Source organism: Embiotoca jacksoni, unplaced genomic scaffold (assembly GCF_022577435.1).
Source record: "Embiotoca jacksoni isolate LCO1_2020_lvr unplaced genomic scaffold, fEmbJac1.0.p SCAF_93, whole genome shotgun sequence".
Classification (NCBI taxonomy): domain Eukaryota; kingdom Metazoa; phylum Chordata; class Actinopteri; family Embiotocidae; genus Embiotoca; species Embiotoca jacksoni.
In genome coordinates this window covers 501471-619999 of record NW_027185451.1, presented here as the reverse complement: position 1 = coordinate 619999, position 118529 = coordinate 501471, and the positions used below count along the sequence as shown (strand labels likewise).

Here is a 118529-nt window from a genome sequence, read left to right as displayed (position 1 = left end):
AATATCTATAACACCTGTGCTATTTTATGTCAAATCGGATGTGTTGTCAAACTTTTTTTTTTTTTTATATATTTTTTTTAAGGGTGTTTTACTTTTACATCAGATGATTATTGTACGACCTGTAAGCCACAGAAAGCAACTGCACATGAATATCTTCTTTCCAAAATCGAAGACTCTCCGATCCGTCGTACCTCCTTTTAACGATATCCCACCTTCACTTCTTGTTTTTTTTTTTTTTTTCCCTCACTGGTTTTCAGAGCTGAAAATCTTGACTGCTACAAAACACACGGAGCAATTATGAAAAAAAAAATAAAAGCCAGCGATAATCGTAACCGTAGCGACGTTGCTGTTTATGCCAAGCGGGTTCGTATGCGACGAGCGGAGGCGTCTTAACGTGATCAACACTTTAACTTGGGTTTATGTATCCAGCGCCTGTCATATATCGTAATCAACCGTTTGTGAACAATCAATCTAATGACTTGTCACTCAGGTCTGCCGGGCAATTATGCTGCATTTGCATGGCAGTGAATGGATGTTTATGACAAATAATCCGTGTCCTAATTGCTTGTCTGTTTCCTCAAGACGCGCGTACCGCTGATAGGGACGTGATTATGCCGGGCGACTGAGGAGTAACAGCGAAGTTTGACAGCGATCGAACGGGGTTTTGAGGCCTTCTGCGATCGTCTACGCGGGAGCGCTCGCTTTTTTTTTTTCCTGCGGGAAGAAACTGAATCAAGTCTTTACTGCTCTGCTGCGTGAAGACTCGTGGCAGTGAAAACGTGCAGTTCACTTTGTCGACTTCCTGAAAAGGTTGCAGGAACTTCGCTTAACCGCGAGCGGAGCGCCGCAAACTAACGGGATTAAGCTGCGCAGGCAAAGTCTGCAGCGCACTCTTCCGTCCACTAGGGGGAAGAGTGTCGATGGAGGGCGTCTTTTCCTTTGTCACGTACTTTAGGGAAACTAAACTACGCAGAAACCCCTCGTGGTTACAGCTAGAAAAAATAACCTAAAACATATCTCCTAAACTTAAACCCTCCTGATGGTGAAGGTCGACGACGGATGCCGATCAGGCCACGCCTCCTGACCACCAGCACAGACTGAAGCGCGATTTGTACTTCGTCAATTTGTCCAGCTGATGGAAAAATTCTTCTTTTCCCGTGTTCGCAGTTTGTCTTCAAGTTATCCTTTTTTTGTAAATCAATTGCAGAGTTGACTTTTTATTATTTCCCTGGATTTTCTTTTTAACTCCGACGTCGCAGACGCGATAACGAGCGCGACGACGGAGTAGGTCCGTTTCCTGTTTGAAGAAGTTTGCTGCCGAACTTTGGAGGAGCTTTGATTTCTACGTGTCCCCCCCCTCCCCTACCACCCCCCCCATCATGTGGTAAGATCCAAATTACCCCTCAAAAAATGTCCACCCGTTGTTGCGTCGGAGCAGGAAGGCACCAAACTCCGGCGAATCGGCCTTGACTGATAAACCGCGTAGTTTTTACCCGTAAGAGGAGTGAAACCCCCATTTTTTAGGAATCGGCTTGTTCTTTTTCCTTTTGGGTGAATTACTACCGACATAAAAAGTCTTGGAGGATGTACCCGGACTCGGGGAGTTAAAAAAAAAAAACAGACAGACACACAGACTGAAGTAACCCGGAGTCCCTTCGTCTTGTGTCCTGTTTAATTAGAACACGTCGTTTGACTTCATCTGCGGACTCCAAGCAGGAACAAAGGTTGTCAAGCACGATTTGGAACGAATAAATCCCGTCTGACTGGATGTCGGCGGACACCTTCATGCCGGGACGCTCTCTCTCGCTCCCTTTTCCAAAATTTCAGGGCGTTATTGTTTCTTGTTGTCCTGTGGCGGGCAGAAAAGGCCGTGACTCAGCTGTTTGCATGCAGGCATTTTGAGAATAATGGATGTGAAGGCGCACCAAAACACGGACCTTTAAAAATGCATGAGCGCCCCCCTCCCCCCTTCTCCCTAACCTCCCCCCACCCGCCCCACCCCAACCCCTCCGAAAAACCTCCCTCTCCCTCCACAGAATAGAGCTATCACTGGTGCCTGTTATCTCCCCCGAACCCCCAGGTAGAAAATGGTAATGATACCACTTAACATCGCTGCACATATGGAGGGAAAATGGAAATGCCAACAGCACCTCAACTATAAAGCAAATCAAATTGAAATATTAATCCGCTGATTAATATAACATTATGAGAGCCCATTCTCTTTGTTGTTAAACAACAAAGGGTTGCAAAATAAGCAACTGCCTAAGAGGTAAGGGGTTTAAAAGAGTCCCACAGAGGTGCTAAAGCCCCTTTCAAACATCATTACTCTGCATAATGTATTCCCTTCCACAGTGCTGAGATTTGATATTGATGTTTACTCATTTATTTTTTAATTAACGTTCGTTGTTAATGAATTCTTTGATGAGAGGCATTTTGTAAATCATTATCCTTGGAAGAGGGGAAAAAAGGGATGCATCGCTCTTGCCCCCTTGTACTCGTGACAGAAGAAAATAAAATTAAAAAAAATAAATAAAATAAAAAAAAGCAAGGTGTAAGGGAAAAAAAAAAGTTGCGCGCGAGAAGTGGGGTCATTGTTCAAAGTTTGTTTTTTGATGCGTTGATTATCCCCCCCACCTCCTCCCTTGCGTCGGGTGTTTTGCGATTGCGTCGCATCTACGGGGATGAGGAGTCGACGGGGGACTCGAGCGGGCGGCTCCATGTGTGTGAGAGAGAGAGCCGATGTGGATACTCGGCTAATTACAAGAATATAACTCAAGGCTTTCAGGGAGCCGCTCCAGTGGGGGGTGGGACGGGGCTGGGACGGGACGGGACGGGGGGGGGGGGGGGGGCAGTTTTATCCACGGAGCCCTTGGTGGAACTCTGTCCTTCCCCTCTTTAATATTGATCACTGGGGATCTCTTGGAGGACACAAAGTAGGCTCAGAGGCTGGGAAAGTTTGTCGAACCAACAGTTTACTCTTTCTCACAAGTGTCGAGCAGGAGGACTTTTTTTTGTTGTTGTTGTTTTTTTGTTGTTGTTGTTTTTTTGAATCCCGGTCGGGTGGAGCCCATTTCGGAGGGACCCCTCTGCCCCCTCGTCTGTCTTTCAATGTGACATCCCGGGTTTGTCTCGTATTCATTGCCTCCTCTTTAACTGATGCCAATTAAAGCTTCAGTGATTTTACGCTGAACAAGGAAATCTTACAAGAATCCTTCCTCAATGTTAATAAAGTTATTAAAAGGTCAAAATTGATGCGTGATTTTCCTTTTTTTTTTTTTTTTTTGCTGTAAAGCTCCATTGTTGTTCAGCAACTATTAAAATATGTTCTCCAAGTACCACGAACACTAGTTTTTTTTGTTCTATTTTTGTGAGGTGGTTGATTGACGTAACGCATTTCCTTTCTCCTCAGCCCAATCTTATAGCTTCATCCGTAAAACGTCCACCGTGTTTGCTGGCTAGTTTGCCAGCTTTGTCCGCTGGCTTCGTTAGACGAGTTTTATTTTTTTTTTTAGACCTTTATCGCTGCCTTAAAGCGGATCGTAACGGTTTTCTAGACCTTTAGGAAACACAAGAGCGCTTTAGTGGGAAGGCCGTAATGGAAATTTAACCGTTTGCTCGCAAGAAAAAGTCCACAGGGCGTTATCGTCGAAGCGCACAGAGGGGAAGAGGTCGGCCGGGAACCGTAATCATTTAGTAATGCTTTTCCAATATTGACGAGGAGATGCAGGAGTGCGAGTATTGTTCAGGGACCGCGCGGGTCTGTGATACTGTAGGCTGGTTTCTCAGTGTGAGCTTCGGACCAGTTGGCCACGGATGAGTCTCGAGCCCCCGACCCATCTGGAGCCATCTTGGAGATGAAGCAGAAAAGCTGGAGCCTGTCCATCTCTTGGCAGGGCCGGTGTCGTCTCTTACACAAGACAAGTCTCTAATCCTACCAAAGAATTAATTGCTTAATTGGATCAATTAGGCGTCCCAATAGGTCCCGGCGACGTGCGGTAGGTGCGTCGAACTACTATGAATCAAAATCCAAACATTTGAAAGCGTTGTTTTTTTTTCTTTTGTGCAGGTTGCTGCGTGCTGAGACTTCTTTCCGTCATTTAAAGAAAATCCCAGACACATTTCAAATCTTACTTAATCTCCATTTCGCTCGTGTCACAGTCTCAGTTTCAATCATACGAGCTTTTTTTTTTTTTTTCCCCAAAGTTCGCGTCACTCGCGCTACATTATGCAGTGCTTGTTTTCTGAGACAGAAGAACTATTTTCATGACTTATGGCGTTTGCCGTATCTCAAAGATCGCACTGCTGTTTTTCTTCCTTCAAGCCAGTTTTAAATGGAGCCGAACTGCACCAGCTTTAAAGGCACATTCATCAAAAAAGCGAGTGCAGTGCAGATGCTGCCACTTTTTCTTTTTTTTTTTTTTTTTAAAAAAGCAAAAAAAAAAAGCAAAAAAAAAAAAAAAAGATTGCAAGTAGAATTATGGCTTTTCATCAGCCGATAAATTTCACTTGTGATTAATTGCAACACTCACTTTTGGGATCACTTCTACACAAAAGAGCATTTCTGCTTTGTAAAATTCATATAAAAGAAATGCAAATCAATGGTGTTCTTGGCACCAAACATATGCTGCCACAATGCCAACAAGCCTGCCCCTGACAACCCCAGCTGGGGGCTTGTAAGACTTGCTCTTGGCAAAAGACGTTTTTTCCACCCGCTTTGCAAATGATCACCAATTAATACGAACAGCATCCAATTCTAATTTTGCACCTGGTAAGATTGTGAGTATCTTGTAAAGCTCTTCTAAGCTATGGATCCAAATTACTGGATGTTTTTTCTTCCCCCTCCCGCCCTGTTTTTTTTTTTTTTTTTTTTTGAGGAGGGTTGGAGGGGGGGAGGGTTGTCACAGCAGAAGAAAAAATAAAAATATAAAATAAGAGATGGCAAAAGTCCATAACCCATCAAGACCGACATCGGTGGAAAGCATGAAGATGGCCGTTTAGCTCCGAAGGTGTTGCGGCTTCAGATGATGAAGAGGGGAGGGGGGGGGGGATTTAGCTGAGGGGGTATCGGAGGCGAGAAACGCAATAACGTGTGGGATCTTTTTTATCCCGATGCAACAATACGATCCCTAATACAAAAACAAAAAACAAATCTGTACACAGACGCCCCCGAGGAGGGAGACAAAAAAAACAACAACCCAAAAACGGGGTCTTTTTCCATTTCTAAATAAAAATATGTTGGAAAATTCTTTTGTCTTCTTCAACTTTATGATGTAAAATAACCCCCCCCCCCCACCCTTTATTTTGATGATCTCTTCACTCTAAAACTTTGAGGAGGTGCGAGTGTTGTGAGGAGGGTTGGGGTTGAGGAGGAGGGTGGTGGTTGGGGGGGGGGGGATGTGTTTATCACTCAGTAACACAGCAGCATCCATCCATGTGATGAATTCCACATATTTCGCGGAAAGAAAATGAGACTGTAACAATTGAAAGGCGTTTTCACGTCACTAATTGCTCATCAGAGTTCGTCGCATCTTCTCCGTCTCTCTTTCACGTTCTCTCTCTTTCCATCTCTCACTCTGAAATTGATACTCGCCATACGACTTTATGATGGATAGGAAGCTTTAATGAGCTCTTACAAGCAATTAAGTAATCAGGGAACCCTGCTGCTCGGCTCTGGAGCTAGCAAGAGCGGTGACAAACGGAGGCCCATCAGTACTGTAATCAGCACAGGACACAGTCACCGCTGCTCACCGCGACTCGGAGAAATCGCTTTTTTTTTTTTTTTTTTTTTTTTTTTTTTTTGGGGGTTTCCAACCTCCCGTACGGTTTCTTTTTCAAAGTCACACAGCTGCTTCTTGTCGGCGTGACATTTAGGTCCAATCCACCTTTCCGTCCCCGTACGGTCCGGGATGAGCCCTCGGCTCGTCAACTGTCAGCGGTTCTCCTCCGAGTTGGAGTTTGTAAGTCTCGGGAGTTTGATCGTTACGTTTATGGAGATGCAAGAATATAAACAGATGAAACGGTGAATCTCGGAGAATGATCTATTAAACGCTCAAAAACGTCATTCAATCCGTTTGAACCAGAAATGGCTTTTCTTTTATCCCAAATCTGCCCTTTCAGATTACAAAGATATTCTTGAAAAAAAAAAAAAAAAAGACTCTTATGGACCATTTTTCCATGTTTTGTTGCTTCGGTTTAAAAAGCATTCATACAACTCCGTTTTGCCTTTGCATCTGAAATCAGTCTGTACGGAGTTTCATTATACCTCAATCCCTAAAGGAACGGGGGGGGGCGGGGGGAGGTGGGAGGAGGGAGCATAGAGATGGGGCCTTAAAACCCAAAGAAATCAAAAGTGGAAGAGCACCGTGTGAAATATTGTTCAGGTCACCGGAGCTCGTAGCTTTCAGGTCAGAGCACCAAAACAGAGCAGCAAAGGAAGCACGCAGCTTTATAGTCCTGCAGCAGTAATGAGCAACAAGTCCCAGGTGAGGAGGCAAGTCCCAGCTAATCCTCATTAGGGGTAATTAAGAAACATGGCACGGGCACCTTTGTGTGGAAAAGAAATGGAAAAAACACACACACACACACACAAACAAAAATTAGGAAAAAAAAAAAAAACTAAGCAGGAAAACTCAACCAGTTTAAATGGAGTCACAGATAATTATAAATGTCGGTTTTAGTCGTCTCTTTATTCTGATTTTGTCGCGAGTCCCACTTGTTGTACTGTCAGCTCTAATTTGTTTGTATTTGGTTTTTGTTTTCTTTGAACATAGACTTTACTCGGCTTGTGGTTCAGTGTTTTTATTGCAGCGGAGAAATCGACGAGGAAAGCTTCTGCGTGGATAAAAGAAGAGAGGTTTATTCAAATGGACATAACAGAGTGAGTACAGTTCAGAGGAAAACGCCACCCTCCACTGTTCAGGGGCATCGCAAGCAAACAGGTGTTTCTAAAAATGGGACGTCTGAAAAATCATTGGTTTTTTTTGGAACGGGCAGTTTTCTGATTCGGTTTCTGGAACGGATATTTAAAAAAAAATTAAAAAAAATAAAAAAAATGTAAGCATAAAGCCCCATTAAACTATAAATGTGCATGAAGCAATTTGGTTGTTTTTTTTTTAACATTAAATACAATTAAGTACCAAACTTGAACGATTAACAAACCAACTCTGCTCAATTTTCAAATCTCTGCCCGTTTTAAACAGATTTCTACTTGTAGGTATTTTTAAACCAGCCTGGCTCCGCCCACCTTTTGCTCACAGCAGACTTTACTGTAATAATCGTTTGTCTGGAAAAAAAAAACCTGCTGGCGTTGAAAGTTTGCCGAGCCGCTCCGATGGCCGAGTCGGCGACCAGCGGGCGCGGCTGCGTGCGGTGACGTTGGAGCATTTCCGACAATTGCGTCGTCGTTGTTTTAGCGCACGACAACCCTATTTTCAAAATGAACCCGACATCTACGCCCATCGGGATACAACGAGTGCCCTTTTTTTCAGCCTTAAATTAAAAAAAAATTAAAAAATAAACTGCACTTTGAGGCCCTAATATCCAATTAATTATGGAATTATTTTCAGAAGCACCGATCAGGAGCTCACGGCACCGTTTGTATTTAATGAGAAGTTGAATGGGAGTCACGCAGTGAATTTGTGTGTCTGGTAATAGTTTTTTTTTTTTTGTGATAATAAACCGTAAGACTTCCTTTTTTATATGTTAAAGGAATATCTTTTTTAAGAGAGAGGATATTGATAACTTTTTTTCTGTGTAACTATAAAGCCAGACCGGCAATTACCTTAGCGTAGCATAAACAATTCACACCACCGAGAAAACGACTTAAACGAAGGTGAATTGTTTTGAACACTGGCTGTCGCAGACGAGGCTAAATTTAGGCTATTTTTGTATTTATTTATTTATTTTCAATTTCGTGATGCAACGCTCAACGTCAGTCGTTTTCCGCGGGACCGCTCGAGCTTCCGCCACGTCGTGACGAGAAGGAAAAAGAAAATGAAATCTAATTGCGAGGATCCAGAGTGGCGTTCTCGGTTCGGCGCTCACCCGCGGGCGTCGGGCGAGCTCCGTGTTTCTCGGCTTCTCACCCAAACCCGAAGCGTGTTGGGCGCCCCGGGGCGGCGTGACACCTCTCCCACACTCTCCTGAATAATTCTGCCCCGACCGCACGTCTCGCATATCTCATGCCGGGGCTGTGATAATACGTTTCACATTGAAAATCAAATATGTTGCTTATTAATAGGACGACTTTGGTGAACGCTACCTGGAGAAATGCCGGGGGTGGGGTGGGGTGGGGGGGTGTTGGTGGGCGGAGGGGTGGGGGGTAGAGGGGTTGGGGGGGGCTAGCTCAGAAAAAGAGGGGACGCCTACAGTGTGGTTCTTCTCTCTCTTCTGTGCACATTGTAAAAAAAAAAAACAGCTGAGGGTGCAGGTTTTTTTTTTTTTTTTTTCATTGCTTAAACTGGCACAGTTGATGTAGGTGCACAAACGCACACGCCACACACACACACACACACACACACACACACACACACACACACACACTGTATGGAAATCAGAGAGCCAGGGTGTGGTAGTTGGCCAATGCGTGGAAAAAAAAAAAAAAAAAAAAAGCCCAGAGATTCAATGTTTATTTCTGTGCACAGACAAAATGGACAAAATGGACAAAAAAAAACAAAACAAACAAACAATGGAGGCGGCGTTGATATTAAAAAAAAAAAAAAAAAAAGCCTGATGTTTGGGGTGCTAATAAAAGCGGCGCTGGTTATTTTCTTTAAGCTACCATCTGGTCCATTATATTCCTCCCTTATTCAAACATGGACTGTTGCTCCGTGCGGTTTGTTTGTTTTTCACGAAACAGAAAGAATAAAAAAAAACCAAAAAAAAAACCACGACAACGTCTGCATGTCTCTCTCTCTCGGGCTTCGACGGAGAGCCGTGCCGCGCCGCGCCGCGCCGCTAACTTGGCGTCATTTCCTCGGATCCCGTACAGATTGCACCGGCTAATTATGATCTAATAACTGGCAGACTGTCTGTTTCAATATTATTACAGGAAGACTAGGTTAAATGAATAGCTCATCATCTGCCCCCTGTATCAGTCATGTTGTTTTAATGATCATAATTCCGCCATTAAATCTTAATAATATGTCAAGATCATAAGGGAGACATGTCAATTTGGGGCTTCAATGAGAATTAAGCCGGGGAACGCTGAAGTCGAGCCGGTTTTTTTCTTCTTTTCCTGGGAAGGCTTGATTTCGTTAGTCGTGTCCTCACACAGCAGCAGCAGAACAGACGCAGAGCTGTTTCTGAGTCGATCCCATATTCAAAGAAATTAATTTCTCATCCCTGATTGATGTGTTGATGCTGAACAGGAAAAGAAGCAGGGTAAATGTTTTCCAGCTTTGGCATGCTCGGAGTAAATACTCCCGTTAAATTACGACCTAACTTTTTTTTTTTTTTTTTTTTTTTTTTAACGTCATTTGTCTTTAAGATTATAAATCTCTCACCTAAACTTGGAGTTGGTCGTATTTGAGAACATGGACGGCGTCTAGAAGCTGCAGAGGCTAACAATGTAGAACGCTAGCAAGCGGGTAAACGTAATGCAAAGACATCTTGACGCACATCTATTATTTCAGTTACGAAGCCCCAAATAAATACACGACTAAAATTACGATATATTAGCTTAACAGTCATCAAAAATGTAACTTTTCTGGCTTCCGCCCATTTCTGTAAACGTCAGCAAACACGTCACAACTCGTGAACTCGGGGCTCACAGAAAACGTCCAGTTCTGACGTCGTGAATACCACAAGAGGGCGCCGTTCGTACGGACTCTTCCTCTCGTGCGCGGTAAACACGACCTCATTTGAACGCAGCCTTTCTCCAGTTTAGTTTTCGACCTTGTAAATACTTGTCGCTGCCGAATAGAGTTTGTTTGTTTACTGTCATATCAAAGCAGCAAACAACCATTTTGTCCCTCGCCATCTTGTTATTTTGGAACCAGAAGTGACCATATTTGGACGAGCACGGGGAAGAGCGAGCGGTGGATCTGACTCGATCTGATTGGGAACCCGAAGGCACTACAACCCACCCGTCTATAGCAGAAACCTGACTGCACCACTGGCCTGTCAATCAAACAGCCACGACCCCCCCCCACCCGCCCTCCACCGCAAACGTTCCACTTTTTGAGACCTAATAAAAAAAAATTATGAGAGAAGTTGAATGGGAGTCTATGGATCCAGAGTATTTTTGGAGCCGACCCCTAGTGGCCCTCGGTGGTATTGAACTTTAAAGCACTTCCACATTGGCTTCACTTTTCAGACCCGGAAACTGAGTCCACTTTTAATATACAAGTGTATACAGTCATATCACACAATCTTCATCTTAGAAAGTGAACAAAAGCTGTAATTTAAAAGGACCTTTTTGATATATTTTTGATAATAAACAAAAATCTATTTCTTTTAGCACCACAGTTCACTTTTGAGGATACCTAAAAAAAAAAATATATCTCGTTAAATGAAGACTGAAACGGCGGCGCGTTTGCTGCTGGAGGACGGTTTCTTGGAAGACTCTTTGGAGCCTCTGTCGGAGTCTCTATTACAGCACATTAAACTTTGAAAGGCCTCCAAGGACCTGGAGAACAGGCACTTTTTTGGACAGACTTCTAGAGTCTCCACCAAAAAAAAAAAAAAAAAAAAAAGAATTCACCGCTCTGAGGTACAAACCTGTATTCTAATCACTCTCCCCTCAAGGTTTTCTGTTTGTGAGGTAGAGACAGTCAGCGCATACAGCTCCCGGCTAAGAATAGCTGCAGGAGAGCGTAGAAAAGCAGCAAAGTGAGAAAAAGTGAGGCGACACGAAAGGCAGAGAGAGAGAGAGAGAGAGAGAACAAAGAAGAAGAGGAGGGAGGAAAAGAGAAGAGGAAAAAAAAAATAACTGAGGAGGGAGTGTGAATGAGACAATGGTTCTGTCAAGGATTCGAGCGACGTAAACATCCATCGGTGAATCGGTCTGGGCTCGGGACGAAACACGACACTGGGACGATCAATGTCAATCCATCAAGTGTGTGTGTGTGTGTGTGTGTGTGTGTGTGTGTGTGTGTGTGTGTGTGTGTGTGTGTGTGCGCGTGTGTGGTGACGGGGTGTACCCTGCCCCGAGGACACTGCTCCGGTCAGACATGTATATGTACGGTATATATAGATCTGTGTGTGTGTGTGAATGAGTCTATTGAAGGATTGCTTGCTGCAGAGTTAATAAGAGAGCATTGTGTGTGTGTGTGTGTGTGTGTGTGTGTGTGTGTGTGTGTGTGTGTGTGTGTGTGTGTGTTTGTGTAGGAGGAGGCTACACTCAGTCAATGAATCTATTGATGGACAGCAGCAGTCTCTATGGAGTTAATAGGAACAGTAGCTGAGAAGAGGAAGTCCACGTAGGAAGTTGGAGATGCCACTTAGTGTCACGTATCTGCATGCAGCTCGGTGAGCGCTGGAAGATTCACGTCCATATCAGAGTCACAATTCATCTCCCGATTCACTGCTGTAGTTTATATACACTCATATATATATATGTATATATAAATATATACATATATATATATTATTATAATAGATCGGTCTCCCCCATTGGGACGAGTAAAGCCACGACCGTACTCTTAAAACATTCTGTAAACAATACGGACCATCCTTTAAGTTCCATTTTCTCCTGCACTTCAAAACCTAAGTCCGATTTCACTATCGGCTTTTCAGAACTAAAAAAAAAAAAAAAAAAGCAAAAAAAAAAAAAAAAAACAGCTGGATGACAGAAGCAAATGTGTTCTAATCCCCAGCCAAATATAGTGAAATGTAGTTTTAAACCCACAGATATTAGTCTGTAGCAGCCACAAACAATATTTCTACCACATATTTGAATTTGTATAAGCCTTTTAAAAAAAAAACCACACCACAGGCTGGAGGTTCACTCTCTTCACGCAGTATTTCCTGTCTGCCTTTCTTGTATTTGAATCCACCTTTCTTTGTGTTAAGCACACGAGACACCTAGCAACCCCCCCACCCCCACCCACCCCCCCCGCTGCTGAAAGTGGACACCTAAAATAGAGCGCTGGCAAAAAAAAAAAAAAAAAAAAATAACAACGTTGTTTCCACATGCTCTAATGCCAATTGATCAATAGTAATTATCTACCTGTGGAAACCCGGCTGGCGGTGCTCCTTCAGGTCCCCGGGGGGGGGGGGGGGAGGGAGGGTGCGGGGAGGGTGGGCGGGGGAGTGGGGGGATGGGAAAGGGTTCACTACAGACAGCTCACCATCCAGTCCCAGGCAACTCCATAGGACAGACCTTTTAATTGCTTTGTTCACTGCGAGTAATTGAGGGTTGGAGCGTGTTCGCCACGAGGACTGTGACTTCATTTGGCCTCCGTCTAATTAATCCCGTCGCACGAGACCTTCTGCCTTTAATTTTCACTTCGAGCGCCGCGTCGTGAGGTGCGAATACAACTGGAAACATAGGTTGGTAACTGTACGCGGCACGCTGAGCCAGATGCACTCACAGACGCAGCCATATGGACGCACGGAGACGTGTGTTGTTGTTGTTGTTTTTTTTTTTTTTTTTGGTCCTCGGCGTGGAGGAAACATATTGCCGACGCATCGTTTTAACAAACCGCACCACTGCTTCGATTTGATCTCTTTTCCGAAGCGAGGACCCACATCAGATACGTGGAACTGTATCAATATGGTTTCATTAGCATACTGATTAATCAACTGGTTAATTAGACACATTTCCTATAGGCTGATTACGCCTCCCGGACCTCTCGGTGTGAAGACATATAGAGCCGCATGAGTAATTCAAATTATTCTGACTGTCATCCAAGACGAGTAAAGATTTACATTTTTTTTTAAATTTTATTTTGTTGTATTGTTCAAACTTAAAAGCATTTCAGAGATCTTTACATAAGGCATTTAAAGGAGTAGATAAAGGAAGCATATAATTAGAGAAAGCATAAATACGCATAAGTCAGCAAATAAAAAAAAAAAGTCCCGCATGAAACCATCTTCAGCATCTTTTGTTCAAACACATAAAACAACTAATATTTGTATTAAAACTTTAATCTTGGGTTTTTTTTTTTAGACGTATAAAAACAGTATCAATTTGTGTGCTTTTTAACAATAAAGTAAAAGGAAATAGTTCAATTAACCAGTTCAAAATACTTAATATTGGATTTAGTGTCTCCCCCCCCCCCCTCCCCGCCTCCCCCGAGGGTGAGCAGATTCAAACAATGTGGGACGAAGAGTATGTCAGTGGGACGATGTGGGTCACGTTGCCCAGAGGAAGTCTAAAATGTTTAATGTGTCTATCCAACATGGAAACATAAAAACACACAATAGACGATCGCAGGTCGCAGGTCAGGACGAGTTAAATCAGCGAATACGCAAATGTTTGACCGCAGGACACCGGATGTGTTCGACTTCACAGCAAAGTCCGTTCTCAGTTTACTAAACGCTCTGCGGAGGCTTCAGGTTCCGCAAATGTGTGTTTGTGTATCGGTCCAAAACTGGATGTTAAGTTTAATAAAAGATGTAAAGTACACAGAAACTTTCCGTCTTCGGCAGATGAAAGCTAAACTGTGGTTAGAAGCAGGAAACGTCAGGACAAAACAAGGGAAAGAGTGTGTTTGGAGTTACTAAAAAAGCCAAATGTACGAAGCGTCACGCGCCCGACCTCCACCCCGACCTCCTCCGCTATTTTCTGCACTGTAGAGGCGCTGGATAGAAACTGTGGCGTGAAGATTCATCCAGTATGATTTCTTTTATTTGTTTTTAAGTCAACTGTGTTCTGTCTTTTAGCAGCGAAGATGAATTGACCTCCGTGCTGCTATGTTGTGTTCGGATTTGCGTTACTCGCGTAAGCACGGATGCTCCAGGGAAATATTTTCAACTTCAAATTTGCGTCTTTTCCAGCCACCGTTGAGCAATCTGTCCTCCACGTGAGAGACGTAATGTAGAAAAATGAACTTTGACCTCTCTCGCTGTCTAAAAGAAGAGAGATATTCAACATGGAAAGTACCTCCCTGTTCTCCATGTTCTCCTGGTCCACGCTTTGCTTAAGATGTAAATATCGTGGTGTCATTTGGTAGTCATTTAATAAACTGGACAAACCGGACGAAGAGTTTCACAGGGCAGGAACATTTTGGATAAACACCAAACTAATGCCGGTTAAACAAGCTGTAATTATTTGTCAATAACCTGAAATATTCAACACTGCAATTTGAACTCCTCGCTGTGCTCCTTGGCCTCCGTTTGTCCTCGTGCACCCAGCGAGAGAGAGAGAGAGAGAGAGAGACAGAGAGAGTGAGTGTGGGTGCCGCCGCCGCCGCCGCCGCCACGGCGAGGTGTGATGGGTGCCGGCGCCGTTGGCACCGTCGGGCATCGGGCGGCCGTGCAACAGTATCTGCAGGCTGCCATCCTTCTGTTCGCGGGAGCATCTGAAGAAAAGCAAACTGCACTGTTGCTCACACTCCCCGATCCCGTTGTTGTCATTGGCCGGCAGCCACCAGCAGCGAGCCAACTGAGTTAACAGACACTTCCGCTCGGCACATAAGGAACCATCTGTTTTAAAAAAGCTAGAAATAAATAAATAAAGAGCCTCTCTCTCTCTCTCTCTCTCTCTCTCTCTCTCTGCCACTTACTCATCCCACCACGAGTCAACAGGAGGCAGATCTTCTAGCTGTTATCCGCTCGTCATCGTTAAACTCTACAGTTAAACAACCAAAAAAACAAAAAAACAAAAAAAAAAAATGTGACCGAACTCAACTCTCTCATTTTATTCAATCGTTTTTTTTTGTTTTTGTTTTGTTTTCTGCTAAATTGCCTATTTTGTTTTAAATTTTTGTTTTTGCCGTGACGGTCAGCTCATATTGCGTCATCAAATGCGACGCACACACACGCACACACACACACACACACACACACACACACACACACACACACGCATTCATGAATTCATGAAGACGTTAAAGGAGGTCCTGATGTTTTGTAACATCTTGAGAATCGCGGCGGCGCGCCCGTCTCGGCCGCGCCGCCGCCGCCGCCGCTCCTCAGACGTGCCAGCTTGTAGCTAAATAAATATTGGCCGAGGGGCGTTTGAAAAAACATATTGTCCTGGCTCGGCGCTCGGTCCCCCTGCCCTCTGTTGCCAAAACAAGGCGACGGGGGTCCTAGAGCAGAATCTCTTCTCACATGAGCGGGTTTTTTTTTTTTTTTTCGTGATGGTCAAGCTCGCTCCTTTTGGCTCCTGCAGCCACTTTTTTTTTTTTTTTTTTTTTTTTTTTTGTGTGTGCAAGACGCAGGATGATCCCATCGAGAGGCGACGATGCGTGTTTTCACTCGGCTCTTCGTCGTTTTTTTTTTTCGTTTTTTTTGCGGAAGCTGCGCTCGTTCTTGCACACGACGCCTTTTGTCTCCCTTGCGGCTCAACACGCCCTTCGTCCTCGTGTGTGTTTGCAGTTTTTTGGTTTTTTTTTTTTTTTTTGTGCGATAGCCAGAGATATCTTTGTCGCTCCTATTTATGACGTGCGTTTTCAAGAACGAGTCTTAAAATACCAGCGTTTACCGCGGCGGTGGAGGGAGGGAGATGGGGGGGGGGGGGGGGCGGGGGGAAGGTGGGGGGGAGTCTGGCATTTATTTTTATTGGTGTCTGAACTCCCGCTTGCAATGTTGACAATTGTTCACTTGTTTTATCTGGTACGTATTTACTGCAACGTTTGGCTCTAAATTTGAGGCCGAGACGTGATTCTTTCACTCTTCAGTGAAACACCGGCTTTGCTGTATTTATATTTAAGTTTGGCAGCTTCAGTTGGACGCTCGATGACCTCTACGATCGCCCCCGGATCTCTAGTGCAAACTCACGAATCCCCCCCCCCCCCGGTTTTCCCTCTCGGTCTCCGCTGCCGAACACATGCTGGGAAACTGGATAACTTTAAGAAAAACAGGACTAAAACATTGCTGCCTCCATCAAGCCCTCCCTCTCTCCCTCTCTCCCTCCCCCCTCTCTCTCTCTCTCTCTCTCCAGGAATTAAGGTGTATCGTGCGAAGTGCATTATTTAGTAGATTTGACATGGCTGCCACATATTCGCAGAGAAAGAATTAATACGCCCGTGGAAAGGAAAGCAAGGAGCAAGAAGAAATCTACTGAAAATAATTAATTATCCGAGCCTATTTCGAGTCCTCCTCTTAAGCCTATTTAAAGGGCATTAGGTATTATGAATGTGAGGTGGTCTAAATTTACCCCCGTGGTATCTATCTTCATCTGACTACATTAGTATACTTTTCCCCGGCTCCTTGCTTGCTATTTAAATCTCGTTGCATGACTCTGAAATCCAGACTCATCTGGGTTTTTTTTTTTTTTTTCTTTTTTCTTTTCTTCTCCTTCTGCATTTCACACATTACAATATTCTTCTTCCCGCCGAAGATTAATCTCTCCGTGCGGTTTACAAGCAGCTGCGATCGGATTTACACACCTTGAAACTGTTGCACAAAAAAAAAAAAAAAAAAAAAAAAAAAAAAAAAAAAGATAAACCTGACACGAGTATTTGCTAAATGGGTGAAAGGCGCCCGTAAGTGACTTCGAGGAATGAATTATGTATACGGCTAAAGAGAACTCATTTGGGAATTAGGGAGGATAAGTAGCAGTCCATTTTGTGCCTGTTAGGGGCCCTTCGAGGAGCGAACACTGGCTGTATTAGGGGAGAGCTAATGGGCCCTGGGAGGGGGTTGAAGGGGTGGATTGGTGGTCGGGGGTAGCGGTGTGTGTGTGTGTGTGTGGGGAGGGGGGTGTGTGTGTGTGTGTGTGTGGGGGGGGGGGGGGGGGGGGGGGTTGGGCCCTTTGCCGCCCCAAGGTCTCCGGGCCCCGGTGACAGATGGTTGGCCACCTCGCTGGGTGGCTGTGGCTACAAGGTCTGTCGTGAAAAAAAAAAAAGGGCTGGTTGACAGCGTCGCGGAGATCAAACGACATTGTGGAAGGTGACGAGACGGCCGGAGAGAGACGCGGAGCTACGAGGGCTCGACGGAGGAAGCCGCCAGTCCGGATATTTTTAGAACCAAGTCGCAGATAGCTCGATATGTCGTCCTGTTCCTGAACCCCTGAAACCTAAAAAAAAAAAAGACCACGGTGAGAAAAGTCACAGGACAAAAAGCTTCTCAGACCGAACGCGAAGCGTCACTGGGAGACTTCAGAATCTCACGTGAGGCTGGTTATTGTCGAATGAATTCAAATGAATCAGTTCATTTAGTTGAAAGCAGGGAGCAGCTTCCTCCTCCTCCTCCTCCTCCTCCTCCGATCACGGTTTATAGAAACGGGCGAGCTCGACCTCCGCGAGCTTTTATTTCTTCATCGATGCCGTTTCACAAACGCGGCTTCAGTCAAGCGTTCGCGTTTTCCACGACGAACTGAAGAAAACCACGATTTTTCACACGTTTGAACGACGTTAAGAAATTGAGAGGAATCGTTCTCTTATTAGATTATCTTTTTTTTCAATATTGATATCATACCGTTTAAAGCTTATTTTTATGAAACAATAAAGGCTAAAAAAAAAACCAACAAACCTTTCACTTTAAAACTTCGTTACGAAGCACCAGATGTCCTGCGGTCGTTGAAAGACGCGTCGCACCACCGCTGATAAACACACGCGCGTTTCCATTCAAAATTACCGGCGTGCTCCAATCATAAATTTGATCAGTTCGCAATGTACTTCCTCCAAATGTGAAAATAAGAACAGAAACAAAATTCACAAACATCAACCCGAGTCGCCAATATCAATTCCCCCATTAGCGTGACGTAGCCCCACGCGGCGTCCTCATGTTTATTAATACACCGACGTGACAGCAAACAGCTTTCATTAGGTTTCATCACGCTCTGATCAAAGCGCAAACATTTGGCGTCTTTACAGTAAAAGAGGAACATATCTTCCGAAAAGCTTCGTTTGAATGGAGTCTTTTTTTTTTGGTTTTGTTCCCCCGCGCGGACCGCAGCGCTGTTCGTTGGCGGGCGGAGAGAATTTAAAGCAGCTTTCCATCACTTTGGTTTTCTGCAAAAAAAAAATATCATCTCTTTAACGGGTTTCGCAGGAGGTTTGTAAATGAAAAAAAACAAAACTAAAACAAACAAAAAAAATACCGACGGATCCACGAAAGCAAACGAATAAAAGAACCGTTTTCTCCTTTTTTTTAGCGTTACCGGCTGGACGCGACGCGGTGAGATCTTTAAGCTCGTCGAATTTACCGACGCGGTGAGACAAGGGGGGAAAAAAAAAAAAAAAAAAAAAGACACAAAAAGGTGTTTTTATTGAGTCTCCGGTGAGACTAAAGAGTTGATAAATCCCCATTCAAAAAGAGCGCGGCATCAATTCCCCGCCGCCGCCGCCCCGCGGGCACGAGAGCACCCGGCCGGCCCCGTCGGCCGATTAGCCCGTCTTACATTCCCGGTGATCGGATTAGCCGATTCCCACAGTCTAGTCTGAAACTACTCCCGACCCGCAGCTCCGGAGAGCATCTCAATATCCAATTTCACAGCTTTCCAAACCTGGATCACAGAGGCTATTTATTACTGTCACAGCCTTTGTATTGTGTGTGTGTGTGTGTGTGTGTGTGTGTGTGTGTGTGTGTGTGTGTGTGTGTGTGTGTGGAGAGATGGGAGAGGGGGGGGTGGGGGGGGGGTTTGCTTTTTGTGTTTCATCGTGCTCCGAAAAGCAGGAATATGATCAACAAGATACTGTAACGAGTGAGGAACCTGCACCTTAAAACCTTAAAACCTTAAAACCTTTAAAAAAAAAAAAAAAAAAAAAAAGGAAACAAAGCAACAACACACTTAAATTCACCGCCGAGCTCGTTTCGGCAGCTCCTCCGACACCTTTGATCCAGACGTCATGAACCCGGCGTCGTGTCCTGCAGCGCGTTGCGGCGTAATTGATGAGAAAAAGAAAAGAAAAAAAAAATAATAATAATAATAATAACAAGGAAATGAAATGAAAGAGAAAAACGTTGACTTGACTTCGAATTTAGGAATCAGAACTTCTGATGGAAAACGAGGGAAGGTTTTTGATTGCGACTCAGAAGCGATGATTTTGTACTAGACTCGTCAAAAATAGAGCCTCCTGGATAATAAAAGCATTTATAAGGCCGTCTTACACCGGACCAGGCGGCCGTAATGGGGAGCCTCCACTATAGGGCCTGTATAAATTCCCTTTTGCTTTTTTTTTTTTTTTTTTTTCCCCCTCTTCGAGCCCGTGTTGTTCCTCCGAATTACCTCTGAATGATTTATGCTCACTGGTCCGGCCGCTGATGGACCCGGATAGGAACACACTGAGGTAGAAACACACACTCATAGAAACGCACTCACATAGAAACACACACTCATAGAAACACACTCACATAGAAACACACACTCATAGAAACACACTCAGATAGAAACACACTCACATAGAAACACACACTCATAGAAACACACACTCACATAGAAACACACACTCACATAGAAACACACTCACATAGAAACACACTCACATAGAAACACACTCACATAGAAACACACTCACATAGAAACACACTCAGATAGAAACACACTCACATAGAAACACACACTCACATAGAAACACACACTCACATAGAAACACACTCAGATAGAAACACACTCAGATAGAAACACACTCAGATAGAAACACACTCAGATAGAAACACACTCAGATAGAAACACATTCAGGGCTTTCTGGTGTGTAAACACGCCGCATTCGAAAAGCCAACTTTGTTTCCAAGAGCCAAACAACACTTTGCCCGCGATGCCGGGTGTCATTTCGCTCGTCAAACACCGCCGCGTCGCAACCAGTCGGGGGGAGGAGGGGTTGATGGGAGGTGTGGTGGTGGTGGTGGTGGTGGTGGGAGGGGGAGGGGGGGAGGGGGAGCTCTCCGTGGGCAAACGCGAAGCCATTTAACCTGCGCAAACACGGCCGTGTCACGAAGCCCGAGGATGACTTTTAAGAGCCTGAGCAAACACTGGCGAGAGCCATCGGGCACGAATCAAGGCGGCCTGGCCGAGGACAAGTCACTCTCCTAATGGCTTTGTGATGACTCAAGATCGAGCGGCCATCTGCTTTGTTGCGGTAGGGGGAGGGTGGAGGGGAGGGGAGGGGAGGGGAGGGGGGGGGCACGATTCACAGTTCAGATAGACAGAATATTAGCCGGTAGTGCGGCGGCGGAGGAGGAGGAGGAGGAGGAGGAGGAGGAGGATTTGGCCCGGTGGCACAGGATGTAAAGCATATGTCCATAAATGGCGAATATGTTGGTAGCTGCGGCCCCCGAGCCCCCGAGCCCCCGAGCCGGGGCCAGATAACAGGATTTGCATGGCGATTTTCAGCCTCAGCGACACTTTAGAAAGGTGTAAGACAAAGTAACCCCGCGGGTTCGACCTTCAGACTCTTCGCTACGTATACAGGTGGAAAAACAACAACAACAACAACAACAACAACAACAACAACTCCACAGTAGTCCTGTTTTGTCCAGTCAGCAACTCGCCGCCGGCGGGGGAAAACTCACCATATTTAAAACGCCGACGGGTTTGCATGGGATTTGAATGATGTGCGTTTGAATAAACCGCAGTCATTTGTGTCTCGTCTGTAACCGTGAAGTTGATTTGAAGTCAAACCACAACAACTTCTGACTGGTTCTCTCCTGCACAGGGAGAAACATAGTCTAGTCAAACTCAGGAAATGTAATCTTACAGATACCTACAAGTCCTTTACTTTTTTGTCAAATAATACCAACAGCAAAAAAAAAAAATACTTCAAGTAAAAGTTGTCATTTAAAGTTTTGCTTTAGCGAATCTGTAAAATACGTTCTCAGCATAATGGGCGTCACAGCTCGTCTTTTCGTACGCTGTTGGATGCTTTAATTTACTATCCAACAATGTGCCATGTTTTATGTCCTCACAAGTTTTGTTTTTTATTTGTAATCTGTAAAGTTAATACCAGGAGCTGAAAATCAGTAAAGAGCACGTCAGAGTTGTAAAACAAATTCCTCGCGTAAAATGTACTGAAGCTACTTTTTCACAACCACCTCGAAAAGTCTTTACAAAGTTTTAATCAATTATTATTATTTTCTTTTGTACGTTTAAAAATGAAAAAAAAAAAAAAACTAGTTCGACGGCAGAAAAATAGCCAATCTATGCTGATTGTAAATATGCAACATTCATAAATATCGACGACATGTGAACAAAATCAGGTAAAAAAAAAGAAGAATTCTCCGTTTTGACCTCGAAGCTTCAAGGAATTTGAGCAGCCGAGGGTGAAATCAGAAGCGATTTTAAAGAATGTTTAAGGATTTATTGGAGCTGATGGGAGTCGCACTTTGATTCGATGCTGCTTGTTCAGAGTCGACCGCGTGCGAAGCAGCTTTTGGTAAAAGCTCTCGCAGTAAATCCTTCATGAGCGCTCTCCGGTGAACAGACAGTTTATTACTCTGGATTATTTACCATTTAAAAAAAAAAAAAAAAGGGAAAACCCCAAATTAGACGTGTCATTCGTCATATTAAAAAGCTGCGCTGCCGTGTTTGGTAGTTCTGTATATGTCAGGTTAGATGTTGTTAAATATCCTCAGGGAAGCAATCAGGTGTTTAAAGTTAAGGGCAATTCCCCCCGCAGTACAGACAATCAATAATAATAATAAAAAAAAAGAAATCTAGGAGTGGGGACCGTAATGGGGTTGGCTTGTAAAACCTGCTCTGACAAATTAAGGCAAGTAGTGTTTTTTCATTACTTACACATCCGTTTTCATTTTTCCCATCAGTGGAACCAATTAAACAATGCTTCCTTAAATTAGTCATTGATTTTTTAGCAATAGTGACACTTTACCCGAAGGAAATAATAACTTTAAGGGAGTGTTACTGCTGCTTTTTTTGTTGTTTTTTTTTTTTTTTCTTTTCTCATTACTGCCAGAAGAAACCAAAAAGGACAGAAACAATTCACCTACATGAAAAAGCGCCGTCTTAAATTAGCCATTGATTTTTCCTCAGGTGTCACTTTGGTTAAATGCTTTGCGGTTGGGAGTTTTCGCTCCAACTTGGAAATTGACAAGAGTCCATAATCTATTAGTCCTCACACACACACACACACTGTAAATGTATGACTTCAAACTCTGATAAACAATAAGTTTGAGTTTGGAAATCACCACGAAATCACGTGTAAGCAAATACATAAACCTGCCAAGTGAAGAAATGCTACTGCTCTTTACGTTTAAAATGATAAATCAGATTAAAAAAAAAAAACAACAACAAAACAACAACATTGGAAAAGTGGTCAAAACTTTGGTTTTCAGAACTTTTTATTACAGAATTTTTCCTATTGCCAATCCCATCCCACACACGTGAACCTCAAGAACAAAACTCCAGACAGAGCAGATTCTTTTAATGCTTAAGTTGAACAAAAATAAAATGTCAAAATAAAAATAAAAAAAAACAGAAAACCAGAATAGCAGGCCACAAGCTGCCGCACGTCTTTTCTTTTTTGAGACTAAAAAATACACTTAACAGTTTGAAGCAGCAACAAAATGTGCGTTTACCCGATTACACAATGGAGCATTTTGACTTTTTTTGTTTTATTTTTTTTTATTCATCACGTTATAAAACTCGGAATAGTTCTCGTATGTTTTTTGACCCAAAAAGCAACCTATCGGTGGCAAAGCAAGTTTTTTGTTGTTGTTATTTTTTAAGCAAAATATACACCTCATGTTCACCTGGAAGAAAACGGAAACAATTCAAAGGGAAACATTTTGATTTCATGTTTAGGTATTTAAAAAAAAAAAAAATGTTTTAATGGTTTCTGCCAATGAAATCAATCGTTTATTTATTTATTTATTTTTCTTCAGTCGATAAATCCTGAATTTGCTGTATCCACTTCAACTGTACACACACTACACCTGTTAATCATTGGAAAAAAAAAAAAAAAACTGGACACCTGAATGACTTTCTGCTCGGATGCATTTCAGAATACAAAGGAAGCGGATGTTTTACAGTGAACGGGTTATTTTACAGCAGCCTGTAGCTTTGCAGGAAAAAAAAAGAAAAAGGAAGTCTTTTCATCGGTACGTTTCCTCTTCCTGCATCCACGTGTGCCCAAAGTCTTTACCGAGCCACAAAGGTTGGTTTATTATTTTTTTTTCCTTGTTTTTTCTTTTTCTTTTCTTGTGGCTGTTTCGAGAACCGATCCGGTGGAGTTTATGGAGCTACGGCAAAAAAAAAAAAAAAAAAAAAAAAAAACACCTACGTGATGAGATCTACAGTTCGATCGGACGAAAGGGGGACGGAGATCGCTGACGGACGGCGGCGCTGCGTTCAGGACCCCGGGGACCCTCGCCCCCCTCCACCCCGCCCCCTTCCCCCGATGGTTAAAATGTCTCTTTTAATAATCACGTTACTTTTTTTTTTTTTTTTTTTTTTGTCTTGCAAGTGTCACTTCACCATCAAAAGGATCGTTACGATACGTTTTCCTGGGGGACGGGGGACGGCAGCTCGAGGACGCGGCTGAAGAGTCCAACAGTAAAAGGGCCGTCCTTCGATTTCGCTGCACCGTGGCGGAGAGACTTTTTCGCGGGAGATCAAAAGAGAGTACGGGCGGAGTTCGACCTCCTGCGGCCGCGAATTAGCCGTCGGGGAGTCCAGTCTCACCGTGGGCGGCACACGCTCAAAAATCAGTCGAATAAAATTCAGCAAATAAAAATAAAACAGAAGAAGTCCCACGTTAATGTACAAACATAAACGACTTTAAAAAAAAAAAAGAAAGCCCGTTACATAGCCAGCCGGCAGGTTAGCCTGTCCATAAAGTGCACTCTCCATCCTGCTGTGCGGTTTGGACGTCAGAAAGACAAGAGCAAAAAAAAAAAAAAAAAATAGAGTGTGTGTGTGTGTGTGTGTGTGTGTGTGTGTGTGTGTGTGTGTGTGTGTGAGTATACAGATCGAGGGGAAGGGAAACTCCGCTGCAGGTGTGTTCAGTCTTATTCCCGGAGTGACTGTGAATTAGAGGACATGTCTCAGACCTATGGAGGAGGAGGAGGAGGAGGAGGAAGAGGACGAGGGGGGTTAAGTGGAGGTGTGTGTTTGACTGTGTGTGTGTGTGTGTGTGCGCGCGTGGGGCTGACGTTAATAAACGTAGCCCTCGCTGTAGGGGTGCGGCTGGCAGTAGGGCCCCTCCTGCACGTAGGCCATGTTTTCGTCGAAGTGCGACAGCGGCACCGTGTCCTCCTCGTTGATCTGCCGCTCCATGTCGGTCTTCAGCACCGGCCGCTGATTGTCGGGAAACGCCATGGAGAACAAGGCCTCGGGGTCGCACACGAACTTGTAGACGTATCTCTCGCCGGCCACCTGGAGAGGAAGGACGGTCCGGTAACATCTCACGGATAACAATATAATAATAATAATAATAATAATAATAATAATAATATGATTTATTTCTTCAACGTTCTCGGCAGTCAAACTACAAAAATGGCTTCTAGTGAAGTTAGATTGGAGGAAACTCTGCCTCCGCTCCCACCCTGGTGGAGAAGTGATTTAGAGTACGATGTAGTGGAGAGGACGACTTTTCTCAGGACGTCTGTCGCAGATTTGGCCTTTTTTTTTTTTTTTTTTTTTTTTTTTTCAGAACTTCATCTTAAAGTTTGTCCGATTGTTAAATTTACCAGCTGCGCTTCTTTAAGCTCCGCCCACTGAGTTTTAACAAAGTGGTGTGTGAAGCCTCGAGTTCGGATTTTGGCACATTTTTCTATTTGGGAGCCGGGAGTGACCATATTTGGACGAGCTGGGGGCGGAGCTAGCGGCGGCTCTGACTCTATCTGTTTGGGAACCCTGAGGACGCTATGCCCCGCCCACCCGCGCCGTAAAACCTGACTGCACAACAGGCCTGTCAATCAAACGGACACGTCCCCAAACATACCGCTTTTTGAGGCCTAATTTCTAATTAGTGATTATTTTCATCCAGAAAACTAATAAGACAGAGCGACTTTAGCGAATGACACCAATTCGACTTTTGGAAAAAAGAAATGATTGACTTTGTATTTCATGAGAGAAATTGAATGGGAGTCTATGGAGCCGAAGCTTTTTGCACTTCTGCGTCGGCCTGACTTGTCAGACCTGGTTTCAACTCGATCATTCATTCTGCATTATAACACTCGGCCTGCTTTTGAGCTTCACATTGTTGGACATTTTTTTCTCTGACAGAGTAACGCACATCAAAAAAAAAAAAAAAATGAAAAAAAAAAAATGGAGGAGCTGCTCACAGCATAAAAAAAAAAAATTTAACTAGTTATGGATGGGGAGATTGACATCCATCAAAGGGACTGCATTCGTAGCTGTTGGTATAAAACAGCTAAATTTCCGTGTCTTGGCAAAAAAAAAAAGTCCCCAACACCCACAAAAACCTGTTTGCATTTCCACCCTTGTTTTTTCCCAGCAGCCCCCCCCCCCCCCATGTTTGAGTGGCTCCTCCCCCTTTATTCCCACCTGTGTGAAAGCAGCAGATGATGGTCATTTAACACAGGTGGTGTCAATCCGTCTCATTAACGTGTGTTCAGGAGGATCAGAGCGTTCAGCTGTTATTCAATCTCATTTATTTTAATGGTCATTTTGGAGAGTGTCATTTCTGCTCCTGATTATTTTATTTTTTTTATCAACCCAATTCCTTTAAATTCCTTTAAATTGGAAGCACGTTTTGGATCTCTTGTCAGTGTTTCAGATGATTTTATTTTTATTTTTTTTTTTAAACTCTTTTTTTCGCTGTTTTTCTGCCTTTCGACGATTTAAAAAAAATAAAAACAAAATAAATGTTTTTACCTTCTGCATGATTCCCTTCTCGTAGTAGTAGCGCAACGATCTGCTGAGTTTGTCGTAGTTCATCGCCGGCCGGTTCTTCTGTATCCCCCACCGGCGCGCCACCTTCGTCACGCACACACACACACACACGCACACACACACACACACACACACACACACACACACGACACAAAGACAGTCAGGTAAACAGGGGCGGTGCCAGGAACGCACGCTCGACCTGATTCCCTGACGAGACCCGCGGCGGCAGCTGAAATGTCACAGTGAACTTATTAATCCGTATTTTCCTAATAACGGTAATTAAGAGCGCGTCCAGCCTGAGCGGACCTGAGCTGGGATGTGTTCATTAGGAGCTTGTCACACGCCCAGCGGAGGAGGCAGCAGATGTTGCAGCACCTGTCTACCGGACCACCCGCCCGCCCGCCCGGTCCTCGCCGTCCAAACCCACGGCTTCTGATTTTTTTTTTTTTTCTTCTACTTTTGCTCTCTTCCCCTTTTTTTTTTTTTTTTTTTTTTGCACCGCCGATCCTCGTAGCCGTTGGCGGCGCTACACCTGCCGCAGCCGCTCGCTTAGCGTTTGTCCGCAGGATGCGTTTCGGTCACCTGATGGCATGAATGGGCCCCCCTGTTAGCTGCAGCTGGCCCCGGGCCTCCAGACACCGTCGGACAGCGTGGACCACTGCCAGCCCCCTCCTCCTCCTCCTCCTCCCCACCCCCACACTCCCTCCTCCTCCCTCCCCCCCCGCCCCCACCTTCTATCTCTTCTTCTACCCCCGCCACCCCCGACCCGCGGCGCCCCGCATCCTCCTCCCGTCCTCCAGCAGCGAGCAGCAGAGACTGAGCCCCCACTGTGTGCGATGCGGGCCGCGCAACACACTCGGCCTCTTGTCTCCGTTTCAAAACGCTCCCAGCCGCCGACACGGCTCATATTTTTAGGAATATGCTCCTGTGAAATATTTAGCGGCTGAGGGTCAGTCGGTTGGATGTGGCTGAGGGCAAAATAAATATATATATAAAAAAAAAAATAAAAAAATATTGGGACTAATCCAGGAATGACTGCAGAGAACATTATTCATCACTTCTTAACCTGTCGACCTTTGACATCGTCTGATTTTCCCTTCGTGTATTGCGCAACCTTGTTTTCTTTTTTTCTTGCTCTCGTACGAGCAAATTGAGACGCAGCATCCTGAAGATCCACAGTCACCCGGCGCGCCGGCAAATCAGGACTGCGAGTTGCTTCATTTACTTCATTTTATTGATTCACCAATTCATTGTTTTGTCTTTAATTGGGTCATTTAGGTCTATAAAATGCCAGAAAATAGTTTAAAAAAATTTTTTGCCACCGAAAGTCCGAGTACCAAAAATATTTAAACAGCGATGATATAAAACAGACACAAGCAGCGAATCCTCACATCATCGGTTAACCCGTCACCATTCGAGCGACACGTCGAAGGGCTCGACGGTTTATTTGTTTACGATACGTGTGGCGAAATGCCGGGTGGGAGAGCTACCGTAAATGAAAAAAACAACACAAAAATAACCGCGACGTATTAAAGGCGAGGGTGGAGCCGCGTCAGCGAATGTACTTCCGAGCCTCTCACCTCTTCCGGCTCGATGAGTTTGAACTCCATGCCGCGGCCGGTCCAGGCGATGAAGTGCGAGTTGGACGGGTCGTCCAGCAGAGCCACCAGGAACTGCCAGAGCTGCAGCGAGCCGCGGCGCTGGTACGACGGGCCCTCGCGGTAAAGGCCCGACTCCTGCTTGATGTCGCCTGCCCGACGCCCCGAAACACAAAAAGTCGTTTATCGTACGGCAGTTTGAAAACAAGACGAACACGTCGTGGCATTCGAAGGTTTCCATCAAGAGCGTTGGACTCACCTTCGACCTTCTCGGGCACCACGCAGGTGTCGTCGTAGAAGTGCCTCGCCACTTTGTCAAACATACAACCTGGAGAAAAACGAGATCAAGAAAACAAACAAACAAAAGAAAAGAAAGAAAATTTACCGTTCGATACGATGTTCACCCAGAAGTGCAACATCGTCACAACATCCACTCGCATCGTCGTCGGTACCTTCGGTCCGGTTGGCGTGAGCCAGGTAGCCGTCTTGCCGTAAGTAGACCGAATGGCAGCTAGGCACTTCAGCTGAAAGCCGGGCGAGAAGGAGAGTCGGGTGTTAAAAAGGGCCCGAAGGCAGCATTGAGAACGCTATCTCGCTTATCTGAGAGCGAGTCAAGAAGCCTGTTCGCTCAATGCACCACCGGCTCTGATTAAAAAGGAAAAAAAAAAAAAAAAAAGGCCCTCCGGCGTCGGCGTTGCGACGGCTCGCAGCCGCGGGCGAGCTCGCTACCTCGCGCCGCTGACGCTCGGCCCGGAGCGGCGTTTTACTACCCAAGGAAACGCGCGTGGAAAAAAAAAAAAAACGCAAGCCGACATGATGTAAGTTTTCTTACAACACGAGGGTTCAAAATGACACACTTTTCCAGATCAAAACTAAACGGACCTGCAGGTGTTGGTTTCTTTGACGTTTTCACAGAATATCGTGCGAGTGCAGCACGTCAGCTAAAAGTTGTCCTTTTTTTTTAAATTTTTTTATTCAAAGAACTCGTCCTCTCAATCGGCTTCTTACTGCAAGTGATTGAATCCGACGTAGCGACACTCATTTCTGCCAAATTTATCGGAGACGTCCCCTCTAGTGGCCCTTGGTGGTATCGCACTTCGAGGCACTTTTGCGTTGGTTTCACTTTTAAACTTGGAAACTACGCCTATTTCTATAGACAGTCTACACTGAGTGGGTGCGGCTCTATGATTCGTGCGGATAGTCCCCGCCTCCATCTACACCCACCCCTCCGCCGCTCGTATGATGTGTCTTCAAGCATATAAAACAACCAGGCTAAAAACTCGATTTTCATGAAGTATTCTGTAATTAAAATATTTTTTAATAAATTCTACCTAAAGGTATTTTTTGGACTGTTCCATATTTTGTCATGAAACTTTAATATTGACACTAAAGACTTGAAGAAAACTGCTTCACAGGTGTCAAGTAAAATGTGCAAAATATGGGCGGAGCCTTTAATAACGGCAAAAGTTTCACTCGGTCCTCTCTGGTCAACTTCTCAATCTCTTTTCTTTTTTATTTCTTAACTCCATCAACATTGTGGATTGAATGAGATATCAGACTTTCTCCTGGACTCCCTTCATGACTTTAAGAAACATTCAGTTGTGTCATGTTTAAACCAAAAATGTGCTTTCATACAGTAACGTTTTTTTTTTTTTTTTTTTTGTGCCTTTTTGGTGATTAAAATAACTTTCAGTTCAGTCATATAATTCTTTGCACAACAGCTTTCATTCTCCAGTTTGCTTTCCAGCGCGGTCCGATTGACTCGTTTATTTGCTGTAGACGTCAGAACCTCCCACGACACGAGACGAGATGCTGCGATAACTCCCCTCCCCCTCCCCCACCCCCAACAACAACAAAAAAAAAAAAACGGCCAAACAGGTTACAAAGTGAATGTTCAATAAACAGACCGAGGCCCTTCATTTAGGCCCATAAACATTTCTCTGAGCTTCATCAAAGTAATGGGCTTGTAGAGGAAATTGGTGCTAATGAAATTACCAGCTCCCCTCCCATCCTTTCCAACAGGCCTGCTCCAGTCAACATGCTCCTCTGTGACTGATCATAAATTCACTCTGATGCTCCGGCGTGGACACACAGTTCAGTTCAGTCATGGACGCAACACAATTAACTAAATACAACTTCTCTCTCTTTATTTATGATCTCTATCTTGTACTGTGTCCTTTACCGTGTTTACTGCTGGTAAATCTGAGAATGAACGAAGGCAAAAATGCAGATATTTCACCGGTTTCAGCTTCTGAAATGTGAGAAATAGCTGTTTTTTTTTTTTTTCCTCAAGGTTTTTATATCACTGGAAATGAAATATCTTTAGATTTTACGCAAAATAAATAATCCGAAGACGTCACGTTGACCTCCGGGCGCTCGTTATTTGAATTTGTTTGTCATATTGAGACAAAATTATCGTAAAAAAAAATAAATGAATTGACGATGCAAGTAATTGATCTGCTCACGGGCCCCGACCTGTTGGCCACGGGGCGACAATTTGTCAAGTGAGACGGACGACACAGTGAACTTGCCCCTTTTACGGGAAAGTAAATAAATCGCGGTTGTCTTGGCTTTTCGTCCCCCCCCCCCCAATAGGAAGAGGTTGCGTTATCTCCCCGACTCCAGCTCTGGCTCTCCTGGGTCCTCCATGTCGCCTCATGAATGAACCCAGCAGTCCGGCAAGTGTTCATTCATGTCCCGACGCAGCCTCGGGGCGCCGCCGAGGCCGCGGGCGGACGATTAGCTCCCTTCGCTCCTCTAATGGAAAAAGTGGAGCGGACGAGCGTGGGAGGGCAGATTCTGGACCGCGACCAGGCATCGAGGCCCCCCTCGCGTCTATTAGAGCACCACAGGAAATGGCGAGCGGCGCAGACACCCGGCCCAACCAGATCCCCTCCCCTAATAATGGGCAAACTCAATAAACGCCACTCCCCCTTCCTCCTTCTCCCCCCCCCCCCTCCCTCTCTCACTCCCAACATGTCATCTCCCATTCCTGAAATGATAATGCTCTGGCAGCGAAATGGAAAAAAAAAAAAAAAAAAGGCAAATTTCACTTTTACCAGAGTCGAACGATGTTCCCCCCCCCCCCCCGAATCTCTCACCTGAGTCGTAGGTGAAGTCCCGCGGCTCCTGCTTGATCATCATGCCGGCGGGGTACGCGTGGGGGAGCGGCGCCCCAATCATGGCCGGGTGCTCGAACAAGGGGTCGGGGTACTCCTGCTTGAAGCCTTGAGGAGGGAAGGGGATGTTGGGCTCCGACATCTGCCGGTGGTAGATGGGCCGGCCGTCCCGAACCATCGTCGGCGGGGACGGGAACGAGTGGCACGGCTCCGAGAGCTGACGTCGGAACCTGCGGACGAATTCGCAGGATTCGTTACCGAGAGAGAGAGAGACGCAAACGGAAACACGCTTTGTATCGTTTAGTTTGATCTCGTCCGTAGATGTCAGACCACCTGCTGTGATAACGATTTAAATCACCTGACTTGTATACGTCGCTATGGGACACCATATGTCTTACTGACGTCCTGACGTGCTTTTTCTTTTAGTTACAAAAAAACAAAAAAACAAAGTACGCAAATTATTATCACATCAAAAGGAAGAAAAGCAGAAAATGGTCACAACGGAGATATTGGAAATAGAAAATGTTTGAAAAAGTTTCGCTGAAAAAAATGAATTGAGATTTAAGATTTGTATTTTTCTGTTGATCGACTAATTCAATACGCTTTAGGTCAAAGGTCAGAGTTACCAGCGGACTCAACCTCCGTGCGACAGATGTTAAGCAGCTTGAGCAAAGCAGTAGATGCAGAGCAGCTGATTTCCTTTGTTTTTGACTCCCCACAGCATCGGACGGGCTCATACTTATCTTCCCGACTCCAAACCGTAAATTTTGTGGCGCTAAAAAGTACAAAATATGAGTTTTACTGCTTCTTTTCTTTATTTTTCCTCTCAGTACGTCAATGAGATCAGTGATCCTGCATGAAAACACGGCGGTTTAAATGCGTCGCCTTGACGTTGAAGCGGTCACGATAACTAAGTTCGCTCGTGTCGTTTCATGGCCCCGCCCCCCGCCGACTCGCTCGACCAATGAGATTCCTGCTGTGACTGAAAACCTCTGCTGTGCGTCCGCGGCTCTGACCTCGTGACAACCTGAGCTCGGCGCTTCACATGTAAATGTGAAAAGAAAGTCGGGCGGGCGTCGGTACCTGTGGTCCATGGAGTAGGCGTTGTCGGGGAGAGGCTGCGAGGACGGTATGTGGGCGTAGGTCCGGTCCGGTTTGGGCGTCGGCGCGGCCGTCGGGGATCCATGATGGAGGGGGGACACGGGGGTGCTACAGGGGGGCGTCACTGGGCTGGAGGGCTTCATTCCTGCGGGCTGCTTCTGCTCATAGGCACTGTGGCAACGACAAACGGGGACGAGTCAGAGACGCCTCGGGCGCCGCCGGAGGGGGCCGAATTTAGAGAATTCACCGCACCAGCTGCGTCGTAAAAGAAGATTAAAGTGTACACATTTGTACTGGATGATGTTACTGACCGGCTTCAAGGTGTTAAAACGTACTCGGAGAGTAAAAAACATCTCTTATTGTTATCTCGTCTCGTTTCATTCCCGCTCGTGACGCCGCTTTTTAACGACCGAGTGAGAAAAACATTGGAAAGACGCGTAAAAAACAGATTTTTATGAAGTCGCATGAAATGATGAATACTTCCTATCGTCTTGAATTGGTGGATTTTAAAAGGGAGTTTGGTGAAAATGTCTTTTCTGTGTGGCCCTCAGGTTTTTTTTGGTTTTTTTTTACATGAAATGTGAGCTCAGAGGTGAGACGGTTTTGTTTCAATGGATGAATTCGGAAAAGTTACAGCATCTCTTGTCATATTGTGTGGAGGTTCGGATGTAAAAGAAGCTCTGAGAAACGCTAAACTGCCTTTTTTTTCACTCTCTGTAGGCATCTCGGATCTCACCGGGTGAGCAAATGAATCACAAAGTGTAACAAAACACTCATAAAAATCAACTCAGTTGGCGATCGAGTGTAACTAAGCAACACTCAGACCCGATGATGGTCATTTATTAAAAAAGAAGAAAGAAAATATTGATATAACAAAGTGCTTTGGGCTCATTTGAAATAACATGAGACGCCCGCGGTTCACTCTACACCTGATTTACAAAAGTCATTTTCAAACTAAATAAACATCAAACGAGGAGCCGAACAAACCGAAGAAATGCGGACGATCGAAAACTGATGAGGAACAAAGATTCGGGGCCAAAAGCAAATAAACTGCCGTTTTGAACCGTTTTTTTTTTTTTTTTTTTGTTCACCGCTTCGCGATAAAATGTCGTACCGGCGGTGTTATTTGATTTGATTTATTTATTTTTTTGAGTCCTTCGTGTTTGCGGTGTCGACGCCCACCTGATGCCGTACGGGCACTTCTCTCCATACTGGAGCTTGAAGGGCCGATCCTGACTGCAGTTGGAGCTCAGCTCTGAACACGGGCTGTGCAGCTCCCTCTTGATCTTCAGCTGCAGTCCGTGGAAAGCCACTGCGAAGGAAGACAAAAAAAAAACGCAAGTCAGATACCGGCCGACGGTGGAAAAACCTTCCTGCTGAAAATAACACCTCAGTTTTGAATCAGAGCAGCTGAGGAAAAAAAAAAAATCGGATGGAAAATGTTCGCTTCGTGTTTTGCCCGACTTTTATCGCCGGACGGAGAAACTGCTGACGTACGCGCTTATTTTGGAGCTCGGTTGACCTCCGACCTCGGTTACGTTTTCGACGAAGCGGTCGCAAAAATGAACGCGGAACCAAAATGGTCGAATTTTTCAGAGAAATCTCCGCTGCCTTCATGTACCCGCGGCGGACGGAGCCGAAGGATTTTGACGTCTCAGGCCCGTCGCTCGCGGAAACGACTCACTTCAGATCTCGTTTTGTTTTTTTTCGGCCTTTTTTTTTTCCTCACGGCGACTCTGTTTGGTGAAATATGACAATCATAAAAGCGGGTGTGCGGCGAGCTCCTATAAATGCTTTATCTGCTTTCAGCTGGCTGTCAATACGCTCCAGACGACAACAACCGGGCTCATTGATCCGACTGGGAGGGAGGGGGGTGGCGGGGGGAGGCGAGGGGGGTGAGGAGGAGGAGGCGAGGGGGGTGAGGAGGAGGAGGGGGGGGGTCTCTACCTATGGCCCCGCGGCGAGCCCGGTGCATCCGAGAGGCTGTTAAGTGCCTGATCAGTCCTGATTAACATCCCATCATCTCCAGTCATGATCAACGCTAATCCGATTGACTTCTGACGGAAGACCCAGTCGGTCAGAATGAAGTCGGGCTTCGGGTTCGTCTCACCGCCGGGCCGTCCCGCGAGTATCAAAGCCCGGGAGAGAGGGCCCATCGGGGGAGGGGGGGGGGGAGGGCGACATCAGATTGATGTTTCATGCTCAGAGATGGTTAAAAAAAAAACAAAAAAACACACACACACAAAGCGATAAGAATTTATGAACGGATAAAAGGAAGTCCATCGACTCTGGGACAAACCGAGACTCAAATCGGCGGGGGTTTTTTTGGACAATTTTTCCTCCTCCTCCTCCTCCTCCTCCGAGCCGAGAGAGGAGGATGTTTTTTTTGTTTAGTTCTTTTTCCTCACGGCTGACTGACAGCTGCCGTACGAGCAGGGGTCGACCTGCCAACAACCCCAGCTGACGCACAGCCGAGCCCCCCCCTCCCTCCCACCCGGGGGTGGGGGGGTGGGGGGGATGGAGGGTTGGGGGGGGGGGGCACGCGGGCCCGGCGTGACAAAGCTCAGGGGTTGTTCGCAGCCACTTGCTGGGGAGGGAGGGAGGGGGGGGGGGGGCGACCTTTCCGGGTCATCGATCCGAGGTCAAAGAGACACTTCCTGAGGGGAGACCTTTTGACGACGCTGGCATCGGTGTCGAGAGCCGACGGAGTCAAAACAAGACCTCCGAGTGTCGCTTTCAATCCCCGACGACAACAAACACGCGAACTCACAAGTACGAGCGACTTCTTCTCCGCGTCTCTTTTCTTCGGTTTCGTGGGTAAAACGTATAAAAACGAGGTCTATGCAAAAAAAAAAAAGAAAAGAAAAAGAAAAAGCCTTGTTTAACCAGCAAGCGTCACATTAGAGGGGGGGGGGGGCCTTAAATTAGAAATGGAAATGTCACAATAGATTTTGTCAGCGGGGTGCCAAGGTACACAAATCAATAGCGAGGGCATCGCCTCCGACTAAAACAGGAGACTTCCTCTTCAGTCCAGAATGTCGCGCCCATCGCTGCTTGATTGCTCTCATTATCTACGTATTGATCAAGCGGGACGGTGGGATGTTTTTAAAGAAGAAGCAGTTAGAACAATTACTGGATCTATCTTCAATGCAAATGTTGTTGTTGTTTTTTTTACCCTTTTCGTTTCTGCCGTCATCGACTTTGCTCTTTTGCTTTTAAACGTCGAGGCAAAAAAGGCAAAAAAAACCAAAAAAAAAAAACGAATAGGACTATTTTTTTTTTTTTTTGTGCATTTTACCTCCGACACTCGGGGTTTCTAATCATTTCATGTTTTTTTTTTTCAGCCGCTGTTTTCTTTGCCCCGATCCTTTCGGGACGCTAAATCGAAGAAATCTTCAAAACTGTGCGTTTTGGCAGAACCGGAGCCGACGTTTTGGCAGATATTTCTCCGGCCCATTCACAAAAAAAACCCAAAACCCAGGTCTTTTGGCAACGGCGAAAAACCTCCCATTCCATTTTCACCTTCTGTAGGCGCTCGCCTTTGTTGTTAAATGACGGCGGCTCCAGATCTGCCCGGTAACGTGTGGCCTCGTTTTACACCTTCCCTCTCCTCCTTCGTTCCCCGCTAAGTTATGCTAATGGTAAGCATCTGTGTCGGGAGTTTGAGACAAAGAAAAATTTCCCCTTCTCCTCCTTCGGCCCGAGGACGCTTTCGCTGCGAGGCCGATCGCACGCTGCTTTCTGCTGCCGCGCCGGCGGAGAGCGCGAAGTTGACATTGAGGGGGGAAACTACCGAGAGAGAGGAAGAGGAAGAGGAAGACGAGTCTCGGGCCGCCGAAACGCTGGAGACACATTTTTTTTAAACACATTTTTCTGGCAAACAATCGTAAGAACTTTTCAACACAGATGTTTCTTTTCCTCTCCTATACTTTTTAAAATTTTTTTTTTTTTTACTGCTTTCATCTTTTATTCTCATCCTATCAATTGGAAAGGGTAAAAAAAAAAAAATAAGAAAAAAGGCATAAAACCAGGTACAAAAAACAAAATAAACTGAAATTTTATCGCTCATATTTATCTTATTTTCTCCAAACGAGTACAAAACTAAAACTTTTCTTTTATATATATTTTAATTTGCTCAGTTTAAAAATAAGATTTAGTAATCCCTCAAAATCTTTCGCGAAAGTCCTCAGAATATTTCACGATACAGTAAAACGAGACCTTTATTTAGTTAATGCTACCAGCTAGCTGGCATGTACCGCTAAACAGGCAGGACAAGTTGCTTTTTGGTTAATGCTAACTCTGCTAGTGGCGTGGAGATTTTATTATTATTATTATTGTTTGTTTTTTTTCGGCATTAAATGGAAATATTTATGCTTCGCATTTGGTTTAAATGAAATTTGACGAATTGACAACATTCACAGTTGACTTGTGAGTCAAGAGTTTAAACTGGAAAAAGGAAAATATGAAATACACAAAAATAGGATAAACATTTAAAAAAAAAAATTTTTTTTACCGTCAACTAATCCCATGAGAAGATAAAAAGCTAACAATACTTTAAACTGTCTCTCGATATGCGTTACCGTTGTGGCGGGCGGCACCGAGTGAACACGTTCCTGCTGAAGATTAAAAAAAAAAAAATCTCCCACATATAAAACATATTTTAGCAAACGTTACTCCAAAAGGAATAAACGATGTAATTTTTTTTTTAGGGACTATTTTCAGCTGGTTTGAGCGAACACGACGGCCAAACGCTGCCCCAGCACCAGCTGAGAGTGCGTTATGTCACGTAGTACATACTGTACGTGGTGCACTAACTCATGGCCTCGGGACGGCGCACGTTTTAGGTTCTTGGTGGGTTTTAGTCGTTTTAAATGAATATCGCCCGTCTTGTAAAGTCCCCGTCGAAGCCGCTTGGATATTTCCTTCTCCGTCTCCTCATCTCTTTTCTCTTCAACTTCTTCTTCCTCCTCCCTCCACCTTCACCTTCCTCTTCCCGTCTACCGTCCCTCTCTCTCTCTCTCTCTCTCTCTCTCTCGGCTCGGTGAAACCCATATGGGAGAGCTGCCGGCTGGGACGCCTGCTCGAGCGCCCAACCACGGTGCCCTCACCCTCCCGCCATCTGTCGTAGTGCCTCTCCAGTCTGCTGCGGGTTTGCCAACAGGACAATTCAGATGGTCAGCAGTCTCCTGCCACCGCGGCCACCCACCCCGGCTACCTCTGAAGGACAACGGGACAGTCTTAGTGACCTCTGGTTCTCCACTGTAAAAAAAAACAAAAACAAAAACGCTCCTCCATCTTGGATTTCAGGCTAATTCACACCCACGGTTTGGACTTTTTTTTTTTTTTTTTTGTTTTTGTTTTTTTTTTTTGGACTGTGATGCAGCTGCTTGAAAAAAAATCAGTCAAAAATATTCAGAGAATTTTTTTTTTTTTTTAATTTTTTTTTACACACTTAAAACTACAGTTGAATATGAAATAAATTTAAGCAGCTGGAGTCACCAGATGAAATCAAGTCGATAAAAGGGGCATTAAAAATAGCTAAAATTACTTAAAAAAAAAAAAAAAAAAAAAAAAGCATTTTTCCAACGAGCCGAAGCTTCTCGTGTTTGTCGTTTAGAGGCAGGAGGAGGAAAAGAAAATATAAACCCGTCTGTGGTTTTTAACCTCGCAAAACCAACAGCAACCTGCTCGACGATTTCAGGCTGCAATCGGAGGTCTGAGATATTTCTCCTCCTCCTCCTCCTCCGGCTTCATCTTCACCCAAATATTCCATGGCCACGACATTTTTGCAATCTACTCCGAAAACGAAAGGTTTTCCGACGCAAATATCGGATGTGACCTTTCATCCTCGTCCGAACTCCCGCCTTTCCGTTCGAGCTTTCGCTTCCAGGTTAAAGGGCGTTGAGGACAAGACGCCGGGTGTGGACGCGCAGTTTTGGTGTTTTTTTTTTGTTTTTTGTTTTTTTTTCTCACAGTTTCATGCACGTTTTGGCTCATCCGAAAGACATGTGCTCGCTCCGGGTCCCACTGAGCTCCACTCACTCAATTTCTGTCCCCACCTTGGCACCTACTTCCTCCAGAAAACGGACGGTGCCAAGTCACCAGTCACCGGCGCGCAACCCGCTCGAGAGCTCAACCGGGTTTGGAAACCCGACGGCGCTCGTCCTCGTGTCGGACGTTGAAAGGGACGCTCCTCTAACTTTTAGGAAGTGTTCTTAGAAACGACAATTTGTTCTTTCGTGGGATGAAATATGTAGAAAATGAGGGGAGAAAACAAAACAAGCTTTCATGCTGTAAAATTCCCCGCTGAAGGTGGAGTGGGGGGGAGGGGGGAGGAGGAGGAGGAGAGGGGGGAGGAGGGGTTGAACAAGAAGGGCCAACCGAGCTTTTTAAAGCTGAGCAGCATAAATGTGGTAGTAACTAATATAACACTGCCGGATTTAGAAAACGTAACCACACTTCGAGGAGAGGTCGAGGAGGAGCGTTAAAAAAAAAAAAAATGAAAAAAAAAAAAGAGATTATATTTAAAAAAAAAATTCAAAACAGCCGTCAATTGACAGCAGTTTGGACTCGCTGGAGTTAAAAATATCACTTCAACCGCCTGCGAAAAAAAACAAACATCTGCCACAATATTTTGATGTTTCTTTATGCAAATAAGTCACGGCGCAATAATATCTCGTTGGCAAAGAGAGAGAGAGAGAGAGAGAGATCCCCCCCCCCTCAACCCCCACCCCCACCACCACACACTCGTACACCTGTCTCCAACCCGCAAGACTGCTTGCAGCACTTGTGCAAGCGAAAGGTGAGGCGACTGAGAGACACTGAAAAAACACACACACACACACACACACGCACACGCACACACACACGCACACGCACACACACACACACACACACACTGCCACTTTCACCGAGTACACACAAGCACAAGTCGAGTGAAAAAAAACCCCACCACAGATGTTCAACACACACACACACACACACACACACACACACACACACACACACACAAGAGGAGAAAAGTGTGGTCTCTTACTCACAGTTTTCAGTCTGGAAGTCTGGAACGAACTGCTCGTCATTGTCGGGAACTTGAGCTGAAGACACGAGCGAGAAGAGAAAGAGGAAGAAGAAGAAGAAGAAGAAGAAGAAGAAGAAGAAAGGGGATGATTGTTTGCGACGCTGACGGACGACGCAGCACCGATCACACCGTCCTCTGGAAATGAAAAAAAAAAAAAAAACATGCTCCTGGGACGTCGGCCTGTCCCGTCCCAGACTCGTAAAGGACACGGCTGGCACCCACTACACCCCCCCCCCAAAAAAATATGTCTAACGGGGTTTGTCTTTGGCAACCATGTTTATATGTTTAAAAAGGATTTGACGTTACAATAAGCTTTATCGAGTCATTTTTATACCTTTATCATACCCTGAAGTCTTTTTTTTTTTTTTGTATTTGAATTTTTCTTTTAATCAAATTACTCTTCTGAGGACTTCTTGTACGCTGTCGTAAATAAATACATAAACCCCCCGCCCCCCAATCTTATATCAATACCATAAATTGAAACCCTTAAAAAAAAGAAAAAGAAGAATGAAACGAGTTGCCTTTTTTATTTACCTCAAGACCTGAAACTTTGCGTCTCGTTTTGCCGATAATCAAATTTGACTTTTACGACCGCTGAAAAAAAAAAAAAAAAAAAAAAAATAAAAAGGTTTGTGAGTGACCAGAAGATAAAAAAAAAAAAAAAGCAACACGCAAAATGTCCTCAAAATATTGTTTTCCACTAAATAAGTTGAACAAAGAGCCACATTTTTCCACCGAACCGCAGCCTGACGTTTTTGTTTTATTTTGATAGGGAGGGGGTGGGGGGGGGGGGGGGGGGGGGGGGGAGGAGGATAATACTTTTTTTTTTTTTTTTTTTTTTGCTTTAGTTTGACCGTCTGCCTCCTCATTTCCACTTCCTGAGGTCGCCTGGTCCATTGACTGCTCGGCAGCCTCGGCTCCTCGCTCGTTGCCAGCAGCCAAACACCCATTGTTAACGGTGTCTAATTGGCTTCCTCCCTACCGGTGAATCCACCTGTACCTACCGAGTTCGGTCTGTTCCAAAAACCTCCCGACGCTTCACCTGCGCCTCAAAACGCCGCTGCACGCGGGCTAATGCTAAAATAATGAAGCTCCGCTCCGGCTCCAATTAGCCGTCTTTGCATATTTATCTCACGTGTATTAGTGACAGTTTTTTTTAATCTTTTTTTTATTCTGCCGTCCCAGAAAGTTTTGATTCTCTCCAGCGAAAGGCAAAAAAAAAAAAAATAAATAAAAAAAAAAGAGATTTAAATGTGTCATCAGCACGTCTATTTATACGCACAATGAGGTGGATCCTCATTATCGCAGCATCGCCAACATGCCTCGGCACGTCGAGAGATCGTCAAAAAAAAAGAAAAGAAAAAAGAAAAATGACTGATTTTCTATTTTTGTCACTCTTGATAAGGTCAGGGATGTTTTGTTTTCTTTCTCCCCCCCCGTCTCACCCGAGGTGCGAATTGAGGAGAGTAAACAATTAACAGATGTAAAGGGAGAAATTACTTCATATTCTCCCCCCCTCCAAAAAAAAATAAATAAAAGAAGAAGTCTGGCGGGTGAAGGGGATCAGCGAAACAAAGACGGGGAAGTGTTTTGTGTTCAACTCTCTTCAACGCGACGTGCACGTTAACCGGGAGTGAACGACTGTTGGTGTAAAACAGCTGGAACGCAATGAGACCTTTTACAAGTGGCTTATTATTCCACTTTGTTTTCTTAAAGGGCCACGACACGGACATTTACAAATCAAAGTCCTTCCATTAGAAGTCGGAATAAAACCCCTTTTTTTTAATTTTTTTTTTTTAAGTCAAAAGCAACGACAGCGCAGCAACTCAGGACAAAACTTACAAAGGGACACGAAAGAGGAGAAATGGAAACAACAACAACAACAACAACAAAAAGAAGTCAGCAGCGTCTCAGTGTCCAAAAAGGAAGTAGAGGATGGATGAGTCACCGGCCTCAGTCTGTGAATGAGCCAGCTGATCTCTGCAACAAACTCCTGGGGAGAGACGGAGAGAGCTGGACCTCTGCCGCCATTCACAAAACAACAACAACAACAACAACAACAACAACAACAACGACGACGGGAAAAAAAGAACACAAAACGTAGGCAGAAGGACAGAAGGGAGAAAAGGAGGATGCGAAATAAAAAACGGAGATGTTTGTACGAGGCCCGAGACAGTCCGGTGCAGCAGCACTTGATGACGCTTGAGATTTAAATGAATTTTCCCTTTTTGTTGTTGTTGTTGCCTGCGCTGATTTCCAAGACAAATTATGCTATCCGAATTTCACCGAGGAAATTAACACGTTAACAAAAGCACCGAAAAACAACAACAACAACAAAAAAATAATAATCTTAAAGCCAGAAATCTGTGAAAGGGATGATTTTTTTTTTTTTTTTTTTTTCATTTTCCTGGCAAGGAAGGCACTTAAAAAAAAAAAAAAAGGTGCGAGGAGGAAGAGGAGGAAGAGGAGGGTGGTTGTGGTTTGAGGAGGTCAACCCCCCCCCCCCCCCCACCCCTTCCCACCTTCCACCCTCCACCCCACCCCACCCGTCAAATGTCGAAACCTTCAACCTTCTCGGTCTTTTGGGAAGTCGGAAATTCAGGCCCGTCGCTCATAATTCCTCGTCTCGTTCCAATTACCTGATCTAATAAATCTTAGGAAACGGAGGGAAGGTATTCCTTTTCATCTTAATGGACAGGAAGTCATTCATTAAATCTACAATCTTTGAGGCGTACATCATCACATTGATCCACGACAGGCAGAACTGTAATCCTTAACGGTAATACTTCTCTATCAAGCCCCGTCTTTTCCTTTTTTTTTTTTTTTTTTTTTTTCTTTTCTCACTTTGGATACTGAAATATTAAAATCGTGTCTTATTCTTTTCCTCACGCCCCGCGGTGCGCCGCCTCGTCTCACCTCGCTCGCCGCTCGAGAGTCGGCTCAACCGCTCCAATATCTGTTTCCGAGGATACTTCTCATTTAAAAAAAAAAAAAAAATAATAATTCTCTCTCGGATGGCACCGCGAGCGTTTTCAAATGTGTTAAAGAATAGATGGAAGCTGTGAATGATTGAGTCCCTTTTTTTTTTTTTTGGGCTGCGAAGAAAAAAAAAAAAAATCCCCCTCAACACTTTTCCAGCGGATGTATTACAACTCAATCCTTTGTTAGAAAAAAAAAAAAAAGTCTTGAAGTTGATTCAGTTATATTGAACACTTTAAGACTTTACAAGTAGAATTATGGCTTTACAGCGTGGGCGCTTGTTTAAAGAGATATATTCTCTGGCAGGGCAGCATTTCATACGTGGAACTCAAACAATAAAACGTGTCTCAATGCACAACTTGTAATTGGCTTGTTTGACATGAATGAAACAAGCAAATAAAACAAAAGAAATGTCGAAGTACTTGCTGCTAAACACGATATTTTGTCAAAAGATTTCTGCAATTTGTCTCCAAAATCGGAAGCATCGGAGTCCTAAATTACAACCCACGTCCAGTTTTATACATTTATACCCACTTTTTCTAAAACAATCCTTAATTTAGAAAGTTAATTTACCAAATTAACACAAATTCAAATAATAAATCATGAGGGTTTTTTTTTTTTTTGGGGGGGGGGGGGGGCTTTTTCTGTAACACAGCATCCAGAGACAGTTTTAGTGTCACAACTTCAACTGAAGTGACTGACAAACTTCTTTGTTTTTTGGCCCCTTTTCTTAAAGAAAACTGACTATTTGTTTTGACTTTTTTCAGATTTTGTATTCATGCAAAAAAACAAGCAACGATTTCAAATCGCCTTTTCCAAGCAAACTGTGCGACTTTACGCTCCATCTGTTTTTACACAGACAAAACAAAATCGACTTCAAAAACAGCCCGAAAACACTTTTCACTCCAAATATTCTCTCGACATATCAAACTCTCCCTTCTGCTGAGATATAAAACTTCACATGCCGACATTAAAGGGTGAAGCTAAATCGTAGCAAAATACAACAAGTCGTGAAGTCATGAAGTCCGACATGCACATGAAAAGAAAGACAGAGCAAAATGACGAACGATATTCACCACTGACCAAAACTTCGGTGCTGCAGACACGGCGGAAAGAGGACGCTCGCGCTTAAATCCTGAAGCATCACGTCTCAGTTAGACCACAAAGAGCAAGTCTTGCCATCAGAGAAGACAAAAAAAAATAAGAAAAAAAAAAAGCGAAGAAAATGGTTTGATATTTAAAAAAAAAAAAAAAAAAAAAAAAAGGAGGAGAGACTGTTTGTGGAAGTTTGCAAGGAAGAACAAAAAAAAATAATCATAAATCCATTCTCTATCTTTGGCTCTCTTATTTTAGTTTAGTTTAGTTTTTTTTTTTTTTTTTTGTCGCCACCAAAGAATTGAAAGTGGAGAAGACGAGGCGACGGTACAGCTGGAGGAGATGAAGAGGTGTGCCGAGAGGAAGCACAGAGAGAGAGAGAGAGAGGCAGAGCAGATGAGAGAGGGAGGGAGCGAGTGAGAGAGAGAGAGAGAGAGAGAGAGAGGGAGAGAGAGCTGGTAGGCTACAGGAGAGCTGTGGTGGAGGTGGAGGTGGAGGTGGAGGTAACGGCGGCGGGCGGCGGCTGGCGTGCAGCGCGTTAGCTCCTGCCAAAAGCAGAAGAGACAGTGAGCGTCGGAGAGCCTTCTCCTGGTAATTTGTGATGACACTCTCTGGGTAGAGCCTCCTCGGTTCTCCCTCAAGACCCCCTCGCTCACAGCCTCTAATGTATGCATGACACACAAGGTGCCTCTTCCACACACAGGCTTTTAATTGGACTGCGACGCTAGGCATGTAACTCCAGGCAGCTTTTTTTTTTTCTTTTTTTTTTGTTCCTCCCTCCTCACAACCTTTTTTTTTTTTTTTTTTTTTTTTTTTAAACCCAACTCTTCTCCTTTTTTTTTTTTTTGCTGAGATTTTAAAACACTCACCTTCTGCCAGCCAAGTCTCCTGCAGCCGACTGAGGTCCTGGAAGAGCTCTGAAGAAGAAGAAGAAGAAGAAGAAGAAGCAGTTCAAAACAACAACAAAACAAAGCATCAGAAAACAAGTGTCTTCATTACGGCTCGGCTCGATGTGGAGCTCAGTGGGCACGTGTGCGGCTAATAACAAGTCAATTTGTGCGTCTGACGGAGGCTCGCGAGGAAGCATCATCACAGGCCGCCGTGCTGTAATTGAGATTTTGTCGTTAGCCGGCAGCGCAGGTGGCCGCCAACCAATTGAATTTTTTTTTTTTTTGTGCTAAATGTTTAGGAGCCGTGAAATTAACTTCTCTCTCCTCTCCCTTGTCCTTTTGCCGCCTACCTTCAGTGTCCAGAGCCAGGTCGGACTTAATGAATTTTCTCTTTCTGTCATTCGCCGGCTTCTCGCTGCTTGTTGTCTTTTCTTGCAGATTCTAAAAAAAAAAAAAAAAAAATATGAAAAAGAAAAGAAACACGCACAGATCAATGTTTTTTTTTTTTTTTTTCCTCTTTTCCTTTTTTGCTGGAGCGGTGATTCTGCTGTTGGCTGCAACTGAAATGGCAAATGAAAGAGCCTCAATGAGCCATTCATTTGATGCCACACACACACACACACACACACACACACACACACACACACACACACACACACACACACACACACACACACGCGCGCTCTTGCAACAGCCCCCATGCAAAGGCACCTGTGCTTTACTTTATCAGACTGTAATTAAGAAGAGCTTCACGGTGCACCGTGTGAAGTAGTGGGCAGCTTGTTTGAGCTGTTTGTCTTTGATGGAGAGTGCGAAACTTTTAAAACGTTTTCCCTCTGGGGGAGAAATGAACCTCGGCAAAAGCAGCAGAGAGGAAAAACAGAAAAACAGACATTCGCAACGAGAGAGATGATAAATCAGAAATGAAGCTCCTTCAGTTTGATAGTTGGAGCCGGAAGAAGAAGAAGAAGAAGAAGAAGAAGAAGAAGAAGAAGAAGAAGAAGAAGAAGAAGAAGAGGGCATCATGAAAAGAGCTTTATTTTTATTTTTTTTAATTATTATTTTTTATTTTGTAATCACTCACTTTGGAGTTACAGTAAGGCACTCTCTGGTCGTGAAGTCCATCCATCCTGGTTCCGACTGACGAGAGAGCCGTCTGCGGAGTCTCCGGTCCCGGTGAGCCCTTTCAGAAAGTCACGAGGGAGAAGGGGAAGAAGCAGAGAGAAGCGGGCACGTGAATGACGGTTTATCATCTCTCGCTTTTTTTTTGTGCTTTCAAACGCACTTCAATAGCCGACAATAACACCTCCGGCCGTGAAGTGAAGTTCATCATCTTCATATTTGGTGCGTAAAACGAGGCGCACGAGGAGCTCGAGGGCGCCGCGAAAATGCCCCCCCTCTCCTTCTCCTTCTCCTCCTCCTCCTCCTCCCTTCCTCCCGCCCTCCTTCTCGTTATGTCATAAACTTACTACAGCAAAAAAAAAAGAAAAGAAAAAAGGAAGTAAGGGGGATACGACGTGCTCTTACCTCGCGCCGCTTTTCCCTCCTCCGCGTGCAGAGTGGCACCGAGCGGCTGCAGGTTCCTCCACAGTCCCGGCTGCTGCCTGCGCTTCTCCCCCCACCCCACCCCCGCTCACTGTGTTGCTTTCTAGCAGGCTTTGGCATCGCCTCCGGGGGCCTCCCATGGAAACAAGCCGCACTCCGCTTCCTATTGGTTGTCAATGTCTTTCACTGGAGCAGATTGCTGGCAGTCAATCACGCGCGGCCGCCGGCGGTGAGCACGAGCGGCAGTCGCTGACCATGTTCTCGTGCTCGCTTTTTTTTTTTTTTTTTTTTTTAAATAGTAGACAGTAGCACGTGCACTAAACTTAAGCATAATTTAATCTGTTTATAAAAATCACCCTCACACACACGCGCGCGCGCACACAGCGCGCACACACAAACACACCACTCACCCCTCTCTGGGTCAAGTTTGTGTCCATGGTAACGGTGTTTGGAGGAGCCTCCGGAGGGACCAGCTCTTTCCCTCTCCTGTAACAGAGACATTGTTGAGACCTGCAGAAGGCACTGACCTGTGAGCGAAGCTGAGGTCAGCGGGCCAAACCGGGGACGGCTCACACACTGCTGTCTGTCTCCGCCAGTGGCGGTTTTACATCCGGGTCTGTCCAGACTTATTATTATGCGTCTTGAAGACTTTGGAGGAATCTGGAACATAAATACAGTAAACAAAGTTAAAAAAAATATGGATGCTGCTGCAAAATGAATGAAGCTGCAACTATAAAACAAACATTTTCAACCCGACAGTAGTAGTGAGTAAGTAGTCATTTTAATGTGTTATTGTACACAAAATATTTGTTTTAAACTCGTAGGACACACCAACCAGTCCATAAGCAAAGAGAGAATATCATAACTCCTCATATTTACGATGTAATTTAACAGCACTGTGCCTTGCCATGAAACTCATATTATTAACTTTTTAGCTCAACAAACCGTTTGTGGTCGTTAAGGTTCGTTACGAGATCAAGTAGAATAAGTACGGGCTTGTCGTATGCCGTGGTGAGCCAAAACAATGAAGGTGTGGTCCAAACATGGCCCCCGGGCCCTAAATTAGGCCGCCCTCATCTATACAGACACCAACAGTGAGCAGCTGAGATTCACCAGTTCAGCAAATGTGAAATTTGGCGACGCTCTCACCGTCTGTTTGAGTTCAATAATGACCAGTGAAGGTTTTATTTATTTTTTGGCAGAACATTTTGTGAGAGAAGTTGACCTTTGACCTTTTCAGTACTTTTCAGCGCCAGGATCGCTCAGTACGGAAAAAAAAAATACTTTTTACGCTAAGGTTCATGTTCAAATTTAATTGGGAGACTTCCGAATAGATATTTAATGACCACCAAATCCTTTTATACCAAAACAGGAAGGATTTTCTTTTTACTATATTTAATTACTTAATCACACTTTTATTTACCTGCCATTTGTTTTTTTTTTATCATCTTTTGTACTTTTGTTTCTCTGCGCTGACTCACTTGTCAGTTTGTTGTTTACTAATAGTAAAATGTTTTACTTTACATGTATTACTTCCTTTGTTATTATTGTGTTTCTCCACAATGTAATTTTACTACTTTTGATTGCTTTATATCCATTTAGTATACGTCTGGATCCCTCCTCTTGCATGCAACACATGTTTACTCATCTTACCTTGGTTTTTTTTTCTGCACCCATCAAGGTCTGACTTCACCAAACAGAAACCCTCAAGAGACAGAAAACATGATCTGATTAAATCAAGCTGGTTAAAAGTGAACAGAAGCTACACACAATCTTATTTATATAGAAATTTGAATTTATAAGAAGAAATCGGAAAAATATTGTTAAAAGTGTACATTTCTACATCCGGACGATATATCCCCCCCCCAACCACCCACCCACATACATTTTTTATTTGTGGAATTTTTACCGTAAATCCACCTGGAAAAGTAAAACGTTGACACCATAACCTTTTTGAAAAGAAATGAAACATCCATCCTTTAGTCCGAAAAGATTCTTCTGTAAAGTAGCAACTAATGTCAATTCAAAACGGTTGTTTTACTGTAAGTCGTTGTTGTAATTTAAAAAAAAAAAAATCCCACTTGTCTATAGATAAATCCGCCGAAAGGGGAACTTTACCGCTACCACAAACACCTGCCGGAAAGACGTGCACGTCAGACGTCAGTCGTTGGTCACGCTGGTGCCATCTTGGATCCCGGCGGGGCTCCGTTACCGGGGAAGGGTGACGTGGATGTGAAGTGAAGCGCCGTGTCACTCCCCGCCGAACAGCCCCGAGGACGCGGAGGGACGCAGGTCAAGTGAAGGGCCTCCGACCCGTCTGACACGGAGACGCGCGGCAGCCGGAAGCGAGTGCCACTCCAGACAACGCAGGAGATTCAGCGCGTGTTTGAAGATGCGGCCGAGCGTGCCGATCTTGCACACGGTTTAAACGGTGGGTCATCGTCCGGTACCGAGTGACGCTCAGCGTCGTCGTCTGCTGCCACTTTTCTCAGTGGTTATCTGAACACCTCTCAGTTGTGTACCGTTTTTACATTTCTGGGGGAAATTCCTGTCACGTTAGAGCTCTTTGTTCTGAGTTTTGATACGACTGGACCCCTGAGAGAGACGCAGCGAATCATGACAACGTGGCTTTTTGAGACTTATTTTCTAATGAATGAGCGGAATATTTTCACGTGCACCGGCGGAAAACTAATAAGAAGGAGTGGCTTCAGGTAACGACGGCAAAACGGCTCGTGGGAAAAAAAAAAAAATGTATGACTTCGTATTTCATGAGAGAAGTTGAATGGGAGTGTATGGAGCCGGAGCTCTTTTTGGAGCCAGACCCCTAATGGCCGCTGATGGTATTGCTTACAGTAAAAGTGAGGATTTCAATGCAAAAACTGTTTACTTCAGCCTCAAACTTGTCATTTCCAGTTGGTATCGAGCACTCGGTGAAAGAAACTAAAGACATGTCATCAAACTGTTTTCCAGAATGGCTGCAAATGCACCAAAAAAAAAAAAAATCAAATATCAGCACGAATACAATTGATCCTGCTGACAATTAATGCGTTTAAGTCGGAATGTTTTTTCCTGTGTTTTCCGTGTGCTTGCAGCATTCGAGGGTCAAAGGTCAAAGGAAGACGATGTCAAACGACACGTTTTAGTTTTTTTGGTTTTTTTTAATGGTTTCCATCACTGATCTCAGTCAAACACTGGCAGGCATTAATGTGCTTTTAAGCAAGAACAAATAATGGCGTGAGTTTTCTAGAGTGAAGCGGTAAAGCAGAAAAATAAATAGTACTGTGTACAAAAATACAACCTCACTGTATAAACGCTGCACCGTACGAAGCGAAAGAGACTCGGCCTCCGACCGGCACTTTTCAAAGACAAGTCAAGCCTAAAAATGATTCTGTGGAAAGCATGCAGAGGTGCAGGTCTGCAATAAATCCCTCCAACATTTCAATTCAAACTAAATGACATAAATAAGCATCGTTTACCAATAAAACCCACATGAAGCAATTTCAACGTATTCTTCAGGAGGTGCACGCGCGACCGAAAAAAAAAAGAAAAAAAAAACGCCTCTGAAAACTACTTGTTGGCAAAAATTGATTTTCAAAATTGATTCTTTTAAATCACGCTTGTTCTATATTTGTGGCAATAGTCATTTTGGATTAAGACTTTAGCTGGTTAACGTTCGCTCGCGTGCGCAGCGGACTGTAAACACTCAGCAGCGGACGTCGGGACGAATCAATGGCCACCGAAGGTCAAAACCGCTTCATGTGAATTTAACTACACGGTGACTGTAATGAGATAAAGTCCCCTTTCTGATGTCTTTTTATGAAATATTTTTTTTTAAATTTTAAAAGTACCTGAGTAAGAAAACACAGGATCCCGTAAAAAAAAAAAAAAAAAAAAAGACAAAAAATGTCTCAAAAAGTAAAAGGATGATATGGCTGAAAACTTGCGAAGCTGCTGCGGTCGTAGATCAAGAAAACAATCAATTTCCATAAGTGTCAAAACAGATCTCGGTCACTCATGCAACAGAAAAAAAAAAAAAGAGTGCACACAACTGGTTAAAAACTGTCTGGAAATCTCTCGTGCGACGTCAAACGAACAGTGTCATGCATCTTTTATGAACGATCGATAATCGTTCCTAATCTTTCCACTGACGGAGCGGCAACGTCGGCAGATCAAAAAAACGTGACGGGGGACGACAGTCGCGAAGGAGCCGCTTAGAAAAAGGAAGCGGACGCGCTTCTCGGCGTTTTGCGCCACTTGAAGCCATTCATGAGAAGAAATGCTGAGCAAAAAGAAACTTCACTTCTCACTAAAACAAAAAAAAACCAAACACGCGGGGGGTGGAGGGTTCAGCTGCAAACTCCAGATATGTCAGCTCCAATAGAGGCAGCCTCCTTTCACTGTCCATCATGCATCAGGGGTATGCAAATACCCCCCCCCCCAAAAAAAAGCATTAGAAAACATCAATAGCAGCAAAATATGAATAAATAAATAAATACATCATATCACAAAAACACATTCATCTGTGTTTTTTTTTTTTTTTTTTTTTTTTCCCACATGGCACGGAGCACAACAGCAAAAAAAATAAAAACCGACTTTTAGAAAGTAGGAGAAGAAGAGTAGAAGTGCTGCTTCCAGAAATAGCTTCGGTATTTTTGGAGCTAAACTACACGACACATCGTAAGATCAAAGCGTCAGTCCGGGAACGGGCCTCGTCCTCGTCCGTGGATTCGACGAGGGGGCTCCTCGGTGACGTCTCCATGCTGCAGGCGACACGTTACTGGACCTACAGTTTTTGCTACTGCACGCTGGGCTAAAACAGACATCGAAGACCCGCGCCGCTCAAACGGGCCGAGCTGCGATCCCCAACTTGTGACCGTCTGGCTCTGCGGTTGCAGGCGAAGGACTCGGAGGTCTCGAAACAAAAAAAAAAAACCCCGGGGACGGGAATCAGTCTTTGCTCTCGGTGCGCGTTCGCCTGATGACCGACGAGAAGAAGCTTCGACCTTGCGGCGGTCCCATCAGTATGGGAGCCTGGTTCTTGTGGACGATCTCGATCTGGTGTCGGAAAAGGGAAAAGATTTAGCTCGGCGGTGTTTGTTTATTGGGGAGGAGGAGAGGGTGGTGTGTGTGTGTGTGTGTGTGTGGGGGGGGGGGGGGGGGGGGGTGTTGGGTGTGTGTGTGCCATATGAGGGTGGATCCCCAAAAAGTTTTGGGACCGCTCTTGTTTTTGTGCGAATGATGTGCTCGCAGCAGCGGGATGCTGAAACCTTTTTGCAAGTCGCTATTCCCAGTTTTGACTTGAGCGTCGCGAGTTACACAATTTTTTGCGATTTCACGATGGACCTGAAACTGGATCCGAGCGCGCACGTCAAAGTTTGGGTTCCAACTTTGGGCCTTCAACGTTTCCCCCGCCACGTGCTGTGGTCAGGCTCATTTTTCGGAGGACCCCAGAACTCGGTGTTGAACAGTCTGACCCTTTTGGGGTGGTGGGGGGGGGGGGGGGCGAATTAAAGGGTTGCACAACGTCAAATAAAACCTCACGATCCTGACGCGCCTTCTTCTTCGGTCTTGGCCGGTGGCGTTCTCTTGCCCCGGCTCGCCGCTTCATCGCTTTCGGTTTTAATAATCAGTTAATCACTGATGTCAGTCATTAAGCATGAAACGGCTGCAGACTTTGTCGATTTGCGTCATTGGAAATTAAATAACGTTGGGCTTTGAACTGTCGGTCAGACAAAAAAATAAAATAAATGACAGTTTGTTTGAGTGTTTTTTTTAACAGGCAAATTAAAGTTTCCACCTTTAAGGTTGATCGATGGCACCGAAAGGGATTCCTGAAAGTCTCTTTTTACCTTTTATTTGAATCAGTTAAATCTGTCCGCATTAAAAAACAATGACGCCACGGTGCATTAAACTCGGTGCTTTCTTACCCCACAATTTAATTCAGTGATGCATCAACAACAACAACAACAAAAATTTCCCATATGGGTCGGACATCCTTATGGATTCTTGTCAAGCGTATTGTGTTGGTTTATAAATGTATATTTGAAAGTCTTAACACAACAAAGTTTGTCGATACGGTTCGTCGTGATGGATTAACGTAAAGTTTTTTAATATCTGACAACATCCTGTTTGCCCACAATGATGCCTTTTCTTTTTAAAAGTTAAAATTATAGATGGATGGAACAACAAATATCAACCGCCAAGGGTTGTCAGATTAAGCACATCATTATACTGATGCACTAAGTGTCTGAACGCAGTAATGGGGAGGGGAAATGCTGCCATCTGCATTCAAAGGACCACGTTCACTTCAAAAGCAAAGCTGCCATTTATTGTGGTTGAACTCCGGCTCCGTGGCAATTACCAGCCTTTTGTGGGCTTTTCTGCCGTCATTAAAGGTGATTGATCTTAATGTTTCTGATGCACTCTACGATAAACACGGTAACCTCTCGGGACGTCGGCCACAGAAAGAAGATCAGAAGGAATATCTTAAGCTAAATTTTGAAGGAAATTGAGCCCGTTTAAAAAATAAATAAATAAAGGATGCAACGTTAAGCTTCATACGCCTCAACGAGGGTCTTATGGTGAGTTCAAGTGGGGTCGTATTTACCACGTACACGACAAGAGTCCGTATGAACGGCGTCCTCTTGTGGTATTCGTGATGTCAGAACTCGACATTTTCTAAAACCCTTCGAGTTCACGGGTTGTGAAGTGTTTGCTGACGTTTACGGAAACGGCAGAGGCCATTGAAGTTCATTCTTCGTTGGATTTTAAGCTAATATGTTGTAATTTTAGTCACGTAGAGTTCGTCTTCGTAACTTAGACGACAGCCGACGTCCGAGGAAAGTGTTGCTCTTCCCAACAGCCTCATCTTTTCCCTCTCTACCTTTTGTATAATCCTGCATCACGTTACCCTCCCTGTTAGCCTCCGTGGCTTCTAGACGCCGTCCGCGTTGCCTAGCAACAATGTTTTTACGACTTAACCACTTGAACGCCGGGCCACCGAGTACCATTTGGACGCGGCAACAGAGCAACAAGGGTCTGAGACAAAAAGTTCAACAATTAGAAAGAAGGAATTTTTGCAGCGTTCTCCGCTCGCCGTCTTTCCAAAAAAAAAAAATCCTCCAAATTATAAAAACTGAGAGGAAAAAATTATACGTAGTCGTCAATACAGAGGCACGACTCCAGAATCACATCTTGTAATAGAAGTGCAGTTAGTGGCAGAGAGACGTTGACACACGTCACATGTCACTTCGAAATGCAAATAGCGAGACGGCGTTCAATATGTTTATTCATGCGGAAGAGCCGAGAGGCATTTGCATATTTGCTGTTGTCGTCGTTGTTGTTGTTGTTTAATAATTAGTGGATCCCGTTGGAACTGCGATCCTTCTAGAAGCATTTAACAGGTTGAGGGATTCACGTCCGTCTCCGACGTACGGCGTGGAGAACACGCCGTGGAAATCACGGTGAGCTCGATTATGTGTTGTCAGACTCCGACTTCGCTCTGCGGCGTCGCGCCGGCGGAGAGGAGAGCACTCGCCGGCTACTCGTTTTGTCACGGACCGGCTGCTTTTAAGCCTCCGTATGTAAATCTCAGCGGCACTTCATCTGCAGTGGCGCTCTAATTAAAGCTAAACGCGAGCGTAATCAGCGCAAACCGACGAGTCTGGCTTTGAAAAAACAAAAACAAGAAACGAACGAGCGAACACTTTGTGGAGGTACGTCGTCGGCGAGCAAATTAGAAGCAAGGGAGACTCGCGTCAGGGAGGGTTTGTTTTCGTAGATTACTGGACAAAAAAAACAAAAAAACAAAAAAAACAAAGCGGAGATCTGTGGGATAAATGAAAGGAACAGATAAATCGCTCTTATAATTTGACTTCATAGACGGAGAATCGTTCGGAGCAAAACCAGTTTGTAACCAGTTGTTATATTCCTTCTCTCAACGTGTTTGAATGTTTCTTTCTTTGTCAAACTGTCACCGCAGATGAAAATCTGTCCACATTTACATAGAAATGACGTTATTTGATGTGAATTTCGCTCCGATAAAGAGGTCAAGTAAAGCAGAAATGTTACATTTGAATCAGTCACTAAAGCTTAAATGTTTTTTTGATTTTTTTTTTTTTTTTTGGGGGGGGGGGGGGTGGCATCACACTTTGACTTTATCTTCAGCTGACACTTAAATAGGTTTTAGTTGTGCAGATGTTTCCAGTTCTTCTGGCTGATTAGATCCTGCTGTGGTTGCAGTTGGGTGGACCTCTGAGGAGAATCACTGAGCCTCAGCACGCATGACGGGGAGCTCTAATTCAGGCCTGAGTGGAGTCACCTGTGCAGGTGGACCGCCGGCTGAGAGGGAGGGGGGGGACTCTCGCCAGGCGAAAACAGTTTTTCAAGCCAAATGTCAAGAACCGCTGACTTCCACTCACAACTCAGCCTGTCCCGACTAAAGATTCACTGTGTTTGTGTTTCTTAAGGTTGCCGTGGCAGCGGAAGGGTCCGTCTCTCCCATATTTTGAATGGATCAACAGTCGTTTTACAAACTTAACAAACGGACTTTCCTGCTTGTCTGTCGACCTCTGGACGTCTGGAACTAGAACTTCGATTTTTTTTTTTTTTTTTTTTTAATTTCTTTTCCCCCCCGTACAGGACAGTAGTTCACAGCTACATGTTTTGACTGATTGGCTCCAGTTGTTTTGTGAAGCAGCTGTGGAGACACGGTGAATTATTTGAAGGACTTACAGTGCAGGGAGTCTGCATCCACGGCTCACCGTCAATCTGCATCGGGAGCGATTTACTGGTTCTGGAGACGGGACGAACAAGCCAACGTGTTAAATGACAGTAAGAAAAAAACAAAATCTGTAAAACAAGGAACTGAATGTGCATCTGTCCCTTGAAATGACAAATTATTATCCTTATATTCAAATACATAAATTCCCTGCATTTTTTTTTCCTCCTTCTTTTTTTCTACTTGTTGACCGAACGCTGAAAAAAAAAGCATCTGACCTGATGGTGACAGAGGAGCACTGCGCCAGGCGTCTCCCGGCGCTCTTCAGGCCGGTGTAGATCTGACCCATCTCCATGGCCCCTTCCAGCCCGACGACCTCCAGCAGCTGGTCGGACAGGTCTGAAACCAACAGAACAAAACGCATCTCTAACGGTGGAAAGTCCTGCTGCCGCGTCGAAGAAATCGTGAAGAAATGGGTAATTTTGTTTTGTCGTTTGCTTCGATGGGAATCCACGGCACGCCTTAAAAGGACGGGTCTGCGCCGCCAAATATGCAAAAAAAATGATCTAAATTCAATTAAACGCGGCATTTGACTCGCTTTTCTTCTGCTTCTGAAAGTTATTTGAAAACAAAGCGACGCGTGAGGAAGCGAGAGAAGAAAGTGAGAAGCAGGTGAGGAGGAATTAAAAAAAAAAAAGAATAAAAAAAAAAAAAAGCACGCGACATGTTTCGTTCTTCGCTTCTTCTTCCGCCTCATAAAACATTTAAATATTCACCGTTTAAAAAAAGGAAAAAAAAAACAACAAACAAAATCAGGTAACAAGTCACAAAATAAAACAGCTATTAATTAGATTGCAACGCGAGGCAATCTTGTGATCATATAATTATTAATTTCTCTCGTGTTTTTCAGTTATGAGCATTGATTCGGCCCCTGCTGGAAGCCCCCAGCGCCACGCAGGGCCCATCTGCTCCGGCGGCCCGCTCCGCTCTCCGACTCTCCGTCGACTCGTCCCTCCGCAAATTAAGAAGCTGCTGCCTCGCTGTCGGGAGCTACGCAGACACTAATTGAAACCAAGAAACCCGTTTTTTTGGTGTTTTTTTTTTTTAAGGCACTCGGTGGGGGCGCGCGGGCGCGTTGAGCCCGCTGTCACTGATCGCGGCCGTCGCCTCGGTTTCCTGAAGGAGTGTCGTCGCCGATGTCGCCGCCGCGGTGAGATGTTGTTGCCGTCGCCCTCCGAAGCGGCCCGGTGTCCAGCTGTCGGCGCGGTTGATGGACACGCGTCCGCCCCGATCTCGGCGCCGGGCTGTGATCGCGGCGCTTTTCCAGGGTCGGTGTGTGCGCGCGTGTGTGTGTGTGTGTGTGTGTGTGTGTGTGTGTGTGTGTGTGTGTGTGGACACACGGCAGGTTGACCTCCTGACTCGCTGCGACTCACATTGTGACTTCTCACGTTGGTGCGAGCGGCTCACGCAGCCACCGCGCTGACACCTATGATGGATGGCGGCACCGCGGGGCGATTCGGGGATTCCTCGTCGCCCCGGGATACAAACATCCACCGTCTCTAACAAGGTCAGGTGGGGTGTGAGGGGAAGGGGGGATCGAGGGGGGAGGGGGGCGACCCTGTGAAAGCCAGTGTACGTTCAGAAACTCAACACAACACCGCTGCTCCTTTCCTCGTCCCGACCTCCGCGTGTTGATCCGCTGCCTCCGACGCGCGGCTCGATTTTTAAAGTTGTGTGCGAACGGGGAAAGCTGCGAATGAATTAAGAGTCGAGGAGAGTTCGACTTCGTAACTTCGATAACAGCCTACGTCTGAGGAAAATGTTGCTCTTCCCAACAGCCTCGTCTTTTCCTTCTGCGTCTTTGCGTTCCCTGCGTTACGTTAGCCGGCCTCTTTGCTTGCTAAATTGTTAGCCTCCGTAGCTTCTAGACGCCGTCCACTTCGCCATCGCCTAGCAACAGTGTTTTTTTTTTTGTTTTACCACTTCAACGCCAAAGCACGCGGTGCACACAACTTCCCGTGTCGTAACTACGAGCTCACCAGTTCTATCTGTTATTTTTTTGTCACTTTACTTTAGAGTTTGACGAGAAGTTCGATGCTCTGAGTATGTCTGACTTTGGCCAAAAAAAACTACTTTTTAAACACAAAGTTAACGTCACAATTTGGTTTATATTTCCCAAAACGTGTGACATACTGTGTTGCTTTTACCAAAACCTGACACAGTTGATTAAAACTGGTTGACAAATGTTTATTTCAAATCAATAAATCCCTTGTTAAGACCAAGCGTAAAAAAAAAGAAAAAGAAGAAGCATGTCTTAACGTACCAAATTTGCTTAAAATGAGCCAGCATTTCAGTATTTCCATTATCTATTTCCAGCTCAGTCTTATTTTCCCTGTAGTTTTATTAAGTGAGGACTCATCATTTCCATAATGAATGAAAGATTTCGTTTGATTTACTCACGAATTTCCATTTTTATTTTCAATTACCCACCATTATTTCTCATATTAGGGGTTTTAAATGAAATACCGGGGATAACGATAAAAAGTGCTCCCTGACAAATACAGAAAAGAGTCACCTTTTTTTTTTTTTTAACAGAAAAAAAACAACAACCTGTGGTCAAACACGAACCAAATCAGCGCTCACCCAAACTGACAATCTGCATGACGTTGCTTCGCTCAGGCGATGAAATCTTTTGACTGCGCGACACTACTGAGGCGGACGATTGCGGAGCGAGTGAGTGACGGTCACGTGAGCGAATGTCCATACGGGACAGCAATAAAAAAAAATTACCAAAAAAGTAGCACTGTGTCTTTTATAACCCGGGCCGTGTCGAGACTTGCGGGATTATAGAAGACGGCGTCGAACAACCGGCTGCCGAGGGCCGTCCGTCCGTCCGCCCGGCGGCGCTGACGCATGCGGAGCGACAGCGGCGAGAGCGGGAAGAAAAATAAAAGACCGACAGTGACGGGAGAAGAGACGGAGCAGCCGATCAGCTGCGAGTCGGACTAAGGAGGAGTGGCGTTGGGGTGGGGTGGGGGGGGTAGGGTTGGGAGGGGGTGGAGGAAGGGGATGGGGGGTGGGGTGGTGGTGGTGGTGGTGGGGGGGGGGGGCGATCCTCCAATGAAAAGCTTGGCGGGGGCTTGTCACGGGGCATCAGTCCCGAGCATCAACCTCCTCCACCCACACACATGAACCCCCATCCCCCACCACCAACACCCTCACCCCACCCCCCCCCCACACTGCAAAAAAAAAAAAAACTCAGTCCCATTCTAAATAATTCACTCTGCAGCCATTCCCTTCCACCTGAGGGGCTTGTCTCCTGGCGTCACCAGCGGGACGATTTAACAGCTCCCGAAAGGTCAGGTTTTTTTTTTTTTTTTTATATCCCCCAGCCACACATCCACACACACACAAACACACACACACACACACACACACACACACAAAGAAAAAAAACACAGAATCCCCACCAACAGTTTGATCGGTGCGCCCGTGTTTACCTCTAAATATACCGCTAACTCCCAATCTGACAAGTCAGACCGCTCACCTTGAGGGCACCTTCCACAAGGGCGTCCATATAGACACGTGTACAATACAGGTGGACACCCGACACACACACGCACGCATGCACACACACACACACACACACACACACACACACACACACACACACACACACACTAAGTGCCTTCCAAGGTTCAGACCGCGGCCTCCTTTTTTTTTTGTGCACCACAAACACAGAAATGATTGATTTATATTCAGGGATTAATGGAGTGTCCCCCCCCCCCCTTCCCCCCCTCCACCTCCCCCCTCACCTCCTCCTCCCCCCTCGCAGTCTGTCCTCCTCTCTGCCACATTGTGCCAATCACATCGTCACATTAGGGACGTTACAAGCATCCAAACACGCACCGGCGTCTCTCATTTTTTTGCTTATTGGATCAAAAGTAGAGTAAACGCTGCTGCTGCGATTCAGGGACTAATTTGAAATGTACTGACAGATTTTTTAACAAGCTCAACACCTACAAAGGGAAACAACAACAACAACAACAAAAAAACCTTTGTATGAGGCTTCACAGAGATTTGTGTTTTTTGTGGGGTTTTTTTTCCCACCAGTCATGTTCTGACCCGTGAAGTCTCACAAGGGATCAACCGGCAGCCACGTCTGGAGATCCTCTCTGACTCGTCATGTTTCGAGGCCGACACCGATTGTAACATCCACTTCACGCCCCGAGAACAAACACGGCGTCGCTGCCGGGAAAGCCAAAACAACAAAAAAACATACCGAATGGGCACCGGCGAGACGTGATAGAAATAAAATACCCCCAAAAAAACAAAATACATCCGCAATACAGGGCTTCATGTAAACACACACACCAAAAACAGTTTTGGTTTAACACGGGAGCAAATTTCAGAAGGTATCTACTCAATTGATCTTCGAGCATCAAAACATTTTTGACATTTAGGAGTCATAGTAGTGAAACTACTTGTCATGTGTGTCAAGTGTGCAGCTCCTGTTCGTCCGTTGGACCGGCGCTCTGAAAGCTTCGAGTTTCGGCATTTCGGCCGTCGCCATCTTTCTAATTTGGAGTCAGAAGTGATCATATTTGGACGGGCGGAAAACTTGACCGCACCGCAGGCCTGTCAATCAAACGGGCATGGCACCAAAAATACGACATTTTGAGGTCTGATATCAAATTGATGATGGAATTATTTTCAGATGGGCCGCCAGAAAAAAACTAATACGAAGGAGTGACATGGGTCCGTAATGACGTGTGGGGGGAAAAAAAAAATCGATTAGCTTTGTATTTCAAAGCTCCATCGGTCCAGTGAATCCTAAAAATAACCGCGGCGTCGATAGTGACTTGGCTAGTTAACCACGCTGAACGGAGGTGATACCAAACAAATGGTACCAGCTAAGGTACAACTTTTGTCAGTCTGGTAGTTGTTGAGATATTTCAGTGCGCAACAGGCTGAATGACCTTTCTTTAACCCTCGCTGCCAACATGGCTATAAAAAAAAAAAAAAAAAAAAAAAGAAGCCAAATGCAAATAAAACTCATCATTTAAACATTTCCATCACGGTTGCCACGACTACTTGTTAAACTGCTAATACTAGCTTCGACTGTGAAAAATATCCTTCTGCTGCTTTCGCTGTATTTCTTTTTCTCAAGAAGCGCTTTAAGTCGTTGACGTCTTTTCACCGTTACCCCGGAGCAGCTGACTCATTATATTTCGTCCATTCATACACGTTCCCATTGACGGGCTTCCTTTTGACGTAAATGGATTCGGGGGTTTGCCCCGACACTCCACTCAGTCCGCTCCGATTAACTGAGCCTGTCCACTGGTGCCTACACGGGCCATTAATACACAAGTGACAGTTCCAAACAGTGACATGATTGCACCTCTTCTTTGCAAACAAAACCTGCTGGCTGTGATTCACCTTGTCATCAGTGAAATATTAATGTGCTCTGGGAAAGTTTGGCCAAAAGTTTCGTCTTTGATCTACCCGATAGGAACAAGGACACGGGCTGTGATGTGGGCTTTAGGGAACAGAGCCTCCTATACTGCCCAACATATTTAACTTACGGTGTTGTCGTCCTGTAGCGCAACACCAACCATGAACTGTAGGGTGCCGGTGGAAATGATGATTCACCAGTTATGTCACCATGTGTTGAGATTTATGCTTAAACCTTTAAGATCTATAGTTTTGTTGTTGTTGTTGTTGTTTCCACCATGAAAAATATCCCCAAATTTATAACAAGCAACAGCTGTCCCTATTTTTTTTTCTTATCCGATCACAAGACCAGATGAAGATTTAAAAAGATTTTCTTATCCACGCGTATGGTGAATGCTGTGGCTCGTTGATACCGATGTTTTTTTTTTTACTCCTGTGTGAACGATGCGCAGGTTATGACTTATGAAATACAAATTTGTGGATGTGGCCTAGGTGTCTAAAGCCTGGTACCAAATGACAAGCTGTTTTCTAATGATAAATAGTATGAGAGCAATTTAAAAATTGTTTGGTTGCCGGTTTGGTAACCAGCCCTGCTTGTGTGGCCTCTTCACTCAATGGGCCCGCCAATCAACAAGCATCAGAAAATGGTAGAAGATTGCATTTTAATAAAAGCCGCAGCCTTTTGTCTTGGTACAAAGTCCTCCAGGGAGAAAACAAGACTGAGAATCTAGAAGATGCTCCACCAAATGTATTAACTCTGCTGTTAAACCCACCTTGAACTGCAAACGTGAGTTCTTTGGGGTTGAGCACCGGCGTCGTTCTGTCTTGGCTCTTTTTGCCCCCCTTGCGGTTACCCCTCCTCTTCTTGCTCTCGCCCCAAAGGTTGGAGCCGCCGTGCATGCTGGGAATGTTGAGAATGGCGATGCCTTCCAGGGAGATGCTGCTGAGGTCCAGAGTGATGCCATCACACTTTTAGAGAGGAGAAAGAAAAAAAAGGAAGGAAAGGGATCATTTGGTTAATCTTTTTTAATAAGTTTAAGGCTAATGTAAGCTGCATTTTCCTGTTTGTTCAAGCATTTGTAAATAACAGTCTGAACATAAATTTCAATCACAATAAATCTGTCTGAGCCTAAGTATGAACCTTGTTTGCTATGCCCCCCTCCCCCGTGCAAAACCGGCCTTAAAGCCGTAAACCGGACCGTATATGGTCCAAAATGGTTGGTCACCAAATATGGTGATTGAATTAGCATCTTCAGGTGGGTTAGTATGGCCGGGCATTAGTCTTTAAATGGTGCTAAAACTCCCGTGTAGATGGAAATTATTTTTGTTTCAAACCAGCCACCGCATCAGTGCGGACGTAGCTAAAATAGCCAATTTTTTTACAAATCACCGGGATCCATCTTCATCCTCGTACCTGCTCCACTCCAGTACTCCAGGTACCTATCCAGGACTAATTAATAAAGACCTCTGCACTGTGTGGGTAGCTCAGAGAATGGGGGAAGATGAATTGTATGGACGGCATCTTCATTATCACTCAATATCACACACAGCGGGGTCGTGTAAGGCTAATTACCTGTGTGTTGAACTGAGCTTCTGTGAGAAGTGGGTGTGGAGGTGCGCGGATCACATCAACACTTTGTCTGCGTTCATCTGAAACTAGTATGAATTTGTGCTATTTATGGAACAGGGGGAGGGATGACCAGAATATTTTCAACGTGGCACCATTATTTAACAAATCAGACCTTCTTAATGATGCAGGGAATGTATGACTGCTTTAAATGAAAGAGTTGATAAAAAAAAAAAAAATTAAAAAATTAAAAAAAGAACAGTGATTCCTTCGGTTTGTCTTTTTCTTGTACAGGTCTCCACAAACAGAAAACACACGGTTTGATTTACCTCAACCTCCAGAAAGTCGTGGAGCTTCTTACATGTGGCCGAAAAGGTCTCCGAAGTGCCGAACTCAAAGTACCACAGCTTATTCTTTGTTCTGGAAAAAAAACAACACAAAAATAACATCAGGAACTGTAAAGGGACCAAGGAAAAAAAAACATGGGAGTGTTTTCCCCTCACATCAAAATCTGAAGCTTCTGTCTCTAGTCCCCTATATGCTGAACTCGTATATATATACAAAAAAAAAAAAACACCACAGAAACGAGTTTCGACGCAGGAAATACACCTCTAATGTTTACCGCTGACCAAAATCACGCTGTCATTAATCTCCAAAAGGATGCATAATGTGCTTCATTAATCACATATCGAAGCGCAATGATGAATCTAAAGCCAGTTAAAGAGGCGTCTGAGGGAAGCACACTGGGTGGCGAGTGGGTACCCGTGCCCGGCGTTAAGGCCCGGGGAGGGGCATTAGAGGGTAATCTTACCTGCCCTCGCAATTAACAGAGGACTGGGGTGCTGCTCTCCGGGCTTCCTACGGCACACGCTCCCATTTGTTAAGGCTGATGATCAATGACCTTGCAGGGGTGAGTCACCATCTGTCTGCTGCGCTACTTTACTCTGTGTCACGGCCATACGACCATGCGAACAAAGCATCACTGCAATCTTTAATTCAAGCACAAAAAAATGTATTGTACTATTTTATATGTATTTTATTTGTGAATTGACGCAGTGGTCTGAGTACCTTTAACCTAAATCCGAAAAAAATTGGAATAAGGTCGTGTAGAATTGAAGAGGAAGCACCATAGCTAAAATGAATAAACAATTATAATGGAAATTCTTAAATGATGTAAAATTACAAGTTAGCGCGATGCATTTTTTAAAAAAAAATTCTGATCACTGGCATACGTTTAGGGACATATGAGCTGGATCTTTGAACTTCCCTTCACTTGAAAAAAAAAAGGTTATCTGATAGAAGTGACAGTCATTTCAACTAATTCCATTACAAAACCAAAAAAACCCTTCTATTTTATCCTCTAATCTCGGTGTGGTTGATGATGCCGAGCTGACTGCTGCTATAGTTTATATCCTTTTTTTTGTTTTTCTTTGGAAGCACAGATTACAGATGGCTTTTGATGTCTCTAAGAAACAACAGACAGCAGCACATAATTTATCTGAAAGACTCAAGCACAGAAAAAAAAAAAAAAAGCGTACAACATTGCTGACACGCAGAACCGAATACGGTAAAAAATGGCCTTCTCTTAGCTGGAGTCAAAGCACTACAAGAGGGACGTATTAGTATAAGCAGAGTAACAATCACTGAATTATTGATTTCCTCATTAGGACTTTTGTCAGGACCATTTAGCCACTTTATAAATGGGCTTTCATTAGGGTACTTGCAAGGTAGCCCAACTCACAGTTGATTTATAATGTGCAACATGGTCAATACCAGAAGGGATGGTGAGCAGAGGGAGGCGGGATGAGGCAGCAGGGCGACAGGGCCATGCTGGGAACACATCCCTACAGCTCCTCCACCTTCATCGTCATCGTCATCATCATCATCATCATCATGAGTCTGTATGCTCAGCAGTCAAGAGGGAAAAAACCCAAGAGAACACAGGCCTATGCAAGTTTGCAAATAAACAAATGAAGGTGGCTACTCTGAAAAGCGTATTCAAAACGCGTGGTTGACGGAGTGAACGACGCCAGATGCAGTGCAGGAAATGTTTAGGATCGTTCAACCCTTCGTCGCTGCTTCGCTGAAGCTGGTTTTGGTGCGTTTTTTTTTGTTGTTGGTACATTTAGGAGCCTCTGACATTTAAAACCACGTTTAGAAAAGAGGTGAAACGACTGAATTCAGAGTGTCAGGGTTTGTGTCTGGGTGCCACACACCGGGCTGAAGATGCGTCTGTACAAATTGAAAATAGTTCAGCTTGAGAGAAAAACGTATTCCACAGCTACGCGACTCTTTAAACATAGAGAGACAAAAGGAAAATGGTGAGAAAGTAGAGGAAAGCGATCTAAAGAACTTGAGTTCAGAGAGATCTCCAAGGCTGGATCGTGATCTACTGGTTGCTTCAAAGATGGATGTTGCTGGAAAGAAGCTACAAATTCCTAACAAACAAAGACATCTTCCTCCCGACACAACACAGCATCTCTACAATCACAACAGTTTCAAAAGTAGCGTCAACAATTCAGTATCTCATTCCGTTATTGAAAAACGACCTAAAGAAATCTCTCTCCACCTTTTATCAGACATTTGTCTGAATTTTTGCCGTAATTAGCAAATGCATTCTTGAGTCGCGGACACAAACGTGTTTTGTGACATCACAGTAGCAATGACCGTTCAGCTTTCAATTTGTCTTTCAATACAAGTGAGCACTTGTGCCAAATATGACAAAAAAAATTCCCTCGATATGTTCTTGAGACACCGCTCTTTTCACGAGAATAGGATGGACGGCTGGACAAAAAGCAAAACGTAGCTCCTCCGGCCACGACTTGGAAAACGTGAGCTTCCCAGATATCAGTAGCGCAATCCTCGACTCAAGACTACGTTCGCCACTACGAGCAAATCCAAAACCAGTAAATCACGTGGTCGATTTTTGACAAGGAAGACGGACTCGTACACGGCATACAAAAGGCGATCGCTTTGGTTCTGCTGCGTCAATTTTGAACCTTAAAAAAAAAAAAAAAAGGGCCTATCTTTGAGTCCAACAACGTTATAGATGTGCAGCAGAGAGTTGTGGGGTTTTTAATAGTACAACAGAACCAAACTGGAGCCAAATGCAGGGAAACCAAAGCCCACTGTAAGAAACACATACAGTTGAAGACAACATCTGACAATCCTGTCGATTCCCACCACTTAACCTAACAAGCGCACCATGGCAACAAATCACCTCGTGTCCCTGTTCATTAGGTAATTAGGAGCATCTCATTGGCTGGATCGGATTGTCGTTTGTTATCTGCCGAAGCGGTGCCAAACACCGGACCCATCTGACAGACTGACGGCGAGGAGCATCTTCACCAGGGGCCAGCTTGTCCGAGGGATTAACAGGGAGTCTGTTTGAGTAAGATGATACTTTTAAGGTAGATTAGGAGGACCTTACTTTATGGTAAGTGTAATAAAAGTGAACATAAAGTGCCCATTTACTTAAACTGTTGGCTGACGTTAAGCTTTTGGATCCTTTATCTATTGCCAGTTGGAGCGATTTGTGTTTCTCGGGGGAAAAAAACCAAAATAAAAGTCAGCAGCAGCACACGTGTAGCAGGTTTTCAATCCTCTGAGAGGTCAGAAAGCGTCCGCCGCGATTGTACCTGCAGTGTATCAATGCAAAGTGCACTGCAGTAATAACTTTAGCGGTGTGCATGCGAGATCGGCTGTAGCAGTCACAGCCGGCGGGCCCCAAAAGAAAACATCGGCTCGGGTTTCTCAGAGCAACTAAGGTGTCATTATATTTGCACAAACAAATTATGAAACAAAACCGAAAAAGAGAGGAGAAATACAAAGTGTGCGGGGCGGAGAGGGAAAACAACAACAACAACAACAACAACAAAAAACACAACAGAGCTTTTAGAAAAAAAAAACATCACGAGCAAAAAGAAAAAGATGGTAAAGACGAATACGTCTCAAAGAGCCTGAATGCGAACAATAGACCCGTGTTCATCAGACTGCCACTGCCAGGTCACCAAATTAAAGGATGTCAGACGCGATAAGCTTCAGCGTAGCGTCGCTGTCCCGAGGCCACGGCACCTTTAGATGCGCTCTCCGCTGGCCACACTGAACGCCAGCCGCACGCCCATTGATTTTCCTCCCCTCTTGACACTTAATCTAACCCACGATGATCTACGACCTTATTTTCACACTAATTTCTTCTTGATCAAAGGTGATAAATATCGCATTGACATAACCAACTCTTTGCGCATTGTATCAACGCACCGTTTTGTTTAACACGACACCGCCTGGAGCGCTCCGACTCCCGACTGGCAGTTTGAGAAACGACCCGAGCTGCGACGTCTTTGCCTTCAAGAGATGAAAGCAAAGCGGCTTGAAAAATGTATTTCTTTCCGTTGAGCGGCGATAACTCCGAGGTGTTGTTTCTGAAGCCAAAAACTACCGATTCATATCAAATATCCAACGTCTTTACGAGCGCAAATGGAAGTGTTAAAATGACGTAGGAGTGAAATGATGAGCCGGAAACTTCTTCTTTTTAACATCATTTTAAAAAATAAGGATCAACAACGTTAAGCTGCACCGTTAAGAAGCTGTAAACTTCACGATTAAATGCTGCAAGTTTTGCTGCTTGATCGTCACCGTCCAGCGCTCACAAAAGCGCGTGGAGCTCAGATGCTAACGGTGAACACTTAATGACGGCGGTCGCAGCTTCCCCCCTGCACGGGAACGCTGTCGGAACCTTTTGATTGACAGGCGGGAAACATCGACTGACTCGAGAGAGAGAGTTTGACAGAGGTTATCTGTGGCTAGCCCCCAGTGGCCTTCGGTGGTATTGCGCTTTAAGGAACTCCTGTATTTAAAAACAAAAATTTTTTTTTTACATACAGTCTGTTTATGCAAGTTAAACTTCTTTAAGACTTCTAGAAGATATTCAGACCACTTTTTGTCTAAAAGTCTATATCCTCCAACCTGTAAAACTAAAATTAACAGAGCTCCCCCTCAGCTTCTATTTTTGTGGGAAACGTATTAGAAAAGGTTTTACATTTTGTCATTCTTCGGTCAACAGGTGTACTAGCTCATGGCGGTGCATTTAGGACGCAAAATGCTAATCGGAAGATGACGTTGTTAAGTTTAATAATAACTCTTTGGCTTGCCTCTCTGCGTAAAAGCACCCGTGTCGTTTGATTTCGACGTAACATTGCGTGCATTGTTGAAGGTGTCGTTGTTGTCAAACTATTAAAAAGGAACGTTACGATCATTTAAGAGTCGAAATGAAACACAGAATCTCATTTGTGTCGCTGCACCAGCTGGATAATTAATTCTGCCGATTTGTTCAGACACCTCATGTAAACGTAACAGAGCAATGCTGTTAATTAATGATTTCATATTATTTACAAGGCTTGAGGCGTTTCAGTCATGTATTTATCTGAGGTCCAGGAACACATCAGCACGGTGCACCTAGTTAGATTTTAGTCTGTTAGTGAAAGTGTGATTACGTTCAAATCATCAGCATCAAAGGAAATTTGCAAAATTATCAGAAGGGATTTAAAAAAAAAAAATGATATTCCTCACCCTGACGACTGATGTGCAGATTTTTGTGCGTCACTTCATGCCTTTTTGTGTGTGTGTGTGTGTGTGTGTGTGTGTGTGTGTGTGTGTGCGCGTGTGCGTGTGTGTGCGTGTGTGTGTGTGTGTGTGTGTGTGTGCGCGTGTGTGTGTGTGTGTGTGTGTTCCCACTGAGCTGGGGACAGGGCCACAGGTGAGATCCCTCTAAATTACACACAAGTGGTCATTAATTATAGATGACACTTTGGTCACATAAACGATTTCATCCTCAAATGAGGTCTGAGGGCGGCGGCTACCGAGGTCCACCATGCGAAGGTGTGTGTGTGTGTGTGTGTGTGTGTGTGTGTGTGTGTGTGTGTAAATGAGCGTATGTTTGCATGTGTAATCGAGAGCGCCATCACCTGTGGCGCTGTTCCTAGCTCAGCAGGAAAAACACACACACACACACACACACACACACACACAGGCGTGCACACACACACACACACATTAGCATGGGTGTGTTGATGGGTGCTTGTGTTGGTGAATCCGGCGGCCCCATCCAGCTTTGATGAACACACTCATTATGCTAAAGAGCGCTTCATGCCTGGGCTTCCCTGTGCCTTCAGGAAAGGTTAACTCGGGCTGGTTGCACAGCACAGCGAGAGCCTGTGGGCGCACGGGGCGGAGAGGCTCTGGAGGAGTTAGATGTCTCAGGACCAAAAATAGATCTGGGTATGCAGAGCAAATATCAGGGGAACATCAAGGTGCCCCCGGTGGATGCCGCAGAATAAACAAACATTGCAGGTGAAAGCCACAGCCGCCTTCACACCGCTGCTGAGAGGTCCCAAATCAGATGTTTTTTGTTTCCCCCCCCCCCCCCCCCCCCCCCCCCCCCTCACACATCTGATGTCTGATTAGCGTGGAGAAAAAAAAAAAATGCTGCATGGAGGCCAATTTTGTTTTCAAAACAGGACGTGAATGAAACTGAGAGGAGATTGTAAAAACTGCCTCCTGAATGGGAATAATGTTTAACTAGAATTACCGCCTCAGTTGTATGCCCCCGCCGATCCGTGAAGTTGCATCCAGGTCCGTCCGTCCCGACTCGTCTAATGTACGCAGAGAAGACTTTGTGACTTCACAAAAAAAAATGCTTCGTTCTTGTTCTCGAGGTAAATTTATGGCGTTGCCGCGGTTGCCGCATGTTGGTCGAATGTCATAAAATTACATAGGATCGCGCACTCGTCATCTAAATGTGCTTGAAGTTCGACTTGTGGGTGTTTACGTCGAGCAGGTCGTCCCCGACGAGTATTTTTTAAAGTCACACGAAAATGCTGTAACGTGTAAATTAGACGACACGTGTTTAAGAAAAAAAAGTGTCAAAATGTAAAGAAGAGGAAGAAAAAAACAAGTAAAAAAAAAAAAAATTGCTGAGATAAACTTTACGTGGCCGATACTCTATGATCCAGTATTCATTGAATTTCATTAGACCCCACAAAGGAACATTAAAGTGAAAAAGCTGTCCTGGTTGATTGGGAAAAATTCATAAATAATCAAGTCAAAATTTGCACCGAAAAACACTCAGCGATACATAAATTATTCCTGCGCTGCCTAAAAGTGCAACCAAAATGTTCTTAGCTTAGCTTTCCTGAACTTGTACTCAGAGTTACGTTGATTGGTCGACATCAGCAGCTGGAGTTACGCGCTTTTTGGACCTTTTTTTTTTTTTTTTTTTTTGGGGCACGTTTGCCTTTTCGCCGTGGAGGTTAATTCAAGCAGAGAAACATCAAATTTGGGATCAAAGTTGGAGAACCAAAGTGCCATTCGCGCTACAGTTCAGGTCATTTGCACTAAATATCACTCTGACGCCTCAGATCGTCACGGTAGGACTCGGCGTCTGACCCCGGAGGAGGAAGTCGCGCTGCACAACCCCTTAAATGTCCAAAAAACAAAACACAAAACACCTGTTTGCACTCCCGTCCCTACACGCCCTTCTCGGGCTCGGTTCTGCCCCTCATGAATGTCAAAGCATTTTTTCTGAAGCATCTCATGGGTCTGCGTGGCAGATTTGCCAAATCTGATCCAAACTTTGATGTGTGCTCTCTGCACAAGTTTCAGCTCTGTGGTGAAAGCGCAAAATGTTCCCGTGCCAGTGGTCGCAAAAACAACGTGTAACTCAGGTGCTGATGTTGATCAAAGCGATGAAACTTGGCGTAATGGCTAACAAAATTATAGTTATTATTATTATTATTATTATTATTATCCTGTTCTCCTGGCAAATCACTGTTCTGCGCTCCCTTTGGGCGCAACAGGAAGAGACTCTGAGGTTTTTGATCACGTCTTGTATATTGGTTATAATTTACGTCACAGAAGAGATTTAACTTGTTTGGAGAAGTTTAGAATTGGGAAAAAAAAAAATAATAATTTTTGCAATTTTTGCCAAGCAGAGAACTTGCTAACGGGGTGGAACAATAATCGGTCATCACGTTAATTAAAATGAAGAATGAAGCTATTTCACAGCACAAAATTCGTACTTTTCTAAACCGTTTCTTTCTAAAAAAAATTTTTTTTTTATAAAATTTGTGTTATCCGTTTCTCCCCCCTATCTGTTTCTTCCCCTCAGAGTCAGAGATTAGTGTGTAATTACATTGGAGATCAGCAAAAAAAAAAAAAAAAAAAGGGAAAAAAAGAGGACCGGTATATTTTAACATGGCGGTCGCGGAGTGGTGACATGAGGGGGGAGGAGGTGGCGCAGCCCTCGTCACGGGCCGACTGATTGTCTGCTTTTAATCCTCGACCTCATTATCACCTCCAGGTCCGGCAGTGGCAGTAAATGAATCTATCTGCCGAGTGTCAAATCTTCACACCTTCACCCTGGTAATCACCCCAAGGTGCAAATGCAGAAGATGGATAGAATGAGAAAAATGAAGGGAGGGCGAGGGAGAGCGTATGACCCGGGCTTTTCATCAACAAAATCCCCTCATTTCATAATTAAGTGTTGTTGCCTAATTATGTTGTTTGCGTGGTAATTAAAGCTGATTAAATATTCAGTTTCTTTTAAGGTCAAACCAGTGACAGAATGTATAGATTTGGTTCATATGGGAAGTGAGGAGCCATTACTGCTGTCAGATATGTTCATAATAACTCAAATGTTGACATTTTCTTCTCTTGTGTGTTCTTTTTTTTTTTTTTAATTGGTCATTTTGACCTTGAAAATTGTTCAAGATCAAGGGAAAGCTTTCAAAAATAGAAACAAGGAGGAAAATATGAACACATTGAGAACTATTATTGTAGTTATAGTTATTCTAATGGTACAAAATGCATATTGTTTGCATACTGAACACTACCAGCCAGAGAATTCCTAATTTTTCTTTTTTTATACTTATCGGTAGATATCCAAATAATTATTCAACGCAGGTGGAGGCAGTAAGAGAGAATAAGTCTCTATAAGGATCAAAGGAAGGTTGAAAAAGTGTTAAATACTAAAATAAAATACTTTAAGTGATCAGTCATTCGCGATAATGAACGCAAATTAAAGCAATCTCTGCAATATTCGTGAGATTTTTCCACACAAAATGTCGTCAATTCTCGCAAAGCACTATTCAACAAAAGTCGCTTTATTAACAAAAATAACGCCTCTAATCCACAAAAGAAAGTTCGTACCGTATGTTGAATTAGTTTGATACACACTTGAAGTTGCAAGAGACTGAACTTCGATGTTGAAATCTTGATTAAACTGATTCTATATCTCTTATTCTGCCTTTGTTTTCTATATTTCAGTCACAGATCGCCTGTTTTGTAAAGCTACGTCACTTTTTACAGATGTTTTTGTAACTTTGAGCCCCATCGTTCTCTCAGTTCAAGAAATAAATACAATTATTATCAATAAATCCTTGTTTACAGGCCTTTATTAACGTAGTAAAAGTTTTTTTTTTTTTTTAAATGTATGTGAAATTTGAAAGTGCATTAATATATTAGATTAGTTTCACGATATTTAAACGCTGTTAAAAGCTCAAATCAAAAACACTGCTCAGTCTTCTTTAAACTCGTTCTAACTTATACTTCATGCAGACTTGATACGAGTGAAATTAAATCTTCCCCTCAAGCCACTCCACACTTTCCTTCAATTGTCACAGAAGTTCCTGAGAAAGAAGCCTCCAGCAGCGGGAAAATGACTCAGTGATGAGTCGCAATATACTTCCAATGGACACGAGCCCTTTGGACAAATCCAACAAAATCTATGCTACCTTGAAAAACTATAATCATGCATTATTGAATTGGCAAGGATAGTGTGTAATAGAAAGATCCTAAACTCATTCCCCCGCATGAATTATTAATTGAATTCAAATAACAGACAGAATAATTTTCTTAAAATATCTCAATCATTTTTCACGTAGTCTTTTAAAAAATGGGGTAAAACAACAGAGATGCGGACGTGCACGTCGACGCAGGAAGTGACCGAAGCGGGACAAATTATTTACCAACATCCGTAGAGAGGACGTGCCGCCATGTTGGAGAGGTCGATGGCTCCCCAACGCCCTCTCTTCGCTTAACGAGGAGATTCAGAGTTGATAACGTGTCACACAGCCTGTCGTAACCGTTGGTAACCGTTAAATAACAGGGCCTGTGTTTATTTCAAAACTACCCTTTTGCTGCCATTTGGATAAGCCCCCCTCCCCCCCCTCCCCCCTCTTCCCCCGGCATTATCTGCATGCTTGGAGCTGCAGGACGAATAGCTGGCTAAATGTTGTACTAAGACCACAGTAAAATATGATAATGAGTACAAATGGGATCATCAGGAGGCCGCGTGCCATCAGTCTTGACTGATACGTGACGTCCAACTAGCCAAGCAAATTCAATTAGGCCCGCAATTACTCCCCGGCGCTAGTGGAGACGTATGGGAGACGTTAAAATATTGATGGAAACAAAAGATGCCACGTTCGTTCCGTCTCCAAAAGGTGAACACATCTCCTCGAGTGTAATCACCAATGCTAAATATGAAGCCGGTGTTTAGACTGCGAGTGCCGGGGCCATTTGATTTCTGGAATATCTTCCATTATATGTTTTATAAGATCGAGACTTAGTTCCACTATGGTTGTTTTTATTTTAAACATACAAAGATTACATTATTACATTACATTATGAACCTCGAAGTGGCAACGAGCATTTCAATTTCCACATTTAAAACTACACTTTAAATTGTAATTCATTCTATTACATTTATCTATTTAGCAAAAGCAGTTTTGCACACGTATTGAATACATATATATTTGTGAATACGGTGCTGTTTTACCAATCTAGTTGTGTTTTTCTGCAAGTTATTTGTGATTTATGTAAACTGCAGTTTGTCCTAAAGTATTCAATAAGTCCACCAATCAACTTCTCTATCAAATTGTATCTCTACCGACCTCCCCGAGAGAAATTTATTATTTTAATGACCGCAACATCTTGCAAATGACAACTTCCAATTTTGAGTTAAAAACTGTGTTTCACAACAAACTTCCACTTTTTGAATCTACGAGACAAATACGCAGGAAACTTTATATTATACCGACAAAAACGGGACATTTTAAAACCACTGCAACACGTTTATTACCAGAATACAGTAGAACGAGTTGACGTGGTGGGCTGAGGGTTAAGTTGTGGGGGAAAGTAGGTCAGGGGTCCTTTCTGAGTGGGTCAACTTTAAACTAAAAAGAACAAAGCTTTTATTTTGAAGTATTTTATTTTGGCGCTACCAGCTTCTCAGATAGCTTCAGACTGACGAGAAACTAATTGAGCGTGTTTTCACTGAAACCGAACACTTTCTTTTCATCATGGGGATTTTAATTTTTTTTTAATTTTTTTTTTTATACGAGCTCGAGTTTTTTTGTAACGGCTATTAAAAGGTATTTAAAAAGTTCATGTTTTCAGTTGAAACTAAAAAGAGTAAAACCCAAAGTAACGTACCTGCTGTTAAACTTCTCCGGGTGCCTCTCTCTCATCACGTGGAAACGATGCGCAATCGAGGCGTCCTGAAAGACAGAATCAAACCTGAAGTGAAGGCACTTTTCTATCAAAGAGCGTTCGGATTATTACGTCATAAAAACCCATCCAATTAGACTACAAGTGAATCTCATTCTCTGAAACTTGCAGTTTTGACGCAAGATATTCGATTGTTCTCGGGGTGGGGCAACATTTAATATCCACGTGTGATATTTGGAGTTGTTAACATGTAAAATGACTCGACAACCATATCAGAAACGTACATCGCGTGCACTGGCACGTCTGCCGTAGCTCGTCAACATCCGAGGCTGCTTCTTCCTCGTTAACCGCCTCCAACCCAACTTCTCAAACAGCGCGAGGTACGCCTCGCGCGTCCCTCGTGTACACTTCTACGAGATGAAAGGCGGCGCGGGAGGTGGCAGCGAGGCTGAGCCTGCGATGGGAGCGAGTATCGACAGAAATCCCGATGAACAGCACGCCATCGCCACACGGGATAATTAATTAAACACATATTGTGAGTAATCACAGCTCCCAACTAACCTACAGGATGCCGCCGACGGCGCGGCAACCGAGTTGTTTTCGCTCCCCCCCCCCCCCCCCCCAACATCTCCTCTCTCGCTCTCTTTATAAATATGTTACTGTCGACCTTTCTCTCACCCATCTCACCCAGTTCATGTTACATACGTTATTGTGGTGTGACTGACGAGGTGCTTCACCAGCACATTAACACCACCTCTTTCTGGTATGAGGAGTTATTTAAGTAGAAGTACAATAAAGGTGTGTTCAAAGTGAATACACAGGATCTAGATTGTTAATAGACAGAAAATTCCTTTTAAAATTAGCTGGTAAACCAGTTTACCGTGTCGGTCTGATTGAAAGTTTTAAGTCTGTTTTGATAAATATTCACTAACATTGGATTTTTTTTTTTTTTAAGGCAAAAACTGATAGAATTATTTGGGACTTTTAAAAGTATTGAATTTGGAATATGTTTTATTTCCAGATTTTCTTTTTTTTGATTTTCAAGGATTAAAGCATAAATCTCCTTCTTCTGAAACAACAACAACAACAACAAAAATCTAAATTAACCTGACAGCACAGAAGATCTATACGTTCACCACAGCTTCAAGGTGGACACCCAACATTCGTGTCACCAACTCAGTATCTGATTGGTCACAGTTTCCCCTCCTGTCCCTTAGTTATGGCGTTGAATATTGAAGTGGACCGTTTGACCTTTTTGAAATAAAATCTCATCACTTCATCGTTTCATCCTATTAGATATTAGTGTGAAACGCTGTCACGATTATCGTGGGAGTTATTGAGTTATGGCCACAGACGTGTTTCGTGAGGTCATAGCGACCTTTGACCACCAAATTCGAATCAGTTCATCTTGAGCCGAAGTGGACATTCGTGCCAGTTTTGAAGACGGTCCCTTCAAGGCATTTCTGAGCTATTGAGTTCACAATAGTAAATGGATGCAAGGTCACAATGACCTTGACCTTTGACCACCAAAATCTAATCAGTTCATCCTTACGTCCAAGCGAATGTTTGTGCCAAATTTGAAGAAAGTCCTTGAAGGCGTTCCTCAGCTATCACGAGAATGGGACAACCAGATGAGGTCACAGGGACCTTGAACTTTTGACTTTTGACCACTAAATTCAACTGAGTCACTTGGAAAAAGAATCCCTTGAGGCGTTCCAGAGACATAATGCTCATGAGAACAGGTCAATTTAAGGTCACTATGACCTTCATCCCCCCTTCCATCCCCCAAATCGAATCCGTTCATCCTTGGAACCAAGTGAACATTTGTGCCAAGTCGGGACGGACAGGACAAGCCAAAAACATGCTGCCTGCTGGCTATTAGCAGCGCGGAGGCATACAAAGTTATTTATTTTCTGGAGGGACAAATTTCCTGTAAAACTTTACAGTGGCACCTGTTGTTTGTATTTACCTGCAAACAACTCTGCTGCCTGAGTAAGTTATTAATATACTGTGAAATCACATCGAATGGCTTTTGTGCATGAATGCTAAACAGTAACTGATCAACAAAAAAAAAAGAAAAGAAAACCTTCTGCACATCACTTACAATTAGTACACAAGCCATACGGCACAGTGCGAGGCCGAAACTAATGAACTGTACGAGGAAGAAATAACACTCGAATTCCCTTTAATTCACACTTCTAAGTCGGTGTCAGCAGAAAAATGCTGGCAAGGCCTGTGAAGAAAAAAAAAAAACAACTCTTGACAAACACAGTAAAACTTGTCCGTCTTCGAGAGCATCTCAAGAAAAGAGTGAGGGAAAAAAGTTGGCGGAAAACTTTTTGCGCTTGTTCCTCCCTCTCCCCCCCCCCTCCTCCGCTGAAGCAATCTGTTTTTGACCCGCTCCGTTTTTTTTGAGTGGCACTACTGAAACAGCACCTACAGGGAGGACCCCCTGCTAGCTCTCTGTACCAAAAAAATTGAGGAGAAGCCAGAAGAGAGAAGAAAAAAAAAGAAAAAAAAAAAAATCAATGAGAGCTTCTCTTGATGTCTCTTCAAGACGCTGTAACCAGAAGACCAAAAGATTTTCTTCAAGATCCCCGCAGACTCACCTCACGCTTCCAACACGGGCCAGAAAGGTGAGGTGATGGATGTATCTGAGAGATTGTAACTCGGGTTTTCTTACAAACAGGACAATAGCTTGCAAACAAGAGAGCAAAAGCGAGGAGAGGTTGTCTCCCCTTTGGTTTGCGGGTCTATTATCTGAGTTCTGTACAAGTGAGAGCTGCAGCTTTGCAACAGTAAACAGAGATTTCAAGCAGCTCAGGAGTGGATGAAGCGCTTTGTCATTCTGCACCGCTGAAGTGTTTCTTCTTAAATTGTAAGAACTTTTGAAAGAAGCTGCGTTACCACATTAGCTCAAATCAAGTCATTATTTTAAAGACTGTGTCGTACATGAACATATACGATAGACTATATATAAAAACGTGACAGGTCTGCAAAACTACATACCGTATGATTGAAATATGGCACAAAGTCTCATAGTCATAGGTTGTTGTTTTTTTTTAGGCCAAGAGAGCTGAGAGTTTTCAAATTTACAAAAATCTGAAAAGCCATAAAATTCCACAAATCAATCAACACACATTTTAACCAGGTTGTTTTTGTTGTTTTACCTAAACTACTAAACATGTTTGAAGTTCACCCTCAGTCCTCGCAACTGCAGAAGTTTCGGTTTTCATATTTTCTGGGTCTCTTTTTGTTTAAAAATGTTGACTTAACTAAAGTTCAAAGTTCATTCTTAAGAATAATTCCATCTCCTGATGAAGATCACGAACTTTGAATCCCAATTTCAGACCAAAGATTGAGACCAAGCCAATTCAAGCCAGCTGACGTTGTTGGCCAGCTGATCGTAATTGTCAGAGGTTTGGATGGAAGAAACAGAGAACCGCCTCATCAATTTATTTGACAAATAGCCACGTCCGTATGGCACAAGATTCTTGATCTTTTTTTTTTAATGTTTTTGAAGTTTCATACTACTTAAAACACAACCACTGCAAGTAACTCACTGCCTTTATCCTCGCTCATCGTTTTAAGACGCACCGAAAAAGGCTTTTGAAAAACCGGCAGTTAAAACGGACAAAGTACAGAGAGTCGTTGCCGCGGAGATGTTGTAAACCGGCAGGTTTTTAAAATGTTGCAGACGAGCCAAATCGTGCAAGTTTACAATCATCTCATCGTGAATCTTTGGAGACGTACTCGGAGACATCTACAAATCCCTGAGAGCCGTAGAATATTTCATGGATCTTTATGAGCCTGTTTTCCCAACTATTATACATAATTCAACAAAACTGTATAAAAAGCTTAAAAATAAGGAAAGAATAATAATAAAAAAAAAAAAAAAATACTTCTATCCGGAGCCTGATTGTGTATTTGAAATCAAAACCAAAAATGTATATAATAAAAAAGGACTAGTCCGCCACGATGTCAACACATGCAGGACGCATTGCCGTGCTTTGACCCCCCCCCCCCCCCTCGCGGCGGTCGGACGACGTCAGGTCTCCGCCTCTCTCTCTCTCTCTCTCTCTCTCTCCCCCCCTTCCTCCCCTCCATAGCAGCCCTCAAATAATTACCAATGTAAAAATCTGGCACCCGAATTAATACAGGACATGTGTAATGTCCTCTCATAGCTCAAAGTTTAGTCCAATTATGAGTGAGCCCCAGCGGTTTGATGTGCCCTTCACCACGGCGGAGAGTAATGGCTTTGACAAGGAGTGCCGGGGTCATTAGGGCGACTGACTGCATTATGGTAGCGGAGCGCGCTCAGTGATTAGTTCTGTCTCTCACCCCTGGCCCTGATTGAGATCATTACACTTCGCGTCACTTCCACATCCTCCCAAAGGGATGGCGCCATTAATTCTCAATCCGACCGGGCGGTGGCAGGTTAGAGGTTGGAGGAATTCGGAGAAAAAGAAAAAAAAAAAAAAAAAAAAGATGGTGCTGTCGGAAGAATCACCTGTGAGGCCGTGAGATTAAAACGACTCGGGGAAAACTTGAAGTCGTGCGGGAGACGGTTTCAGTTTGTTTTCGCGATTCGCGGACATTTACGATTTTTCTGGGAGAAGCATCAAAACAGGTCGGGATCTTAAAGGACTTCCACTTTTCTTGAAAATGACTCCGCGTTCGAGCTCGCTGTAACGTTGGCGGTGACACACCCGGTCGTTGGCGGCTGCTACTGCTGATCTTTTGATTTCAACGGCGTCATTACAGAAACAATCCGCTCTTCATCTGCATAATCTCCGAGGTAATCATTAGCTTGACTTCTCGCATAATCTTTAATGTAATTTCTTTTCATTCTACCGAAAGCTAAAAAAAAAAAAAAAAAAAAAAAAAAAAAATAATGAAATTGATGCAAACAAAATATTATATCACACTCAAATCCATAGAGAGCTCAAAGTCGTCCTTAATCCCCCCACAAACAACTTCATTTGTCATCATCACGCCCGCCGGCTGCTAATCCCGCTAACAGAGCAACGACAATGAGGGTTATAATGAGTTTATGAGCCGGTCAGGCCAAAGCTGTTTTATTTCAATGTTGAAGAAATCAACTGGTCCCGTTAAAAGACAGGAACTTCCTGTTGTTTTTTGCACTATTGTGGTCGAAATTGACGAGTTTTAAGAATAAATGTAGTTATAAATCACTGCATTTTTTTTTTTTCTCAAAATGGGAACTGCCTGCAGTTTTTGCACTTTTCTCACGTTCATACCTTTATGTCTGGACTGCTGTAATTGCACTCTGATTTTCCTAAAAATCTCTACTCACCTTTTTCCCTTTTCCAAAAATCTAAAATCTCCCGAGGGATTTTGCAAGGTTGTCTGGTATTATTTCGTTGTCCGCTAGTCCCTTTTAAAAGATGCCCTGTGGATGTAAACAAACTTGTATTTGTGCATCTTTGACACGTAACTCAAATAAATGTAGTTTCCTCCTTATGAATCATTTGCAAATCCAATGTTTAAGATAGAAGTAAACCTGACCTCACATACGTCCGCGAGACGATATCGCGTTGGAGTCGCGTTTTGCCTCAACCTGGTGTGAAAAGTAAGGTGCCTTACAAGAAAAAAGCCTGAAAGTTGGTATTTTGAAAGCATGGCAATTTGTAGGCTGTAAAAAAAATACATAGATATTGACTTTATTTGCTGATTTTTTTAGGGTTTTGGAATGTATTTTTTTGCATTTTGCCATCCTTAGATCTTAACATTTTCTCTGTTTTCTATAGTCTCTTCACTCAGAGAACCAAAGTTACAACATAACCACACAATACCTTATTTTCTTGTCCAGTAAACTGCCTTTTAAAAAAGTTTTTTTTGTTGTTGTTGTTTTTTTTAACGCAGGCACATTTGCTATTTTTAAGTTCATATAAATCAAAGTCGACTTGACGGTGAAGAAAGATGAAGTAACTTGTGTGTTTTTGACAGTTATAAAAGGCAAATTAATGCAACTTAAAGACAGGGATGAATGTTCAGAGTTATATTTCCCACTGTAATCCACCCCCCCCCCGCCGTCCCCCATACACATAGACCATATGTTGGCCCCTGTAGACAGATTGCAGCCATTGTTCTTCTCTGTCACAATGTTAACAAGAACCTGTCCTCTAATATCCTCAAACGTCGTCGTTAGGAGAGGCGGGGGGCGAGGGGGGGCTGGAGGTGTTATTCGACTAACATTTGTGAGGCCATGCATCACTTATGTCCCTGCCTCGGCCTGAACAAATCTCGCAACCCCCAGTGGCTCCCTCTTCTGCCACCTGCAAATGTCAATTACCATATTTCCACCCTGACATTTATCAGTAATGGCTAACATGAGCTACGTGAAATCAGTGTCATTACGGCGGAGATGGACAGGGGAGGTGGCGGCGGGCGCATAACTCCACGCGGATGCACGACGGGGCTTGTTTGTCGATCGGAGACGGTCGAGGCTTGAGCACATCTCAATAAAGGCCTGACCGCAACGTGATCAAAACAAATAAATTGACTGATTTACCGCGGATGCTCGACTGCGTCTCTCTTATTTCATTCAACCTTTTAATGACAGACTGAAGAATTACTGGCAGAGGGAGCTTTATTTTTGTTTCCAGTCCACACCTTCGCGGCTCCGACTTTTGTTCAGTTTCACCTCTTATCTGAATAAAGCTGTTCATTGGCACCTTCGCCACTCTGTGACTGAGACTCTTTGTCGCCGTCGCTGAACTTTACTCGGGTGTGAAAAGTTTAAAAAAGGTGCCATGTTCGCTTTTCACCGGCAGTTGAACGAGGGCGCCGTACGAATAACCCGGCAGTCACAGTCAAAGTCAGTTCTTATGGTATTTGGTTCACGGTTCAGTGCCTTTATTATGGTATCTCTTTTTCATCTACGATCATTTGTATGCATTCAACACGTCTGTTCTTGATTTTACACCTTTTTGTTTTCATTTGTGGGGCGAAAATGGGTTTTAACCCTTTAAACCCTTTTGAGGGTAATTTAACTACCTTCACTTTTAAGCTCATATCTCGGTCATCATAGGTGCTGACCATAAATGCTTTATCTTTCAGGACAGTCTAGGCTATTCAAATCTTTCATCATTTGATTTGATAATACGTAGAGATTATTATTTTTTTTTTTTATATTAGCCTTTATATCAAGGGAAAAAAAAATCATTTCGGCTTATGAAATTGTTACATTTTTACATGTATCTCACCATAAAATATTATCAGTAGAGATATCTTTTTATAGTTATGTAGAGGAGATTGTGTAGAATCTGGTAATATTTGAACCATGTTTGAGGGATACTGCATGACTCAGCAATTTGTAAAAAATATGTTTTTAGTGGCTGACTCCGGATTGTCAGGGGCCCAAAACCAGGGACTCGCACTCAACACTTTAACTGTGCTTTCTTCTTTTCTTTTTTTTAAACTTTGGAGTCGTTCACATTTAACACTTAAAAACCTGAGACTCAACACAATTTCCAATCACGCAGAGGTGTTTTAGTAGGAAAGAGGCGTCATGCAATCGCTAAGCAACCAGCAATCAGCGCTCAATTGCTTGTGTGCGGACACAGTTACCAGTAAAATTAACTATAGAAAGGAATTACATAAAAACATACATACTGTTAAATGCACTGGTTGATTTAATGCAGCACTAAACTCAACGATGTAAGTACAGACTAATATTCAAGACTCGCTGTGGTACTCAGGAGTCCGAATATTCGTACTTGCTTCCGAAGAGAAAGATAAATCTCAGTATCTTTCAGAGGAAACTGGTAAAAAAAAAACAAAAAAAAACATGAACATGAAGAACCTAAGAACCGCTGGAGTCACGAAGAAGATAGCGTTTGTATTTCTTGAGATACCGAGTTACAAACAGAACTAAGTGTTTCTGGACTCGGCGCCCGACTCACCACACCGATGGAGAAGTAGTTGTTTATGATGCTGTAAGGCACCGGGTCCCCTCGCTCCTCCTTGTCCACGGGCGTGACGTCGATCTTCCAGCGATCCAGCATCACCTCCGAACTGCTCTCGATGTCCCTCAGGATCTTCAGGAGGCTCTCGCCCTCGTAGCCTCGGGAAGAACAGACACGAAAAGGCGTTATATAGGTCGAGCACAGCTTGTGCATCTTGAATGACGCTTTGTGACTTGTGGTAACACAAACGTAAACTATCACTTTCTACGTATACTTATATTATTATTTGTGTCTCATTTCATGCAGTGCTCACTAGATTTAAAAAAAACAAAAAACTCTTTAGGATATAAAGTGTAGAAGATTTTTTTTTTTTTTTTGTCTTCAAATGCTTCAAATTTCCAAAAATTATTATAGTAAAAGTTAATGAAAGCAAATATTCACAATCTCCCTGTTTGTGAAAATGCTCTGCATGCATTTTTAAGTCTGGGCGTCCTCATCGGCTGTGGAACCACTAACAGTTTAACATATTTCAACTCTCAAAATGAATCACAAACTCTCACTTTTTAAGAAAAAAAATCTTCAAAGATCTTAAATCTTTAATTTATATGATTGTAAACTGAGTGATTCAAGGTTTTAGACAAAAACAGATGTGAAGAAATTGACTTGAAATTTCCTCTAGTGTACAAACTTATATAGAAAAAAAATGTATTAATACAAATAAATGTTAGGTTCAGCCCTGTTAGTGTTTCTCCAATTCTCCCTCTGTATGAATTCCCCACAAACACTTATAATAACTGGTGGCGTTACGCTGCGGTACACTCGTATCTGTGCCAACGACTACGGCAAAAGGAAACGAGAGGCCGCGTGATTCACTGTTGTCTCTTTTCTGTCAGTACCTCCTCCCCATCGTAGACATCTTGCCAGGTCGTTGCCCGTGCCAAGAGGAAGTATGCACACGGGGGGGTTCCTGTCCAGGTTGGCCTTATCTGGAGTAGCGGGACAAATATCACCACAAGATGCAAAACGAGACCAAAGCAAGAAAAACAGAACTCTCCGCAAGAACCCGCAGCGAAAGCATCAAATCCACTTTGCAGCCCGACTTGTAAAACCGCGAGTCAAAATGAACGCGCAGTTCTGCAGTCTATTTCCAGACACACATTTTCCCTGACAGTTATTACCTCTCTTTGTTTTGATTGATAAAAAATTGAGGCAATTTTTGAGAGTCTGAACAAGTAACGCGTCTTCCAAGACCAGATAAGGCCAGGTGATGTGTTTTTTTTTTTTCTTCTTCTTCTTCTTCTTCAAATGAAGACTAATATGTTGTTTTCCAACTCACGTAATCATCCCATTTTTACCAACCCTGAATACTCAGGCTTGGACGTAATGAAAGTGTTTATATACGACCCATAAATTACGCTTTACCATTTCAGGCTCAGCAACAAGAGTGCTGCCGCCTTCGAAAACTAAATGAAAACAGAAAAAGAAAAATGCAATTTTGCCGAAACAGGAACTGGAGAGTTGGAGTTGGAGTACAGGACGGGAGGTTTGAGAGTTTGTAGTCTTTCTGTAACGACTGACGCTGTGGAAGAAGCACGGGGACCAAATCCTTGATAATGCTGACATCACGTAAAATATCATAAAAAGTAGTAAACTCTGTACCAATGAAGTCCAGGATCCAGCCCACAGTGCCGTCCCCGCCGCAGGCCAACACTCGGAAATCAGGAACATCTCTGAGGAAGTTCAACCTGTAAAACACAGTCGACACTCGTATCTCACTGAAGTGTGTACATCCTGTTGTTTATGAACACATTTTCACTGGTCTGGTTACTCTTTTAAGATCTTGAGAAGGCTTTTTGTTGCTGAAATGTCACTTTATGAGGTAAATTCTGCGCTGCACTGACATCATCTTTAAGTTTTTATCTTTTTTTTTTTTTTTTTTTTTTTTTTAAGATGAAGATATGCTGGGGGGAAAAAAAAAGTCATTTTCTTTCTGCGTGAAAATGTACTTAAACGTGGCCGATTTATTCAGGTGATTAAAAACAAAAGGTTTATCAAGCTTTCCTCAGTCTATCCTTCAGATTTGATCATTTGCTTTATTTTATGATGAAGATATGTTGGGGGAAAAAGTCTTTTTTTTTTCTGCTTGAAAATGAAAAAAAAACTTAAACTAAAACTTAACTGAAGCCTTTTTTTTTTTTTTTTATCAGTCTCTCTTGTTTCTAAGAGTTCACATGGTGTGCATTTCACGGCCATATTTCTGAGCCCGCTGCCACAACGCGCTGCTTCACTTCAAACCCAGACTAATCCCGCAGAATAACACATGTCGCATTGATAATTATTCATCCAGCGTGCTTGCCTGCCTGTTCGAGGGCTAATTGGATCATGACAGGCAATGTTCAGTCCAACTTCTTCCGTTCCTTCACAATAACAAAGCTGTAACTGAATGAGCCAGCCTCCGAGCCTCGTATGGCGGGTAAATGATTCGCTCAATTACTCTCCAACTGGGACCGCAAACCGTATTAGACGCAAAACAGACGGCCGCGAACATAAAAGGCAACTTTGGGGATGTTTAAATACCAAGAAACAAACACTTAATTTGCTGTAATCGCATTAGGCGAGGCAGCTAATTGACGGCGCTGCCTGCGGCTGCCTCGGCCCGCGGTGTCCGACGGTGACCGTTCGCCCTGCTAATGCGCGCCGCGGTGAGCGCACCTGACAAAATATGAACGGGGGTTTACGGCGTGGGCGAAGGTTATCGGCTCCGAAGGAGAAAGCTCTGGATCGCGGCGGAGGAGAGAGGCCGGAGACGCTTCGGGTTGGGCCGCGGTGCGGGACACGTCGATAGATGGGGGGGGGGAGGGGGGAGGGGGGGGGGGCAAGGTCAGTGCCTGAACTTGGAGCCGCGGCGGACGCGATGCGGTGGCAGCTCCTCCTGCGGACGGTCCAAACCCTCACGGAGATGGTTTTGTTTTTTGTTTTTTTGCACCCTGTCTGTGCTGCTGTTTATATATATATATATATATATATATATATATATATATATATATATAAGTGGCGAAGATTCTGTTTTTAGATCTAATCAGAGCCAAACAACGTGGCGGCACGGCGCCGGAGGATTCCTGCGTGTTTTCAAACGCCGCTGGACGCAAACGGCAAAGTGAAAGAAGCCTCCCGCATGTAAATGATCCATTCATCTCCTTAATCACAGACAGTGAACCAGAGGAGAACCCCGACCTCGCCCGCCCCCCGCCGTGAGCTGCTTGTCTGTATGCGCGATCACATGTTGGCGTGGCGGGAGCGTCACCTTCCCTTCCACCCGTCCGCCGCCTCGCGTCGCCGGCTCTCCGTTTGACACGCGGGCCCGTTATGCATATGGAGTCGCGGCGCGGCTTACGGGGCTACGAGGCTACGGCATGACGCCGCCGTCTCCAGGATTCGTTACGCGTGGACTCACCTCATTTGTGCCGGCGCCGTGCTTGGAGGGGTTTAATACTAAAAGGCCTCTCTTGCATGTGATGGCGGTTATTATAGGCGGGCGACAACAGAAAACGCCGACGTGTTTGTAAACAGAAGATCATTAGCCGCCGTGATTTCGGAGGCCACGAACAAAAGAAGGGACGGATTTGGACTTTCTCGGTCCCTTCGTTCCTCCCTTTTCTTTCTGGTTTTTGACAGTAAGAAAAATCTACGTTAAAAAAAAAAAAAAGGCTTTAATTTCCTTTAAATGCTAAAAACGTATTCCACGTGAAAACAATCACATTTTATGAACTTTCCAAACAACATTTTTGTCATCTTTCCACCCAGAAAAATGCTGCAGCCAGATGGAAAGTTTGTTGTCCTACAACGGACTTTGACTGCACTCTTTAAAACAATACCAGCTCGATAAACGCTGCATGAAACGTAACATGCAATATTGTACGATTGTAAGCGCTTTTGCAGTTAAAAACCTAAAACTAATCATCCGTGCAGCGTGACGCCATGAAGAGCTGTTTTTATCAACTGTCATTAAGCCAAAATGCGTCTGCTGGTTTGTCAGCTGTTTATGGACATAAAGTCTTTCACGAGAAGATGTTCACTTGTCCACGTGTGTCTTAAAACAGAACTAACGTGTTCTTTTGTGCGCTGAGACCGTTTTTTTTTTCATGGTGTAAAACCTGTTCCTGTTCATTCAGCCTATTAAAACACCAACTCCTAACATGTTACCAGTGTTCATCTAAAGTTCAAATGAGATCCCAGAAGTCTGCGTTAATCGAACTCAGCAGATATCTTGCAAAAGTCTTTAAGTGAATGAAAATATTATTATCTTTGTTTTTATGTGTGCAGTAAAATGACACATTTTGGACGTTATCCACGCGGTTTGTCTCATTGTGTCCTCAGTTGAACCAAAACAAAGGCAGACAGATTTGTCTAAAAACCGTTGTAGTAAAAATGCCTCTAAAAGTGACGTCTTAAAGCCACTGAGTGCAGACAGAATGATTTTTAGCAAGAAAAAAAAAAAAAAAAAAACCTGCCTCGGTGTTCATCAAACTGCGAACAAACCCTTCGGGGCACCTTTGGGCGTCCCCGTCATTTTTCTCCTCGTTTGTTTTCAAATCAGTAAAGAGAACCTGCCGTAAAAGTTCAGCGAAAACATTTTCACAATGTGCGTTTAACTCTGGAAGAAATAAATCAGCTGTTGATGTATTACTTGTTTTTCTTTTCTTACATAAGGTGCATCACGTAACTCGTGACAGATGGTGACCTACGTACCCCGGCATGGGTCCGTTCTTGGCCAGGTTGTACACCTGTCTCGGGTTCAGAAGATACTGGAACTTTCTGTAAATCCTGCGGGAGTGAAGATGCAGAGAGAAAAAAAAAAAAAAAAAAAAAAAAAACATTCAGAAAAACATCTGTCCGAATACATAAAGACTCAAACGTCGGATTCAGTGTCGTTAAGTGCGACGAGGCGGCTCGGCGTCCAATCAGAACGCGCCGAGGGGCCGGCGGTGGACCGGGGCGAGCGGGGTGGGACATACCCAAAGTCCCCCCCCCCCCCTCCCCTTGAGAAAAAAAAAAAAAAGAAAACCATTAGAAAGACTAATTCATTTTAATTTCAATTTCATTATATCAACTGGCTGAAGTCATATTTTGATCTCATAATTTAAACAAATGATGGGGCCGGCGTAATAAGAAGTGAATGAATATGTTTCAGTAATAACCCAATTAGCCCTGGGTTAAAGAAAAGGGGAACCAGCCAGCGACGTGACAGTGAGATGTGTGTGTGTGTGTGTGTGTGTGTGTGTGTGTGTGTGTGTGTGTGTGTGTGTGTGTGTGTGTGTGTGTGTGTGTGTGTGAGAGAGCGAGAGAGCGAGAGAGAGAGAGAGAGAGAGAGCTGACGGTGGAGGCGGTCGGCGCTTTAGGTAAATGTTATTGTGTTTTTATTTGAACTGAGTAAAGCCTGGAAACGCTCGGAGGCCGCTCGCCGCCGCCGTCCCGCCGCGGGGGGGGGAACGGCGGCGGGACGGCGGCGGCTTCAGAAGGAGGGCCCTCTCTGTAAAGCGTGTCGAGACAGATCGTGTACTTACCTCTCTCCCTGCTTCCCCCCGCTCTTCGGATTGACAAACACCAGCAGAGGATGAGTGCCCTCTATTGTTGTGATCTGAATGGGAAGATGTCAAAACAAACCGGTCGGTGTTTGGAGACCGCAGGATGCTTTCACAGGAATTCACTTTCAAGCCTTTATATCGCTCAGGCGTTTTTTTTTTTGTTGTTGCTGTTTTATCCAGCCACTTTCAAGCGCTGCCAGTCATCCGATCCGTTTTCATGGAGTTTTTTTTTTTTTTTTTTTTTTGCTGCGACCCGGCTGAGGCGAGGTGGGAGCGCTCCTTATTCCTTTTTTGCAGAGCAAAAAAAAAAAAAAAAACGTAATCTTCTGTTAATTATAATATCTAATTATAGAGGAGAGCAGTGATAAAGATTTTTAAGCCCAAAAATCTTTTAAAATGCATCACACTTACTTTGACTTTTGATCTACTGCGGTTGCTATTCTATAGTTTTCTCACTGTTAACATTTTTTTTTTTTAAATATTCGACCAAAACTAACAACATTCATCCTTACTGACTTTTGAAATCTTTAAAAACACGTCGGAAATGTTGAGTTTGATTTCTTTACATGGCTCAGGAAGCACACGTGGGACTATTTCTTGCTACGGATAATTAGCATCTCCAGCTGTAAGATATAAATAAACAAATAAACAAATAAACTACATTGTTTTGTGTGTTCGTGGTGATAAAAACAACATCGGTGCCAAAAAGAGTTTTGAAGTTTTGGGGGGGCAGATTAGATTTATTTTTTGTAAGGGTAATAAACGTTTTGTTGTTGTTGTTGTTGTTGTTGTTGTTATTTTAAATCTCTGCCTACCTGACTAAATGATGGTAAGAGATGCATCCCCTCTCCTCATCCACATCAAAACAACTTGAATAAAGAAACATTTTTCACACATTTTTCAAAAACCGGGACCTCCGTCGTGTCCGCAGCTTTCTGTGGTCGTTTCATCGTGCCCCCCCACCCCCCCCCTCCCTCTCCCCATATGGCCCCTAATGCCCCCCTCCCCCTCCCCTCCCCTCCACACACACACACACACGAGTTTTTAAACGTTTTTGGACGATATGCGAGTTTCATGGCAACGACGTGCTGCACAGGCTTCATGTTCATTGTTGGTTTTTGGTCTTTTCATGGATTTTGCTGACAGTAAGAAAAAAAAAAGAAAAAAAGAAGCAAACATTAAACTATAATATTTCATGAAACGGACGGAATAATAATAATATTGTTTTATAGGATTTTGCTCCACTTTTCACTCCATATTTTACCAATAATAATAATAATAATAACGTATTTAGAAGCTGCGGTATCGAAATGCTACCAGATCGCGATGAACACACCGCGGTAAACTCATCATCTGACCGTCGACCCGACAGCTCGTAATTCACAATTCGGGGGGGGTGACAGTTAGTTCTCGCGAGCTGCCTAATCAGCGGGCCGGTTTCGTCCCGTGTGACGTTAGAGGGGCTTTTTCCAGTTTTCACCGAGCAGACAGTGAAACTGTGGAAGCCGGAGGGCCCGAACTCTCAGAGCGCCACGCGAACGGGCTCCGATCCGCCGGCCCCCGTTTGAATCGCCCTTCCTGCAGTCAGCCCGCGACGACTTGCCCAGCGCTCTCCCTGACACAGATGAAGCACTTAACTCCCCCTGTCTGCTATCCCAGCAGGCCGAGGGTGAATTAACGAGCTCCCTGTCCGGTCCGGAGTGATCCATTACTTCCTGTAATTATAAATAATAATCTTGATTATTACGCTGGTTAGCCGGCGAGAGTCATAGATGGATGTGCCCGGGTCACGATTCCTCATATTTCTCTCTCGCTCAAGACGAGCGGTCGCCGCGGACGGCGGCAGGTTTTCCATCGCCGACATGCAGGCTGACAGATATCAGAGAGAGAGAGGAGGAGGAGGTGGAGGAGGAGGAGGAGGAGGAGGAGCAGGAGCAGGCCGGACTGGACCCTCTGCTGCATGATGCTGATTAGCAGCAGGGCCTGTAGAGTCCCATCATGCATCCCAACACCAGCTGCACAAGTTTAATTTCATAACATGATCGTCGATGATGGAAAAAAAAAAAAAAATAACTGCAGCCAGTCAGAAGCAGAGACAAGCCCACTAAATATCTTTCAATTCCTGGTTCAATTACATTGGCTTTCTATTTATTTTTGAAAATAAATGTAAAGACTGTTGTTCTGTACTCATGAATCCGTGTAAACCTCCTTTTTCTACACCGAGTCTCAGAATCTCAGTGAGATGCTGCTAAAAGTTCAGACTTAAAGACCTTTCAAGACTGCGTTAAAATCAAGTTTGTACATGCGGCGCTTTTCGGACGCTTGAAACGTGAACGATATGAGCGGTTCTGTTTTTTTGGAGCTGCGGTAAAAAAAACAAAACGGTCGGATTCGGACGGACGAAGTTTCGCGTGTCGCATTTCTAAGGAACCGATCCCGTCGGCTCTCGGGGCGGGGCCTCCCACGGGGGTGGGAGGAGTCGGAGGCGGAGACCAATTTATGTTTTCATGAGATGCGTTCTGATTAAAGACGAAGCGTTCGAGTTACATGTTTAAGGCATTAGGGGTCGTTGGTTTAAATCCAAACCAGAAGAGCTCAAGCTTTACTCAAATAAATCATTCTCAGTACCACAATGTACTTAAAAAAAAAAAAAAAAAAAATGTTTACAGTCATTTAATCATTTAATATTTCTCTTTTATATTCGGCTTTTTAAATTTGACTGAAATTCTGTAAATAAAGGCATTACTGACAGCAAAACCATATAATCGCAGAGATCTAGAGATTTCGATGAAATCACGTGAAGTTTGAGTGAGACTTGCGTGAACGGCGGGTCGTTGCGGGGTGCAGTTGTATAACGTCTGTCTACGCTGTGTGGAAATGACCAAAATCCAGCATCAATACTTCACTTTAAGGTGAAAGGAAGAAAAAAAAATAAATAAAAGGAGCGTCACCTGCAGTCCTTGGCCGTCGACCGTGACCGAGTTGGCTCTCTGCATCTTCCCCCGGCCCGTCAGGCTGGCCCGAGAGTCCTTCCTCAGCGTGGACTGCCTCTCCTGGGGTCAAAGGTCAAACAGTTAGATGGGCCCCCATAACTGGAAGTTCTTCTCCCGAAGAAAAGTGATTTCTACTTGTAGGGAAATGTGGCAGGATTCATTGTCTACTTTAAAGGTTTTTTTCTTTTTTTGGGGGGGAGGGGGGACATATTTTTTTTATATATATATATTTTTTTTTATTGTTGTGTTTATTCGATAGGAGACCTCAGAGGGAGGCAACAAGGAAACACGGGCACGCTAATCTTTTTTTGTGTTTGTTTTGTCGACTTTAACGTCAAAAACGAATTAATAAAACAATAAACACTGATTTAGTAGAACTCCAGTGGAAACTTGAAAGAGCTCAAAACAGCAGTTTGAACATAAATGAGCAAAAACTTCATTTTCTGTGGCTGTACATTTTCCATAAGTAGCGTTGAATCTGGTGCTGATTAGCGGGAGAGTTTATAAGCAGATATCAACTTCCAGAGGAATCCCAAGATCTGCTCGTGTTAAATAATAAATAAATTAACTGCTATAACACAATGAATAAAATATAAAGAAAAAAAAAAAAAAAAAAAAGGAAAAGAGGAAGCTTCCTTTCTGTGTCTCTGAGGACTGATTCGTAGATTTCAACGTAAAACCTCTACTTCGGTTCGGTTGGAACATTTTGTGCCGTCTGACCAACTTTTACCACAAAACTTTCAAAAGTGTTTTTTTTTTTTTTTACCCTCCTCAAACACACTTGTACCAATTTTGAAATGAACTCCTAAAAATAACTACAAAAATCATTTGTGAGCTCAGTGGGAGAACAGGAGCTGACGATTGGATCCTCTGGAGTCAAACGAGGTCGGGTGGGACTCGGCTGACCGGCGTGGGAGGGATGGGGCGGGGGGGGGGCGGGGGGAGGGGTAAGGGAGGTAAGGAGGGTGAGGGAGGCGGGGTCTTTACCAGGACGACGGGGCAGATGGAGTTGGGGGGCAGGATGTGATCCTTCAGGGGTCCGCAGTCACACTCAGGCTTCACGTGGGAGGCACACTTGTTATGGAGCTGGAGAAGGTGGCAGCCAATTATTAACAAGCAAACTGGTGCCACAAAAACAAAACAAAACAAAACAACATAAAAAAAAACACACACACACACATAGCGCACGTTTCAACCGCACGGGATGTATTCTGCATTCCACGCGCGTCGCCGCCTTCGTTCTTATTTTCTATTAGCTCGCAGCCGCAAAACAAGTGTTTTCCGAGTTGTAAATTGGCAGAATGACTCGTTGAAGGTATCAAGAGGTGCAAAAAGGAGAAAAAAAAAAAAAAAAAGAAAACATAACGAGAAAAGAAAAGAACAAAAAAAAAAAAAAAAAAAAAAAAAAAATCAACAACAACAAAACCCCTACAAACAACGAGAAGCAGTGGGAATATAATGAGGAGGATGAACGGCCTCTTCCTCGGGTGGTGGCTCACCGTGATCTGACACCACACGCAGTGCAGCCCGGTCAGGCCCTGGTAACACTTAACGGTTTTGTGACACTTGTCACACTTGGTGGGGCAGTTCCCCTCCACCCAGAAATGATGCATTACCTGCAGAGAGAGAGAGAGAGAGAGAGAAGGAGAATATATATATATATATATATATATATATATATATATATATATATACTCAGACACTTGCGACGCAACAAAAGCGAGAGGGGGGGGAAAGGAAACGAGGACGGAGGACGGAGAAGGGAGGACGGAAACGATGCCGTCCGCGTCTCGTGCCGGTAATTGGCGACGCTTCGGCGGCCGATCGAGTCGTTTCAGGTGCGTTAGAGGAAGAGGAGCCCTCGTCCTCGTCGCCGACCTCCCGAGCGTGCCGCCTGGCGGAACACTTCGATTGGACCCACCTCCGTGTTTTTCTTGGACTTGACGTAGGTTTTGATGCAAGACAGTGGCGCGCGAGCCACGCAGCGCTCGTGGACGGTGTACTTGCAGACTGAGAGAGAGAGAGAGAGAGAGAGAGAGAAAAAGAAAAAAGCATTTTAAAATATTCAAGACGTTTCATGTAGGTATACATAAGTGATGTTCACAGGGGTTTGTGCTGTAATGAAGGTGCTTGTGATGAATTAGCTGGTGTGCCGGATGCAGAGTTGGGTTGCACTATGAATACGAAACATTTAGAAAAAAAAAAAGGAAACACAATCAGGTTTTATACTCTCAGAATAAATAAGAATAAATAAATAATAATAATAAAAAAAAACGGTTTGATGTAAAGTGGCTTTTTCTCCTTTTATTTTTTCCCCCCCTCAGATTCTGGTGATTTCAGCATTTTAGCAAAAATCCTCTTTTCTGTCCAACTGGAAAAAAATTGGAAAACACCTTTCTGGACAAACAGGTTTTTTTTTGTTTTTTGCAAAACACTCAACTGCACCATTGTGTATATATATATGTGTATATATATATATATATATATACATATATATATATATATATGGTCTTTTAGCTGTTTATGTGTCTATTTGTGTTTCATCTGTCTATTTGTGTCCTGAATGTGATCGGCGTCACGTTGCGTCGTATCCGTGCCAACAAATAAGTGCGTCTGTCGAAGCTTTTTAACAGAAAGTGAAAAGACTCACATGAGCAGCAGAGTCCCTGCTTCCCGAGTCCGATGAGCATGTTGAGACACAGGTTGCAGTAGGCCGGCTTGTTGAAGTGCTTCAGCCTCCACACGTGCTGCCCGTCGTCTTTTACGTTCTGCAGCGACACAAAAAAAAAAACAACGTTTAACTTGTTTGTCGTCTCATCAGCTGAATTTAAGCCCTTTTTAATTTTTATTTTATTTTATTTTTTTTACTTTGTGTGTATTTTAATTTTCCAGACATGTATGTGGTGTAATTTGAGTAAAGGCAGCTGATAGGATATGTAGTCTTCCTTTTGTGGTGATATTCATTCATAAAAATAAAAACACTTTTTTTTTTTTTTTTAAATGACAGCAGGTGGGAGATTTCTGTTTAAATTAGACAAATGCTTCCACCTAGTGGTAGAAATTAGGAACTGAGTTTGGGTTTCACAGTGGCAGCAGGGAAAAGGTGAAAAGTGTGTGATGATTATTCAGAATCATAAAAAAAACATTTGATTATGAAATAGTTATCACCCACTGCCTTTAGGCCTTTTTTTTATGATTATTAAGGGCCCCAGAAAAGGCAAAGCAGGTAAGCAGTTCAATTTGGATTTATTCTTTTTCTTTTGTTTTATTTGAATAATTAAGCCGACACTATGAATCACAGTGATTTGCAATGAGACTTGTGATAATAAATGTGAACGTGTTTTAAAATGAGGAACAAGGAGCTGTAAAGAGGCTGATAAAGTAAATTTACAACTTGCAAGACGTGAGAGAATAAATCTTCAAGTTTTTGGCTGGTGAACCAAAAAAAAAAAAAAAAAGAACTTGTGTCAGACATTTACTTAATTATAGTTGCTGTAATTATGTCACGGGGTCGAGTGTGCATTTGTTCATGTGATTCGGGGATTTGTTCGACCTCGAGGGGTCTGAAGCACCGCATGTCAATCACAAAGTGTGTTTTTTTTAACCTTTCAAATTAAAAGCTTGACAACAGGCTGTCATGTCGGTCATTTTTCGGGCAGTCGTTCGTCCAACCCGTTCTCCAGAGTGAATAAATCTCCAGAGTGCCTCGAGGGTTTGTTTCTTTTCTTTAAATTTGGCACAAAAAAAAAAAAAACATTCACTCTGGACAAAAGTGTCATTTTAAGTGGTCAAAGGTTAAAGGTCAAAGTTACTGTGAGTTCACAAAACGCATCAAATGCCAATCAACTCAAGAACTCGTACACTAATTATGACAAAAACTTTCACGCAAAATGATAAAAATGAGAACGTGAGGACATTTTTACATCCGGCAGGTCAAAGGTCAACTTAATAGAGAGGCTCCTTATTTTCTGGGTTCGACTCGTATTTCACATTTGGTCCAGACGGTGAATGTGCGACACTAAACGTTTGACGTCAAACTTGAAGCTTGAAGCTGATTGTAAAACATTGATGTTTTAGAATTTGAAGCTTCTTTGCATCAATATTTGAAGCATTTTATACAAGCGCTTCTTCTGGTTAGCCACGTGCTAACTTTAGCAGTCGTCTGACTTTTTCATCTGGTGGCATCATGAAGTCAAAAATTTGAATTTTTTTTTTTTTCTTTTTTCTCAGGTTCCTGGTTACGAAGCGATCGGGCGTCACCGGCAAAACGTAAGCAGGTCTCCCTGCAAGACTCACCGTCTCCAGGCCCAGCAGGACCAGCAGCGGGATGGTGGTCAGGCCTCCCTGGATCCACTCCCTCAGCGACACGGTGCCGTCGTGATCGTAGTCGATCTCCTGCATCATTTCCTGGAGGATCTATGGACACAAACAGGAGCAGAAGTCAAAAAAGAAAAAAAAAAAAAGAAAAAGATCATTCAGAGCTAAAATTCAACCTTTAATTTGAAGTAGAAAGATCACATGACAAAACGTCCTTCTTACCGGTTTGAGCTCGGTCACGTCCCACTCCAGGTACTCGGCCACGTGCATCATCTGGGAGATGATGTGCTCCAGCTCCTGCAGGTGGCAAAAAAAACCCCCAAAAAAACGAAACAACCCAGACAGGTGATTAACGGGGGCCACGAAAGAAATACTGCATTTATACCTTTCGGTGTATTGCAGCCTTTTTACCAGCTGATGTCACTAAATGTCTCTTGGCCTCAATAGACTGATGAACAGCCGGTAAATAGCAGGTTGGGGGACGTCGTTCTTCACCGCACACCGAGGAAAAACAAAGGCAGCGTGGGAGGAGTGCCGAGGCAGATGGGTTAATTACAATGGTTACGTTTTATTTATTTGTTTTTGGGTGGGGGGGGGGGGGGGTTGTTTTTGGGCGATCTACTTTGGATTTCTCCAACAACAAAACAAGCAAGTTAGAGTGTAAATGAGGAGGTCACACTAAATGAATATTATTCGTCATAACTCCTCGTCCTCTTTCCAATAACGGTGCAGAGATGACTAATAATTACATACATTACTCAACCAACCTCCACCTTCTCCATTTTAACCTTTTAAATCCACCCCCCCCCTCCCTCCCTCCCTCCTACACATGTTCTTTACATAAACAAACACGCTCTCAATCATAATTAGGACTTCTCCCTTTTGTTCTTATTTCGTGTCTTTCATCCATTCATTTACTTGAACTATAACATGCCTCGAATAGGAGCGCACCACACAGATTGGTTTACTTGAATAGATATGTGGAGGCATAAAAAAATAAATTAACACAAAATAGAGAGAGATGGACAGAAATATAAAGAGGTAGATTTTAAATAGATGGATGGAGACAAATAGAGGTAAAAGATGGAGGACTAAAGATATATTGGAGAGGCTGTGTTGGTTTTAAATTCTGATTTGAAATGTCCTGTTTTTGTTATTATATTCTGGTCTCAGTTCGAAGTTACTCGTGTGTTTTATCTCCTGGAATAAAACATTACAAACCTCACAAGGAGCAAGTTTAAACGTTTTTTTAAGTTTAAGGGGTTATTGAGCAAATTTAGAGAAAGATGGATGGATGGCTAAAAAAAAAAACAACCTGCAGCTAACATCTACAAACACGTTGAATGACTAGTCAGTAATCTATTAGTATTCGTAACTTTTTTGAGAAGCGATTAAATCATTTCCAGCTGCTCAACTATGAAAATTAGTCGCTTTTCTTTGTCCAAGATGATGAGTTTTGAGTTTTGTGGGTGCTTTATTGTGACAGGTCTGTTTCCCGACATCCAAACAATTCATTCGCATGCCAAGAATCATAAAAGACTTTTAAAACACCCGTCGGACTAAAAAAAACGTACGATAAAAAGGACTCATTTGAAATCGTTTGTTCAGTTTTGATGTGGGATCATCTGAAAATGACAGTTGTGGAGAAAATATTTACCGAGCTGTCCAAAGAGCCGTTTCCATCTGTGTCATAGAGGCGAAACATGACTGTGGAGACACAAAAAAAAAAAAAACAACACAAAATGTCAAGCTACAGTAGTGCCACCCTGCTGTCTCTCCCTCGTCCCTCGTCCCTCCTCGACCTCTGAATGTTTTAAAGAACAGAGCCGACAGCGCTCTTCTGCGTGAACGTCCTAAAGCTGCGGCTTTAAGTGTCCGCTGAACGGTCACCACGGAAACAGACAGCCCTTCCCATCGCAGCTGTGATTGGCCGCTCTTCAACGCCACCGGGGGTAACACATGTCTGAACGGTGACGGAGTCGTGACAACAACGACCTCGTGACCTGGCTGCAGATCATTTCCATCATAATACCCTATAGATGGAAGTGCTCTGACCCCCCCCCCCCCCTCCCACCCCCACACCACCACCCTCCCACACACCTCCGTGTCAATGGGCGCTGACATCATAATGAGCTGACGTCAGATGGGCGGGTTCATCAGGCTGCTAACGAGGAGCTAATTGCCCCCGGAAAGGTAATAAAGTGCAAAAGGATGATGAGATACTACAAATGTGTTGGAGAGAGGGAAGGGAAATGTTTTCATCACTTAAATCTCTTTTTAGAATTTATTGTAAATGAGCTCTGTTAAAAAGCAGCAGTTTCCTGTTAAGTTGTTTGTTTGTTTGTTTTTATTTCAAATTCATTCTAATCAATGCAATTAAGTGAAGAACAAATTGGATCAAATCCCTCAAATGTATATCATAATATACTGTACAAATAAGATGTTCTAGTTTATTTACTCAGAGTTCAGTTTTAAAAGAAATTATAGGAAATATTTTGCATTTGGTTGCACAAAGCTGTAAACAACAGTCCATGATGCCTTTTTAGGTCTGTTTGTAAATGAAACCTTTATTCACCTCATATGAGTTGTCCAAAATAAAAATAAAAATGTTCATAAAACAAAAAAAGAAGAGAAACATCAGTAACTGAACTGCCCCCCCCCCCCCAAAAAAAAAAAGCTGCAACAAAATCTGAGCAGTTCTCAAACGAACCAGCAGAGGGACCCCTCCGCTGCAGAAATAATAACGCAGAGGACCACAGAGAGGAGGTGGATGAAGATACAGGGAGAAGATTAATAAAACATCACCCAGTTAAATCCATGATGTGTTCTCACACACAGGCATCATCAGTTGAATTATTTAATCATGCCTTCGCTTCATGCGCTTCTCAATAATTCAACAAATGGATGAGAATTATAGCAACACGGGGGGGGGGGGGGGGGGGGGGGGAAAGGGGGGCCGCTGTCCAATTAAGCAATGTAACATTGTGAATAAAATATGTGATAAATGCAATTAAGAGATGCTGGCGACGGGATGCTTCAGACACGCGGTCGGAGAAGATTTAGTTGCCAAGATCGTTTCTGAAAGAAGTTACCGAGAGAAGAAGCGGTTTAATAAATTTAATCTAATTTGATAATCAGTTAGCGCTCCAGCCAGACCGAAACTTTGAGTTCATAAAACCTGAAACCGTAATGGATGGAAGCTGAAAGACCTTCTCTTCGGTTATTATTTTCACCACTGGGGGGAAAAAAATAACATAAAAAAACTCAAGCTAAATACACCTCAGAAACCTCTTAATCCCTCCAATAAAATGCTGAGAGAAAAATACACTGAGGGAGTATTTAGATTGCCTATAAACATTAAAACAACAGTTTACGTTGCTGCACAGTCTTTTCAGCGAGCGTTGGATCTGATCGGAAACTCGAAGATCCCGTCAGCTGTAACCTGACTGCACCACAGGCCTGTCAATCAAACAGACCCCACCCCTAAAAAAAAACACGGCTTTTTGGTGCTAATTTTACAGTTAATGACGGGATAATTTTCAGATGGATCACCAGAAAACGAATAAAAAAGGAGCGACTTCAGCTAACAACACCGAGGCCGACTTAAAAACGTTATGAGGCCAGTTGAATGGGAGTCGATGGAGACGGACGCTTTTTGCAGCCGACCTCTAGTGGCACTCGGTGGTATCGCAGTTTAAGTCACTTCCGCATCGACCCGGAAGCTACGAACACTTTTATATACGGTCAACGGTTGGACCTCAACGGACACAGTTTCTTCAAGAGATCGACATTGAACTAAGAGTCGTGAATGGATTTTAATGTATTTGTATCTTTTGTGGAAGATATCACGTAGTTACGCCTTTTTTTTTTTTTTTTCATGCACTGTGTAGGAGTCAAATTTGTATGTTGAGTTTGTGTTGTCTATTTGTGTTACTTCAAGTTTATTTTTTACTCATTTTTAAATCCCGACCAAATATTTGTGTTCTTTAGTCATCAAATGAAGAAGCTACGTTTAATCATTTTGGGTCGTTTTACATATCAAGCGGGCAGATTATTAGTATTTATACGTGACGACAGCGCGCGCAGAAAGAGGCACGATCTCTTGGCAAAGATTCGTGGCTTCGTCCGCTCTTAACCTTTTGTATTTTTCAGTGAGTCTGACCTCACTGAACCTGAAAAGCTGCTTTCCACCCGACTGATGCTGAAGTCAGCCGGTGACATTTCCTTTGCCTCCTCGTGACGCTGTCGTCTGGCACGTGTATTTTTTTATCAAATCTTTTCAACCGCGTAATTTGTGCAAGGGTCCCGCCGTTTCTATCACCTGTGCCATCGACAGACCCGGCATCGGGACGTGTTCACTTGTCCGCACGTCGTTGTGGTTTTGACGCCTGCTTCGTATTGATTTAGGGCAGCGGGTCACGTGGGATGATACTCACACTCGAGCTTGTCCTCGGGACGCCCGCCCTCCAGCAACGAGAGGTAGCACACGATGTCCTTGAGCTGCACCGTGTCCAGAGGCCGGGGCGGGGCGGGGGCCTTCAGAGGGGTCGAGCTGCCTTTGATCAGCTTCAGTCCTGTGTGGGAGGTGGGGGGGAGGCGGGGGGAGAATGGGGGGGGGGGACGCCAGGAAAGGTCAAATAAACGTCCTCCACAATGCCTCTAATGTCAGCCCAACAAACCCGCTGGGTTTTCGGATGCCCGACATCAGTCGTATACTCGGGTGGATCAGTGGTGGGCGGTGTCGCCGAAAAAAGCCCGACGATATTTCAGGTCTACGCGTCTCACTGTGTTTAAAAAGTAAAGATCGATAACGACATTACATCATTAACACCCACCCCCCCCCCCCCTATTGATTCACCCGCTGCAGTTAGCTGATGCATCTAATGAATAGTTCACAGCAGTCAAGTCAAATTTATGGTCCAATATCCTCCGTGAGGTTTTCTTGTTTTTCTACGTGGTACATCAAATATTCGATTTTATATTTTGTGTGTTAAAAAAAAAAACAAGTATTTGGGATGCTGCACAAGCAAAGAGGCTCATGAAATGAGCAACGGACAAAAAGGCATTAAGAGGAAAACGTCATTTTTTTATAATGAAGAATGGGACATGAGCGTGCAAACGAACCACGACCACCTCGGACGATCAATATGGGTGCAAATGCCATTTAAAAAAAAATAATTCACAAAAATAGCCTGGAGCGCACTGTAAATAAACAAAATTAATTGTTTGTAAAACAGGGAGCGGTGGATCTGACTCCATCTGATTGGAAACCCGGCGACACTGCGTCCCGCCCACCGATAGCCGTAACCGGACTGCACCACGGGCCTGTCAATCAAACAGACACGCCCCCCAAAAACGCAGCTTTTTGAGGCTTATTTTCTCATTAATGACGGGATTATTTTCAGATGGACCTCCAGAAAACTTTAGCTAACAACACCGAAATAACTTTTTATTGACTTTTGTTTTTCATGATAGAAGTTGAATGGGAGTCTATGGAGGCTTTTGGGAGCCGACCTCTGGTGGCACTCGGTGGTATTGCAGTTTAAGACACTTCGGCCTAATTTTTCAGACCCGGAAGCTACGAACACTTCTACACACAGTCCCTGAAAAAGGACCGACGCGGGTCATTTCAGTTCAGTCAGTTCATTACCACACGAGAAGGAGATATTAGTACAAAGGCTGTAAACAAACAGCGCTCTTGCCAAGACAACTGGCAGCCGCTACACTACAGTTTACATCGCGTGCCACCGGGATGGACTTGGCGGAAAAATCAGAGAGATTCTCCAAAACAGAAAACAGTAATCGTGCCGATTTTATAACAGGAAAAGAAAATTCTGTGAAGAAAAGGCTTCGGTGGCAGAGAATAATTGACAAATTGGCTGCACTTTCACAGCAAAAAGCGACAATAGTTTCCCTCTCCAGCACCAGTAACATGCTGTGTTTATGAACTGAGGGAGAGAAGAAATAAAAAAAAAAAAAAGTTCCTTTCTACACTTACCAGAGACTCGAGGTTTGTCAGAAGATGAGGGACTGGGTCTGGGTCCCTTGTTGCTAAACGACATGAAGAGGTGTTGACAGAACTCTTCGGGGAGTTCGCTCTCCAGAAACGTTTGCATGAAAACCTTGAAGCCCTCAAAGTCGATCTCCTGAAAAAAAAAAATTTGAAAACAGAGACGGAAATGAGAATGTGTTTTTGCTCGTCTCGGAGAGCTGCGGGTCGTTGCCTTCGAGGTTTCGAGGAAAACATAATACAAAATGTCGGCGCGAGCGGAGTGTTTTATTTCTGGTGGGAAAATAAATAAATAATCTGAGATACTTTGCAGAGTTCATGGTCCAGATTGATGCTCTCAGAAGGAGGTCTTGGAGGGTTGTTTGCGCTGTGGGCGGGTGGAAACCTATTTCAGAGTTGTTTCAGCTTCTTTTTTTTTTTTTTTTGTTACTGTCATTATATGTCTCAGTTTTTCTAAAGTTCAGGACTCTGATACTCGATGAGTGAACGTAGACGGCCTTTATATGCCCTCCCGGTTACAATTTAATTATGAAGGCGTTCGTGATCAGCCAGCGGAAGACACGCTCAGTGCGTGATATTTCCCCGTCGGCGGTCGAGGTTCTCTTCGCGAGAGGAGAAGCGAAGAGCTTCTGCGTTTCGAGCCTTCAGCAAAACACGGCAGCGATCGATTAAGAGGGAGGAAGAGACGGCGGTTACCTGGCTGAGGATTTCCTGCTTCTACAAGCCGCAGCATGGAAGACAAGAAAGAAACTCAACTTTGTTCACGGTTTACATATATATTCATTTTTACACATGGACCTGTAAAGCAACAATACAAAGAAAATAAAGTTTGAAAATACAGTTTTACAGTATTTACAGGATTAAATTAAGGGTATTATAGTTGCCAATTATAAATATAGGAATAATCCATTCTCTTTTAATAAATAAAATAACAGCAGAAAACCTACTTTTACTGTTTACCATTGTAGCTGCAGAAATTTATTCTGTTCATTTTAATAACTTTTTTTTTTTTTAATATATATATATATATATATATATATATATATATATATATATATATATATATATATATGTAGAGCAATTCCTTTACTAAAAAAAAGAAAAAAAGAAAAGATGACTCATTGTAAGTTGAATTATCTGCAGTTTAGTGTTTACAATCATCAACTAAATCTCGTATTCACATCAGGATTGTTTTCAGCGCGTCAGCATCCAAACCAAACTAATTAAGAAAAACATCTCCAGAAATGGGCCTTTGTTCCGTGTTTCTTTTTTTTTTTTTCGTCATTAGAGATAGATGTGGAGCGCTGTTGGCAGAGTTGGAGTCAACAGACTGTAAAATGTCTTGTTACATAATGCAATATAAACCGAGCATACCTCCTCTGGATTGTATTTAGCCAGCACGCCATCTCCGTGGAACTCCTGCAGCACATCCTTCAGCTTCTTGGTCGAGTCTGAAGGGGAGGAAACATTCAGCACGTCTCTGTACTGGCCTTTTGCTTGATATTACATTTTCCTTCACAGTACGTAGTGTCATGTATGCCTACAAATGAAGACATTATATTACACAGTTTATCATTGTACCGTAGGGTGCTTTTCTTTTTCTTTTTTTTTACATTTTACGGGGAGAGTAAAGTCATGTTAGTCCATGAGGGTGAACACTCCCCGAAGGTCTACTCTACTAACCTCACCGTGGTCAGAACCAGCGCCGTCCTAATATACGTAACACGATGCATAAATACAACTCTGTGGGTCACAGGAAACGCAACATAAAAGTAAACCAGAGAGAAGAAATACCCATCGGGACCTCTAGGGGGCTCTGTACAAGATTCGATGAGGAGAAAGACTGCACACACAAAAAAAAAAAAATCAAAATCAAAACAGTCTAAAACTGCAATGTCTGGATTTGCACTCCGCTCCAGACAGATATGATTTTTTTTTTTTTTATAATAGAGATTTTGCTGTGATAATTACTGCATCGCTGGAGAGGCTTTACGAGCCCTGCTGCTAAATCCATTTGCCGCGCCACAGATACCGAGTTTTAATGTTGCCGGAGTTAATTAGAAGTACCGTTTCCCCGCTTGCACTGGAGGGCCCGGTTCCTCTCTGAGCACAGAAAGATTACACCGAGATGCTTGTTTTAAGTTGTTCGTGTTTCATATCAGCTGCCTTTACTGCACCTCTTTACGGGTTTAATTAGCACCAGAGGAACCGGTCTTTGGGCCCCTTCGAGCTGCAGTGTTTTAAAAGGATAACTACACAACCCTGATCACTGTTGAATACTGAAACTTCACCTCAAAAGGATCAAATTTACTTCCGCTTTGAAGAAACGTTTTGACCTGAGCGGCCACGGAGGCCGAAGTAAAAGATGTCCTTTATAAAAGTGGACAGGATGTCACAGATTGATCATTCATGTTGGGAGTTTAGCCGTACCGTTAACAAAAGATAGTTACATTGATTACAAAAGCTGTCAAACATGGTAAAAAACAAAAAATAGTAGTTGGAATACAAATTTGTTTTCAAATGATGTTATTTTGGACAATAAAGTTTTATCATTAAACTGTAAAACATGAGGCCTCCGTTCCACGTCTTTGTCACGAGTGTTAACCACATTTCGGGTCAATAAGATCTATTGACATTTTATTTACGCCCTAATATCGGCACCGGCTATAAAAACAAATCCATAAGCTGTCGGGCTGCAGACTTCCTATCGACTTATCATCTCCAGGTCCATCGGTAACGCCTCCACAGCGGAGACGTTGAAGAAGAAATGTCACAGAAAAATCAATGTATTGTCTTCCGGTTAGTAAAAGCTGATATTCTGTCTCCACGTTGACGTGCGTTTGCGATTTCTGTCTCTTAACAGCATTTTGTCGCCCGATGGCTTTCGTCTCTTTGGAGGTTTTTTCTGGACGCATTTTACCAACGGTAAGAAGAAATAAATACCTCCGACTGGTCCAGCTGTTCGAGCTGACCATCGACACCGAAAGCCATTAACAGAGCAGAGTGATTAGAAATCCGCCGATCGCGTCACGTTGAGCAGGAAATGCTGAATTACGAATGTATTTTCTCACTCGGGGTTAATTAATCGTCCCGTCGTGTCGCCCGCGGCAACCGGAGGACAAAAAAAAACAAAAAAAACACTCATTTCCTGTGCTTTAACTTCATAAACACCCGGCGCGTTTTCTCCACCTCCGAAGGTGAAATAATTGTCCTCCTGTTATAACAGCGCAGCGCCGCGCTAGTCACATTCGTAATTATAACAAATAAAAGGAGAACTAATTGTTGGGAGTCAGATCTCCGGTTCCTGCCTCGGCCATTACTACGTTATGAAAGAGTTGCTCGCTTTAATGAGAAGGGGAAAAGAGAGCTGAGGGGGTGATGGTGCGGCGATGAGAACAAGTTTATTTAATTTTTTACAACCTGTAGCTGCACAAAGCTCGTTGAAACGTGATTATCACACACACACACACACACACACACACACACACACACACACACACACACACACACACACACACACACACACACACACGCACGCACACGCACACTCAGTTCAGTCCTTCCTGCCTTTTACTCCAGCACGATTTTTAAATGTCAAGCATTTAAGCGTCGTCCCGAGACGAGAGTTCCTCGGGAGTGAAGAAGAAGAAGAAGAAGAAGAAGGTCGGCTCCGAGCAATTAAAAGAGAGAAATGTCGTTACCGAGCGAAACACCGGTACGAGAGATCCCGGGTGAAAGAAAAGCATCCATTATTCAGATCGTACTCGGCGCTCATGAACGGAAAAATAAAAAGAGGCGATTGCTGAAGGCGACTCAAAGATGTGTCTTGCTCGGGCCGAGCCGCTACGGAGACAGCCGACACAAAAGCTTCAACGAAAATAAACAATAAAAAGTTGTTGTCGTTTGTCTTCTTTACAAACGATGTACCGCGACTGGTGGGTTTTTTTCTTTTGCGCTTTTGAAGTCGGAACCAAACACGACATGCGTGGGTGGCGCGAGGTGCATGGCGACCCCCCCCTCCCCCTCCCTCTCTCCCCTCCCAGCGGTCCGACCCTGCCAGGTACCGTCATATTTTCCGCTCCCGGCACCATTTGGAGTGATGAAATGTGTCAACATCTCAGGACGTGTTAACATAAACTCCAGGCCAACCCGGGAGCACTGTCTGGTCTGGTGAGGAAACGTTTGTCGGGTGGGGGGTCGGGGGGGGGGGGAGTGTGTGTGTGTGTGTGTGTGTGTGTGTGTGTGTGTGTGTGTGTGTGTGTGTGTGTGTGTGTGTGTGTGTGAATCATTCAGAGCTCGGCGCAAGAAAAAAAAAAAAAAAAAAATCAAGATTAGCCGCCAGAGCTTCTGACATCGGTGAGAAAAAAAAAAAAGGTTACAGTCGGCAATTACAGTGTCAAAATGATATCATTAGAGTGTGTGTGTGTGTGTGGGGGGGGGGGGGGGGGGGGGGGGGGGGGGGGGTTGAGATGAACCACGGTGAATTTAATTGCCGCCCTTACTGCAGTTTACAGTTAACAGACCCGCTCTGTTTGTGTGTGTGTGTGTGTGTGTGTGTGTGTGTGTGTGTGTGTGTGTGTGTGCGTGTGCGTGTGCGTGTGCGTGCTGCGCGGCGACTTCTGTGGATGTTTCGTTTCCGTCTGTGAGGCGGGTGGCTGAAGGCGTATGAAGCATGAATACAACTTCATGCCAACTTTCCAGCACCCCCTCCCTCTCCCCCCCCCCCCCCCCCACCCCCTCACCCCCAAAAAAGAAATGATGAAGTGCAAATTTGCCTCACATCAAAATGGAGTGTAAATTGGAAGGAAAGTACACAGAAGAATGCCGTTAACGAGGGGAGAAAATACTTAAACGTTGCCGTTTGCTTTCTTAGCGGGAGTTCGACTGATGATAATAGTTGTGAACATCCCTTAATAATAAATAATATTTTACTGCATCCATCCGAGAGATCGCAAACCAGGAAACGATAGCCGAGAAGCGCGTTCACGCCGCCCAAATCTCAGCAACGAATCGTTCTGACTTCACCTAAACTTTTGTACTTGCTCTAAATTGCTCGAACCTGTACGCGAGCCAAAAAAAAAAAAAAAAAAAAAAAAAAAAAGCACGTTAGTGAGCGTCAACAGTTGAAACAGAAGCGCGGAGAGTGGCGATGTTAGTCCGTCTCGTTTAAATGTGCGTACTGGCCCTTTAACTGCTCAAAAGTGCAACTTAAGAACTCCTCTCTTCGCAATTTAGGTTTTTTTTTAATTTCTTTTTTTATTCGCCAATATTGTAAGAAGTCCAGCAAGCAGATATGATACATTAGCGTTTATTTAGAGTTGTGATTCCTGGCCATTTGAGGAATTGAACTGAGGAAAATACCTGGTCTCTCCAGCTCCTGAATAGCGCTTTTTTTTAAATTTATTTATTATTATTAATCATTTCTTTGGCTTAAAAACTTCTGAGTGAGACCGACTGAGCGAGAGCGAATCGGAAAACCGGGTTTAAAACCAAAAGACACCAAAAACGGTCAGTGAGGCCGAATGGAAGCGCACGCCGAGTTGTAACCTCGACCCCGCGGTTAATGCAACGCGGCGGGAGGCGGGCCGAGAGACCTCTCTACTCACACTGGGTGTACTCCTGCAGCAGGGCGAATTCAGCCGGGGGTCAGCGTGACCCATTTATCCTGGCTGCTCATCGTGTTCAGGCTCCGGGTCCGCCGAGCATTCCCTGGGCAGCAACACACAGCTGTGAGGAGGGGTGGGGGGGGGGGGGTGAAGAGGTGTGGAGGTGTGAGGGGGGGGTGGGGGATGGATCTGGAGGGGGGCGGGGGGGGGTGGGTGTCTCACACTAGAAACAAACAAAACAACAACAACAACAACAACAAAAAAGACATCAGATCGCATCAACCGCGGACATCTCGACATAGCGGGGTCGGACGCTTTTTTTTTTTGTCCTGTCGTGTCTCTTGAAGCTCCCTGTTTTTTTTTTTCCCCGGTGTGTGTCTGTGTGTGTGTGTGTGTCTGTGTGTGTGTGTGTGTGTGTGTGTGTGTGTGTCTGTGTCTGTGTGTGTGTGTGTGTGTGTGTGTGTGTGTTGTCCATCGAAACCTGAACAATTTAAAAGTTTAACACGTCGTATTTATAAATGATGACCTCTTCACAGACAGAAACTAAACGTGGAAGGAGTCCTCTGCGTGAAGTTCGGACAGAATGAAAGTCGGTGCCGTTTTTTCCAAACGGTCTCGCGTCAGCCGGACTCGTCGCCATGACGACGCCGTCACGATCGGGTTCGGGCTGAAAGGGAGATAAACCGAGTGTTTTTCTGCTCGGACAACATCTCCGTTTCAAAAAAAAAACAAAACAAAAAAAACAAACCATTATAAAGCAGCATTTAAGGCCCGCGATGACAAACGACGTACGGTTTGAAGGCGGGACGACGCATCGATCGGATGTATTGACGGAAGATTTAATTTCCGGGACGGTACCACGGAGCTCCTTCGTATGAGCGGTGAATAAACGCGCCTCGCTGATATCCATTTGGATAAAAGCCGAGGATCGTTTATCAGATGTGTTATGTCACCGTTACCGACTGGTTCAACATCGCAGTTCTGCTGTTGACCTTTTTCCTTAGTTGTGTCGAATGAATGAGCGTGGGATTGTATGGTTTGTGTGGGTGTCACTCACACTCGTCTGTGTGTGTGTGTGTGTGTGTGTGTGTGTGTGTGTGTGTGTGTGTGTGTGTGTGTGTGCGTGTGTGTGTGTGTGTGTGTGTGTGGGTGTGTGTGTGTGCGGTGTCACACCGGCCGTGATGCATTTGACCCACTTACTGAGACCCTGGATCAACAAGTGGATGTTCATTCATGTGGAGGATGGCCTGTGTGTGTGTGTGTGTGTGTTGTGTGTGTGTGTGTGTGTGTGTGTGTGTGTGTGTGTGTGTGTGTGTTTGCATGTGTGTGTGTGTGTGTGTGTGTAAATAATATATATTTGTGGTGATCCTTGTACGACGTATAAATGTGTCTGCTTTGGGTTTTTTTCCACGTGCGCCTGTAGTTATGCAAGTGTGTGTGTGTGTGTGTGTGTGTGTGTGTGAGCGCATTTCCAGAAACACACCCCCCCACACACACACCCTCCCCCACCGTCTCCCCCCCCGCGCCCCCTCTCACCACATTTTTACCACGAGGAGGCAATTGCATAAACAAGAACCTAAATTATTGAGGCAGCGTCATTATTAAAGTAACAGTCGACACAACGTGTGTGTTGTCGTTCGCCTGCTGGGTGCGTGGGAATCCGCCTCCCTCCCGTAAACTTTGATCTGCCTCTTTGATCCAACGAGAAAATGCTCTTTTAAAATATATATATATATATATATATATTTGCCACAGACCGCAAAAAAAATGTTTTTTTTAAAAAGGAGCTGATGGGAAATCTTTTGTTATTTATCTCCACTAATTCCAATTCAAACAAACCCTGATGTCTGATGCAGCTCTGTGTTGTGCAATGTGTTTCCTGCTGCTGATTGCTGCTGCTGCACTCTCATCATCCTCCTCTTTTCTCTTTTTCCGCTGTTGCCTAACTGCAGAGCATCCTGACGAAAAAAACAACAACAATAACAACAAATAACACTGGGCTGGCACATATATATATATATATATATATATATTTATATGTAATCTCAGCAATCAAAATCCAGCTCTGCAAACCTTGCAATATATATATATATATATATATATATATTTATTTATTTTTTTTTTTTTTTTAAATTTATATATATATATTTTTAAATAGACGTGCGTTTATAGTCACAGACAGAAAACACACGCGAGGGTACAAACAGGCCACTGCGACACACGACAAACACACCGTTGCACGAGATGACGAAAATCAACACCAGCGCGCTCACCTGCTGCAGAGAGACGAGGGAGGAGTCCTCCGGCCAGATGTTTACGAGATGAAGCTGCTCACTCGCATTCCTGCCGTGCCCTCCTCCTCCTTCCTTCCTCCTTCCTCCTCCACTGGATCTTCTCTCAACTGCAAGGCAAGGTGCAATTAGACGGAGTGAAGGGCGCGTGGAAGAGAGAGGACGAAGCAGCAGCAGCAGCAGCAGCAGCAGCAGCCCTCTCCGCTGCATGTCGGTGTGTGTGAGTATGTGAAGGGTTTCGTGTGTGTGCGTGGTGTGCGTGCGTGCGTGTGTGTGTGTGTGTGTGTGGTCAGAGCAGCATCGGATGTGGAGCGCTGAGAGAGAGAGAGAGAGAGAGAGAGAGAGAGAGAGAACTGCTTTGCCTGCAATGATCAGTTTCCATACTCCCGCGCGCTCACGTCACGCCGCCTCCCTCCCTCCTCCTCCTCCTCCCCTCCTCCCCCTCCCTCCCCCGCCGATACACCACCCCTGAGGGTCCTACGACTACAACCCCTCCCCGCCGATACACCACCCCTGAGGTCCTACGACTACAACCCTGCTTCCCTCTACAACTACTACTACTCACCGCCTCCCTCCTCGCCTTTTTATTTTTTTATTTTTATTTGTATTTGTATTTGTATTTGTATTTTTATTTGTATTTTTTAAAAGCCGTCTTCACTCCGGTCACCGCAGGAAGTCGTCATCGACCGGGCCTCATTTTTGCATTCGGCACGCGACAACCTGTGGCGATGACGAAGAAGGTTCAGCACGAGGACTGAACGCAGGAGGAGGTGGAGGAGGATATAAACATATCCAATAATAGATTCATACTATGAAATACCTACGTTTGTATTTAAAAAACTTAAACAACCCACCCAAATTACACCCGTTGAATAAATAGTAAATAAAAAGGATGGCTGTTTATTCCTCGGATGAATATTTAAAAAGAACTAAAATAAAAAAAAATAAAAACTACGTAATTGATCACACCATCAGCGTCTTCTCAGATGAAAGCAGCATCAGCATAAACAGTGAAGCTGCAACGTTTGTTTGTTTTTTGTTTGTTTTTTTCCAACCATAAATGGTCAAAGTTCACCATACAGCCTGATAAATAAATAAACAAAACAACAAACACTGCCAGCTGACTCGGTGTCACCTGTACCTGCTTTTATTTTGATATATATATATATATATACGTCCCCTCCCAAAAGTGGGAGGAGTTTAAAGATGTAAAAGCTCAAAGTCAATTAAAGGAAAAACAACAAAAAGAAAACAGAAGTTCACGTTCGTGAGCGTCACGTGATTGATGTTAACTTCCCGGATGTTTTACAACAATTTTGCGGTAATTAGTTGTCAATAAACGCATTAATTAAAAGATTTAAGTAGCACACAAACGCGCGTGTGTATAGTTACGTTATTAAGCGTTCAACAAATGTCAAATTGTCTCCTATTTTAGGGTCAGCGTGAACGGGTCTAGTTTCAAGTTTATATTGCTGTTTGTTCATTGCTTTTAGATTTTTTTTTTTTTTCTGAATTGTTCTCATGACATCATCTCTGTCTGTACGGCTCAAAACAAAACAAAACTGCCGACAGCTAATTGTTCAGAAAATAAGGCTCTCTTGCATTAAAATCCCATTGGAGTAAAAAAATCGCCTTTCCTTTCTGCCGTGATAATGCTCATACATGAAGGTAAAAGCCGCGAGATCGTGTCCGGTCCGTTAATTAATATTCCAAACGCTGTCATTGACATTTCGGTCGTTTACAGCGAACGCCCTCCTCCTCCGCAGAGACGCGTGGCGAGCCGCCTCGGCGTTGACAATCGATAGGAAAGGAGTCGGGAGGTTAGAGACGTACGGCGTCGACGCGTGATCGAAGAAAGCCTGCAAAGAATTCAGGACAAAAGGAGAAACGATTAGACTGAAAATAGGACTAAATTGAGGGTTATTAAAAAAAAAAAAAAAAAAAAGTGCACAGTCAGCACGACTCACATTAACATAATATACATCAATGAAGCTGCACACAAATCAATAGAAAGAAGAAGTGTGCACGGCAAAACACAAGCGTTTAACACCAGTGTGTGTGTGTGTGTGTGTGTGTACTCATTGACACGCGCACGCACACACACACACACACACACACACACACACTTTGCTGACCGCTAATTCACATGCAGGAACCAAAAGCAACAGAATCAAATTCATTCTCATGGAAATGATGCTTTTTTTTTTTTTTAATGTAATTCATTCTCACCAGAAAATATATTATGAAAAGAAACATATTTACTTTACTTGGTAATTGATCATTAAAAAAGCTTTCTCCACCAAAATAACCTTCAATATCTTTCTGAATCTGCCGATGACGCCGACATATTTCACGTACTACACTTAAAAGGCTCTCGATTGAGAAGAATTACAGGAAAAGTCTGCAAACCGAACAGACACGAAGTGATTATTTAACATTTTGTAAAAACCTCAACCGAAGCGCTTTTATTTTTATAAACCGAACCACGTGCGGGATGCAAAAGTCCCGCCTTTTTAAAAAAAAATCTAAAATCCTTTATATAAAAAAAAAAGGAAGAAGTCCCAAAACCGACTGATTTCGCAACACCTTTCCTGAGCCCGAACGTACGACAGAAAAGTCTCACTTCTACGTTCACAACGAAACCGTTCTTGTCGGAGACGTAAAAAGGCGACTCGATAGCGGTTCAGCTTTTTCAGACGCAGAAGGAAAAAGACTTCTGGAAATAAAACATAAATATCTCCGACAGCCTCCTTCTACGTCACCTCCAACCTCCACCTGTCGGACTCCCGACACTTTCATCCGGCCTCGAACGCGCGTCAATGTTTTCACAGAAGTGTGTCGGGTGGGGGGGGGGTGGGGGGTGGGGGGGGCTGATTCACCGATAACATTTGTGTTTTAATCCCCCCCCCCCCCCCTCTACACCCACCCCCACCCCCACCGTGTCAGAGAGGCGGCCCAAGTATCGACAAGTCCTTCAAATGTGACGAGCAGGCGGGTAACTTCAGGGCATTTAGACTTGTTCCATACATTTTTAAAAAAAATTGTTTTTATCCGTTCTTGTTGTTATTGTTGTTGTTGTTGTTTTGCGCAGAGCATACCGAGGTGCTGTTTTTTTTAACACAGGACAACAAAAGACGGGACGTCAGATGAGCCCGCTCATCGTGAAGTCATTATATATATATATATATATATATATATATATATATCAGTGAAAGTTCATATCTGGTCCTTTTGTATTCATAAAGGGTGAAAAGAACAGTCAGCTGTCTGCTTGGTCCTGAATATCCGAAGAGGCACGAATAATCTGTCGGGGTCACGATAAACCAATTCAGCTACAGATTTGTCGTGTTTTGTTGTTGTTGTTTTTTTGGTCGAAAGCAGCATTCAGCCCGATTGGGAAAAAAAATAAAAAATAGAAAGTGGTAAATGTTAATGAGACTTCATGTTCTGAGCCACAACAGTAAATTACATTTTCTATGTACCGCACAGAATGACATACAAACGTTTTTTTTTGTAACATGAGTGTAATTAACGGTCGCCTAGACGACCTTAAAATTCAAACTTGCACCCATCTGTCCGATTTTCCAGGATTATTATTATTACCACGACTAAATGAAAAAAAAAAAGCCTTTTGCTGTTTATTCTTGTTCGTTCCCCTTTTCCAACGAAAAAAATAAAAACAAACAATCCAACGCGTTCCCATGGCGACAAATACCGACGAGTCATCAAAGCCGTTTTGCGTCTCATATGAACGCGCAATGCGCTTAAACACATAAGGGGTCAGGACAAATATCGTACTGTCCCATCGATCAAACCTGAGGACGCACAGCGGCAGCATTTTACGGAGCGTGACGGGGGTGTCGGTGTCGGTGGTGGGTGGTGGTGGTGGCGGTGGTGGTGGTGGGTGGGGGGGGGGGGGGGGGCGGTACATTTCTTTTACATTTTGGGTGGAAAGAAAAAGAGCAATCCCACACGTCACAGGCTGTTTTCTTACAATCGATTATATGCTGAATCAATGGTGGTGAACTGTCTTCAGCTGCTCGGCCGCGGCGGTTAAATGCTGCTCACGCACACGGAAAGAAAAAAAAAAAAGACAAATACCTGGAAATATAAAACTAAACAAAACAAAAAACGTTTAAAGTGCCAGAGAGGGCGTGAATTCCTCTTGTAGTTGTACTTCACTGGGAGGGGAGGGGAGGTGGTGGTGGTGGTGGTGGTGGTGGTGGTGGTGTGTGGAGGGGGGGGGGGGGGTGTAATTACACCGGCGGGCTGAACTCTCCCTGCGCGTCATCCGGTCGATACGCAGCGCTGATTCTGACGCGACGCTGATTTACAGCACGTTGAGGGGAAGAAATACGGCGGCGCGCAAATGAACTTCACGAGCCGATCGAATGCCCCACCCGCCACCACGTTCACACTGGAGCCAACAACTCTGCCACCGACACCCGACTGTAGCTGCAGTCTGACGTGCACACATATCAATTACCCCCCCCCCCTCTCCACCCACCTCTCCTCCCTCCCCTCCCCCCCTCCCCCCCCGCCCACTTCTAACCCTCTGCGCTATAAATAGCGGAGAGTCTGGTGCAGGACTCTATGAATCATAACGGGTCCCGTCCCGAGCATCCGCAGAGGCTTTGACTCACCGGGGGTCCTCCTTCTCCGGTGAAAGGGGGGAGCGGGGAGGGGGGGTTATGTTTTAGTTATTACACGGGTCGCCAGAGTGTCAATATTATCGATACACATGAAGCGGCCTCCGACGACAGTTCAGACTACCGTGTGCACACGTGACCTCTTCAGCTCAGCACTGTTTATCAATAATTAAAGCATGCACATGATTTTACATAATGATACAAGTGATGCTTCGTCTTTGGTGAATTCTCCTGGCGGTAATTCAAATACTGTTCGACGTCGAAGTCCAACGCAGTGAAGAAATTAGATCGTAACTACGTGACACGCAGCGACATTTCTTTTCCTGCAAACACACGAGGCCGACATACACGGTGCCGTTCACTCCGACACGCACTACGTGTGAATATCGAGCTCTACGCTCCGTCGCTATAGCAACCTCCGGCGACGCAGTTATAAAAGCAACAGCGCGGCAACAGCGCCCCCTGTGGTCACGAGCGGTAATTACAAGATTCTGGTGCATTCACTTTTTGCACACAGGTGTGTGCATTGTGTGAGGTGGGAGGGGGGGGGGGGCGCTTATAAAACACACAAAAAACAACAACAACAAAAAAAAACTACAAAGCACAGAAATGGCTGGTGATTCATTTCCTACGTACGCAAGTCGCTGATTGTGGAGCTAATCGCTGCCTTTCCAAATGGAAAGCGGGCTCGAGATTTATTTGCTCGGACGGAGATTTGAGAAAACGTGCGGTTCAGACAGCAGAAGCTTCACGAGCGCGAAAAGAAAAAGAGCGAATCCAAGAATAGACCGACGACGGAGAGCTCATCGAATGGACGTCCAACCGGGTGTGTTTTCGAGCGCGCACACTTGTGATTGTAAGCGCGCGTGTCGTGGGACTTCTTCCGTGTCGCCACGCGGCGCTCTGAATTATACAGCGTTGTCACAGGATGAGTCACTGGAACATTTCTGTGTTCTCGCTGCCCATCTGCCAGGAAACAGAACGACACGGACCAAATCTGTTCTACCTGATGCGTTTGTACGAAGAAAACAACACAACTGTAAAAAAAAAAAACACACAAGTGAAGATTAAATGTACAAAGTAAGTTTAACATGTAATCTCCACAAAGTCTTGTTTTTTATTTTTTATTTTATTGTATTAAATCTGAAGCGCTTTTGTACTGTACTTCACTTCCTACAGATCACCTGTCAATCAAACAGTGTGGGTGGCACCGACATGATATTCTTTGAGATTTCTGTTTATGCAGTTTCAGTTCTCTGATTTTTAATTGCATAAACATGCATTTTCTGATATTTAACATCAGCATGTGTAATCATACCTTGACCGATTTCCGTAAAACGTTTTTTCTTCTCCAAATTTCTTTCACTGCTCATCTTGAGCTACAAGAATTGGTGAACTACTTTTTAATGACATTTTTGCCAAAATGTGAATCACCTCTCCGTGGGGTTCAGATGAGGTTTTTTTTTTTACTGTCCTCAAACTGATGCGAGGAGCACTCCTCTCTCTACATGCTCCATAAACTGCCTTTAAAAGGTGGACAACAAGACTTCTCAGAAGTGAAGCCAAAATATCTGGAGCACCCCCTGGTGGCCGGTTGCAGCATAGGTCATAAACCCCTTTATCGCCAATTTAGCAGGTTGTCGGTTTTTTTTTTTTGGTGGTCATTTTATATCATTGTGGTCCATTTAAGTCTCTTTTTTCGCCAATTTAGCAGATGGGACCAAGGCCGAAATAAAATAATAATAAAAGTATTTTTTTTTTTCTAAATATGTTTTTGACATTAAGTACTTTTCTCTGAAAAGTGTTTCTTTTTTTTGATGCTGTAAGTAGCGCGTGTGCCGTCATGATTGACAGCAGCTCTGGAGAAAGTTGTTCCAGAGGTACCTGGTCGGTTTTAGGTTTTGTAGGCTGACTTAATTATTAAATTAGCGCAAATGTTATATCAAACAAGCTCAGAGCGCAACTAATCTATGGAGGACAGCTTTTATTATGAAGCTAGAAAACAAGCCGTTACTGAGGATTTGTTTGCAGCGACTCGCGTTTGTCCCTGAAGCGTCAAAAGATGCAACAGCCCTGATCTAACTGTAGTTTATCTATTTACAGGAGCTCAGACATGAAATCCCCGTATAGCTCGGATAATTTGTCTGCCAGACAACGACAATAAAAAAAAAAGAAAAGATAATGAGAATAAAAACTCACCAGATGTTAGGCAATCCTCCGGGTGACCTACATGGTGGGATGGAGGGTGTGTGTGTGGGGTGGGGGTTGGGGGGGGGGGGGGGGGGGGGGGGGTCAAGGCTGAAAAAAACCCTGGTTAAGCGCATTTCATCTTAGCTGATAAATATAAACAGATAAAACATATAAATTACTGCTGCTGCGTCGTACTTACTGTCTACACGAGAAGAGTCCTTATGAACGGCGCCCTCTTGTGGTATTCACGACGTCGGAGCTTGACATTTTCTAAAAGCCTCGAGGTCACGAGGTGTGACGTGTTGGCAGACGTTTACGGAAGTTGATTTTTTTCGTTGGACGTTGAGCTCTTATATTGAAATTTTAGTCACCGAGAGTTTGTCTTCGTAAACTTAGACAACAGCCGACGTCCGAGGAAAATGCTGCTCTTCCCGACGGCTCGCTAAATTGTTAACCTCGGTGGTTAGTTTTCCGTTCCCAAGCAACGGTGTTTTTTTTTTTTACCTGTTAACCTCTGTTGAAATCAATTGTCGCCTCACAGAGCATTGATTTGATAAATCAATAGCAGGAGGGATGGCTTCAAATTCAAATCTTAACATCACATTCCCGTTTAGCCAAACACAAATATTGTAATAGGTATGTAATGTAAAAAACAGATGTAATACAACACCTGTGACCCTCAATACATTTTCATATTTATTATTAACCTGATTATTCTTATTAATACTATTTGTTGGAGTACCAGTTCTTTTGATTGAGAAACAGGAAGACCATTATGTCCTTTGAGAAAGCTGCGATTTTAAATTAATCATTTGCTATTAAAATGAATGATGTGAACAGGGAGGGACGCTGGAGGCAGCAGATCATGACAGATTGTTCATGACCTTTCACCGAAACACCTGAGCTGTGATACAGAGTCAGAAAATGTGCAGGACGTGATCAGCTGAATGTGGACGGTGACGACAAGGACTGCTATTTGTGAAGCCCTGGCGGTTTTTGATATATGGGATGTGACACGAGCTTTACGGATCGCAATACCGCCGAGGGCCACCAGGGGCTGGCTCCAAAAAGACTCTGGCCCCAAAGACTGAGTATACTCAGGTTGGTTTCCAATCAGATTAAGTCAGCTTTCCCCCGTTGGCTCCTCCCCCAGCCCGTCCAAATATGGTCACTCCTGGTTCCACAAAAGCAGCATAAAAAAACAACAACAATTAGATCCACGTCAACAAACAACATCAGTGAAATCCTGCATTTCAGGAATTGTATTATATTATAAGCAAACTGAATAAATTATAAAACATAACTTCACTAAAATGAGTTTGTGTATATGTTGCTATAGGCAACGGCAATGTGGACGGCGTCTACAACCCCCCGCCCCACCCCGAGATCTGATTCCCATCGACTCGTTACTGAACCGTCTATCCTGTCTATTTCCTCGTTCCATTAAGCGGCGCCGTGGGCAGGATTCCCTCGCCGCCTATTAGCGGGATTTCATGTAAGGTGAAGGCCACATCCTTCTGCTCTGGGATCAATAAGTCAGCTCCTCGTCCCGCTGCTCGATCGCTTTAATTACCCTCGCAAGATCATTAAAGAGCCGAGAATACGAGAGCAGCTGCACTGCGAAGGCCTCTTAATCTGTGCTGGGTAATATGCAGTTACAGTAACAGGTTCATATTATTATAATAAAAAAATACTTTTTTTTTTTTATGATTTCTTTGCCTCTTTGCTGCTTGACTTTGATATAAAAGATAGAAATAAGGATCAAATGTGTGAAACATCCCTGCAGGGCCTTTATAAAAAAAAAAACAGCTCCAAGAGCTCTCTTTATTTTCCACATTATTTCCAGTAATCATTTATAGAAATAGACTGAATATAAAGTCAACGGGCCTGAAACAGAGTGGTAGGGATTAGAAACAAATGATATCTTTTGTAAGGTGTCTATAAAAGATTTGCGTTGAAGAGTAACTTATATTTACGTTATGCGAGTAAGTTATTTCCGTTAAAAGTACACGCTGATTGCTTGTAACCTTTTGGTTACAAGCAATTGTCGTTCCGTAGGTTTTGGTAAAGGTTTTATTTTTGTCTCAATCTAAAAAAAACAATTTGTAGGAATAAAAGGAAAATCAATTAAAACATGTTTTATATATATATATATATATATATATATATATATATATATATATTTATATATATACAAACAATACTATCTATTCAATTATTTTAGGTTTTTCCTTAAAAAAAAAACAAAAAAACATCAGTTATCTCATTAATGAGTTTTTTCTCATTGAAAAGTAATAAGCACTTCACTGATCAACTACATTTTTCATTGTGTGAGTGCTGGAAGCTTCAAGTTTTTAAATGGACCACTTGTCAAAATTGCATATTAGTTAGTAAATCATGAAATATCTGATATTCAAGGTAAACACAGAGAAATGTTAATCCGCACAGAAGCACGCTGAGAAAAACAAAACAAAAACGTAGGATCCTGAAACTGAAGAGCATCAGACAAACAACTGTCACCTGGCAACCACGACGCTACCATCCCCGTGAACACCGTAGATGTTTGTAAGTGACAGTAACTTAATGAAAGAAAAAAAGAAAAGAAAAAATGTACCATTCGTTCTTCTCCATAAATCTTCTTTCAATTGATGTTGTGCCGGGAGATGAAAACAGTTTAAAGGACAGAAGTGACCAGAAAAAAAATTTAAAAAAAATGGACTGCACATAAAAATAAAATTAAAAATAAAAAAGCTTGAATACTGAATGTGATCCTCAGAAAGTTCCCAACCTGTGAGCAGGTTTGAACCTCTGGCCGCGTCCCAATCAGCGATGCCACAGCAGGTGTTACGACTCCACCAGCTGCTGGAAATCACTGACAGGGACATCTCTGATTAAGATATCTGAAGCCACAGAGACGAGCAGCAGCAGCTGCAGTTTCCTGTGTCCAAAAAAAAAAAAAAAAAAAAAAAAAAAAAAAAAAAAAAAAAAGGGACTCACGTGCAAGTTTTTCTTTTTTTTTTTAATGGACATTTTTAGTTCCCTGATAATACGATCGTAACCATATAAACCGCACGCTAAAAAACACGTGTCTTCGTCTGTGGGCCCGTCTTGTGTTTTTTTCCTCACTTTGGAGTGTTTTAATGGTTCACATCGAGCTCCTTTCTGCACGCTGTTCCTCGCAGATGTTTTCTGCATCTGTTCAGTGAACGCACCGGATGACATGTCTGGTATTTTAGTGAACACAACCCGCGAGTGTTTTAATGCACATATGCAGAGCAGCGTAATACCATCTGCAGACCAGTTAATATGACCCATCATGAATATTCACACACGGCCACCTCTGATCCTTCTGCCTCCGCAACATGCACTCGTTTACATCATCCGCAACAGTTTTTTTTTTTTTTTACAATGAACGTGACAAAATTTTACACTGACGTTCAGATTATTTACATTTTTTTATGTCATCAACATATTGTACATATTCTGCTTTAGAGTGAATAATTCATACTTTAGCAGCAACCCAGTCAACAACGTGTAAATTATTGATTGTTTTTACATATTTTCATAAACTCATATTTTGACTGCATATAGCCAAAGAATTATTCACAATTTGCTTCAGGGTCGCTTTGCGAGGCCAACGGTGTTTTTCAATTGTGTATATAAAACCACGGAGCCCGGTATCAAACCGAAACGTGTAACGCACCCGTCGGTCCACTAGGGGACGCCGTGTCAGCGTTATGTTTTGTACCGCCGAGGCATGAAAAGTACACGTCGAAGGAGGTCACGTGATGAAGTACAGAGAGTGATGAACAAGGCCTTGTAAGAAACCTGTTGCTGGGCAACGGCAACGTGGCTGGTGTCTAGAGGCCACAGAGGCGACGGATTTAGCAAGCTGACAGGGAGGGTAATGTAATGCAGGAAATGCAAAGTCACAGAGGGAAAAGATGAGGCCGTTGGGAAGATGAACATTTTTCTCGAAGTTTATGGAACATTTTTAGTTCCGCCGTGGTGGACACCACAAGAGGGCGCCGTTCACGTGAACTCTTCCCACGTACACGGTAAACACGACCCACGTTTGAACGCAGCAAAAGTCCAAGTAGGAAAGAAGTTGGGGTTATTGGATGGAGCAAACAAAAACCTTTCACCCGGACGAATGCTGTTGAAGAAAGCAAAAGTCAAAGTGCAATTTTTCCTAAAGTAATGCAAGTTTCGTACATCACGCATTCAACTCGTGTAACGCACGATAAGTAATTTATGGGACGTACACAGCGTTACTTACATTAAATTATTGATTTCAACCCAAACCACGACGCGTCCAAACCGAAGGCGTCTTTACCTTTCACGTCCAAGCGACGCTAAATGTGACACTGACACGTCATCGCCATCTGGTGGAGAAGCAGGCGTATTACACACGTTGGTCTGATGTCGGGTTGAGCTACCATC

The 118529-nt window shown here is 43.8% G+C and overlaps 2 protein-coding genes across 6 annotated transcripts; both read right to left on the bottom strand.

Moving 5' to 3' along the window:
* Positions 1-22329: 22329 nt before the first annotated feature.
* On the bottom strand, positions 22330-47001 carry etv1 (ETS variant transcription factor 1). Of its 5 annotated transcripts, XM_069141911.1 has the most exons (14): positions 46923-47001; positions 45797-45929; positions 44809-44907; positions 44075-44165; positions 43704-43751; positions 38723-38776; positions 32865-32994; positions 31665-31853; positions 30564-30811; positions 27915-27986; positions 27722-27790; positions 27445-27614; positions 25847-25948; positions 22330-24382 (listed from the first exon to the last, which is right to left on the bottom strand). In XM_069141911.1, the coding sequence occupies exons 3-14, from the start codon at positions 44851-44853 to the stop codon at positions 24161-24163; spliced, it is 1440 nt and encodes a 479-aa protein (XP_068998012.1). In that variant the 5' UTR covers positions 44854-44907; positions 45797-45929; positions 46923-47001; the 3' UTR covers positions 22330-24160. The 5 variants fall into 5 exon arrangements, with proteins under 5 accessions (XP_068998012.1, XP_068998010.1, XP_068998011.1 ...); XM_069141909.1 differs by lacking the exons at positions 45797-45929; positions 46923-47001 and adding an exon at positions 45252-45559; XM_069141910.1 differs by lacking the exons at positions 45797-45929; positions 46923-47001 and adding an exon at positions 45010-45105.
* Positions 47002-48134: 1133 nt separating this feature from the next.
* dgkb (diacylglycerol kinase, beta) lies at positions 48135-105117 on the bottom strand. The gene is given in 25 exon segments (XM_069141907.1): positions 48135-50324; positions 54003-54063; positions 54267-54387; positions 60216-60411; positions 61339-61429; positions 72500-72564; positions 80443-80603; positions 81342-81431; positions 82105-82190; positions 85195-85269; positions 86010-86083; positions 88982-89083; positions 90011-90109; positions 90523-90639; positions 90945-91033; positions 91674-91791; positions 93320-93439; positions 93563-93637; positions 94998-95047; positions 97777-97914; positions 99339-99486; positions 100047-100067; positions 100725-100801; positions 104957-104993; positions 104995-105117. Coding segments are annotated over 25 exon segments (2352 nt in total). The 5' UTR covers positions 105028-105117; the 3' UTR covers positions 48135-50216.
* Between the last annotated feature and the right edge of the window lie 13412 nt (positions 105118-118529).

Bases quoted from the DNA above. Each gene is read 5' to 3' on its own strand.
- etv1 (XM_069141909.1), bottom strand. From the start codon at position 45,389: ATGCCAAAGCCTGCTAGAAAGCAACACAGTGAGCGGGGGTGGGGTGGG. The intron at 38,777-43,703 runs GTGAGTGTTTTA...TCGTGTCTTCAG, and splicing joins GGAGACTTGGCTGGCAGAAG to CTCAAGTTCCCGACAATGAC. The intron at 25,949-27,444 runs GTGAGAGGCTCG...TGCGTGACGAAG, and splicing joins AACTCATCGAGCCGGAAGAG to GTGGCGCGCCGGTGGGGGAT.